At 40.6% G+C, this 144179-nt stretch overlaps 2 protein-coding genes and 2 pseudogenes across 6 annotated transcripts, besides 2 other annotated features; 1 reads left to right on the top strand and 3 right to left on the bottom strand.

Moving 5' to 3' along the window:
- Positions 1-23069: 23069 nt before the first annotated feature.
- Positions 23070-75783, bottom strand: DAW1 (dynein assembly factor with WD repeats 1). Of its 4 annotated transcripts, XM_047443536.1 has the most exons (15): positions 75685-75783; positions 75015-75265; positions 70920-70971; positions 61991-62063; positions 57414-57558; positions 56101-56159; positions 53497-53619; positions 49133-49232; positions 44305-44412; positions 42379-42485; positions 41076-41178; positions 40162-40276; positions 28558-28634; positions 25853-26015; positions 23070-23480 (listed from the first exon to the last, which is right to left on the bottom strand). In XM_047443536.1, exons 4-15 carry the CDS (start codon positions 62056-62058, stop codon positions 23446-23448), a joined length of 1203 nt encoding a protein of 400 aa, XP_047299492.1. In that variant the 5' UTR covers positions 62059-62063; positions 70920-70971; positions 75015-75265; positions 75685-75783; the 3' UTR covers positions 23070-23445. The 4 variants fall into 4 exon arrangements, 3 of the variants coding, with proteins under 3 accessions (XP_047299492.1, NP_001316933.1, NP_849143.1); NR_138459.2 differs by lacking the exons at positions 70920-70971; positions 75015-75265 and adding an exon at positions 34945-35160; NM_001330004.2 differs by lacking the exon at positions 75015-75265.
- On the top strand, positions 76829-78238 carry CRIPTOP2 (CRIPTO pseudogene 2; annotated as a pseudogene).
- Positions 86488-86987: an enhancer, noted in NCBI's record as "H3K4me1 hESC enhancer chr2:228725143-228725642 (GRCh37/hg19 assembly coordinates)". NCBI's record gives its function as "activates a minimal SCP1, AML or CMV promoter by ChIP-STARR-seq in naive H9 embryonic stem cells {active_cell/tissue: H9 hESC(naive)}" and the evidence as "EXISTENCE:reporter gene assay evidence [ECO:0000049][PMID:30033119]".
- Positions 128436-129635: an enhancer, noted in NCBI's record as "BRD4-independent group 4 enhancer chr2:228682495-228683694 (GRCh37/hg19 assembly coordinates)". NCBI's record gives its function as "activates an origin of replication core promoter dependent on BRD2, P300/CBP, MED14 and CDK7 cofactors, and independent of BRD4, by STARR-seq in HCT116 cells {active_cell/tissue: HCT116}" and the evidence as "EXISTENCE:reporter gene assay evidence [ECO:0000049][PMID:35650434]".
- Positions 129858-133572, bottom strand: CCL20 (C-C motif chemokine ligand 20). Of its 2 annotated transcripts, none has more exons than NM_004591.3 (4): positions 133427-133572; positions 131846-131960; positions 131030-131107; positions 129858-130352 (listed from the first exon to the last, which is right to left on the bottom strand). In NM_004591.3, the coding sequence occupies exons 1-4, from the start codon at positions 133500-133502 to the stop codon at positions 130331-130333; spliced, it is 291 nt and encodes a 96-aa protein (NP_004582.1). In that variant the 5' UTR covers positions 133503-133572; the 3' UTR covers positions 129858-130330. The 2 variants fall into 2 exon arrangements, with proteins under 2 accessions (NP_004582.1, NP_001123518.1); NM_001130046.2 differs by having other exon boundaries at positions 131846-131957.
- Positions 142740-144179, bottom strand: part of LOC100533842 (ATP binding cassette subfamily G member 2 (JR blood group) pseudogene) — a 2221-nt pseudogene continuing 781 nt past the window's right edge.

Raw genomic sequence — 144179 nt, 5'->3', positions numbered from 1 at the left:
GTTCATCTGTTAAGTACTAAAGAAACTCTTTTTATCTTCTTTTCTTCTCTTTGATAATGTTCAATTTTATAATTAGATGGTATGGGGGGTTGGTGTGTACAAGTTTGAGGTTTCCTATGAAGATGTGCTAGCTCTTGATTTAAAAGGGTCCATTTAGAATTACGGCAGAAGCATAAATAATATAGTACCTGAATCCATTGCTTCAAGCTGGAAACTTTCATCAGAAGACTCAAGCGCAAAGAATAAATTTCTAGCAGGGTTCTGTCAAAGCTCATTGTTCAGAATAGGCTGTATCTGAAAACGCTGTTATTCACCTGTCTTTGTTACCTTAAAACTAAAGACTTCCACCCAAATAAAATTATACGCTTCCTGCTGGTTGATGTTTTAATAATATACACAGGTGGCTAAAGATTTATCAAAAGTGATTGCTGAAGTAATTTAGGGCAGTTTCGTTTGAGAAATGCATTTCCATCTGTTATTTTGCCATTGTGTTTTTGATAGAGCAAAACATGAAAATTATATTTAAGATTCAAAACTTTATATTTGTCAGGCTAAATATCTAAAAGGAAAACAAGACACCTCAGATTTGAAATTTATTTTGAATTACACTAAGTCTCTCTTTGACACATTTCCAAAATCATTAAATCATAAAATTTTAGAATTGGAAGAGACATGAGCAGAGCCAAAAAAAAACAGTCAGTCCTAGGTTCAAATATTGCCTGTAACATTTCATTGGTCTGGCCTTAAGTGGCTTTCAGGTGATACCATTTCAGAAATCACAAAGCTGAATTCATGCAAAAGAGAGTATATCAAATTCACGTTGCAGGAGTTAATGGAGGCGTTAAAGACCCCTTCAATCTTCCTTTTCTTTGAAGAGGTATAGAAACAAAATTAACTCAAGGTGAAACAAGTTAAGATTCAAACGTTGTTTTTGAAGCTACAAATAAGTAATGGATACAATTAGAAATCATTGAACAAATATTTGAGTGTCTTTCACAGAAAGGCCTTGGGTGATACGTCCAAGGCCCTGGACTAGCAAGGAGTCTAGTCTGGCAGTCAATCAATTAGAGTCAGTATGACCCACCTTTGCAGACTATAATGAGAGAAAGTTAGCATGGCTGACTCTTACTTCTACCCTTGCAAGCTGGCTGTCCTCACTCATTCCTGTGTGTAGGGTGTAGGCCAAGCTAACCATGGGAAGAATTTAGTTTATAATTTAATTTTGAAGCAAGGATGATAATAGTCCCTCCCTAAACCTAACCCCTCTTTACTAATGAAAAGCTATAGCATTAGTATTATTGGAGGGGTCTGAATTTTGCTAAAATGTCAGTGTAGTTTCCTTTCCTCTCTTTTTTTTCTTTTCATTTCTTTTTCTTTTCTTTTCTTCCTTTTTCTTTTTTTTTCTTTCTTTTTTTTTTTTTTTAACAGATAGGGTCTCATTATGTTACCCAGCTGGTCTTGAACTCTTGGGCTCGATTGATCCTGCTGCCTCAGCCACCCAAAGTGCTGGGATTACAGGCATGAGCCACCATGCCCAGCCAAGCATAGTTTCTATAATCCCTTATCGCTCAGGAGTCATGGCCATAGGTCACAAGATTTGTGACTTCCTCAATTGCTCCTATAGATAACATCACTATTGCAGAACTTAAAGTTGGTCTTTTGAGATGTTGTTCAGACTTGTGCATGCTGACAACTGATTGACCCCACCCAGACCTGTGACTCGTGACTCAACTGGTGCTGTGCCCACCTCTACTCAGAGGCAGATTCAGTACACAAGGACCATTTCCCATACCCCTAAAATTTAATCACCAACCAATCAGCAGCACCCATTCCCTAGCCCCTTACCCACCAAAACATAAAAACCTAGCCTCTGAGTTCTCAGGGAGACTGATTTGAGTAATGAATCCAGCCTTTCTGCTTGACCAGGCTTAAGTTAATTAAACTTTTTTTTGAGACAGAGTCTCACTTTCTTGCCCAGGATGGAGTTCAGTGGCATGATCTCAGCTCACTGCAACCTCTGACTCCCAGGTTCAAGTGATTCTTCTGACTCAGCCTCCCGAGTAGCTGGGACTACAGGCACGTGCCACCACACCTGGCTAATTTTTGTATTTTTAGTAGATACGAGGTTTCACCATATTGGCCAGGCTGCTCTCGATCTGACCTCATGATCCACCTGCCTTGGCCTCCCAAAGTGCTGGGATTACAGGCATGAGCCACAGCACTTGGCCTAAACTCTTTCTTTACTGCGATCACACTGTCTCAGTGAATTGGGCTTATCTGTGCAGCAGGCAAGAACACATCAGGTGATTACAAATATGCCCATAAAGTATAAGACTTACAAGCTAGGTAGAGGAAAAGCAAATGCTGTTCACTGCCCTGACCTTGGCCATTGCCTTGATGTGGCTAGAGTTACAGCTATAAATATATCTGACTGCATTATGCAGAAGTGGTATTATATCTTCTATATCCATGCTGTCCAAAATGGTGGCCACTGGTGACATATGGTTATTGAGTACTCAAAATGTGGCTGGTGTGACTAAAGAACTAACATTTTCACTTTATTAATTTGATGTTAATCATATTGAGTTGACATAAGAATTACTGAATTTATTTAACTCGAATAAATGTAGTTTTGAAACAGATACTTTTGCTTTAAGTTCAAATCAATTCTGGCTGGGCGCAGTGGCTCACGCCTGTAATCCCAGCACTTTGGGAGGCCAAGGTGGGCAAATCACTTGAGGTCAGGAGTTCAAGATCAGCCTGGCCAACATGGAGAAACCCCATCTCTACTAAAAATATGAAAATTAGCTGAGCATGGTGGTGGGTGCCTGTAATCGCAGCTACTTAGAGGTTGAGGCAGGAGATTAGCTTGAACCTGGGAGGCAGAGATTGCAGTGAGCCAAGATCGCACCACTGTACTCCAACCTGGGTGACAGAGCAAGACTCTGTCTCAAAAAAACAAAAAGAAAAACAAAACAAAAAAAAAACAATTCTTCTAAAAAAGATATACCAGGCCTGTCAATGTAGGTGTGACTATTAAAGAAAAATGATTATTTGCTACTCAGTTTAGTTATTGGACAATTTTTACAACATGGTTGGAACAACTTGGATCACAATCTAGTTTTTCAACTGGGAATTTTATAAAACCTAAATACAAACAGGGTATTTCCAATGAAAATTTAGTGTCTGAATAAATATGAGTCTGTCTTCATTTTCTCTCTACTATGAAAATGCTCTCACTCTACTTGGTCTCAGGAAAGAGGGTTTCTGGTGAGTTTGTCCTGTGGAAGTCTCTGTCAAGTGAACCTTCCTTTTGAGGTGGTGATACCTGAACAGCTGGGGTTGGAAAGTGCAGAAGCTTGGCAGGTCACTGGTAAGGTTCTTGAAAAGCCTTGACCTCAGGACAGCCTGTCTTTCCCTTTCTAGTCAAGTCCCCATTCTCCAGAGCTATGCCGATCTGGGGATGCAGGGACAGCACTAGCCAGTGGTATGTATCTGACCAGGGGAGCAATCCAGGAACTACGTTACTGACTCACAACAGAACTTATCTGGGTTTGTTGCAAAATGATTTTTTTTTTGTCTATAGAAAATAGAGTTATTTGTCTCCTCCCTGAAACTTATTGTGATATTTTTGAATAATGTGTTCACTGTTCTTCCCAAGGTGGGTCAGTTTTATGTGTCTACTTGGCAAGGCTATTGTCCCCAGTCATTTAAACACTCTGGAAGTTCTATTTGCTTTTTTATTGAGTATAAATGAGAAAAATCTGAAAACGTGAGTGAGGATCAATGAGTAGTTGGAGTGTCTGTGGTGGCACTATCATTGTGGTTGAGGTCACCTTGGATCTCACAGCTATAGGTATGGGAATCCCAGCTCTGCTCTTCCACTCCCAGAGATAGCAAATCTGCAGAGCTATAGACTCGCAGAGCCAATATGCCGAGATGCACCTGCCTGGAGAGAAAAATACACATGCACACACATGCATGAACACCCACAATGATGCATAATCTCTAACAGTGAAGAAAATGTGGCACAGTAGTTTCCCCTTATCCACAATTTCACTTTCTGTAGTTTTGTTACTCAAGGTCAACTGTGGTCCTTGAGTAACCAAGGACCCAAAAATAATCAGTAAAAAGTTCCAGAAATAAACAATTTATATATTTTTAATTGCTTTCCATTCTGAGTAGCATGATGAAATCTTATGCCATCCCACTCTGTCCCATTTGGGAAGCGAATCATCCCTTTGACCAGCATGTGACTGTAGACACTACCTGCCCTCCGTCACTTAGTAGCTGAGGGAAAAGACAGATCACATTCACATAATTTTTATTACAGTATATTGTGATAGCTTTTCTAACTGTTCTATTTTATTATTAATTATCATTGTTAGTCTCTTACTGTGCCTAATTTATAAATTAAACTTCATCATAGTATGCATGTACAGGAAAAACATAGTATATACAGGGCTCAATATTATATATATAGGTTTCAGGCATCCACTGGCGACTGGAACATATCCTGTAAGGATAAGAGAGGGTAACTTAATGTGGATTCCTGAATATCTAGTAAGCTCTCACACTATGAGAGTTATTAGGTTAAGTGCAGAAATATAAAACCAAACAGGCTAGATATTACTAATGTTAATCAGTATCTATTTTTCTTCAACTTCCATGTACTCAAAGGATTACATTCCTCCCCACCTTTTTTATAGAGACAAGGTCTCACTCTGTTGCCCAGATTGAAGTGCAGTGGCACAATCATAGCTCACTGCAGGCTCAAACTCCTGGGCCCATGTAATCCTCACCTCTCAGTCTCCTGAATAGCTGAGACTACAGGCACATGCCACCTGCCTCGCTAATTTTTTTTCTTTTTTTTCTTTCTTTCTTTCTTTTTTTTTTTTTTTTTTTTTTTGTAGAGACAAGGTCTCACTATGTTGCCCAGACTGGTCTTGAACTCCTGGACTCAAGTGATCCTCCCACCTTGATATCCCAAAGTTTTGGGATTACAGGCTTGAGCCACTGTGCACAGCCCTTTCCCCCTTTTTTTGAAGTTATGTATGGCTAGGTGACCAAAAAAACTGAACAGAAGTGTCATGTGTCAGTTGTCAGTTCTGAACTCTACAACCTCTCTGCCCTTGTCTCAGTGATCCTGAGACCATGTGTTGATGTGGAGCAGCACATGAGTCATCCACAGAGAACTGGTGGCCTGAAGAGTCACCTAGAGCACAGCAGGCTTACTTTACAGAAGTGAGAAATAAACTTCTGTTTTGTGAATCATCTAAGAATTGAGAGGGGAGCAATTTGTGTATTTCGTGTTTGTTTGTTTCTATAGCACAACCTTGCCTATCCTAATGAATGTCTAAGTAACACGTGGTACCTGCCCTCCATGTGCTTACAGTCTAGGAAGGTGATTTCAAGTGTCTCAGTGGCTTTAATAACATGTATTTATTTTTACCGAAATAATTAGTTATTTCCAATTTATGAAGGCATTTATTTCCAAAGATGATAGAATGATCATTTCAATATCAAAACATGTATAAAACAGGAAAACCAAAAAATTCAAATATATTTAGAGCATTTATTCTCAACCTTGGCTATATCAGAATCACCTGGGAACATTTTCAAACTACCAAGGTCAGGGCCCTAACTGTCAGAGATTCTGATTTAATTGGTCCACAGTGGAGCCCAGGCACTGGTATTTTTAAAGTTCCCTAGTTTCAGATTCAATGACTTTAATAATTGCATTAAGCTCCTGGGATAAGTCTTTTAAGTAGTCTTAATATTAAACATTAAATTAAAAATTAAACTTAACATTAGTTAGCTTCCAGTTATCCAAAGGAAAATAGAAACACATTTCTCAACTGACAGGTGACTGAAAAAAAAATGGCAGATAGGAGGCAGTACTAAAGTGCAGCTCCCACTCTGGATAGACAGAGCAGAATGTGGAGACTAGCATTGTGGACTATTGCTCCAAAAACTACTGCAGGAGTATACCAGAAAAGCCAAGAGAATCCACAGACCCTTTGAAGGAAGTGGATTCCTCCTGCAGGATCCAGGAGACATCTCAAATACCGTGCTGGTATCCACAGCTGAGAGAACTGAACACAGTTCACCTCACAGGACTCTGTGCAGACACCCCCAGTACCAGCCCAGAGCCTGGCAGCCCTGCTTGCTGGCTAGATTCAGAAGAGAAATAACAATCACTACAGTTTGGCTCTCAGAAAGCCACATCCCTAGGGAAAGAGGGGGAATATTACATCAAGGGAGTACCCCGTGGCACAAGAGTCTGAACAGCAGCCTTGAGCTCCAGATCTCCCCTCTGACATAGCCTACCCGCATGAGAAGGAACCAGGAAAACAATTCTGGTAATATGACAAGAGAAGGTTCTTTAACACCCCAAAAAGTCGCATTAGCTCACCAGCAATGGATCCAAACCAAGAAGAAAAATCTGAATTGCCAGAAAAAGAATTCAGAAGGTCAATTATTAAGCTATTCAAGCAGGCACCAGAGAAAGGTGAAGTCCAACTTAAGGAAATCAAATAAATGATACAAGATATGAGGGGAGAAATCTTCAGTGAAACAGGTAGCATAAATAACAATCACAACTTCAGGAAATAAAGGACACACTTAGAGAAATGCAAAACATACTTGAGAGTCTCAGGAATAGAATTGAACAAGCAGAAGAAAGAACTTCAGAGCTCAAAGACAAGGTTTTTGGAATAACCCAATCCAACAAAGACAAGAAAAAAGAATTTTGAAAATGAGCAAACCCCCAAGAAGTTTGGGATTATGTTAAATGACCAAATATGAGAATAATTGGCATTCCTGAGAAAGATCAGCATTCCTGAGGAAATTTAAAAGTTTGGAAAACATATTTGGGGGAATAATCGAAAAAACTTTCCCCGGCCTTGCTCAAAGAACACCTGGGAAATTCATCACAAAAAGATCATCGCCTAGGCACATTGTCATCAGGTTATCTAAAGTCAAGACAAAGGAAAGAATCTTAAGAGCTACGAGGCAAAGCATCAAGTAACCTATAAAGGAAAACCTATCTGATTAACAGCAGATTTCTCCCACCTTGGCCTCCCAAAATGTTGTGATTATAGGCATGAGCCACTGTACTGGGTCTTATGAAGGTATTTTGTAGAGGTGATTAAAATCCATAATCAGCTGACTTTAGGTAAGGGCAATTATCGTACACAGTCTGAATGGCCCTGATTCACTCAGCTGAAAGATCTAAAGAGAAGAATAAAAGCCTCTCAGGAGAATGAGATATTCTGCCTGTGGCAAAAGTTTCAGCTGACACTTATCCTGATGGCCTTCCCTAAGAATTTCAGACTTGCCTAGTCAGCCTCAGAATCCTGGAAGACAATTCCTTACAGTAAATGTCTTTATGTTTTCTACTTACTCCGTTCATTGTTTGAACCTCGATTGATATACTCCCCAACCCTCACTAAATTGTAAACCGTGAGGGAGAGATGTCTGTCTTCCCTTTTATGAATCCCAGTACCTAGCAACACGCCTGGCCCATAACAGGCACCCAGTGAACATCAACACAAACAAGGCTACTCTGTGATCATGATGTGGGCCAAGACAAAAGACAAAACAAAACAAAAAAATCACCATACGGCCATCTGAACAGACACAACATGAGCGTTGTCCAAGCCACGAAAGTGACTAAACAGCCCCCTCTCCTGGCTGGTATGAGTGACAGCTGCTCCTTTACCAATTACAACTTTAACCTTGCTCTAGTTTGCTTTCTCAATGGATAATTTATGAAGACACCCAATCATATAAAATTATTCTCACTTCCTGAGAGTATTCCATCTAAAGCAAAGAGCAAAGCCGGAAGGAAGGAAGGAAGGAAGGAAGGAAGGAAGGAAGGAAGGAAGGAAGGAACGAAGGAAGGAAAGAAGGAAGGAAGGAAGGGGAAGGGAAGGAGGAACAATCTGGTTGAAGAGGTAAAACATGCAACATAAAGGATGGGCCTTGAGACACAATAAATGCTATTGGAATTCAGCGTAAGGAGTGAGCACATCTGGCCATGGAGATCAGAGAAGATTTATAATATGACCTGGGGTTAAAGGATAGAGCGTGGGGGAACAAAAGTGTAGAGATTAGAAAGGGCATATCTGGACACATCATACAAGATAAACTAAACAAAGAATTCATGTGATAGAGTGAGGGAAAACAAGTGTGGACGAATAGATCATGACCAGATTTTGCACAATTAAATGCAGAACTTCATTCTTGCAGCCAGTGGTTTCTTGCTATCTATCTATCTAACTCTCTATCTCTCTATCTCAAGATTCAAAAAATTTTTCTTCAAATGCTTTTTACTTGGAGGCTAAAATCAAAGACAAAAAAAGTGTTTTTAATGGCACTCCTCTGGCTAAAGTGCAGTGTGGAAGACAGGATTCCGTGTACTCAGCTCCTCACTCACTGAGCTTTGAAAAATAGCTGAGACTCCATAAAGCTGAGTTTGAAAATCAATGTTAAAGTCATGAGCCATGTTAGTATTCATTCATTCATGTATTTACTCCATCAATCAATCAATTAATTCACTATTTAGAGCACTCTAACATGCCACATTTTGGAGAAGCTCCGAGTAAGAAGAGAAGCTTCGTCTCCTGGTGGTAGGACCTGATTGAAAAGGGACAATAACACTCCTGAGGTTGCAGGTCTTTGTGGACATTACTGAGGTCCAGCAGCAGCCTCCAGGTCCTATGGGGCTTATTCCAAAGACAATGAGTCCCTGACAGAGGAGGCAGACTGTTGTGAACACTGTAGATGTGTACTAGCCACATTTTTCCCGACCTCATCTCTCCTCCGTGAACTTGGGCCACAGCCCTGGGAAGATAAGTTAAAAACATAGTGCTCCATCACAAACATCTCTATGAAACATTGGGGCAGCAGCAAAGCTGCTGTACAGCCCACACAGCAAACTGCTAAAGCAGTGCCAAAAGGCACTTGAGGTGGAAAAGATTTTTAAAATGGAATATGAGAAAATGTTATCTATCCAAACAGGAAAAGGTGATGATCCCAGTGGACAGAGATAGAAGCACTTGTCACTTCACCTGCATCCTGTCTTGGAAAAAGCAGGATGTTTGACAAATCCACAGAGTCCCAAGGAGAATTCAAAGTCTACTTTCGTGGACCTTCTTGCAAGATTTTCCATTTTTCCCCAACCTCCTTATTTCCAAATGGCCTAGGCTCTTTCCAGCCAACGATCTTCCCATCACCCAGCAGGGCTTCAGCTCAGAACATTCTCTAAAAGATATCTAGCCTCCTCTTTTCTTGGTGGTTAGTCTTTTCATATTCTGTCTTTATTCATGGAATAGCCCATTCCTCACAGGGAACCAACAGATCTGTGCTCCCTGGCACTTTCAACTCTGAACTCCTGTCCTTTGTCCTGATCTCTTTGTAAACCCCCAGCCCAGGGCCAGTGTTAGGATGTGCCTTCTCCACACCAGTGCTGCACAGCCTAGCCCTATGGGAGAGAATCACACAATCAGAATGCCGATCGCTCCAGTAACTCCATCAACTCCAACTTTGGCTGCACCGCTGATGCTGCCCATCAGCCCTATATGATTCTCTTCAGTGACTATTCTCTCCGCAAAAAACACCTCATTCTCAGCAGACATCACCAGAAAGCAAAGTCATCAGGCATTAATTACTCGGGTCTTGGTGTTTCTACTGGCCTGATACTCAGAGCCAGGCCTTGGTGTTTTCCAGTTGAACACAACTTCACAGAACATCAACATAAACAAGGCTACTCTGTGATCATGATGGAGATCAAGACCAAAAACAAGAGCACGCTAGAATCATGTCTGAACAGACAGAACGTGAGCATTGTCCAATCCATAAAAATGACGAAACAACCCCATCTCTTGGCTGATATGAGTGACAGCTGCTCCTTTGCCAGTCATGTTAGGCTTGCTCTAGTCTGCTGTCCCTATGGATAATTTATGAAGTACCCCATGATGCAGAATTATCCTCACTTCCTGATAGCGTCCAATATAGAGCAAAGTCCCTAAACCTAACCTAACACAAGCTCATATCCTATAATAAATTCTCTCTAAAATTCTCTGAGACACTCCATGCTTTCCCAGGGAGTGCGTTTTCTTTCCAAGGCGGCATCAACCAAATTTGTTCAACTATAATCATGGTCCTGGTGGTCTTCAGCTGGGGGATATTGACAAGAATTATTTAAAAAAAAAAATTGCTTTTGTTGGGTTCTGTACTACACATGTAATTTACATGTGTTATCCATTTAATCCTTTGATGATAGTGAGGATTTGTACCCATTGTAGACATGGAAACACTAACACTGAATCAAATAAAAAGCCATCCAGGCCGGGCGCGGTGGCTCACGCCTGTAATCCCAGCACTTTGGGAGGCCGAGGCGGGCGGATCACGAGGTCAGGAGATTGAGACCATCTTGGCTAACACGGTGAAACCCCGTCTCCACTAAAAATACAAAAAATTAGCCGGGCGCGGTGGCGGGCGCCTGTAGTCCCAGCTACTCGGGAGGCTGAGGCAGGAGAATGGCGTGAACCCGGGAGGTGGAGCTTGCAGTGAGCCGAGATAGTGCCACTGCAGTCCCGCCTGGGCAAAAGAGCGAGCCTCCGTCTCAAAAAAAAAAAAAAAAAAAAAAAAAAAAAGCCATCCAAGTCACAGATCCAGCATAAAGGGTAGAGGGATACAGGAGTCTGGCACCTGAATGAAATAATGTATACAGTGGTCCATTTCCAAGACAAAGTGCCTTGAACCGGCTTAGGTCAGCAAACTACAGAAGAAACAGAGTATACTAGGCCCCTGCTTGGATAGCCGATGCCTGCTTGTCAGCCTCCCCCTTCCCCCGCGGCAACTTAGTTGCCTTTACCCAAACCGAAGAAGTTTAGTCTAAGATGAAAGTTTACTAGCCTGCAAAATAGCTCGTTTTGTCTGTTATCAGCCTGCCCAGCTACTTAAGTCATAAGTCAAATACTTGAAGAGCCCTTGAGCTAACTAGGATTGCAATGCATTGTGGGCTGCAACAAAATGCAGCAAGACAACCCTAAAAAAAAAAAACACCTGGAGCCCCTGTGCAACAATAGGTGACATCTGGGAAGACTGTGACCCCCATAGTACTCAGCCTACGAGGGAGGAACCAGGGGAGGGACCTGTGCTCTAGGGGTTAAATTGCTTGTGGAAACTGTGCTGGGTGTGCCTGCCTATCAGACACCCGATCTTGCAAGGTCCTCATTAAAAGTCTCACGCTGTTCTCCAGGTCTCCGAGTTCATCCTTTGGGTTTGGACGGGTGAGTTTGTCTCACACTCCGGAGCTCATGCTCTTAATGATTTTAGAAATAAAAACAAAGAAAATTTAGCAAGACCATTGTCTTCCTCACATCCTCTCCTCCAGTCTCAGAACAGGAGCTGTTTCTCATTATAATGTCAACCTCCCTCTCTGTCTGCTCTTTCATCCCTCCTCTTCCTCCTTAAGCAACTGGCTTCAGCAAATACCAATTTTCTTCTGATTCTTCATTTCTCTTTCCCCTAGGACCATCTTCTCAGTCAGATGTCAGCCTCTTTCATTCTAAAAACAAACCACAATTACCTCCAATGATCCATGGTTCCTTCACCTTTTCCATCTCCAGCCCAAGTTCTGAAAACCCTAGTCTACATTTGCAAGAGGAGGATAATTAATAGGCATGCATCAATGGAATTTTGGAAGCCTATCTTTTCCAGTGTGGAGGGCAAGAGTCGGTGGGAGAAACTCAAAAAAGAGTACAAGAAAATAATGATATCTGCAGTAAATTCTAAAGTATGAGGGGGTAAAATTGTCCAGTTGTAGGGATAGAAAAGGAATTTTAGAGTAGTTAGGTAAAAGTAAAATCACAGAGAAAGGAAAGCATGGCACATTTTTAGACCTAGTGAGTAGTCTATCTGCTGTATTAGTTTACTAGGGCCGCCATAACAAAATACCAGACTGTGTGGCTTAAACAACTTGTTTACTCACAGTTTTGGAGGCTAGAAGTCCAAGATCAAGGTGCTCCCATTCCTTCTGAGGTCTTGCTCCCTGGCTGGCAGATGGCACCTTCCCACTGTGTCCTCACATGCTCTTTCCTCTATGCATTTGCCTGCCTCGTGTTTCCTTCTTATAAGAACACCAGTCATTAGATAAAGAAAAGATGGCACATATACACCATGGAATACTATGCAGCCATAAAAAAGAATGAGTTCAGGTCCTTTGCAGGGACATGGATGAAGCTTGAAGCCATCATCCTCAGCAAACAAACACAGGAACAGAAAACCAAACACCGCATGTTCTTGCTCAAAAGTGGGAGTTGAACAATGAGAACACATGGACACATGTAGGAGAGCATCACACACTGGGGCCTGTTGCGGGGGGGTGGGGTAAAAGGGGAGGGAGAGCATTAGAACAAATACCTGATGCATGCAGGGCTTAAAACGTAGATGATGGATTGATAGTTGCAGCAAACTACCATGGCACATGTACACCTATGTAACAAACCTGCATGTTCAGCACATGTATCCCAGAACTTAAAGTAAAATAAATAAATAAATAAATAAATAAATAAATAAATAAATAAATACTTGAGGGGATGGATTAAAAAAAAAAGAGTACCAGTCATATTGCATTAGGAACCCCCCCCCCCCAATCCCCCGTGGTCTCATTTTAACTTAATTACCTCTTTAAAGATGCTATCTTCTAATAATTACATTGTGAGGTACTGGGGGTTAGGACTTCAACAGATGAATTTTAGGAGGGACACAACTCAACCTATAACATCTGGGATATACAGGAGCAGGAAAGATGGGGCCAGAAATGCAGATTAGGATCAGCTCACAGATACCTGGGAATATAAGAATGGGAAACTTGAACTTCTTTAGATAGTGAGCTATATGAACACCTGAGATGACATACTTCACTCATTTAACCTTCAAAATTGAAGGTTAAATATGCTAACATGATTCATTTACAAATAAATTATCTTTGAATGTTATAATGTGTATTTTGCAGCAATCAACATTTCCCTCTAAAGAAACTCGCTTTCAGATATATATAGATATATATAGATATCCACATTCTCCTATTTTTATCCTCTTCTTTCAAACCAACCCTAAGAGGAAGATCTTATAGATAGCAAGAGATTATCTGAAATGTACATATAGCCAATGCTACAAAAAGGTTTGGATTAATACTCATTAAGTATTAGCTCAAATTCTTGGGAAAGCAGCTAACGCTATTCTAAATATAGACCACCTGCTTTCCCCAAGGGAGTCAGTAAAACCTGAGTGACTCAGAAGCACATTGGAGAGACAAAGGATCTGCTGCAGCAGCAATGAATGGTCTTTAGAAAGGCAGAGGAGCTGCCCTTGCACTTTGCAGGAAGGGCAGTGCATGCAAGATCTTCCCTCCTGTCACACAGACAGAACTGATTCCAGCCTAGAAATGGCACATTCTCAATGGAGAAAGGGAAGGTCATTTTGTAGGTGAGAAAACTGAGTCACAAACTGAATTCTCAAGGTCTCAGAACCAAAACCTCGTGGAGCAGGATATTAAAACAGGCATTCTGATTCCAGAGTCGGTATTTTCAATCACCAAAATGCTGTCACTCGTGAGAAATGGGCTGTCATGGCAGCCACCCCTCCTCTCAAATAAAAACCATTATGACAGTTTGATGTCAACAAAGCACCATTGACCTCCACTTATTCCAGAAAATGGCCACCAGAGAAAACCTTCCACCCATAGCATTGAGCAATCCTTAAAGAAACTGCCAAATGTACCTGAAGACCAATTAGAAAATCACCCCACTTCCAAAGCTCCTGTCTTCATAGAATGCTTGTTAATGAGAGGCTGCCTCACATTTCCTCTTTTTACTCAATAAAACAGATTCTCCTCTGAACCTCTGATCGCCTGTTGAAATGCAAGTGACAGCAGATGGTTTCCCTGTCTGGTCTCAGACTTACTTTTGTCTGTGACAACCAAACAGAAATCAGTTTGACCCTTTAGGTTTATAATCATGTAAAAGTAATCAAATTCAAAGTACTTACAATTATTACACACTGAATCTACTGAAAACACAATAAACTTTATTAAAACAAAAATAATCCATGTCATACTCTGATCAGATATTAACATTAAAAGACATAATTGAGTGTTGAATTCCCTGACCACACGTGGTAGCCATGACTCTGAATCAATCCAGCTTTATAGTAACTTTTCCCCTTTGCAAATCTCTAAACCTCTAAGTAGGTTAAGAAGCCTCCTCCATTCTGCACAGCAATGGAAATCATTGTTCATGAGAAGGAAGATGTAAATATCATTAATTAAGAGCAACTGACAAATCTTGAAATCTTCCTCCCAGTACTTGAGATGATAAAGTATTTTTATAAGAAAAATTAGAGCGAATTCATCAAATACCTTAAAAAAATATTAAGGGTAAAAGTATTTCCCAGGGTGTTCTCATGTTTTAATTTGAACAGCAGTCCTGTAAAATAAATGATCATAATATGGCTTTCAACAGAGGGGCCTATGGAAAAAAATGGAACTATCACTTACTCACCTTATTGGTCTATGTCCTCACGAATAGAATAGAAGATGTCTCTACAGTGCATCAGGACTAAGAAGACATGTCATTTGCCCCAATCTGCCAGTGTGGTCCTAAGTTTAACTGTACCACAATCTGAGCATTGTTATGTATCCACTCATAAACCTGATCTGTAAGGGACACAATACAAAGGTTACTCTTTATTCTTAATGTGTAGCTGCAAGAAAAGAAGCAAGCGCTTACTTACCTGCTGAAAGATGAACACTGCCACCTGCTGAGTAAGAGAACTAACAAAAATGTGCAAAGTTATGCACTTTTAAAACTGTGACATTTTCTAGTTTTCATTAGTGAGAGCAGTAAAAAGTATTCACTTCGTTGTTAAGTGAAATACATGAACATCTGGCCTGTTGTGGTGATTACTTAAGATCCCATAGTCCCAAGAAAATAATAGCAAAGGCAACTTTTTTCAAAGCAGTCCATCCAACATTTCCCAAAAGGTATGACAAAGAGCAATCTTCACCTTCATGGTATTTACAGCTCTCATAGAGCCTTTCTGGAATTCCCATTGTTTGCATGGCCACAAGTACCCATATACTCATTTTTAAGCTTCTAAGTAACACAACCCGAAACTGCAAAGCACGACAGAAAATTTCGGACCAGAGAGAAACTGGTGGTTTTGCTCTGATGTGCAGCATTCACAACTGTATCACTTCCCCTTCATATGCTGAATCGATATTCATCCTACGAATTTCTTATATAGACCAGGGTGTTCCAGAGGAAAGGCAAGGAGAAGAAGGTGGGGGCGGGTAGTAAAAAGGGATAAAAGACTCAAAGTTATACCACCTCCTAAACATGTGTTGTCAGCTTAAATTAAGGCTCTAAGAATTCCTACTTTGTTCCTATTATTAAATGAACTAGTTATCCAAAAGTCTCGTAAATTGTAAAATATACAGATATTTGGAATTTTTTCTGATTATATTAGAAAGAAGTAACCTGATAGGGCAGGAGGAAGCTCGGGCAATTAGCTAGAGGATTGTTTCAGTTTCTAGTGCCAGGGTGATAATGAGATTCTAGATTCTAGATTAAAATGGAATAAGACTGGATAACTAGGATTTTTTAATTGAGGGAAATCTTTATGATTTGGGGGATAGATAGAGAAAATAAAGGAAAAAGGGAATGATAATTCTATTGTTAGCAGAAATAGCGTTGCTGAGATGATACAGAAAATGGAAGGAATAGGGAGGAGAGTAAGCAGTTCTCTTTTAGCCTTGATGAGATTAAAATAGATGGCAAGATGCTTAAGCTAATAAAGCTCTGTCCTCAATCTTGCAAGCAGGAAGGTTACTCAGGAGGACAGAAGCCAACATGCTAAGGATGGAAAAGTGGAAAGTCACCAAACTCTGGGTCCTTGAGTCCTCATGCCATTGCATAGCCACCTTTGGGACTGACATTGTTTTAATCATGATATTAATCGTGGTATTTAATCATGGCAAGTATTCTGTTGCTTGCAACAAAAGCATTTCTAACCAAGACAGCAGCGAATTTGAATTCAGCAAAATATAAAGTAATCTTGGTAAGATAACAGGTTTTTTTTTTAACTTCAAATTTTGCTCCTTTGGAAACTTAAAAAGATAAATTGTTTTAGAGTAACAGTAGCAGCGAAAACACAGAAGATAAATTTACTTATAATTTAAGATGATTGATGTGTTTTTACATGGCAACGTGAGACATACGTGTATAAAAAGCATTGTTTAGTTCAAAAGTGCATTTATTTTAATTTTAAAATGGGAATTATGCTAAATCATGAGCTAATATATTTTTATATATGAGCTGTTAGAAACTATTTCTTTTTATAAGAATAATCCTCTTTCATAGACTCACATAAGAAAACTAAACATATGAAGAAGATGGATTAGATCATAATAGTCTATATTGATGATTTCTTTACTTCTCAGTTCCTCTGTTCAATACAGAACCTTTAAAAGGATAATACTCTAAGAACTTTAACTTTTATTTTTAATTGATAAAAAATTGATCTAGATAATTCTCCTTACAATACCTATAACACATTAAAGTCAGTTATATCTCAAGTATGATTTCTGAGGAAATAATACCGAATTTTTTCTGGAGAAATGTGTTTAAATAAGATGACTAAGTTTTTATTCATAAAAATAATAGTAAATGTTGACCAGTACAGGGGCTCACACCTGTAATCCCAGCAATTTGGGAGGCTGAGGCGGGCAGATTGCTTGAGCCCAGGAGTTCAAGACCATCCTGGGCAACATGGCCAGCCCTCATCTCTACAAAAAATAACAAAAAATTAGCTGGGCGTGATGGCATGTGTCTATAGTCCCAGCTACTTGGGAGGCTGAGGTGGGAGGATTGCTTAAGCCCTGGAGGCAGATGTTACAGATCACACCCCTGCACTCCAGCCTGGGCAAGAGAGTAAGGCCCTGTCTCAAATAATAATAATAGTAAATGTTGATTACTATGTTTATTATGTGCCAGATATTCCATTTTTTTTTTGAGACAGGGTCTCACTTTGTTGCCCAGGTTGGTCTTAAACTCCTGGGTTCAAGTGATCCTCCTGCCTCAGCCTCCCAAAATGCTGGGATTACAGGTGTGAGCCACCACACCCAGCCCGTGCCAGGTATTCCTAATCCTAAAGAAGAGAACTATTATGATCACTTTTTAAGTAAGGAAATTGAGACACAGAGGAGTGGTCAGGTAACTTGCCTAATGATTAAGAGTTGGAATCAGAATCCACATGCAGGCAATCTGACTTCCAGACCCCACACATAGCACACTACAACTCTTCAATGCCTTTTCCTGCAAACAAAAATAAAGTGGGCATATTATCACTTTTCTTATGATTCTAAGTATTCAAACACCTATTTTAAGTAGGTTGGAATATCTGAAAACCATAATAAATATTAAGAAAGACTTCTTCAACATATAAAAACTAGAGAAATAAGCCATTTTCTGGCCAAGGCCTTCCTCCACCTAAATTGGTCTATGGGATGTTGGATCTCCACTGCCATACATTGGCTGACTCTTTTGAATGATGTTACAAAAGCATATCACCCTTCCCTAAAGCAATCAAAGAGTTAGACAGGCAAGAGTCAGCATCTGCTTCTATTTTTTTTTTTTTTTTTGGAGTTTTAAAAGAAGTAACCACAATGGGAAAAGGATAGACTCTTTAATAAATGATGCTGAAAAAACTGGATATCCACATAGAACAAATGAAATTGGATCCTTATCTTACATCATACTCAAGAATCAACTCAAAATGGATTAGAGATTTAAATATAAGACCTGAAACTGTAAAAACAAATCCCAGAAGGAAACACAGGGGGAGAGCTCCACAGAGTTGGTTGTGGCAAAGATTTTTTTTTTTTTTTTTTTTTTTTTTTTGGTCATGACAGCAAAAGCACGGGCAGTAAAAGCAAAAAAAAAAAGCAAATAAGATTACATCAAACTAAAAATATTCTCCACAAATAAGAAAATAATCAACAGAAAGAAAAGGCAACCATAGAATGGGAGAAAATATTTGCAAACTACATGTAAGATAAGGAGTTATGGTACAGCCATTATGGAAAATAGTATGAAAGAACCTCAAAGAATTGAAAATAGAACTACCATATGATCCAGCAATCCCACCTCTAGATATATATATATCCAAGGGGAATAAAATCAGTATCTCAAAGAGGTGTGTGAACTCCCATGTTCACCGCAGCATTATTCACAATAACCAAGACATGGAAACCACCTAAGCGTGCATGGATGGATGATGGATAAAGAATATGTGATATCTATATATCCATATGGATATAGTGATACATATATGTCTATATCAATAAAGAAATGTAATATATATGTATATATGTCTCTTTATCTGACAATGTAATGTAAGAAAATCTAATACACATATACGTATATATCTTTATCATATATATCACATTTTATTTATTCATATGTTCATCAATGAACACTCAGGAGGTTGTTTCCATATCCTGACAATTGTGAATAATGCTGCAATGAACACAGGTGTGCAGATGTATAACATAGTTGCAGGCAGACCTTGGAGATATTGCAGGTTCAGTTCAGATGCCTGTGGCAGTTTCTTAAAATAAGACTGCAATAAAGGTTGCTGCATCAATTGACTCTTCCCTTCATGAAAGATTTCTCTGTTGCATGTGATGCTGTTTGATAGCATCTTACCCACAGTAAACTTCTTTTAAAATTGAAGTCAATTCTCTCAAACCCTTCTGCTGCTTTATATAAACAAATCCTTCTAGTTTATATAATATTCTAAATCCTTTGTTGCCATTTCAACAATGTTCACAGCATCTTCACCAGGAGTAGATTCCATCTCAAGAAACCACTCTGTATATCCATAAGAAGCAACTCCTCGTCCATTCAAGTTTTATTGTGGCATTGTAGCATTTCAGTCACACCTTCTAATACTAGTTCTAGTTCTTTTGCTATTTTGAACCACATATCTTGAACCCCTCAGTCATCCATGAATATTGAAATCAACTTATTCCAAACCCTTGTTAATGTTGATGTTTTGACCTCCCCAAAATGATTCATCATTCAAGATGAATGATGAATGTTCTTAATGGCAACTAGAATGGTAAAACCCTTTTAGAAAGTTTTCAATCTACCCTGCCAAGATCCATCAGAGGAATCACAATTTATGGCAGGTATAGCCTTACAAAATGTACTTCTTAAATAACTAGACTTGAGGGTCAAAATTACTCCTTGATCTATAGGCTACAGAATGAATGTTGTGTTAGCAAGCATGAAAACAAAACTAATCCCCTTGCTCATCTCCATCAGGGCTCTTGGATGACCAGGTGAATTTCCAATGAGAAGTAATACTTTTGAAAAAAAAATCTTTTTTATTGCTGAGCAGTAGGTCTCAACAGTAGACTTAAAATATTCAGTGAACTATGCTATAAACAGAAGTGCTGTCATCCAGGCTTTGTTATTCCATTTACAGAGCACAGACAGAGTTGATTTCACCTAATTCTTAAGGGACCTAGGATTTCAGGAATGGTAAATGAGCATTGGCCTCAACTAAAGTCGCCAACTATCTTATCCCCTAGCAATAGAGTCAGCTATCCTTTGAAGCTTTGAAGTGAGGCACTGACCTCTCTAGCTATGAAAGTCCTAAATGCATTTTGTTCTAATGAAAGGATATTCATTTACATTGAAACTCTTTTATTTAATGTAGCCACCTTCCTTAATGATTTTAGCTAGACCTTCTGGATAACTTTCTGCAGCATTTGCTGCTCACCTTGCACTTTTAAGTATGGAAGCAGTTTCTTTCCTTAAACTTAATGTACCAACCTCTGCTAGCTTGAAACGTTGCTTCTGTACCTTCCTCACCTCTCTCAACACTCATAAAATTCAAGATCGTTAGTACCTTGCTCTAGATTAGGCTTTGGCTAAAGGAAATATTGTGGTTTGTTTGCTCTTTTGTCCAGACCACTAAAACTTTCTCCATATCAGCAATAAGGCTGTTGTTTTGCTTTGTTATCATTCATGTGTTCATTGGAGCAGTACTTTTAATTTCCTTCAAGAACTTTTCCCTTTCATTCACAAGTTGGCTATTTGGCATAAGAGGCCTAGCTTTCAGCCTATTTCGGCTTTCACTATGACTTCCTCATTAAGTTTCATCATTTATAGCTTTTGATTTAAAGTGAGAAACATGTGACTCTTCTTTTCACGTGAACACTTAGATGCCATTGTAAGGTTATTAATTGGCCTAATTTCAATATTGTTGCATCTCAGGAAACAGAGAGGCCCAAGGAAAGGGAAAGAGATGGGAAACGGCTGGTTGGTGGGGGAGTCAGAACACACATAACATTTATTAAGTTTGCTGTTTTATATGGGCATGATTCATGGTGCCCCAAAGCAATTATAATAGTAACATCAAAGAATACTGATCATAGATCACCATAACAGATACAACAGTTTGAAACATTGTGAGAGTTACCAAAAAGTGACACAGGGACACAAAGTGAGCACAGGCTATCGGAAAAAATGGCACTGACAGACTTGCCCCAGGCAGGGTTATCACAAACCTTAAATTTGTTTAAAACATGTAATATCTGAGAAGTGCAATAAAGTGAATTGCAATTAAACGAGGTATGCCTGTATAAAGATATATGTAATATCATTTAGCCTGGACAAAGAAGAAAATTCTTTCATTTGCAAAAACATGGATGACCTAGAGGACAAAGTGAAATAAGCCCAACAAAGAAAGACAAATACCATATTATCTCACATATGGAATTTTTAAAAGTAAAACTCAGTAGAAACGGACTAGAAGAGTGGTTACCGGGGGTCAAGGAGTGGGGAAAATGGGGAGAGGTTTGTCAAAGGGTACAAACTTGCAGTTTCAAGATGAATTAGTTTCAGAGATCTAATGTACAGCTTGATGACTACAGTTAAAAATAAAGCATATTTGAAATTTGCTAGAATAGATCTTAAGTATTCTCTCCACAGGGGGGAAAAGGTAACTGTGTGAGGTGATGGATTTGTTAATTAGCAGTTTGACTGTGGTAATTATTTCATTTTGTGATATCAAAATATCACATTGTATACCTTGAATAATACAATTTTTATGTGTCAGTTATACCTCAATAAAGCTGAAAAAACTAATAAAGCTTAAGAGGTTTGCTTTTAGAAAAAAAAGAAGCAGCCAAATTTTGGCAAAGTTTTCTCCAATCTAAGTTCTTGGCTTCATCATATTGGAACCTCCTCTTCCCAACAGTCCCAACAAAGGTTTGGTTTATTTTTTTGTGTGTTTGTTTACTTAATTTTTTTTCCTTTATTAATTTTTTTTGAGGCAGGGTGTCACTCTGTTGCCCAAGCCAGAGTGCAGTGGTGTAATCACAACTCACTGTAGCCTCAACCTCCCAGGCTCAAGCAATCCTCCTACCTCAGCCTCCCAAGTAGCTGGAACTACAGGCCTGCACAATCAAACCTGGCTAATTTTTAAATTTTTTGTAGAGATGGGGTCTCACTATGCTTCCCAGGCTGGTCTTGAACTCCTGGGCTCAAGGAATCTTCTGACTTCGGCCTTGCAAAGTGCTGGGATTACAGGTGTGAGCCAGCACACCCGGCCTGTGTTTGTTTTATTTTTTTCTTCTTGAGGGTTAACATCTATAGATAACCCAAGAAGTAATTCTCACTTCAATTCATCCTACCTATACATCTGACTCTCCTCTCCCATATTAAATCTTTTCTACTTAAGAACACAGTGTAATGGAGCCAGCATCCCTGGTTTCTAAAACCAACATCACCACCTAATATCCAGATGCCCTTGGCAAATTACTTAACTTCTCAGGGACTCACTTTCCTCATTTTTAAATCAGGGCTTGTATCTACTTTGTAACAGTTGTTAGGAAGATTAAATGAGATGTTCTACGTAAAGTGGTTGGGCATTACTGGCACATGGTAAGCACTTAGCCATATTGGTATTATTCACATTATTAAGAAAATGAGTTCTAGAACACATTCTGGGGATCTGCTGTACACCACAGTACCTATAGTTGACAATGAAGTATTATACACCTTGAAATATGCTCAAAGGATAGAGCTCATTTAAAGAGCTTGTACCAGGAAACAACAAAAACCACAAAACAACACAAGGAAATGGTTGAAGATGATGAGTATATTTAGTACCTTGATTTTGATGATGGCATCATCTATGTTCAAACTCATGAAGATGTATACATTAAATATATGCAATATTTTATATATTGATTACATATCAATGAAGCTCTTTTTAAAAAATGATTTCATAAGATTTTCAGGCATTCTCTTGCTTCAGATTCAGGCCTTATTAGTGCTTGTACTTTTAACATTAATTTTAATATGCATTTGGGTACTTTTACACAAACCAAGCTTTTAAAAAACATTTTAAAATATTTCAGCAGTATTCAGGTTGGTATTTGATCATTTTCTCTCATACTTCAATCGTTTTCCACCCAGATTTTATTTATTTATTTATTTATTTAGTGTATGTGTGAGATGGAGTCTCCCTCTGTCACCCAGCCTGGAGTGTAGTGGCGTGATCTCGGCTCACTGCAACCTCCACCTCCTGGGTTCATGCGATTCTCCTGCCCCAGCCTCCCGAGTAGCTGGGACTACAGGCCCCCACCACCACGCCCGCCTGATTTTTTTTTTCTGTATTTTTGGTAGAGATGGGGCTTCACCCTGTTGGCCAGGCTGGTCTCAAACTCCTGACCTCAAGTGATCCACCTGCCTCTGCCTCCCAAGGCACTGGGATTACAGGTGTGAGCCACGGCGCCCGGCCCCACCCAGATTTTTAAATGCAATAGTCTGAATATTCTGTTTAACTTTTCCTTAGAAATAAACCTGCCAACATTTTTCTCAATGTATCAATACAGAAGATATTTGCCATTAAATGAGATCCGCATTATTTCCCTTACTTCACCCTAAAAACATACATCATAAATACACATGTACAAGGAATTTCCTCCAAACACTTTATTCAACAGAAATTATAACAATAGGCTTCAAAGTAAAATCCAGGAGACACGTTGTTAAGTTGTTCTGGTCTCCTTTTTCAGTATCATAATGCTTTTAAAAAACAAACACAACTGAAATAACTGGTGGCATTAGCCAAACATTATGCTGTGTCCTGCCATCGCCATCAAATAATAATATTGGAGTGGCATAACTTTGTCATGTTTAATGGTCATATCTGTGAAATGAAGGACAGTTGTAGAAATAGTTGACTTGCAGAAAAAGAGAAAGTATAAGAAATATTAAGAGAGCTGCTGTCTGTGAAGTTCCAGTTCTTGATTACCATTGCTAGCAAGGTTGCTCACTGACCAGCTTCCTTCAGTCAACGCCATATCCTACAGGTATTATCCTTGCTGCCTAATAAAACAGATTTCATGCAGTTATTTTTTTCTTCATTTCATTCACCTCATTCTCTCTTTCTACAAGTTGACATTTTCTGGGCCATTGGTAATTAACAACTTGCTAAATGGGCTAGGTTCTCCGCGCCTAGCTGCAGAGTCTCTGAGCAGCTCAGGCATTTTTAAAGTAGTGATTTTTTTTTTTTTCACGATACCAGCTAGTTGTAAATTAAGCAGGTACGCATCCTGCTTACTTACACTAGCAAGATTCATGGCTTCTCAGAATGGGAGAGAACTTGAGAATGCAGCCACCTCAGCCATCCCCTCTGCCGTCCCCTCAAACATCACCACCCAGTGGAAATACAGCAACTTTGAATATCTCCAGGTTTGGATGATAAGCTTAGGAAGAGGCAGGACATACCACTTTGGAACATTTCAAAATTTTAGGGGGTTTTTCTCATCATCAGTGGGCACTACTGGTTTTCTCACCTTCAGGGACCAGGCACATAACATCAATATAAGAAGTGTGAGTGCCTTAGGAATTAGGAAAGCCTATAAAAACCATATCCCACAAAATGACACTTCATGTTTTAACAAATGTAACGGTCATGCCAGCTATTTTTCTGCCATTTACTTTGTGATTCTAAATCCAGCCTCAGGTAGGCCACTACAAAATGCCTGCAGTTTATCACACCAGGGTCCACTCGGAAAATAGAGTAGATTCTTTCAAATAAAGTGACTGCTCCATCGATGGCAAGAGAAAAGTGTCACCCCAATCTAATAAGCTCTGTTGTCTAGTGAGCCAATGTTAAGCACTTTGGTGCTTTGGGATACACTAAATTAATCAGTGGTATCTTCAAAGAGCTCAGGAATGTATGTGCTGGCACCAACGCAAGGCACAATAACAAAAATTCTTTTGCTAAACTCTCCAGGGTCTTCTGTGAAAACTGGTTGAGGGAAGAAGTACTGCAGAGCCAGCCTCATATGAGGCCATGTGGACTAGGAAAGGCTGGTCTTCCTTCTTTCTCACTCCCTGCAGGAGCGCCCTGTGCCCTCCATCATAGCCCCTCACCTCTTTTCTCATCAAGGAGAAGGATTTGATATTGTGTTCACAACAAAAATCTATGGCTTGTTTTCCCAGTGCTTTCAAAGTACCTACATCTTAGTTAACACTTGAAAATCATAAGCCCAAAGATTTTGAAGATCGTAAGCCCTGTGATTTCGGAAACTGTCCATCATTAAGTAGACTGGGGAGGCATTTTAGGTGGTAAGGGGAGATAATTCTCAGCACCCCTGAAGTTATCTGACAAGGAAACCACCTAATTGGCCAATATGTAAAGCCAGCCTTGGGCCTGTGGCATTTAACTTATTAGACTAGTAATTTTTAAATTTGCTCAACATGATGAGAATCACTGGTACTTAGGCAGATCTGGTCTTCTGTGCTCACTTAGGGTGCCCTACTCCACACTATTGTGGCACCCATTCCCTGCCAAGGCCTCCCCTCGAGGCACTCCACTAACATGATACCATCATCTTGTCATTTTTCTCCCCTTTCCACGATCTAAACTACCCTTTTCTTATGAAATGTTGCTAATATTATTAATTCACCATAAACTGTTAACGGTTGAAAAATGGTTAATACATGTTCTTTCCCCCCAGACATTAGTGCTTTAGCAGGGGAGAAAACAACTCTGCTCAAAGAATAAATCTCTAATGGGCTGTAAAGCCAACTGGGGAGAATTTTGATCCTGACTTGTTTTGGTTACTAACACTTACTGACATAAACTCAACTTTTTTCTTGAGACAGGGTCTTACTCTGTCACCCAGACTGGAGTGCAGTGGCCTGATCATAGCTCACTGAAGCCTCCAACTCCTTGGCTCAAGTGCTCCTCCAGCCTCAGCCTCCTGAGTAGCTGGGACTACAGGTGTACGCCACCATGCCCAGCTAATGCTCTATTTTTTTTGTAGAGACGGGGTCTCACTATGTTGCCCAGGCTGGCCTCAAGCATTTTTTCTGCCTCAGCCTCTCAAAGCACTGAGATTGTTGGCATGAGCCAATGCGCCTGGCTGACTAAATATTAACCATTCAATTGATAGAAAACACCTGGGGAAATTTAGTAACCTGTAAGGCAGGCTATCAAATTGTTACCTTATCTAGAGCAAATAAAATTCAAAGTTCACAAAGGCTTACTACAGTCAATGGCAGCGCTCACTCCTGTGGGTCCTCATAAAACTAAAATTAAATAATGAAAATATGAGGGCAGGCCAAGATGAGCTAGTGACTCCAGAAAAGAGGTAGGGAATGGGGATGAACTCCTGTTAGTATTCAGCTTGGGAACTCTAACAGCCAATCAAGAAAAAATGAGTCTATGGTGTTGATGTCTTCCATACCTGTAATGACTATGTTGCCTTTATAGTTGAAAGCACATGAAAAGATTTCATCAGTGTGCCCCTCAAGAACCTGGAGGCACTGGCCAGTCTGAGCATCCCAGATTCTAGCCGTTTTGTCAGAGCTGCCAGTTAGAAGATGGTTCCCTTGAGGGTTGAAAGAAATCTGCAAAAGAGAAAGAAAAATGATCACAGCTTTGTGTAATGGTTCCCAAAACATTTCTTATCAGCAAAAAAAAAAAAAAAAAAAAAAAAAAAAGGACATTACAGCACATGTCACCTTCCTAGTCTGGTATTTATTCTTGCATAGAACAATTTCTTCATAATGGAAAAAAATATTGCAGGGACTAGTACATGGAAACTAAAATCCAGAGAGAAAATGTAATTGCCTACTCCTCACATTTCTAAGAATAAAGACCAAAGCATCCTTATAATTTGAGTATTCCCCACCCAGCTTCTTTCCAAAGATGCACGATGCCCTTCTCTGTGCAAAGATGCAGGGCCCTGGTGTGGATGAACACACGAGTCAGGATCCTTCGTAGCCAAACCCTGGTGTCATCTTTGTGGTCAAAAGCACACAGATCCGGGCCAGGGGCGGTGGCTCAGGACCGTAATCCCAGCACTTTGGGAGGCCAAGGCAGGTGGATCACCTGAGGTCAGGAGTTCAAGACCGCCTGGCCAACATGGCGAAACCCCGTCGCTACTAAAAATACAAATTTAGCTTGGCATGGATGGTGGCACACACCTGTAATTCCAGCTACTGGGGAGGCTGAGGCAGGAGAATCGCTTAAACCTGGGAGGTGGAGGTTGCAGTGAGCTGAGATCATGCCACTGCTCTCCAGCCTGGGTAACAGAGCAAGACTCCATCTCAAAAAAAATAATAAAAAATAAAAATAAATAAATAAAAATTTTTTAAAAAGCACACAGATCCTTCTCTAATCTGTGCCATAGAATAAGTGAATGTAGAACCTACAAGAAAGGATGTTCTCATCTACTGCCACCCCAAGTATAGCATTTTCCATAAATACGCTTCTGTGCCTCCCGTGTGCCAGGTGTTGCCAACTGGCATCTGAGTGACCATCAAAGGAACCTGTTAGTCCTGCATCCCTTTGGGTGTCACACTTACATCCCCCTCTAATCACCAGAAGACAGAGATTCGGGCCATCTCCTCAATGACTGAAGGTTTGAGGAGGGCAGGGCCGTATCTGTTTTTATCACTCTGTTACCAGTGGCTGTGCAATGCCCAGCACAGTGGACACTCTCTAAAAGTGTTTGTTGAATGAGTGAATACTTTAGCTTTGCACCCCATAGAAATGCCCTTACCAGATGCCAATTCAATAAGTAATATGTTCATTTAAAAAGCATAAAATGTAATAAAATAGCACTAGAGAATTCTTTGTATTCACTCATTCATGAAAATAGATGTTTACTTATGGAGGAGACACACAGATGTCTCAATAGCTACCTAGCCAGACACTCAGAAACATGGGCCAGGCTTCCTCCTCATCCTGCCTCCCACACCCCACTTTTCCATCCCCTCCTGCCATCCATAAGCCTCCCAGCTTATGAAGAGGCCATAGTCTGCATGCCCTGGAGACCACCACTGACCAGCCAGAGGGCAATGATCACCAGCTGTAGGTGCAGAAGCAGAAAGGCCGAGAGTACAGCCTGGGGCGGAGTTCCAGGGTCTAGAAGGGGCCTTTAGAAACCTAAAATCATCAAGCTGATATTTTGCAAAGCAGGAACAAATCTGATCTCAGACAGGGAACCAAGGGATTGTGCTGAGCTGGGAGGTGAGAGCCACCAATCCTAGCCTACTCTACGAAGTTCTGATGACACATCTAAACTTCAGATCACTGACTGGGTGGGCCTGCTCCGTGAATGATCCTTTGGGGGAAGTTTATACAAAATCCTAAAACACAGCTTTGTAGTTTCAAAATGGATAATTTTATAATTTAATTTTAATTATAATTTTACATATTTCCAGGAACTACTTCCTCAATTGCATCTAACTTACAGAACACTTGATACTTGCTGCCCAGCATATTTTTCGCACAACATAAACTTATGTGTTTACCGGAACCAGGAAAAGCAGTTTACACGCTCCTTAAATTGCCATATTAAATATCTTCAGCTAACTAAATCTTTTGCTGACAGTGGAGGCGAATGCTGTTCCATACTTTTTAAGAGGTTTTAGAAATAATTTATTATGCTAAGTTTGAGGGCACAGTTAAAAATAAAGTCTTTAGGTAAGTGATTTCTAGAAAAAAACATGAGACAATAGAACAAATCTTAATCTTAGTACTTCAATTCCAATAGACCTATTTATACTGAGCATGCTTTTTTTTTTTTTTTCTTTTTTTTTTTTCTAGATAGGGTCTTGCTCTGTCACCCAGGCTGGAATGCAGTGGTGCAATCACATCTCACTGCAGCCTTGACCTCCTGGGCTCAAGCAATCCTCCTTCCTCAGCCTCCACAGTAGATGGGACTACAGGTGGGTAACACCATGCACAGCTGACTTTTTTTGTTTTTTGTAGAGATGAGGTATCCCTATGTTGCCCAGGCTGGTCTTGAACTCCTGGCCTCAAGCAATCTTCTCACCTTTTCCTCTCAAAGTGCTGGGATTATAGGTGTGAGGCACTGCACCTGGGCCCTGCTCTTTATTTTTTGAAAGTAAATAAACTCCTCCAAATGAGAAAGCGACTCACCTTTGAAATTTCACCTTCATGACCTTCCAGTTTGGCAATGCATTTTCTTGTGGCAGCACTGAAAATTCTTGCTGTTCCTTTTTGAGAGGGGTGGGGATATATATAAATTCATCTTAAATACAGAACTTTGGATAAAAGACTTTGCATTGTATAAATATATATCCCCCTGACACACGAGCTCTGTGCTAAGTTCATCTTCTTGCCTGTGTTGAGAGCCAGATACTTAATACTCTAAATGCCTGCTGGTCCCATTGCAGGAGAGGGTGAGAGGGAGCTCCTCTTTAGCCCTGAGCTTATTAGAAGAAATAATGTATTCCAAGGTAGAAAAGAGACCAAGAAGCAGGAATCCAGAAAGAAAAAACTTTAAGAGAAAAAGAGGAATTAGAGCAAGTTTCAAGAGGCAGGTGATGAAATAAGCAGCAAGACCAGCATGATACACTAGGTGTGAGTCTGAGTTTCTGCAAGGTACACAAGGAACATCCCAAGAAGGAGCATCAGCCGCTACTCAACAGGCAAAAAACAGGCTTCAAAAACCCTTTTCTACAGAAAAAGCTAATAGAATGCTTTTTTCCTGCTCTGCCTCCAGCGCCAAAAGCGCCAAGCATATATTAGCCATTCAATAAATAGCTGTAGTATGGATGGATGGATGGATGGATGGATGGATGGATGGATGGATGGATGGATGATGGATGGATGGATGGATGGATGGATGGACGGATGGATGGATGGATGGAGAAATGGATGGAATAAGTACTATGGACATTTCCTCATCAGTAAAGGATGAATAAGTTAAATAAATAAGTATTGAAAGTGAAAAACATGAGTAGTAAAATTTTTGTTAGAAGAAAACTTACAATTTGCCTTGCCAGATGAAGACTGCTTTTTTAAATCTCTGATTATAGCATTACATAGTAGTAAAATATAGCAAGGATACAAAATTGTAGGTACTTGATTTGCATCCAGAGAAAAGTAAAATATCATAATAAATTTTTTACTTGCCTTTCTGACAATGTCAACTTCATGAGGAGGTACAAAAAATGACAAAACCTGCCATTTTAGAATTAATGTGATTAAAAAATATATAACTTGAAATTCGGTTGGACATTTCAAAAGCCTTAAAGGGAAGTGACCAATTTGGTTTCAGAGTCAATAACATGAAAGAGAATGTCCTGCACAGATCTACACTCTAAGTTTTATAAAACTATATGTCTAAACTTCAGAAAACTCAGAAATAATATGGCCTGCAACACTGTAATTTTTTTACAGATAGGGATACAACTAAAGAAACAAAAAAATCGGCTGGGCGCAGTGGCTCATGCCTGTAATCCCAGCACTTTGGGAGGCCGAGGCGGGAGGATCACGAGGTCAGGAGATCGAGACCATCCTGGCTAACACGGTGAAACCCCGTCTCTACTAAAAATACAACAAATTAGCCGGGTGCGGTGGTGAGCACCTGTAGCCCCAGCTACTCGGGAGGCTGAGGCAGGAGAATGGCATGAACCCAGGAGGTGGAGCTTGCAGTGAGCTGAGATAGTGCCACTGCAGTCCCACCTGGGCGAAAGAGCAAGACTCCATCTAAAAAAAAAAAAAGAAACAAAAAAATCAGCCTTCAGAATAATTCCAATAAAGAAGAAAAAGTAGATAGATCGATCGATAGATGGATAGATACATAGATAGACAGACAGACAGACAGACAGACAGACAGACAGACAGATAGATAGATAGATAGATAGATAGATAGATACTGTCATGCATGGTCATGAGGGAGACGACACAGACATAGCTTAGTGTCACATGTTGTCAGAGAGATAACATAAACATAGTGTAGGGTCAAATGTGGTTATCAAGGAGATGATGCAGATACAGTGTAGTGTCATACATTGCTGACAAGGAGATTATACAGACATAGGTCAGAATTATGGAGCTGACACATACACAGTGTAGCATCATACATGATCATCAATAAGATGATCCAGATGTATAGTAGTATCTACACAGGAGTCAGAATGTTAACATAGACATGCTGTACATCATATGAGGATTTAAAGGAGATAACGCAGACATAGTATAGCCTGATGTGTGATCACTGTCAAGTTCAGGTAGATGAAAAAGACATAGTGTAGCATCACATATGATCATCAAGAAAATAATGGAGACTTCACAGGTCATATGTGGACTACAGAAGATGATACCCAAATAATATAGTATACATGGCCATCACGGATATGACATATATCCATGGTTATCATATGTAATTTTCTAGAAGATGATGCAAAATAGTAAAGCACTCTACAAGGTTATCAAGAAGATGACAGAGAAATAGTATAGCATCATACTTGGTTTTCAAGTAGATGACATGCACATTGACATTCATAATACGTGACTATCAAAGAGAATGACCTTGGTTTAAACATCATACATAGTTACCAAAGAGACAACGCAGTCATAACAGCATCATATGTACTTCTCAAGCAGATTTTGCACATATAGTGTGGCACCATATATAGTTGTCAAGGTGATAACACAGATATCTTGCAGCATCAAATACTGTCATCAGTGAGATTACTCATAATATCATGCATAAGTATTTTTAAATTGATGTAAACATAGTATAAATTAATGTACTGCTGTTAAAAACAATGCAGACATAGCATATAACCATAAGTGGTTGTCAAGGAGATGATTACATATTAGATATAGTGTAGCAGTACATTATTTTCAGGGTAATAGTCATACAGGGTCTCAATAAGACAATGAAGACATAATGTTGCATCATACATGGTTATCAGGGAAATCACAAAGATTTAAATGCCACAGATGTTTATTAGAAATATGTGACTGATAAAATAGCTATCATGAAAATATGCAGAAATAATGTATAATCATATGTAACTTTCAAGGTGATGGCACAAACATTGTAGCATTATAAATTGTCCTAAATGAGATGAACTACGGCATAATATCATAAGGAATTTTCAAGGACATGATATAGACAATAGTATAACATTGATGTGGTTATCAAGAAGAGGAAGTAGATACAGTGTAGCATTATATATGGCTATTAAGGATATGACACATAAGATAGCATCACATATGGCTGACAGAGACAATTATATTTTAGCACAATAAATGGGAGTAGTGAGATGAAACATAGTACATATATTCAGTGTTATTAAGAAGACCAAAACAGAGTCTAGTACCATAGGATTTACTACAGACAGGGTATGTTACAGCATCACACATCATTCTCAAGGAGATGATTATCAGAGGTTATTGTCAAGGAGGTGTCACAGAAATAGTTTAGCATCACACAGGGTCATTGCAGAAAAGACATAGTTATAGTATTAATCCCACTTGGTGTTCAAAGAGATAATGCAGACATCTTCCAGCATCAAACATGGTCATTAGGAAACTGACCCATAAAATAGCATACTTTATGGATATCAAGAAAAAGAGGCAAATATAGAATAGCATATACATAGTACTTAAGTTGATGACACACAAGTGATGACACATACATAGAGTAACACCATACATTACCATCAAAAAGATGACCCATAATAGATTGTCATTTGAGAATATTGTGGAAATAATAAAATCATAGTATAGCATCATATATCATCATCAAGTAAAGGATGAAGATATAGTTTACATCACTACACAACATGAATAAAAGCAGAGCATCATATATTTATCAAAGTGTGCTGCAGTAATACTATACCATAACACATACTTAATAAAATTATGATGCAGACAGAGTGTGGCACCATATGTTTTTGTCAAGGGTATGATGCAGACATTATGTAGCATCACTGTCATCAGGGAGTTTAGCCATAGTACAGCAGTATCATACATGGCTCTCAAGGAGGTGAAAAAGTCATAATGTACCAATATATGTAGTATGTTAAAAGATGATACAGACATAGTATAGCATGACATGTAGTTGTCATGGTGGCCTATAGCCTAGAATTATATATGATTATCAATGATGTAAACATATCATGTGATTAAAAGGATGACATATATTAGTACGACATTATCTAAGACAGATATCATATTGATTCCAACATAAATTTCAAGATGGTGATGAAAACATGTAGCATCATAGGTGGTTTTCAAGGTGATGACCCTGATAAGATGTAGCACAATACATGTTAATGCAGACAGTGAAGTAGACATCATGTATCCTCATAAGTGATCATCAGTGAGATGAGGCAGACAATACAATGCCAAATGTGGGCATAAGGGGGATGACATAATCTAGTGTAACGTCATATGTAATCTTCTTGGATATAAGGTGCACAGAGTGTAGCATCATACATGGTTTCCAAAGAGATGACACAGAGTGGCATCACATATGGATATCAATATGATGGCTCAGCGTAGAATCATAAGTAGTAATCACTATTTATGACAAGTAACATAGATCACTACTTATGACAAATAACATAGATCATCAATGGTTGTAAAGGAGATTTGGTATACATAGTATAGCATCATAGGTGGTTATCAAGGAGATGGTGCATATAGTATTATAGCACCAGCCACGGTTATCAAGTTTAAGATGCAGACATATTGTAGCATCATACATTATGGTCAGAGAAATGACCCAAAATATAAGATAATCCTCAGTACAGGATCATAGATGATGAAGACACAGTATAGCACCATATTTGTTTATCAAGGAGGTGGTGCAGACATAGTACAGCATCACTCACGGTTATCAAACAAATGAGGTAGACACAGATGTGATGTGAGGTCCTATGTGTTTATCAAAGAAATGCCACAGAAATATTGTTGCATTATAAAGGCCTTTAGGAACATGAATAGACCTAATGTAAAGAAAGAGAGAGAGAGAGAGAGAGAGATACAGATATATGACTCTCTCTCTCAATAGATTAGATAGATGATGATGATGATGATGATGAAGATAGATAGACAGACAGACAGACAGACAGACAGACAGACAGACAGATAGATAGATATGATGACTGTCTTCTGGCAGAAGGTGTAGACATGTTGTAATGTCATACATGATGATCAGGGAGATGACAGAGACACTGTAGCATCTCAGTGGCCATAAAGAGCATGACATATGCATAGTACAGGGATATATGTGGTGTACAAGGATTCTACAAAGATTGATTTTAGAACCATACACAGTGCCAAGGAGATGACACATGTATAGTATCACATGGTTATCAGTGGGATGATGTGCATGTAGAGTACCATCACATATGGGAATTTTAAAATGGCACATAGGATAGCATTATACATGAATATCAAGGAGACGACATGCATGAATGCAGCACTGTGGGTTTTCCTCATGGAAATAACCTATATTATGGCATCATAAATGTCACAAAGGAGCTGGTCCATATAAATATCAGGCATCATATGTGGTTATCAAGGAGAAAAGCATTATCTGTGATTTTCAACATGATGAAACACACAGTATAATGTCACATGTGGTTATCAAGGTGATGACTCAGAAATAGGGAGATATAACACATGGTTATAAAGGCGGTAACTTAGTATATCATCTATAGTTATTAAGGAAATGAAGTACACATAATATAACATCACATGTCGATATGAAGGATATTATGTAGTCATGTTTTAACACAATATGTGGTGATATCAAGACCCAAACAAAGGATAGTGTCACAAATCATCATCAAGAAGATGATCTTCTCATGCGAGGTTCTGAAAGATGAATCCTAAAATTGCATGTCACTTTGTTATCTAGGAGATGATTCAGATATAGTACAGACTCATACATGATTGCGATTGTAAAGGAGATGACAGAGAAATAGTTTAGCAATATACATGCTTGCCAAATGTTCAAGCTCCTTTGTAACATTTATGATGCTATAAGCAGTGATAATATTGTACAACATATAGCTGTCAAGGATGGGGCATCAAACATGACCATCAGTGATAGGACCCAAAATGTGGCATCATATATGGTTGCCAAGGAAATTTGGAGTGATAGTGTAGCATACATAGTTGTCTAAGACATACAGATGCAAACGTATGAGAGCACAATCCACAATTATCATGTTTATCATTGCAGACACATGGCAGCTTTTTATATGATCATCAAGGAGATAACCCAGAATATGCCATCCTACATGATTAACAGGTAGGGGATGACAGCAGTATAGCTTATGTATGGTTTTCAACAAGGTGACACAGACATAGGGAAACATTTTTGTTTTCAAGGAAATGAAGAATACAAATGAAGCAGAATAGGCGGTCATCACTGAGATGACAAACACAAAGTGTAGCAATGTCCAGACCTCCAGTGATATGAAACAGACATACTAGACAGTGCAGCATTATATATGATCATCAAGAAGATAAGGAACACAGCATGTAGCATACCATATTGTTGACAGCAGATGACACAGGCATAGTTTAGCATCACGTCCAGTGATCAAAGAGATGAACACACCGGATAACATCAAACATGATTACCAAGAACGTGACATAACTCGGGCGGCTGAGGCAGGAGAATCGCTTGAACCTGGGAGGCGCAGGTTGCAGTGAGCCAAGATCGTGCCACTGCACTCCAGCCTGGGCGACAGAGCGAGACTCCATCTCAAAGAAAAAAAGAAAAAGAGAAAGAAGGTGACATAGATATAGCATAACATCATACATGTTGACCATGGAGATGAGGCAGAATGTAACATTATACTTGGTTCCAGAAAAGACAATGTACACACATAAGTCAGTATAGTATGGTATGGTATGGCATAGAAGAGTAGAGCATAGCGTAGCACAGTATAGACACACAGACACAGCACAGAGCCAAATATTGTTGTCATGAAAGGATCTATACATAGTGAAGCAGGATATATGGTCATGAGAAAGATGAATCAGATAGTATAGGGGCATAAGTGTCAGAGAGATGGCACATATGTAATGTAGCTGCCATTTGTGGTCATCAGGGAGATGATGTAGACATAGTGTAATCTCATAAAGGTCCTAAAGAGAGGTAAGAGATAAGATAGCATCACATGTGGATATCAGGGATATAACACATACGTTATACAGCATCATATGTGGTAGTCAGAAAGATGATACAGAAAGTACATGTGGTTATCAAGGCAATGACACAGACATAGTGGAGAAATTATAAGTTGTTGCCAAGGAGAGGATGAAAACATGTTCTTACAAATAAAATGATCATCAGGGAGACAAAGTAAATATATTATAGCATCATCCTTAAATAACTAGGCCATGTCACCCATAAGGTATAGCACAGCCCTTTGTATAGGGCATGATGAAGTTACAGTGTAATATAAGTGGTTTCAAGAAGATGATAAAAACATAAAATAATATGCAGTTGTCAGGCAGAAGCAGCAAACACACAGTATGTCATATGTGCTATTATATGCTGAATTGTGTCCTTTTAAAATTCATATGTTGAAGTCCTAATTCACAATATCTCAGAATGTAATATATATATAATATATATAATCATGTATAATTTTATATATACACATGTGTATATATACACATGTATATATGTATATATGCTTATACATACACGTGTATATATGTATATATACACGTGTATATGTGTATATACACGTGTATATATGTATATATGTATATATACACATATGTATGTATATATACACATATATATGTATGTGTATACATATATATATAACTATACATGATTCTTAAATATATGCAAGCATAGTATAGTTTCATCCATTGCCAAAAACATGATGAGACATAGTATAGCTTCATATACAATTGTCAAGGATATGGCTCAAAAAATAGTATAAGCTTACTTAGGTTGTCAGAGAGATAATGCAGATATAGGGCGGTGTTATATGTTATCAGGGAGATGACACATAGCATAGTTTCATACAAGACATCAGGGTCTCATGGATGATTGGATGCAGAAAAAAAGTATCTGGGTGATGACACATAATTTTGTGTCATATGAAGATACCATGGATTCGACACAGATATGTTGTAATGTCACAGGTGCTTATCATGAAAATGAAGCAGACATACTGCAGCATCATAAATAGTAGTCAGGGAAATGATGCAAAAATATTGTATCATCATACCCTGTTTTCCAAATGGCATGGACATAGTGTAGTATCATATTTGTAGGTCCTGGAGATTAATTGTAGCCTAGTGTAATAAATGGTTATTATGAATATGATGCCGAAATAGTATAAAGTAACATATAGCATCTTATGGGGTTGTTAAAGGGGTGATATAGTAATAATATAACATCACACATCATTGTCCAATACATTTCAAATAATGTAACACCACATATGGCTGTCTAGAATATGAGGGGTGTGTGTGTGTGTGTGTGTGTGTGTGTGTTCATCCACAAATATATTCATCAAGAAGATGGGGTCTCACTCTGTCACTCAGACTGGATTATAGTGGCATAATCATAGTTCGCTGTAACCTTGAACTCCTCCTGGGCTCAGGTTATTTTCCTCAGCTTACTGAGTAGTTAGGTCTACAGGTGCATGCCACCACACCTGACTAATTTTTGTTTTAATTAGCTAATTTTTGTTTAATTTTGTAGAGATGGGGTCTCACTATGTTGCCCAGGCTCATCTCAAACTCCTGGCCTCAAGCGATCCTCCAATCTTGGCCTCCCGAAGTGTTGAAATAACAGGCATGAGCCACCACACCTGGCCATGATGCATATATTATATAGCATCATACATGATCATCAAGGAAATTGTCATAGTACAATATCATATATGACTATCAAAGAATAAGGTACGCATAACACATGTTTTAGGATACCTCAGAAACATCACGATGTTGTATTTGGTTGTCAGGGAGATGATGCAGATGTAGTATAATGTCATATGTGGGTAACAGGATATACACACACAGTGCGGCATTGTGATGGTTAATTTTATGTGTCAACTTGACTGTGTTAAGGGATACCCACGTGGCTGGTAAAACATTGTTTCTGGGTGTGTCTGTGAGGATGTTAGACTGAGTAAATAAGAGCCACCCTCACCAATGTGGGCAGGCATCATCCAATCCATTGAGGACCCAGATACAACAAAAGGTGGAGGAAGGATGAAATTCTCTCTTCTGGAGCTGGGACATCCATCTTCTCTGGCCCTCGGTCATCGAGCTTCTGGTTCTCAGATCCCCAGACTCCAAGACTGACACCAGTGCCCTCCTCAGTTCTCTCAAGTTTTTGGCCTCAGACTAAGAGTTACACCATTGGTCCCCCCAAGTTTTTAGGTTTTCAGACTTACACTGAATTATACCACTGACTTTCCTGATTCTCCAGCTTGCAGATGGCATATGGCAAGACTTCTCAGCCTTCATATATAAATATGTGTGTGTGTATACTTATATAATATTGGTTATATACTATATATATGTGTGTGTGTATTTATATACTATTGGTTATATACTATATATACTATAAACAGAATTATATACATAGTATATATAGTGTAATACATATAAATATATAATATATAAAAATGTACAAATATATAATATAAAAAATACATAAAATTATATATAGTATAAAACAGAACCAATAGGAGACAGACAGACAGACAGATAGATAGATAGATAGATAGATAGATAGATAGATAGATAATATCACCACCTTTCTAAAGGTGGTGATGTGATATAGTGGACCCTGCAGACATGTTGGCCAGGGCAATGAGGTATAAATACTATAGCATCATACATGGATTTCTAAGAAATACTAAGATATGGAATAGTATCATATATGGTTATAAATAATTGGATAAAGATACAGTATAGTATCATACATTATTATAAAGAGGATAAAAACAGTGTAAATTAAACATAGTCAGATACATGACATAGATACAATATAGCATCATATGTGGTCATCAGATAGATAACAGACTTGGTGTAGCTTCACACGTGGTCATCAGGTAGATGGTATCGATGTAGTTTAGCATCATCTGTATCTTCAGGAAGATGACACATAGTTCATACTTCAAATTCTATGCCTCACAGAATAGCATCACGCATGGTATGTGATGTCGATATGACATAGACTTAGTATAGCATCACATATGCTTGCCAAGGAGACATAGGATGATGGAGACATAGTATAGTACCATGTGGTTATCAAGGATATGGTGTAGACATAGTTTAGTGTAAAATAGGAAATTGTCAGGGAGATAATGTAGAAATTGTATAGTGTTAACACATGTTTTTCAGGAATATGCTGCAGACATAGAGTAGCATCATAAATACTTGCCAGGGAAATAGTGCAGACACAATGAATCATCACATATGTTTGTCAAAGAGATGACACATAATATAACATCATATATGGTTGTCATGGGAATGACTTGTTGTTCAGTATCATAAAATGTTATCCAGGACATGATGCATGCATAGTACACCAACACAGATGGTCGTCACTGAGATAATAAAAACATCATATAGCATTGCATGTGGCTTCAACGAGATGACGTGGACAGAGTGTTAGTATCATACATATTTGTCAGCAAGATGATCATGGTTTTGCATCATATATGATTATCAAGGATATGATGCAGATATGGCCCAGCATCAAATGTGGTTTTAAAGGAGTAGATGAAAACACAGTATAGCATAATATGCAACTTTCAACAAGATGATGCAGATACAGTGTAGAAATAAACATGATCCTTAGGCGATAAGACAGACACAATATCATGTCACATGTGAGCAACAGGGAGATGACAGATATAGTGTAGTGTCACATGTGACTGTCACAGGATTGAAGCACACCTAGGATAGCACTATATATGGTTATCAATAAGATGACACATAGTGTAGAATCACAGTGGTAATCAAAGAGACAATGTATAGCATAGCATCATGTATGCTTATCACAAAGATGCAGTAGACATAGCGGAACAGCACATGTGGTTATAGTAAAGGAGATTATAGCACCATTGATGGTAATTAAGTTGACAAGGCCAACATAGGGTAACATCATATGTAATCATCAGGGAAGCTGGGCACGGTGGCTCACGCCTGTAATCCCAGCATTTTGGGAGGCCAAGGCAGGTGGATCATCTGAGGTCAGGAGTTCGAGACCAGCCTGGCCAACATGGAGAAACCCCGTCTCTACTAAAAATACAAAAATTAGCCAGGCATGGTGGTGCATGCCTGTATTCCCAGCTACTCGGGAGGCTGAGGCAGGAAAATTACTTGAGCCTGGGAGGCGGAGGTTGCGTTGAGCCGAGATCGCACCACTGCACTGCAGCCTGGGCAACAGAGTGAGACTCCATCTCAAAATAATAATAATAATAAAAATCAGGGAGATGACCCAGAATATAGCATCATATACAGATATTAAGAAGATGACAAAGACCTCATATACCTCGTTATGTAGGAGGTGACACAGACATTGCATAACATTACATGTGGTTATCAGGTATATGATATAGACACACTATTGTGCCATACATGGTCACGATAGAGATGAGACATGGTTTTTTATCATAGCTGGTCATCAAAGAAATGACCCATAGTGTAGAATTATGCATGGTTATCAAGCAAAGCATAAATCTCTCCAAAAATTAAAAGAATGAACAGATCACCTACCATCAGCTGAAGCAGTTGCAATAAGCTTTCCAGTGTAATCAAAGCAGCTGTCTAGTATTTCATCATCATGGCCTGTTAAGGTTGCCACACATTTTCCATTTGTAGCATCCCACAGCTACAATTAAAAGAACAAAAAACAAAAAAAAAAAGACTATGACTTTCTGTCTGAAGTGTGAAGATGGCCAGTGGTCTTCATGACATGCTTATGGCTGGTTAAATAACTGTGCAAAAATCACTTGTGTAATTCATGCATGTTCAGTTAGATTTACTTTGATTCATGACCAGAGACCACAGCCAACCATCAAGCAAGGCACACTCTAGTCACAGAGAAAACCAAAGTCAGACATTTAGAATCTGCCACTACATTAAAGAAAGAAAAAATATCTCAACGTGTATGCTTTACTGGTTGGTGAAGAGTTGTGCTCTTTTTATAGGAAGGACATCAAATGATTAGGAGCTTGATATAAAACTACAATGTCAGAAAATGGAAAGTACATTATAAGATTATATTTGTTACATAAACAAATGATAATTCCATAGTATAATCTCTTAGTAACCATTTTTTAAGTATAGAAACTTAGGGACAAGGAAACACTGTGTTTGAGGCTCCTTGAGGGTCACTCTACTAATTGAAGTTCTATAAATGAACAGTGGGATATTAAATAAAAATAAAATGCCTTCTCAAATAAGATATTTAATATACTTGAAGCAATTCAAATTGCTTTACTACATCACAATTCCTTCAAATTTGGAAAATCCAAAACTAGAAATTTTAAAAATTACCAACTATTTTTTGTAAATTAATATCTTAATTTTATATCATCTTTGAAATCTGTTAATGTTACAATGGATATCTGACACAGTAAAGAGTATAGACACAATATAAAGCAAAGATATTTATTTATTTTGCTCACCTTGCAGGTTTTGTCCATAGAGCCAGTTAATATTAGAGAGCAATCCCAATTGAATGAGGCACTGCTAATCTCAGCACAATGACCAATTAAGATATTTACCTTCCTACAACACAAAAATAATTAAAACTAGTGAAAGATATCTTACTTCAGTATATGCACATGAATAATGAGGCCAAGCCCATCTGTGTAAGCTAATCTAAAATCTGGTTTTTACAAAATAATATATTTGATGACAAATATGGCTCTACTATTGCTCAAAAAGAAGCTACCAATAATTTCATTTCAGCCGGGCACGGTGGCTCACGCTTGTAACCCCAGCACTCTGTGAGGCCGAGGCAGGTGGATCCACGAGATCAGGAGATAGAGACCATCCTGGCTAACACAGTGAAGCCCCGTCTCTACTAAAAATACAAAAAATTAGCCAGGCGTGGTGGTGGGCGCCTGTAGTCCCTGCTAATCGGGAGGCTGAAGCAGGAGAATGGCGTGAACCCAGGAAGCGGAGCTTGCAGTGAGCCGAGATCACGCCACTGCACTCCAGCCTGGGCAACAGAGCGAGACTCCGTCTCAAAAACTAACTAACTAAATAAATAATTTCATTTCAACAAAAATGTACTTAGATTTTAAACTATCAAAATAATGCTACTTAAGGCAACATTTCAAAAAGACATGGGTAACAAATAGTAAAGGCCGTAAGAAGTAGTCTTACACCGGGTGAGTGCACCCCTGGTTGTTCAGAAACTACACATCAAGTAACTGAAAGGTCCTTCTTCCTCTATCATTTCTTGTTGCATACATCTTGGTTGGCACCCCTGATAATTAGCCCCTCTATTAAATCACAGACAAATCCAAGAGTAGAGTTTTCCAACACAAATATGCTAATTTAGTTAACTTCCTAGCAACTAGGACCAAAAATCATTAGGAAGGAAATTGAAGTTCTTGGACTAAATTAATTTGGGAAATTAACTAAGAGTTTTTATTTATACATGATATTCCTGCCTAACATAATGACAAGCCATTGAAATCTGATTATCCATGAAATAAATAATAGCTATATAACCAGACTATTGCTAACATTCTCCTTTTATGTTGCTGTTTGTCATTATTTGCTCAGAATTCAAAGAATGCACATATTTTGTGAATCAGAAATATCATTAAAGAATGAATTAATTTACATTTTCAATATGTCCTATTTTTATGGAATCCAAAGCAGAGTTAATAGATAGTAGCTTAAACTAAAAAATAACAGAGGGTTTTCTGAACCCCCTGATCCAGGTTAAAACAATTCTTAAGAACTAAGAATTACCTTCCAGTATCAGCGTCCCACACTACAACGGTATGATCAAAAGACCCCGTGATGATTCTGTCTCCTGAGGTGTTAAATGACAAGGAGATGATTTCGGCAGAATGTCCCTAGAAAAAGAGCAGATACTGTCAAGTATACCTGCAGATAAAACAATTTCTGCAAGCGTACAATATCATAGTCTAAAAGGAAATGCTGGAGAAGGCCGAGCTCTAGGAACGGAGGTCAGCGGTTGGCTGGGGTGAGGATGGGGAGTGTCTGCACGTGGGCACAGGGTTCTTTTTGGGGTGATGGAAAGGTTTGAAAACTAGGTTTTGGTAATGGCTGCACAATACTGTGAGTTTACTAAAAATTAGTGACTTACACACAGCTAGTTCATTTAACTTAATAATATTGATTAAAAACAAAAGAAAGAGGTTGTATTTGGGGAAACTAGAGGACGTCCTTTACACTGCCTTGGAAACACTACAGAGCAGGGGATGCCATGGGCTAATAACACATGGTATGCAAAAGTAAACAGTGTATGAAATAAAACTAATTACTTTTAAAAAGGAAATTATTAAGATAACTTGACATGAAATCGATTGATAAATTCCTGCCTTTGGCCTGACTTTCAGCTGGTTACTGTCTAGTGTTAGTGAATCAAACTGTAAGATAATGGGAAGAAACCACTCTCCACAGCAGATTCTGGAACTCTGATAAGGGGATCCTGGTTGGAGTACATATATCCCTTGATTCCTTCATTATTTTAGTAAATTAACATAAGTATACTTTTAAATAATACAAAGAATTAGAAAAGTTGAATTATAACTTGATTTTTCTGATTGATTTCAAAGGACAAAATGAAATGTAGTTGAATATTCGAATTCTAAGTACGCAAAACAAATTCACTCTCTGGCGCAGACAGGTGTGCCAAGCAGGACCCCTCCCATTGAGTGCTCTTAGGCACGTCTGTAAAAGGAGTCATTTTAGTTGAAAGTGTGGCATTAATGGGGACCTTTCCCTGCACATTTGCCTGAAGGAAGAGATAGTAATGATTTAAAAAAAAAACGAAAAAAGAACTGAGAACAGAAAGAGTATACTTACACTAATAATGCTAGATACTCAGATTTAAGAAAGAAAAGCCATTACTGTTATTTTAAAATGGTGATTTTTTTTCTTTTGCAGTCCATGTTTTAACTTGCTTAGAAAAAGCTTTCTGAGGAAACAAATCATGTTTTTAAAAATGTACTTATAATTTTGAAAGGACAAGGAAACTGAATTTCCCATCTGGCTGTTCCTGCTGATTACAACATAGGGTCACTCTAGTTTTGTTGCAGTGACTTGGGCTGGGGTGGGAGGAAGGGGAGGGTGGGAGGAAGGGGAGGGTGGGAGGAAGGGGAGGGTGGGAGGAAGGGGAGAGTGACAGATGGCGGGGAGGTGCTGGGCACATGGTGGTGACACACAAGAGCATGCCCCACAGCACTCACTCTGTGGGCAGAGCCCTTTGGCCTTTTCCCCTCTGGTCACTTGCCCCTCTGTCATTTCAGACTTTTGTGATACAGGATGGCTGAAAGACCAGCGGGCAGAGGAGAGTGTGCTCACAGTCATTGCTCTAAGGATTCTCTTGTCATGGTTCTCCAGTTCTGCCTCTTCCAAAAGTGCCAGCCTCCACCTGCTTTCCTTTTAGCCAGAGAGATGGTGATGGGTTCTAAGATATAGTTTATGTGTTTTGCAGACTAAAGTTAGTCAAAATAAAAAGCTCCTTGGACTTCCCCAGCACCTCCACCCAAGTCTTTTGGAATAGCCAGGAAACCAGTAGGGACACTCTTTCACCACTAAAATTTGAAAACCAGCAACTCAACAACCTCCAACTTAGAGCTCATTTTGTAACAAAAACACAAATAAGAATGAACACAAATAACAGGCTTATTAACATTATTGACATACTCTTAAGGTGTAAACTTCCTCGCCATTCTGAATGTCCCACAATTTGGCTGTTGTGTCCATACTTCCAGTCGCCACCAATGTGCTTTGAGGGTTAAATGATAAACACACCTAAATTACATAAAATGGGAGAAATTTTAGGAAGACAGAGTTTCAAAGTGTTAATTATACACAGAAAATCTTCCAGATGCAATTACCTTACCAGATTCCATCTAATTCTTTGTACAAAACCCCACGTATGTGTGACCTGCTACCCCCAGGTTGAGTCCTTCAGAGTCCTCCTCTTGAAAAGAGGCTGCTTGTTCTCCCACAGCACCCAGCTAAGGCTTGGAGGGGCACTAGCTCCCTTTGCCACTTCCAGACCACAGAAGAACAAGAACAAAAGTGAAGCCCACCTCCTTTAAGATCCGTGCTATATGGCTCTCCTTCTCCTTGCTGCTGTCACCACAGTCCTTCCAATCACAGCCCCTCACTCATCAAGAGACTACTGGCTTGTAGTCTCAATGCCAAGTCTTAGGTGGCCTTCACGTGGGCAATCCATCCAGTTCCCCCAGACCCATGCCCCGGACAACTGTTCAGTAGTCTCTCCCATGGCCACACCATGGACCTTAGTATTATCTTCTCTAGAAGATTCACCACCAATTCACCAATCCAGGGTCAAAATTTCCCTTCCCACTCCCCTCCCCCAGAAGATCTTTCATCTCATTGAGACATCTGCCTTTTCTCCTGGTCCATCCTCCCCATTCAACTGACACCCCGGAAGCATCACTCCTCCCAGTATCCTCGACACTGTTAGCCCCTATCTATCTGATGCACCTTCCGTACCAACTGCTAACATTAACTTTTATCAGGCAAGGATTTTATCCAACCACCTGCTTCCCTGCCTCATCACCCAGCCAAGGTAGCTTAAGAGAACAGCACAGAAAGTTACTAGTATTGCTCTTTCATGCCTCTGTCCTCAGTAGAGTCCTCAGCACTGTTCCCTACTTTGCTTAAGATGCTTCTGGCTCTATACATTCTCCTGTTCCCCACTCCTGCCTCTACTTCCATCCTCACCCCTCCTCAACAGACAACCTGGCCTCCTTCCACTTCCCTGAGAAAACTCTCCTGTCAGGTAGGAACTTCCTGATCTTACTTTCCTTCCCCTCAGTCTCGGATGTAGAGGCATCCTTCCGCCCATTCTAAGAACCCCTTCCCTGTACACCTAGGGGAGATGCACCCACTAACTTTTCCTTCCCTGTAGACTAGATCCTTTTCAGTGGCCTGTAAATATGTTTGAGTAAATCCTCCCTTGATCTTATGTACCCCTCTTAGCAACTCTTCTTCCTCCTTTACAACCAAATTTCTTGGGAAACAGTCTACCATCATTTTTGTCCATCTTCTGCTCACTCGTCAACTCTTCTGAAACCACTCCAGCTAAATGCCCAATCCAGGTTTGGTCGGTCATCCCGCTTAACCTCCCTGATATCTGCAGCACTGAATCCTTTGTTCTCTAGTTTCCCTCCCTTTCTTCTTGTTTTTCTTTTTTCTTTTTGTATCATTTGAAGTTCTCTCTTCTCCATCCTCCCAAGATTCTGTCAGTCCCTCTCCATACTCTATATTTTCCTCTGGGCAATTTCAATTGCTCATTGGTTTCTACTGCCACCCAGATGCCAGTGACTCATGCATCCAAGTCTCTTTCCCAGACCTCACTGCTCAGTTCCAGTCCCAAAGAGCCAACTGTTAAATGGATGCCTCTGTTTGGCTATCACACAGGCAGCTTATATCAATCTAAGACACAAAAGTCATATAGATGCAAACCTGCTCCTCTTTTATGCACAGAATTGGTGAATGGCACTGCCCATCATGCAAACACAAAATCAGGGAATCCATCCTGGGTTCCCCTTTTCTTTTATGCCTCATAACTACTTAGTAACCAAGTTCTACTCACATTCTCTTCATCTATCTTTACAACAGGTCTTCATCATTTTTCACGTGGATTTCAGCAAGATCCCCAACTGGCTGATAACTCGGATTTTACCACCCTCCCATTTCTTTTTCACAGTGCCACAGAAATAATCTTTCCAAAGAGCACAGCTGATCATACCATCTCCTAGTCAAAAAGTCTCAACAGTGTGCCATTACCTACAAAATAAAATCCAATTCCTTAGCATAGTATATAACCTCCTGCATACTATGGCCCTTGCTTGCCTCTCCTACTTTAATTGCTCACACCCTGTGACCTGAATTTGAATGGGCTATAGGTGTGCCAAGGCATGGACACTTTTAACTCAGGCAGCTGGGCAGCAGCAGGAATCCTTGCCCATCACCTCTGGCCATGCACAGCAGGCAGCTCCCTTCAGTGTGCTGCAAATCCACATTCACATATTCTGCACATGCCACCACATGGAGGGTCAGGAAGCTCTGCTCTGATCACACAGAGCCACCTGAGTTTCAGGCACACATCACTGTTGCATGCCTCTTCTCAGCATTTTCCAGGGCTGCTCGGTCTGCCTGGAATGCACATGCCACCCCTCTGGGAAGTCTTTCCTGAACACCTTTCCTTGGCTCAGGAGGCCACACTGCTCCCTCTGTGTCCACACTGAAATCCCCATCCACTTCTGACACTTACAACACATCTTTGAACTTATCCATTGACACTTTTACTCCTTCTATTGAATTGTAAGAATTGTGTCTGATTCTCTCAGATACCCTAAGCATGTAGGCCAGGGCTCCACACATAGTCAATATTTAATAAATATTTATTAGATGGATGTTGTTGACTGTGAAAAAGATGAATGTCTCCCTAGGAATTATATCTAAAGAAAATATTCCCCAAAATCTAAAGGAGTGTGCAAAAATGGTCACACTCTAAGGACACACATTATGTTTTTCTTTGACTTTGGGCAAGTTACTTAAGCTTTCAATGCCTCAGTACCCTACTCTGTAAAATGGGAAAATACCTTCCTCTTAGGGTTGCTATGAGGCACAACTAAGCTAATACCTGTCTATGTAAAGGGGCTTAGGACAGTGCCTCTCAAACAGCAAGTGCTGTCAAAGGGTCAGTTATGTTTCACTGCAGTATTTCCAGTCACTAGCAAAGTAACTTCAACATAGCATGAGTTCTTTATGGATGAATATACCATGAATTTTTAGGATGAGTGTAAATAAATTTTACTTCTAAAATAAGCAGCTTGTTTTTGTTCCTGTTTTAAGGTGTACATAAATAAGCAGAATACAGGACCCTTTCCCATCTCCAGGTACTTTCCTTATCCTCAAGACATATTTCCAAGCATTTCACAGTCTGTTCTAGGTATCTTGTTCCTAAGTTCCAGGGGTGGGTGTGGGTGCTAGCACTTGAACACTGCTGGCAGATCGGCTGTCACCGACTATTCACAAAAGCTGTCGCCACTGTGGCTTGCTTTTCCTCCCTCCACCCCTGTATGTTCTTGTTTGCTCTTTCTGGTTCACAGCAGGTATCTTTTTTTCCAGTGAATATTGAGGTTAAAAGACCTGTCACTCTTTGTTATCAATTTCCTCTCTTCATCTACTAATAGTTATTAGCACATTCTTTTTATGTCTCTGTTCAATTCAAAAAGTACTGAGCTATATTTCCCTACTGACAGTTACAGGAGAGGTGGTTATATTTTGTTTCCTGCTTTAGCCTTTTCTCTCTTTGACCCTCAAAAGTCTCTATTATTTTTATACTACTACTGCATTGGTAAAGTGAGTACCTTCTATTTGTGGATTCTCTTTTGGTATTATCCACTTAAGAGTAACTTCAAAGTACAACAAAGTTAGTGAGTTAAATATCTAAAGAATCATTCTACCTAATGAAGGCCAGAAATGGAGGGAAAGGTGTGATCCCCATTAACAGACCAAAACATAACTTGGGGATTTGTTAAAATCAGATCAATTTTTCCTTATTTAAATCTTTGATTAAAAAGATTTAAGGTATTACTAATCATTAGGAGCAGCAGCCTGTTTATTTTTAAGAGCTATCATCTGTTCTTATGGAATGCCAATTATTGCACTAATTGTTATCAGATATGTCTCAGAATTGGTCAAGGACAAGGGCTTCCCAATAGTGAAAGCTGTTTCGAGTATCAGACTATTTAGGCAAATTTGAGCTCTAATGATATACAGAAAACAATCAGCCTAAATATTTAAATATTTCACATAGTAGTTTAAAAATTATTTTAAAAACTGTTTTCATAACTTAATTGACCCTCATTGAGTCAGTACTTTAAAGAAAAGCCAATTAAAAAGTAAGATTGGTTATTATATTTATAAATTTATCATATTACGTGTCTACTTAGTCAATGTAGGATACAGTTCTTTACAGAATCTGCAAGATATTAACTAGAGTAATTTTTAAATTGTATTGGTACCACCATATAAATATAGGCAGACTAAAAACATGGGGTAGAATTTGAAAATTAATTATAAAAGTAGCCCCACTACTTTTATAATAGAATCCTAAAAAGAAACAGCAACATAAAATATAATAATAAGGCCAGGTGCAGTGGGTCCCGCCTGTAATCCCAGCACTTTGGGAGGCCGAGGCGGGTGGATCACGAGGTCAAGAGATTGAGACCATCCTGGCTAATACAGTGAAACCCCATCTCTACTAAAAATACAAAAAATTAGCGGGGCGTGGTGGCGGGCGCCCGTAGTCCCAGCTACTCGGGAGGCTGAGGCAGGAGAATGGCATGAACCCAGGAGGCGGAGCTTGCAGTGAGCCAAGATTGTGCCACTGCACTCCAGCCTGGGTGACAGAGTGAGACTCCATCTCAAAGAAAATAATATATATATATACATAAAATAATAATAAATTGTTAAATATACTCACTATTTCTGCTGTATGACCCCTGAAGGTATGGTAACATTTTCCTGTTTCCACACTCCAGAGTTTACAAGTTTTATCAAAGGACCCAGTGGCGATTTTGTCACTAAGATTTAAAAGAAATGTAGATTATTTAAAAAAAGACACATTATATAATAAACTGAACTAAGATGAGATATTAATACATGAGTAAAAAATTTACTTCACTTCTAAAGCTATAAGCAATCTTAAATTTGTTTCAGTGGATAATAAAATAAAAGTCTAATTTTTGAGTGGTATCGATTTACACATTTAATTTTAAAGGTTTTATATTAAAGTTATAGGTATATTTGTTTGGGATTATAATAATTTTTAAAATGAGTTTAATGAATGTAGCAAAAGGTTTAGTTTAGAAAATTACTTACAAATTAAAATAAATAATGTATAGTATGAACTGTGTAAACATAGAAAAATTATGTTAATAAGTATATGGAAAAGAATAACATTGAATATAAAAGAGAAATGAAAAAAGATAAATCCCATTAAAAATATGGTTAATAAGGTTTTGAGAATTTAGACGGTGCTTGTCCTCTTAAGGAAATAATGCCTATATTATTCCAGTTGTAAGAGGGTTTAGAAAGGAAATACAAAGACTTCAGTCACTTTCAACTAAGAGGCTTCTCATATTGACTGCGGGGCAGAGCTAACATCAACAACCAACAAGCAAGAGTAGATTACCCTGTTTGGCCTTTGATCTTGGAACTAAAACCTTTCTTTTAACCCTGGCTTACAACTGTCTTTTACACCAGCTCTTCAAGATGTTCACCCAATTGGATTATCATTTACAGTACAAGCTCAATTTCCCAAAGTGTAAGAGATCTCACAACCCAACACATATATCCTAAAGCAGACTAGAAATGTATATTTATCCAAACTAACATTGATGCCTTGATTCTCCCCCTTGTCCCAGGACACCCATATTTCTATAGTGTCTAGGTGGTCTCTCAGACTAAAGCAAAGTGCCATCCTCTTTGTCAATGCTCCAAGGGCAGCTTGTACTGGCAAACACTCACCCACCCAAAGCTTCCTAACAGAGTGTCTGACCTAGCTTTCTCCTCTGGTTTCCAGCCCAGGGCATTTTACTTCAGCTGCTGATGTCTTCCAATACGTGCTCAAGATAAGCTCAAAGCCCTGTGCTTTTTTTTTTTTTTTTTTCTTTTTTTGAGACAGAATTTTATTCTGTCACCCAGGCTGGAATTCAGTGGTGCGATCTCAGCTCACTGCAACCTCAACCTCCGGAGCTCAAGCAGTCCTCCTACCACAGCCTCCCAAGTAGCTGGGACTACAGGCACATGTCACCATGCTTGGCTAAATTTTTTTTTATTTTTTGTAGAGATGAGGTCTCACTATGTACATTCTTTATCAGTTCCCTCAATTCATTTTTCCATTCTTCCTGGCCCTCAAACATGAGTGTGGAGTTGCTGTTGTTTCTTGACTGATATCTATTCTATCACAAACTGTTCTCTATATCCACATGACACCACATTATAGAAGATATCTCTCATGTCAATGTGTTGAGAATTACTTTATTGAGTCAAAGCTTACTCCTGCCCTAAGGTATAAAGCAGATAAACAGTAAATTGGTTGAAGTTTTTCCTTTCTCTCTCTCTCTCTCATACACACACACACACACACACACACACACACACACACACTCCCTCTTATTCTTTGGTGATTGTGTTGAATTTATGCTACTGAAACCCCAATGACCCCAAAGTGCAATGAGAAACACTGCATTCACGCATACATAAATCATCAGGCGAAGATAACTGATTGGACACGTGGGTTTTTCATCAGGGGCTCTTGGTAGAATTCAGTTGAAGAGTCAAAAAGTATCCCTCACCTCCCCAACAAGAGAAAACTTCATTCTCAGATAGACACCCAAACACATCATGTTTGTTAAGTAGACTATTAAAGGATATGGCATTATGTTATAGAGAATATCCTTTAAATAGCATTGCAGTGAAAGTAGGAATTATACCAGATGTAAAATAGTGTCATTTATAATTTCAATAAAATCTTTATCTTTTCATAAGCTGGCATAATAAGGTATTATAAAAACTGTCATTCTCTGGAATATAAAAATGCATAGATCAAAGTTAAATTTTCTAAAACTTAATTGGAACGCTTAATCACTTTAATGTACCAATTTAAGTTGGTGCCATCACAATTAACATGTTTTGAAAGGGTACTACATTTCTAAAAGATATTATATTGGCAACCTAGATATCAAGTTTTTTAACTGTAGTATAAAATGTCTATTCTAAGTGTATCAAATTTTTATGAAATTCCTCTATTCTTCCTGCCCCTTCCCAAGCAATGAGTGTATTATGGTATCATGAGTGTATTGTCATATCTGCATCCTAAATGACCTCCTTGTGTCTTGTTTCTTCTCACATCCAAACCCTCTGACCTCTTCTGTCTGCCAGAGCTATCCTTCTATTTAAAACATCACTTTCATTTTTCCCCTTTTTGTTCCCAAATCCTTGATGGCAACTTGGTCCCACAGGACAGAGTTTAAACTCCACTGAATGCTCTGACCTCACGCACTTCTGTTTTTCAACATGAAATGCTCACTGCAGAGACTGGCCACTGAGTCACTACAGAGACTGGCCACTGAGTGTGCCCGATGAATCCCCTCCTGGAGACACTGAGCTGCTGAGGTCTCTTTGCCCCGTGTGTCCTCTCCACTGCTCACCACCCTCCATCCTTCTGGCATCTTCTTTCGGCTCACACCATCTCCAAAGACTCTTACCAGGAGAAATCACAGTGATCACTTTCTTGTCTTAATTGTTAAATCATTTACTGTTTTGTTCTAGTCATCATAACACTATAGTAAATGAACCATATTTATAGAACCAGCTTCCTTTATGGAAAAATTCATTTAGCATGTGCAATCATGAAAAAATACTTGCTTGTCTAAAAAAGGTATATTCCATTAGATATAAATATATATTTATTTGCCAATCTTTTCACAAGAGGCCACTGTCTTTCTTTGACTGTGTGTCAGCTAAGTGGAGTTCACCATCTGTCTTTCAGAAATCGTATCAAACCTCTACAATATCTAGTTTTCTTTTCTTGCAAGTGGAATGAGAACTTAAAGAACTTAAACATACGTGCAGAACAATCTGAGTACAGAATTTTTCTAGATTTTGACAGTGTGATTTCCAATTGAACATTGATCTCCTCCACAACTTCATTTAGTTGTGAAACAATTTTTCAAAGATTTGCCTTATTTATGCTTCCCTAGAAAAGACCAGCTTTCTTTTCACACTCATATTTTATTGGTTTATGTAATATTTAGTTAAATTACACGTTATGTTACACAATTACAATTGAAAGTACAACCAACATAAGCGCATTGGTTGACAAATACAACTAACTCTTGATCAGCTTAGAACCTAACCAGCAGGAGGAGGATGCCCATTCCGGCGGGTATGTTCACTGCTATAGATGTTCAGGGTGCCATGGGAATCAGCAGTGTGTCATGAGGAAGAATAGAAGACACTGTGCAATCTCCTGTTCATTATCTAGAGGTTGGTTTAAAAATACTTCTGTTGTACTTGGTATTGTTATTTAGCATGTTACCACACACATTTTTTTCCTGCCTGGCAAGACTGTAAATTAACTTCTAAATGAAGTAAACCATGCTGTGTGTGTCTGTCACATTCCCCCAGAGGCACCAGCCCAGAGCTGTGAACATCAATAGGCAGTGCCTGTCGGAACTCCCAAGGATTGAGAGTCAAGTCTTGCCTGAGCACGAACTCCAGCTCTCCTCTTTACTACCGTGCGATCCTTGGAAGCATATTTGAACCTTGTATTCTTTTTTTTTTAAGACAGAGTCTCACTCTGTTGCCCAGACTGGAGTGCAATGGTGCGATCTGGGCTCACTGCAACCTCTGCCTCCTGGGTTCAAGCGATTCCCCTGCCTCAGCCTCCCGAGTAGCTGGGACTACAGGCATGCGCCACCATACATTACATACATTAGCCCAGCTAATTTTTGTATTTTTAGTAGAGATGGGGTTTCACCACGTTGGCCAGGCTGGTCTCAAACTCCTGAGCTCAAGTGATCCACCGCCTCGGCCTCCCAGAGTGCTAGGATTACAGGCGTGAGCCACCACGCCCAGCCTTAAACCTTGTATTCTATATGCGGATAGTGATAGCTAACCCAAAGACCCTTTTAAGCTTTGAAGGAGGTATTTAAAAGGCTTCCAAAGCACATACCAAGCACTCAATAAATTTAGACCTCTTGTCTTCTTCCCTTTCTCCCCAAGCAGATGGAGGGATGAATAAATGAATTAATAAACAAATAAGTGAAGGGATGAACACACCCGTAAGGATTGTTGAATGCTATGGCATAAACCACATTCCTGTGGCCCTCCAGCGTGTTCAGCTCCTCTCCAGACGCAGTGTCCCAGAGCTTGCACGTCCGATCATAGCTTCCTGTGATAAAGCTAACACAAGGAATATAAACACGTTGCAGGGAAGAATGGCAGTGTGTTAATAAAGACTTCATGTTTTACCTGTAGGATAATAACTCTATTTATTATGCTGTTTGTTTGTTTGTTTGTTTGTTTAAGAGGGAGTCTCGCTCTGTCACTCAGGCTGGAGTGCAATGGCGTGATCTCGGCGCACTGCAACCTCTACCTCACAGGTTCAAGCAATTCTCCCGCCTCAGCCTCCTGAGTAGCTGGGATTACAGGCACCCACCACCACGCCTGGCTATATTTTTTGTGTGTGTTTTTAGCAGAGATGGGGTTTCACCATGTTGGCCAGACTGGTCTTGAACTACTGACCTTAAGTGACCCGCCTGCCTCAGCCTCCCAAAGTGCTGGGGTTACAGGTGTGACACACCACGCCTGGCCTATTATGCTTTTTACAATGGAAATCATGTGTGCAGAACAAAAAGTTAAATTGAGAACAATGTCTAAATTGGGATATATTCCATTGTTCCCTCCCCCAACCCCCACCCCACCCCCGAGACAGAGTCTTGCTCTGTCACCCAGGCTGGAGTGCAGTGGTGCGATCTCAGCTCACTGCCACCTCTGCCTCCGGGGTTCAAGCGATTATCCTGCCTCAGCCTCCCAGGTAGCTGGGATTAGAGGTGCGCCACCATGCCTGTCTAATTTTTTTTTTTATTTTTAGTAGAGATGGGGTTTCACTGTGTTGGCCAGGCTGGTCTCCAACTCCTGACCTCGTGATCTGCCCACCTCGGCCTCCCAAAGTGCTGGGATTACAGGCGTGCGCCACCACACCTGGCCTATATTCTGTTTAATAAACAAATGAATGGTTCCTTTAACATAGCTATTCTCCTACAGGAATAGTGAATAGAGTGTAATGTAAAATAGCAGCATCTTAATCATTCCTTCAATATTCAATTAAGAAAGAGACTTTCTTTCTAAAATATCTCTGAAATCAAAATATTGCTTCAAAAGTATAACAAAAATATATTTCCCCAGCACAGAAAACAACCCACAAAATTGAAAAGCCAGTCTGAATGTCAAGTGGTAACAAGAAAAGGTGAAGAAAAGTCTAATAGCGAAACTCAACTAAACAGGCAGGTTGACAAGACAAGGTATCTTTGATTCTCTCCTAGGTATTTTCCTTCTACCATCTTCTCCCACAGACTTCTTCTACCTTTGGACAGATGCAAACTCGCATTTGCAACTATACACATATATACTATAGATACTTTATGGGTTGAAATATATGCCCTCAAAATTTATATGTTGAAGTCATAATCCCCCAGAACCTTAGAATGTGAATGTATTTGGAAATAAGATCTTGCAGATATAATTATTAATAGTTAAGTTACGGCTGGGCGTGGTGGCTCACGCCTGTAATCTCAGCACTTTGGGAGGCCAAGTTGGGCAGATCACCTGAGGTCAGGTGTTCGAGACCAGCCTGACCAACATGGAGAAACCCCGTCTCTGCTAAAAATACAAAAAATTAGCTGGGCGTGGTGGCAGGCACCTGTAATCCCAGCTACTCAGGAGGCTGAGGCAGGAGAATTGCTTGAACCCTAGAGCTGGAGGTTGCAGTGAGCCAAGATCGTGCCATTGCACTCCAGCCTGAGCAACAAGAGTGAAACTCCATCTCAAAAAAAAAAAATTATTAAGTTAGGATGAGATCATGCCGCAGTAGGGTGGGCCCTAGTTCAATACATCCTTATAAGAACAGGCCATATAGGCACAGACATGCACAGGGAAAACCATGTGAAGATGAGGGCAGAGCTCAGGGTGATGCTTCTCCACACCAAAGATTGCCAGCAAACCACCAGAAGCTACAGGAGCTGTGGAACAGCTTCTTTCCCAAGGCCTCAGAAGGAACTGACCCTGATGACACCTTGACCTCTGACCTCTAACCTCCCCAACTGTGACACAATACATTTTGGTTGTGTAAGCCACTCAGTTTGTGCTACCTTATTATGGAAGCCTTAGCAAACTGCTTATTTTATGTCTAGTTTGTGTTTATTTTATGTCTGTAGGTCAAGACGAGACTTCTCCCTCATCTCTCCTACCTAGCACGTCAGCTCCCAAGCTGATCACAGCCATGCTCTCAACAGAGACTTGAAGCTGCTGTTTGCCATACCCCAAATCACTGACCTAGATGGAAAGTGCCTGCTCTGAATAGACTGATCACAACCAACCAAGTTAGATATGAGGCCACCCTGCCCGACTCATTCCTGAGTTGAGTTCTTCAGTAGCTACATTTGCTGAGAACCCAATATGCCTCCCATTCACTGCAGCACAAATACGACAGAAAACTCAGATTAGAAGAGTGGGAGAAAGGGTTTATATTTCTCCTCAGTATCCAAGGGAGTACTGAAATCAGAAAAATGAATATATTATGTACTTATCTAACTGGAATCTTTGATAAATAAACACAGAAATTTGTTTCACTGCTAAAAATTAGACATAAAAAGAGAATCTTACCATGAGCCCGATTTGTTAAGTGCAACATTAGTCAGTGGCAATATATGTGCTTTGAGAACCTTCAGTGAAAGAAAACACCATTTTTTAGACTCAAACCAAATTAAATTTGTTAGTTATAACTTCAAACCAATGAAGACATTCAATTTTTTCTTAATTATACATCAGAAACAGGCAATATCTGATTTACCTTTAGACAGTGCTATGTGGCATCTTATTGATAGCACTAATTTGTAACATTTTCTTTTACATATGGCATGTGGTTTTGTATACATGTATAAACTGGGTATGTAGGAAATACACTAAATATGTTTCAATAAAGATTTGACAATGTATTATGACTTTATGAATCCTGAAGCTCCTTTAGTGTCAGAATATGTCTTCCTTATCTTTCAATCCCTACAACATCTAACATACAGTGAATGTTTAATGAATATTTATTGAATGCATATACATAAATTGGACAATCTATTAAGAGTGATTGGCTGGGCTGGGACAGTCCAAGTTATGTCTGTTACCAAAATGTAACTATGAATAGCATCTACTTTCACCATCAAAAATGTTCCCTTTGGAGAATAAATTGAGACACGCTAGTTATACAGCTCATATTTGAAATTAAACAGTGCCACCTACTGGACAAAGAAATGTTACAAGACTATAACATCCTCTTCCAGAAACGAATGCCTGGATATTTTGTATCAGGTGAGTCTATAACTAATAATTATATGTTACTATCATAATTATATTTAAATCATAAAAGATAAAAGCAGTGTAATATGAAGTAATTCTAAGGTAATGACAAAGGAAAATTAAAAGCTTTCCTTGAAGTACTAAACGACTATATTTGCTATATTTAATCATCAAAAAAACTATTTAAAAAGCATATTTACATCACATTAAAATTATATGTCATACAAATAAATAATTTACTGAAATATGGTTTAGTTCACATGAAAGCAGAAAATACGAAATGTTGATTTGTCATAAAACACAACTTCTTAACGTTACTTTAACTAGAAAAAAAGCTTTAGTTATTCCATAACTTAAAACTATCTTAATAATAATAACCCTTTAAATTTATCATTATATGAAGAGCTGAAATCTTTATTTAACCTCTCAAGGAATAAGTGTTTTGGATTTCACTCATTCATTTAACAAATAATTATTGGGACAATCTTAGCAAACATATGTGAGGCACTACAATCAATCACTGACATGCCTTTTTCATGAAAAAATATTTTTAGGGAAAGAAAAATTAATAAAATATCAATCATTTCACTGAAATTCTTCTATCTGATTGTTTTTAAATCCATTACCTTAAAAAGATAGAACGTGTGATTGCTGTTCTGGCCGAGTTTCTCTTGCAACCTCTGTATCAAAAGTTTGACTTGCTCTGTTCGTGAAGCTGTGAGTAGAGGTTCTGCCTTCTGGATTTCTTCTACTAACGCACTGACATCAGTGCTGAAATACACCCAAAAAAGAGTTTCTTTTATTTTATGTCAAAATTTGCATATACCTATATTACATGAAGAATTGATTGTATTGCTTCATGAAGCACATTTATAAAATGTCAAAAACACCATTATCTTTCCCAAGAGATATCTGGGGGTGGGGCGGGGAGGATCATACAAATCAGTAAATAGATGATGGCAGGAAAGCAAGAAGCTTGGATTTTCTACAACATATTTTTCCAAAGCTAAGGCTTGTTTCATGGAGGGTGTGCCAAGAGTCTAATGTTCTCACCTAGTGTTGTGGTTTGAATGTTTGCGTCCGCTCTAAAATTCATGCTGAAACATGTTCACCAATGTCACAGCATTAAGAGGTGCGGCCTGAATAGGTAATTAAGTCACAATGGTGGAGCCCTTCTGAATGGGATTAGAAGCCCTGATAACAAGGCTTGACAAAGAGAGTTCATCCCTTTTGCCCTTCTGCCCTCTGCCATGTGAAGACGCAGCATCAAGGTGCCATCCTGGAAGCAGAGTGCAGCCCTCATCAGATGCCAAACTTGTAGGGGCCTTGATCTTGGATTTCTCAGTCAGAACTACGAGAAACAAATAACCCTGTTTCAGGTCTTTCTTTTTATGGCAGCACAAAATGAATGAAGACACCTAGGAAGGCCTAGTCCATACTAGTTCTGAACATGAGCTCTTTTTCTTTCTTTCCTGTTTCTTTTGAATGAACATGTATTGAATGTTCCCAGCAGCATACTTTTCACTTTACATATGTTCTCTTATTTAATCCTGTAACAATCTGCTAATGTAATGCTTTTATCATAATTATTTTAGAGATGAAGAAACTGAGGTTCAGAAAGATTAGATTTAAAATATTTTTAGGAAAAGAGAAAAATGCCTAACCATAAATTTAAAGCATCATAAGACTAATATTAATATTTATTATAGACTAAAATATTGTTTCCCTGAAAGATAACTGGTCTGAAAAATATACAGATAGATTCAAATTTTCTCTAGCATTCAAATAATTCATAGAAATTCTGAAAAATGTTGCTGGCACAGAATAATATTCGTTCAAAAAAAGGTATCAATGTATATACACCATGAAGCATCCAAAAAAGAGCCATTTCACAAATCATGTCACACACGTGTCCAGAAGATGCACTATGCAGATTCCCCCACCTTTAAGAAAGAATCAAGCCCAGAGTCAGGGTTGGAGCTTTGTTGCCTGACAGCTTCTAGCTGCAGCTCTTTCAGGCTGTACCTTGGCATTCCAGGCCAGGGCTGCCTCTTCTCTGGTGGCTCTCCGTCCACAGCTGAGCAGGGGCAGAGCAAGAGCCTGGCCGTTTCTCCCTGTGAGGCACTCCTCTAGCTGGCAAGTTTTGCTCCTGAGCTCTTCCAGATTGGCAGAGATTCTGTTGTCCCGCCTTCTTCATCGAGGTCAGATGGCTCCTCCCGCCTGATCCTGCTTCTGCTTCATGCCCTGGACTGTCACAAGTGTCACTGCCCAATAAACCTTTGACTCACCCACTTCTGTCTCAGTATCCAATTCCCATGAATGTGGCCCCTGATAAGTATCCCCCTCTTCACCTCATCAACAAACATTAAGCTCCAGTTTTGTGCAAGGCACCGAGCTAGGAACCTGCTCATTCAATTGACATTTATTGAGTTGGTACTATTGCTTTAGCACTGGGTGTGTAAAAGATATGGTCCCAGCTCTCAAGAAACATAATCTATTAGATTAGGAGTGAATATTTTGAACAAAAATGAACCAGGAACCATCCATAATAATAACTTGGATAAACCCTGAGATATTTCATTGTCAAAAAGATAATTAATTTCATAACAATTAAAAGGGTAAAAATGCCCCTTTGAAACGTTTTCAACAACTTATATAAAAACAGATTTCCTCGCAAGATCCAAATTAACCAGATAATCTACACGCTCCAACCCTGTAGGATTTTCATGCAATAATTCCAGCATGTCATCTATGGTGCCAGTGTTTTTACAGGCACAATACTTCCAGATTCTTGCACAAAACTAGAAATAAAATTCACACTTTTTTGAGACATTTATTTACTTTCTCATATCACCAAAAGGTCATGTTTATGAGTGGCTATGCCTTATATCTCCTCAGGAAAGCACAGCACGATTGAGTGACTATAGTTAATATGAAGACTTTCAAAGTGTTGAGTGCCTGGATTCACAGCCCACAAGTCCTTTTTGAAATCACCTAATAATTCATACTTCTTAGATATAAAAATCTGTGGTTTTGCAGAATGTCTAGCTGGAGGTTATTCTCTCATATAGAAGCTTATCTGTACCACTTGTGTGATGTTCTATGTTGTACAAGTTGTTTCTCAAACTAGACAAAAAGCCTATCAAGTGTAGGGATTATGAGTAATATCTTTATAGCCTCTTATAGAATCTAACCCAGATTAGATTCTTACATATGTGTTGAAGGTACATATACATAATTGCTGACTAAATAAACAAATGTCTCACAAAGAAACTTCCTGCATGCTAGCATCATCAAACAAATCAATAACATGTTCCATTTACAAAAATCACAGGTTGGGTTTGATATTAGGCCTCATCTTTTCTGAAAATAACAAAGATTGTTGTATTCAATGAAACTATCTGTGCCACTGTTCATTCTTTGATTTTAAAAAAATATCAATTGACTACCTTCTTTGTGCCAAGCACCCGAAATAAGACTTGGACCCTACATAGACCATCATCCTCTGAGCCATGCCCCAGCCCCACCCTAGACACGTGCTCCCAGAAACATCAAACCTCTCAAGTGGCAGCAACTCCAGGATTAAGAGAGCCCCTCTCTCATCAGTTACGGTGTCAAGTGGACTCATTATAAAACTAGAGAGCAGCCCATATAAGAAAGCTCCTTTTGCTTACGGTCTCAGGCCACAAACCTAAAACACAACATTTTTGTTTTGTTTCTTTTGTGATTTTCACCCATTGAGATTATTTTCACCTTATCTGAACTTAGGCTCTCACAGGATAATCACTAGTCTGACTCTCTCTTGAAGTAGGATGTTTGTTTGTTTGTTTGTTTGTTTACAAAGACAGAGTCTTGCTATTTTGTGTTGCCCGGGCTGGTCTCAAACTCCTAGCCTGAAGTGATCCTCCTGCCTCGATCTCCCAAGATGCTGGGATTACAGGTGTGAGCCACCACACTTGGCCTTGGCCTTGAAGTGGAGTTTTGTATGAGATTTCTTTTCTTTTTTTTTAAAGACAGAGTCTCACTTTGTCACCCATGTTGGAGTACAGCACCGCGATCTCAGCTCACTGCAACCTCTGCCTCCTGGGTTCAAGCAATTCTCCTCCCTTAGCCTCCTGAATAGCTGGGACTACAGGCATGCACCACCATGCCTGGCTAATTTTTGTATTTTTAGTAGAGACGGAGTTTCCTCATATTGGCCAGGCTGCTCTCGAACTCCTGACCTCAAGTGACCCTGCTGCCTCGGCCTCCTAAAGTGCTGAAATTACAAGTGTGAGCAACCACGCCCAGCTATTTGCATTAGATTTACTAAAGAGAATGAACTCTGGGTGTTATTACATCACAAGAGGTTTCCTCTGGGCTAATACCAAGCTTCAGTAATAGAGATTAGGTCTCCCTTTTCTGCCCCATGACAATTAATGAGGAGGAACATATGCAGTCAGCCCTATGAAGTATTTAATAAGAAAATAACAGGCTCAGTAATATTCTTAAAACTCAGTAACAAGTACTTCTCAAAAATGTAAAGGTCACTGGTTGGGCACAGAGAATCGCTTGAACTCAGGAGGCGGAGGATGCAATGAGCCGAGATCGAGCCACTGCACTCCAGACTGGGCAACAAGAGTGAAACTCTGTCTCAAAAAAAAAAAAAAAAGGAAAGAAAAAGAAAGAAATTAAGGTCAGCAAAAATAAGGGAAGTCTGAGAAACGGTCGCAGCTTAAGGAAGCTTAAGGACACATGATGGCTAAATGTCATGTAGGATTCTGGATGGAATCCTGGAACAGAAGAAAGGAATTAGGGAAAAACTAAGAAAAACTGAATAAAGTGGGCCTTAGCTAATAATTATGTATCATACTGGTTCATTAATCCTAATAAATGTACACCGCTAATCTGAGATGTTAACATCAGGGGAATCGGGGTGTGGAAACTCTACCTTCACGGCCTTTCTAAAATCATAAACTAAAAGGTTTATTTTTTTAAGACCTTAGAAAAAAAAGAAAAGAGTGATAACCCTTTTCCCACTTCCTCTTCATTCAGCAAGACCCTCAGATACAACTCCCTGAAACAAACAGAAACTAACACACCACAGAAGAACAATTTTTAAAACATAATGTATTATCTGCAGTTTATGCAGCTCATCCACACATCACTCTGTGTCAAGGCTTCCCAGTGAACATTTATTTGTTGAATCCTACAGCTTACTTACCTGGGACCAAGATCAAGCAAATCTATGGACTTAGTCTTTAATTCTCCATGTTTTTCATATTCCAACATAATTCCTATAGAAATAAACAAACATGTTATAAAACACTTACGATAACCACCTATGTCAAAAGTTAACCTACCTTGCCACAGTTTTTTCCATTTTTATTTTTAAAATTTTTAATTTTTTAACAAAAAATAAGCAGTGATATCTAGTTCCAAAACAAGATCATGTAGACAAACTTTTCCCTGGTCCTTCCCTCTAAATATAACTAAATACCCTTGAAATTGTCCAATAGACAATGAAAAAATAATAGAAAGTTGGATGGAAGAAGGTAGACTGGCTATAGGTTTCAGGGCTTGAGGAACGACTACATGGTGAGATTCCCGGATTTTCTTTTTATCACCGCATTCCACACCCCAAAACTAGGACAAGAGGGCCCTATTCCCTGACCCACAAATGGGGCCCCTGCAAGCAGTCTGATCCCCCAGTGGAAGCTTGGGGCTGTTCCAGTTCCCAGTGCACATTCTGGGCCCCAGCAGGCAGTTGGATCTGGCTGCAGCCCCATCAACAAAGTCCTGGGACCTCCCAGACCCCACTCCACAGCCAGGCCATTGGTGGACAGTCCTATCCACTTGCAAAAGGGGCAACGGTGACATCCAGGGATGTCTCAGACCTCATTCCACAACCAGGCACTGAGGCAGCCTCAGCAAAGCCCTGCGTTTCCCTGCCTTCCAGCCAGCAGCATAATCAGGCCGGGAAGTGACCAGGAAGGCCACTCAGTGACAGCAGGCCTACTAGGGAAGTACCTTCTGCGCCCTGCAGGTGGCGCCAGCAGTGACTGAGCAGGAGCCTTAGCAGTACCCGAAAAAACAAAGGACAGTAACATTGCAAGAGCCTAGGAAACTACAGACACCATTGTAACCAACGCCCGCAAAAGTAGCCCAAGAGCACATATGACAAATCTAAGCAGATTTCGCCAAATTAGAAGGTTTAGATAGGATCAAGGATCCCCGTAATAATCAAAACGTCTAGGATACAATTTTTTAAAAATCACCTATTATACCAAGGACAATCAACAAACACCAATACCAAGATGAATCAGAGGTTGGAATCATCTGACAAGGACTTTAAAGAAGATATTATAAAAATCCTTCAATAATCATTTACAATTTCACTTGAAACAAATGAAAAAATGGAAAATCCCAGAAAATATTTATTAAACCAAATGAGGATTATAGAATTGAAAAATATGATAATGAAAATAAAAAACTTGCTAAGCGAGTTCAAAAGTAGAGATGACAGAGAATAGAATCTGTGAACTTGAAGATGGATCCATAGAATATATTCCATCCGAACAGCCCAGCGCTAATAAAAACTGGACAGAGCCTCCTAACCACCTTACTCTACTGCCTCTGCCTGTGGATATAAACTAGTACATCTCAAAAATTTGGCTTCAGGATCACCTTACACTCTTAAAAATTATTTAGGACACCAAAGAGTTTTTGGTTTTTTTCCATATTAAAAACTAAAATTGAGAAATTTTTTAAATATTTATTAAGTTGTTTTAAAACAACAGTAATTCATAGCATGTTATTTTTATAAAGTTTTTGTAAAAATAACTATATTTTCTTGCCCCTAAAAAGAGTAAGAAGAGTAGCACTGTTTTATACTTTAACAAATCTCTAATATCTGGCTTAAGACAATGGATTCTCATCTCTGCTTCTGCATTCAAGCTTCTGCTAAATGTTTTAGACAAAGTATAAGAAAAGAATGTAGTCAGACACTGATACATAGTTGAAAAATGAAGGAGTATTATAATTGCCTTTTTATATCATTGTGAACATTTTTTGATATTAAAACTCAACAAATGGTAACTTCTTAAAATTAGTTGCAATATAGAATCTGAAACCATATTAGTGAATTTTCCATATACTTGCATTAAACCTCATTGGTCTATTTCACACTTTTGATGGATCTTTTATTCATGCATGGTCCATGCATAATCATGCACTGGACATTTGAAAAATACTGATCTACTAAGTTATGCATATATTGTAACTGTTGACATATTTCATCACACAATATCAGAAAGTAACATTTACCATTTTCACTACCAATTTTTATCATAAGAAAACTCTTACTGTTGGTAAGCTGTCAAGATTATGGTGGTAAACAAAAGTTTTCTGAACTTATACTTTTTGCTTGAAAGCTAAAATACATCACTAGCAAGAAATGCTGGTATTTTTGCTTGAAAGTTGTGGGCTCACATTCTTCATTTTCAAGAAAATGTCTGCCAAAATGTCTGAGTCTGAAAACCATGTTGTTTCTCAGTCACTCTTTCAAGTAAAAATGCTTTTCCATGAAAAAAAGTTGGTTCATCTCGTAATTCAAGCAACCACCTATATTTTCCTTAAGACAACTGTATTAGTTTGTTTTTATATTGCTATAAAGAACTGCCCAAGACTGGGTAATTTATAAAAGAAAGAGGTTTAATTGACTCACAGTTCCTCATGGCTGGGGAGGCCTCAGGAAACTTACAATCATGGTGGAAGGAAAGGAGGAAGCAAGGCACCTTCTTCACAAGGTGGCAGGAAGAGAATGAATGCAGGAGGAACTACCAAACAATTATAAAACCATCAGATCTTGTGAGAACTCACTCACTATCATGAGAACAGCATGGGGGAACCTCCCCCTGATCCAATTACCTCCACCTGGTCTCTCCCTAGACATGTGGGGATTGTGGGGATTATGGGAATTATAATTCAACATGAGATTTGGGTGAGGACACAAAGCCTAACCATATCAACAACTATCAGACTTCACTGTAGAGCAGAAGTGCTTTCTTAGTACTTCCTATTTCATCACCTGGAATACTCAAAATACATGCACTCCTATGTTAATATTTTGCTACATTAATAATTTTTACTGCTTCATCAAGGAAATCCTCAAGCAAAACTAGGTTGTTCTGTTGGGATTTTTTTGATGTTTTCCTATTGTGAGTGTGTGTCAGTGAAGAATAAATACAGTGACCACTATTAGAGTTTGGTGTCACTGCCTCGATTTGTAGTAAGGCACCAGCAGTTTCACCTTCCACTGCTTCTGCACCATTAGTGACAATGTCAGCACAGTGTAGAAAAGGAAGTAACATCTTATTGTTATTATGAAAAATAAGTTTGACCTTGAGACCCTGCTGAAAGTGTTCAAGGGTTCCCAGGAGTCCTCTACAGTTTGAGAATCACTGCTATAGACCATAGTTTGATATAACAGATATAATTCTAGCAGTATTTCAGATCAAGGGAAAATAGGAAATGTTGCCAAAACACTCTATTTACTTTTCAAAAGCACTGAGCCATTGAGAAAGAATGTGGCAGAGGCCAAGTGCAGTGGCTCACGCCTGTAATCCCACCACTTTGGGAGGCCAAGGCAGGTGGATCACTTGAGGTCAGGAGTTTGAGATCAGCCTGGCCAACATGCTGAAACACCGTCTCTAATAAAAATACAGAAATTAGCTGGCATGACGGCAGGCACCTGTAATCCAAGCTACTTGGGAGGCTGAGGAAGGAGAATCGCTTGAACCCAGGAGGTGGAGGTTCCAGTGAGACAAGATTGCACCACTGCACTCCAGCCTGGGCGACAGAGTGAAACTCTATCTCAAAAAAAAAAAAAAAAAAAAAAAAAAAGAATGTGGCAGAGTTAAAAAGTGTATACTTGGCATCAGATAGATCCTCAACCCCTTATTTATGTCACGATCTGGCAAATGTCAATTTTCTCATCTATGAACCTATAAGTTTGCTGGTTGAGATTAAATAAGATGTATATGAAGAACCTGGCATAAAGTCTCAATGAACAGTGCTTATTTTCTAGCTATTAATCAAATGATACCTTGTGGCATATGCTACATGGTCACCTTGTATTACTTAAATTGCATTTATGCCTTCTCTTTCCAGTGAGATTGTAACATCTTTGAAGAAGGAAACATATCCATGCTATATGCTTCCCTATATTCCCAAAAAGACCCTTCTCAGGGCAAGTCATGATTTAAGCACAGCAGGCCTGTGATTTGTGTTCAGGTTCAAGTACGAGCAACACATTCAGATCCCTCTCTGAATTCCATTTCTCTATCAGCAGTGCCTGCCGTTACCTAGTATCTTCATGATCTTTCAAAATGCTCTAGCAGTGCTTGCTGAATACATGAACTAATTGGTAGATGATGGGAAGACTGTCCTCAAATTGCTTAATGCATTGGACATTCTCTGTCCTTACAGCACGTGGCCTTTCAGAAATAATCAATACTATAAACAATATGTCCTCCTTCCTCAAATATACCCTCTTTGGGCTTTTTATAAAATCTCTTCTTTCTCTTTTTCCAATCACTTTGTTATTTTTTATTCTCCTTTGTCCTCTTTTGCCTGACCTTTAAACACTAAGCATCTTTAAACTTCAGGTCTACAGATTCTTCTCGTCTCACCTTACATTAAATTCATCGGTACCATGTCTTTAATTACCATCAACATGCTAAGTATTAATTGCAAATCTCCAGTCTATATCTCCTCTGAGTTCCAGATACATAGATGTCTCCCTATCACCTCAAAGAGTTCAGGATCTTCTCCTTCAACACTGCTTCTCCTCTGGAGTTTCCTGCTCAGTGTTGGACATCACTACCCACTCAGCTGCACAGCTATGATCTCTCAGAGGGAATTTTTCTCAACCCTGTCTTGCTGCGCGGATGTGCTGAAACCTAAACAGGTAATCTAAGCAGCTGTTGCGTAATGAACTGCAAGATTTTAGAACAGAAAAGTAATTAAAAATGCTTTTAGTGACTCAAGAAACTGCCCAGAACACTACAGCACAGCAAGCAAATGCTAGTTAGAGGATAGTTTGGCATAATTTTGTTTTGTTGTTTTCCCCCCAAGAAGTAGTTCTTTTGTACTAAAGACCTGAAACCAAACTCTAGGATCAAAAGCAAACTAAAAAGAAAAAAAGAAAGATTCTGTGGAGAGCCAACCAGTACTTATTTCCCTAGAGTAAAAAAAAAAAAAAAAGACTGTTTGTGTCATATTAAACTTTTCAGCAAAATATGGACATTACAGCATTGTTAAAATATTTTTAAACCTAGCTGTATGCCACATGCTATAAAAAAGATTTAAGGTGCTTACAAAAGATAAATAGAATACAAAAAGCTAAGACTGGAAGAAGATAAGAAAGAGATACTGTATCCATTGAAGATACAGTTAATGGCAAGACCACATTTAATTGCAAAGAAAATTACTGAATATCTAAATATAGAATTAACAAGAAATGTGCAAATCCTAAATGTACTATTGAATATAAAAGAAAATTGTGATAAACGAGGAGACACATTTCTGGATGAGAAAACCCAATGCTGTAAAGATGTCATATTTACGAAGTTAATGTAATTATAATGATTTTACTTTTTGAAATGTGAAAATTTACTCTACCAGACATTACAATGAACTATAAAACAATAAAGTGTGGTTTTGATACAAAATTAGATCAATATAATAAAATCATCTATGCATCAACATTTAAAAATAAAGTGAAGGTAATATTTCAAGTTAATAGAGAAAGAATGTATTGTTCAATAAATGATGTAATACTATTTCAAATTAACAGAGAAAGAATGTATTGTTCAATAAATGATGTAATAATCAGTTGGATTTTTTGAAAAGTTAATAAAATAGATTTCTGCCACATACAATGTACAAAAATATTCCAGCTTGATTACAAATTTTAATATTAAAAATAAAATATAAAATATTCTAGATAATATAATGGATTTGTCTCTTAGTGCCTGTAATCACCTTTGTAAGTACATGAAATACAATAGCTATAAAAGAAAAAATTGACAAATTCGTCTAAAATAAATTATAAGCTTCTGTACAATAAAAGATACCACACAGTTAAAGGCAAATAATAATCAGCAAAGAAGTTTCAACCATAACCACAAAATTTTAAGAACTTAATATAAAGAACTACAAAAATGATTTTTAAAAAGAAAATTGGACAAAAGTCAGGAGCGGTCAACTTACAAAGACAGACAATGATCAATAAACAAACCAAAACAAAAAGTCCCTAACTTCATTATTAAGAAAAAATAAAAAACAAAATAGATGTAAGTTTTACCCATCAAATTAGCAAAGATTACAAAGACTGATAATATTCCACATCAGCAGCTTGAAGACACAGGCACTGTCACGTGTTAGGTGGCTCCTTTCAAGGCATGACCGCATCTTCAGGGGGATGAGGCTCATCTTAGCTATTCCTTGATGTATTTTTCATTATTCGACTATACATAAATATTTTATAAAAGTAAGAGAAGCCAGGCATGGTGGCTCATGCCTGTAATTCCAGTACTTTGGGAGGCCGAGGCGGGCAGGTCACTTGAGGCCAGGAGTTCAAGACCAGCCTGGCAACATGGTGAAACCCTGTCTCTACTAAAAATAGAAAAAATTAGCCAAGTGTGGTGGCATGCCTGTAATCCCAGCTACTTGGGAAGCTGAGGCACGAGAATCATTTGAACCCAGGAGGCAGACATTGCAATGAGTTGAGATTGTGCCATTGCACTCCACCCTGGGCAAAAAAAAAAAAAAAAATTAAATTTAAATTTAAAAAGTAAGAGAAAAACAAGAAAATAGAAAAAAATGATAGGGATCGACATATTTTCTTCTTCATTTTGTTAGAGACAGAGTCTTGCTCTGTTACCCAGGCTGCAGTGCAGTTGTACAATCATCACTCACTGTAGTCTCGAACTCCTAGGAACCCATGCCATTCTTCTGCCTCATTTTCTTGAGTAGCTAGGACTATAGGCCCATGCCGCTATGCCCAGCTAATTTTTTAATTTTTTGTAGAAACAAGATTTCACTATGTTTCTCAGGCTGGTCTTCAACTCCTGGGCTCAAGCCATCCTCCTGCCTCAGCCTCTCAAAGTGCTGGGATTAAAGGCAGGCACCACCATGCCCAGTTGATCAACATTATCAGAATATAAACCCTTGAAGATCAAGATCCCTAAAAAGCTATTTGAAAATTCAAGAAAGATACATACTTTAAACATACAAGTTCTGTATCAATGCAAGGTGTCACTATCATCAAGGGAGTGTTTCTTTCTGTACTATAATTTTAGATTTTTTGCATTATATATGAGGGTATTTACTATGTGCTATTTATTATTGAGGAAATAAATGCTTGAGTAAATAAATGATGTACACAATGAATAAGCAATAAAATAATAATCTGTAACTCAGAGAAAGGTTGGAAAGAATTAGCACTTGGCAGTCCACAGAGTATGATCTAATACCCTAAGGAAATGCATTTTTAACATTTTAGCAAATAAGTTAACAAAAGTCTGCTTTCTTTATTCACTACTTGTTTGTAATAAAGTAAAAAGGTTCGAAGTCTTCAAGCTGACTACTAAAAATTGGTGGGGATGCTGTACAAATGGATCTGGAGAATACACTACAAAATTGAAACATGTACGTTTGACTGCTTCGCTGTGACAAAACCTCTAGGCCAGGGGTCCCCCGACCCCACTGGGCCCTGGACCAGTACCAGTCTGTGGCCGTTAGGGCCCAGGCCACACAGCAGGAGGTGAGTGGCGGGCAAGTGAGCATTACTGCCTGAGCTCATTCAGCCTCCTGTCAGATCAGCAGCAGCAGCATTAGATTTCCATAGCAGCAGGAACCCTATGGTGAACTGTGCATACAAGGGATCTAGGCTGCACACTCTTTACGCAAATCTAACTAATGCCTGATGATCACAGGTGGAACAGTTTCATCCCAAAACCATCCCCCTGGTCTGTGGAAAAATTGTCTTCCATGAAACCAGTCCCTGGTGCCAAAAAGGTTGTGTAACATTGATCTAGGCAATATGTTCATCCCTCTCATGATTACTGAGCTCCAATATGAGCAAAAGGCTGTGATATGTGCCATGAAGAATAAAAGCAGAAAACAAAGAGTCCGGGAGCAGTGGCTCACGCCTATAATCCCAGCACTTTTGGAGGCCAAGGCAAGTGCCTCACTTGAGTTCAGAAGTTTGAGACCAGCCTGGCCAACATGGTAAAACCACATATCTACTAAAAATACTAAAATTAGTTGGGTGTGATGGCACATGCCTGTAATCTCAGCTACTCGGGAGACAGAGGCAGAGGTTGCAGTAAGCCAAGATTGTGCCACTGTACTCCAGCCTGGCTGACAGAGCAAAACTATGTCTCAAAAATAAAAATAAATAAACAAAGATGCTGCCAGAAATACATGCTTTTCTTCAGTGACTGTTTCCCACAGTATCTTAATAATCTTGATTTTCCCTTGATTGTGCATTATTCAATAAATATAATTCCCAAAACACTTAGGTAAGAAGCCTCTATTCCTCAAATTTTTCAGTATATTAAAAGGGCATGCTTCAAATGATATTAGTATTCTTTACTTAGATTATATATTCAATCAACAGAAACCTTTAAAATGCTCAGAATGTTAACTAGTTTAGTTAATGTTGACTTAATTCCTTCTCCTGGTCTGAGAACTATGGACTTCACACAATAAATGAAATACAAAAATTGTCATAACTGAGTTAGCTGAAAAGCACATAGTCAACACCCACTCTCCCCAAAGCAAAGAGCTTATGAATTAATAAATGTGACCAAGATGAAAAGGAATGTCCCATGTTTGGTTAGCCATGTCACTGGCATGTACATTTAGCCTTTGGGAATGTAGGTAGGGAGAGGGATAATTCAGTAGATAGCAGCAAGACAATGCCCCTGACCTATACGTTATTCAAAAGAAAGTGGGAGGGCGAAAATTAGAGGATTAGGAGGCAAAACAAAACTGCTCTATATGCAGAAGGGATAAAGGTAGCACGGGAATGATTCAGTGGAATAATTTTTCCTATCTGATAATGCTATTATTGAAACACCCACCTGCTATTCAGTAGTATCTTGGAAACTTGCATATGATTTGGCTCACCAAAGACTGGAATTCAGAAATTAAATGTCAAGCATGCTAAGTAATATGACCTCATTATAAGATAAGCATTAAGGCAATAGTCGCAAACATGAGTCAAGAGAATTACGTGAGCCTAAGAATCCTAGGCTTGGCCGGGCACAGTGGCTCACGCCTGTCATCCCAGCACTTTGGGAGGCCAAGGCGGGTGGATCACGAGGTCAGGAGATCAAGACCATCCTGGCTAACACGGTGAAACCCCGTCTCTACTAAAAATACAAAAAAATTAATTAGCCTGGCGTACTGGCGGGCGCCTGTAGTCCCAGCTACTCAGGAGGCTGAGGCAGGAGAATGGCATGAACCCAGGAGGCGGAGCTTGCAGTGAGCCAAGATCATGCCACTGCACTACAGCCTGGGTGACAGAGCTAGACTCCATCTCAAAAAAAAAAAAAGAGAGAATCCTAGGCATTTAGAGCTGAAGTAGATCAAAGATCACTTATCTGGCCCTTTCACACTTCAGGAAGAGTTTGAGGCATTCTGCTTAACACACATCATCTCATTAAACTCACTTATTCAACAAAAACATTAATGTCATTTTATGCACCAGGCTCTCCTCTGGGTGCTAGAGATAAGGAGCAAACAAAATAGACAAAGTTCCTGCCTTCGTCAATCTTTTATTCTCGTGGGAAAGAATAAGCAAAATAAATGAGTGAAACAATGATGAGTTGGATTAAGATAGCCCCAAGGAGAAAAGACAAACCAGGGAAAGGGGCTGTGAAATATCATGGGAAGAAGATAGAAATGCTCAGAAAGGAGATATCTAAGTCTTCACTTTACACAATTTTGAGGAAAGACTTTAAAAATATGGGGCACTAGTGATACAAATGTCCATGGGTAGATTATTCGAGGCAGAAAGAACACCAACTGCAGACCCTGGGTGGGGACACCTCTGCCCCATTCAAGGAACACCAAGGAGAGGAGTGTTGCTGGAGGGAAAAGTCGAAAGTGGTGAGGTCAGGGAAGCAACAGGGGGTGAGATTTTGCAGGGCCTTGGGGATCATGGTCCTTTTACTTTAAACGAGCTGAGAAGTCATTGGAGGGCTGGAGCAGAAGAGTGACATGGTCATATTTATGTTCTAACAGAGCCATCCCATTGCCATATAGACTGAAGAGGGGCAAGGGTGGAAGGAAGCTTTCAAGCTAAAAAGAATGGTAGTGGTCAGGTAGTAGAAATTGTTGGATTCTGCATATATTTTGGAGGCAGGACTAGCAGGATTTGTTAGTGGATGTGGAGATGAGAGAGAGACAAGGAAGAGTCCAAAATGTTTGGCATGAGTAAGTGGAGAAATGGAGCTGCAATTTGCTGAGATGGGGAAGACCATGGGAGACCCCCACATGAGATGTACGGTGGACATTCAAATGAATGTGTCGGGTGGGCACTCAGGTACTCAGGACTATGCGGGATGGTTTGTTTTTTGTTTTTCTGTTTGTTTGTTTGTTTGTTTGTTTTGAGACAGAGTCTTGCTCTGGCACCCAGGCTGGAGTGCATTGGTGTGATCTTGGCTCACTGCAACCTCCACCTCCCAGATTCAAGCGATTCTCCTGCCTCAGCCTCCTGAGTAGCTGGGATTACAGACCCGCACCACCACACCTGGCTAATTGTTTTGTATTTTTAGTAGAGACGGGGTTTCACCATGTTGGGCAGGCTGGTCTCGAACTCCTGACCTCAGTTCAGGATAGTTTTTAAGCCTTGAGAATGGATGAGATTGCATAGTGTATGAGTGTAGATAGAAAGGAGAAATCCAAGGTTGGGGCTCTGGGGCACTCCAACATTAAATAATCAAAAAGAAGAAGAGGAACCAACAAGATAGACACAGAAGAAGTGACGTGAGACAGGAAGGAAAATAGAATATGTGTCCTGGAAGCCAAAGAAAAGCAGAGTGGTTGAATGCTGCTGTCAGGTCAAGGCAGGCAAGGACTGTGGCTTGGCCAGTAGATTAGCAATGTGAATGTCATTGGAGATCTTAAAGTGGGCAGTTTCAGTGGGGCAATCCGCGTGAAAACATGATAGGAAGGGAGGACAGCACTTGGGGAGAGTATTCTTCCAAAAATTTTCTCTACTCTGAAGAGAAAGAATCAAATAAGATAAGAAGCTGGAAGGGTCTAGTAGACCTGTGAAGTGGTGCTGTTGTCACCATGTACCCATGCTTTGATAGAATAAAACAAATTGCCCAAGTTTTTTTATTATTGTATATGGTGAGAAGCCGTTATTCTGAACCCAGAGCTCATATTCTTAACCTACACTCCACAACAAAGAGATGAAAGCAAGAGCTTCATTTATTGGTACATCTATGGGAACCAGCACAGGCCTATGGGCAAAAAGAGCCAAAAGAAAATTATGGAATACTTAAAGGAAACAGACTATTAGTCTTAATTTTAAATTTTCTATATACTATCTACCTATGCCTAATTTAAATTTCGTAGATACTCTCAGCCTGATGCAGTGGCTCACATCTGTAATCCCAGCACTTTGGGAGTCCAAGACAGGTGGATCACTTGAGGTGAGGAATTCAAGACCAGCCTGGCCAACATGGTGAAACCCCGTCTCTGCTAAAAATACAAAAATTAGCTGGGCTTGGTAGTGCACACCTGTGATTCCAGCTACCTGGGAGGCTAAGGGATGAGAATCATTTGAATCCAAGAGGTGGAGTTGGATTGCACCACTGCACTCCAACCTGGGTGACAGAGCAAGACTCTGTCTCAAAAATTAAATTAATTAATTAATTACATAAAATAAATTTATCTAGATACTGTCATATATATAGCTTTCTCATATTATTTTAACTGGAATTCTATGAAGGAGAAAATGCATGTCTTTTCTACAAATGTCAACTTCCCATTGGAGAAAGTAGCTGTCCAGGATCGGTCTTCCAGGGAGGCAGAAGCAGCATCCCTTAAGATTTTCAGTGTTTATTTTCAGTAATTTCCATACCTGACCTCTCATCAAACACATCCATTTATCCATACATTCATTCAACAAACATTCCTGATCTTCTGTGTCACCAAATCTCTTCTAGAAGCTGAGGGTGCTACAATGATCAAACCACACTAAGATCTTAGTTCTCACGAAGTTTACATTAAATGGGAAAGGGGCAGACATTTGAAACAAAACAAGTAGAGTTTTGGATGATGACAAATATAATTTTTAAGCACTTTATGGCATAGAGTAAAATCAGTGCAGGCTACTTTGAATAGGTAGGAAAGTCTCTTCAGGTGGTTGACATTGATTGAAACTGAATGAAGAAAAGGAAGCAGCTTTTCCTAGCTCTAGGGAAAGCTGGGTCCAAAAAACGAATGAGTGAAAGGCCCTCTCTTAAGTCTTAGAAGAACAAGCTAAAGAAGTCAGAAGTATAGTGAGGGTAGACAAGTGAAGTTTTAGAAGTCAGCAGCACAGAATGAGCCAAATCCCACAGGTTGCGGATCGTATTCTAAGCATGATAGGAAGCTATTGGAGATCTTGAATTCAGATCCCACTGGCTCCTAGTGGCAGATGGATTGTAGGAGATGAGGGTGAAAACCAGGAATCCAGTTGAAAAGCCACTGGAGTGGCTCAGCCAAAGGGAATGGTGGCTGGAATGGAGGGTTGGACTAGGTTGGCAGCTGGAAGGGATGTTAGACCAAGAAATCTGTGCTATGGAAAGAGGGATAATCTGATGGATTCACAGAATATTTTGGACTTAGAGCTGGCAGAATGATAACGGAATGCCGGGGGTTGGGGGGGTGGGGGAGGCAGTGAATGATCACAGGAGAGAAACAAAAAGTGACCACCTAGGTTTCTGGCAAAAAACAGGCTGGGTGATGATGCCTTCTACTGGCAGGGCACAGTTTGAGGAAGCAGCAGGATTGGGATGGGACTGGAAAAAAGAAATCATGAGATCTCTATGCGATACCTCATCGGCGATGTTGACCAAGCAGTTGGATGTGTTGCAGGGAAAAGTGAGATATTCAACCTGAAATTCAAGTCCCACCCCTCATAAAGCTATTCTTAACAAAACCGGTCCAAAGTATCTTACCCTCCTTTGAAATCTTTATGACACTTCCTATCCAAACTTCATTGGGCAAGTGTATTTGGTTATCTTCTGCCTTGTGGTATGTTTTGCAGATTTTTTTCTTTTTTTTCTTTTTTTTTTTTTTTTTGCAGATGTTTCTAATTCAGAAGACGAGTTCTGAATTAGAACCCAAGAATTGCACTCCTATTTCTGTCCCTAAGAAGCTGGGTGATCAATGGGTGTCACTTATTCTTTAAAGGTGACCATGTCCTCACCTAAAATTAGAGTTAGGCAAGGATTAGGTAATTAATGTATTGCTTATGTTACTAAGTAATAGTTAAGTAATTTATTTCATAATTACTTCACTCATTGAAATCAAGCACTATGAACTTCTTTAAAGGTCCATAGCAGAGAGCACAAAGCGTGTACGCAGTAGGCACTCAATAAATGCAGACAGACTGACATGCACAGTCAAGCTAAACTCTTTAAATTCCTAAAAGAGTAATTGTTAATGTTTTGAGGAAGAGTCCAGCATCTGAAGGAATGAGGGGCACAGGTTGGGAAGTGCCCGACTTCCTGCCCCACCTGGGGACCCCGCCGCCTTTCAGTGGCTGCGCCCTCCTCCGCCCCAAACCCTCCCAGTCTGGGAGCCCAGGGTCCCACGTGGGGATGACGGGGCCGGGCTGGTGCGTACCTGGCGGGTAATACCGGAGCAGGAGGCTCTTGAGCTTCATTTTCTTGCTCTCTTATCCCCGGCCGATGGGCTTCGTAGCCTTGGAAACGGCTAAACAGCAGCGGGACGCGGGTGCGCATGCGCAGGTTGCACCGCGCGGTCCTGGGGCGCAGAGCTGGGAGGTCTGGCTCCGCGGGCGGTTGGTGGCGACCCGGGGCTCCGGCGCGCGGGGGGCGAGTGTTCTGGAGGTGTCTAGAGTGAAAGAGGTGAGGGCACCTCGTGTCCTCACTAAGGGCGACCTCAGAGGAGCTAGGCATGGCCGGGAACCGACGGCCTAGGCCACAGCCTGGGCTGCATGCACTTTTTTAGCACACTGCGTTTCCCAAAAGGAAGGCTGGGAGGAAAAGCCCATCGCTAATTACTACTCTAGGGCCCCAGCCCGTGCCCTGTCCTTGTCCTCCCAAAAGAAAAATGACCTCAACTTAATATTTTGCATTTCCTGACTCTGTGCCCTACATTGCTTTAAACGGTGTATGCACACATACTCATACAATCCTAACAAGGTGTGAGTTATGCACCACTTCTTAAGGATGAAGTAACTCAGAATTAGAGAAAGTGGAGAACTACCAGAGGTCGCAGCCTAAATGGATAGGCGGGAATGGAAGGCAGGTGCGTCGGAACCTACACCAGAAAGCCTACACCTGTGCTCTCAACCTGGGCTTAAAACTCTCCAGGCCTTCATGCGGCTTGTCCAATTTCTTGCCAGCATCGTTGTTTGCCTGCCACGTTTCCATGAGAAAGCCTGCGGAGAGACAGAGTCAGCCAACCAGCTTGTCAATTTCCTTTAAGGAATTTGGCCTCAACTGGAATTTCTCAAACTTGAGTCATTCCTGTGTTATCTGCGCAACTATGAGCCATATCTCTCCTTACCTCTTCCAGAGATCCATACCTAAGTTTTAAGTTCTTAAAATGTCTCTAGATTGACTCACTTATTTTACTTCACTTAGTAAAATGTAATCTTAAAAATTACCTTTACTTTTACAGTTACTGGCTGTTTACTGAAAATTATATGAAATTTAATTCCATCTGTGAAGTTTTTATTTCTAAATTTAAAATTATATGAAATTTTCAGTAAACAGCCAGTAACTGTAAAAGTAAAGGCAATTTTTTAAAGGCGTTGAATTGCTTGTTAAAGGCTGAGCCATCGGGAACTTGTGCGTCCATCTCAGGGAGACCTGGCCTTCAGAGATGACAGCATTCAGCCCCAGGAGGAGCCTGCAATTCGTCCTCGGTCTTCCCAGCTTGTGCCCCCCATGGGGATACAGGACAGTAAGGAGCCAAACAGAACCTGCTGCCTGAATGGGGGAACCTGCATGCTGGGGTCCTTTTGTGCCTGCCTCCCCTCCTTCTATGGATGGAACTGTGAGCACGGTGTACGCAAAGAGAATTGTGGGTCTGTGCCCCATGACACCCGGCTGCCCAAGAAGTGTTCCATGTGTAAATGCTGGCACGGGCAGCTCCGCTGCTTTCCTCAGGCATTTCTACCTGGCTGTGATGGCCTTGTGATGGATGAGCACCTCATGGCTCCCAGGACTCCAGAACTACCACCGTCTGCATGCACCACTTTTATATGCTAGCTGGCATCTGCCTTTCTATACAAAGTTACTATTAATTGACATTGACCTATTTCCAGAAATATGATTTTAGATATCATTCAAATTTCATGACCAGTAAAGGCTGCTGCTATAATGTCCTAACTGAAAGATGATCATTTGTTAGTTGCCTTAAAATAATGAATACATTTCCAAAATGGTCTCTAACATTTCCTTGTAGTACCAAATACTTCTTACCTCTTTGCCCTGCCCTCCCCACAAAAACTACTTCTTTTTTCAAAAGAAAGTCAGCCATATCTCCATTGTGCCTAAGTCATGTTTCTTGATACATGTAATTCTACCAAGGTCTTCTTAAAAGTTCTTTTAAACAATTGAATATTATCTTCAGATTATTAAAGACCAATCCTAATGTGGACCTTAGGATACAGTTTTGAGTAGAGTTGATAAAAATCAATTAAAATAGTCTCTTTAAATGGAAAGAAAGCCTCTTTAAGGGGAGGAAACAGAGGGCTGAAGGAATGGAAGTTCATCTGCATGTATGCAGGGAGACTGGGTAGGAAAGAGGAAGCAAATGGGAGAGAGAGGTTGGAAAACATAAAATGGGTTACTTGATGGTGATTAGGTGGGTGTAGAGAAGAAAGTTAAAAGGCTAAATGGAAGGGTAAGTTTCCGTCATCTATAGAAAGCTATATGAGACAAGGACTCCAATTTTTTTCCCAAAGGTGTTGTAAAAAGAATGAAGTCTCCTTATAAAAAAAAAATTATACCTCAATGTCCCCAACAAGACTGCTTAATAAATTATGTTTCCTCCAAGCTATGCAATTCTTTTAACTGTTGTAGAAGAGAAAATGTTCACAATATATTTAGTTGTAAACCAAATGATAAAACTACATATTGTAAAGCCAACTTTTAAAATACATTGTATATATGCGTATGCACAGTAAAAATGGAAAATATATTGACCTAAAGGCATTGAATTACTATATACTACTATATATTACTATATTACTATATACTAATTACTATATACTGCCAAAGACTCTGAACCCAAAACCATCCCTTTCTTTGTAAACAAAGGAAGGAAGAAAGGAAAGAAAGAGGGAGGGAGGGAGGGAGGAAGGGAAGGAAGGAAATTAGCAACTGTTTGAGATTGTTAAGACAGGCTACAAGACGGAATAGCACTCAACTGAGCCTTCCTACTTGATGTGTTCAGAAGATTGAAAAGATTGTTGAGATGGCAAAGCCTTTGCTACTAAGTGACACAATTTAACCCAATATAAATGTGCAAAAAAAAAATCATCTTTTTCTCACCAGTAGTAAGCATCCCATACTTGGAAAACAGGGAACCGTATGAAATCCAAGCTCTCTCCCAGCTCAAACTTTCTCCTAGCCACTAAGACACTCTGGAAGGACTTATGGAGGGAGGGGCAAAGAGTTTGCTCTATAGAAATGAGAAAGTCTTTGGTAGATTTTGGTCACCTATGTTATTGCTTGTGCTCATGCCATTTAAAATGTGATCTTTGGGTGGGGCACCCATTTAAAACGTGATCTTTGGGTGGGGCACGGTGGCTCTTACCTATAATCCCAACACTTTGGGAGGCCAAGTTAGGAGGATTGCTTGAACCCAGGAGTTCAAGACCAGCCTAGGCAACAAGGCAAGATCCGGTCTCTACAAAAAAATTAATTAGCTGGGTGTGGTACATGCCCCTATTGTCCCAGCTACTCAGGAGGCTGAGGTGAAAGGATCACTTGAGTCAGGGAGGACATCACCAATAGTGGGACAAACTGACATATATTACCTGGTATTACGATGCACTGAAGAGAACACAGCAAAGCCGGGTGCAGTGGCTCATGCCTGTAATCCCAGCACTTTGGGAGGCCAAGGTGGGCAGATCATAAGGTCAGGAGATCGAGACCATCCTGGCCAACATGGTGAAACCGCATCTCTACTAAAAATACAAAAATTAGCTGGGCGTGGTGGAACGTGCCTGTAATCTCAGCTACTCTGGAGGCTGAGGCAGGAGAATTGCTTGTACCAGGGAGTCGGAGGTTGCAGTGGGCCGAGATCGTGCCACTGCACTGCAGCCTGGCAACAGAGCAAGACTCTGTTAAAAAAAAAAACAAAAAACAATAAACAAAAAAAAACAGCAATTCTCTGGAATTCCTGCCCAAAATGAATTACTTGACTCAAATCATAAGGAAACATCGGAGCAAACCAAACTGAGGAAATTGTATAAAATAACTGTTGACAGTCAAGGAAAGAAAACTCTAAAGAAATACTTGAGATTAAATAAATCTAAAAAGGACAACTAAATGCACTGAGTGATGATAGATCCTGAACCAGAATAATAATTACTTACAAAGGGCATCGTTGAGACAATGGATGAACTCTGTATATAGGGATTGTGGTTTAGATAATAGTATTTTATCAGTGTTAAGTTTCTTGACTTTGATCATTGTACTGGTTATGTAAGAGAATGTCCTTGTTCTTAGGAAAAGTATACTGATTTATTTCAAAATAAAAGGGCATGCTGGCACCCTGATCTCAGACTTCCAGCCTCCAGAACTGTGAGGAAGAAGTTTCTATTGTTTGTGAGCCACCCAGTCAACGGTACTTGTTATGGAAGCCTGAACTAAGACATTCCCACCAGGACCTGCCTTGAACAACCAGAAACTAAATAATGAGTAGCAGTAATTTTAATCTCCTAAACCAATCCAGGCTAATACAGTGAAGTCACTCTAGGCTTCAGTTCTCCAAGCATGGTTCCCGGACCAGCAGGGTCAGTATCACTTAGGAATTCATCAGCAATGTACATTTTCGCCTCCCCCGAGTCCCGACCTACTGAATCAGAAACACTGATGGTGAAGTCCAACAACCCATGTTTAAATGTGCTTTCCTGGTGATTCTAGTGAATGATGAAGCTTGAGAGCCACTGTGCTAGCTTAATAGGTTACACTGGCTTGGACAGAACGAAGTGAGTGAAATTGGGCTTCATCTCCAATGATCAGGTCTTTCTGTGTATTCCAGGCAGTCTTCCCTGATTGTCAGGAACAGTAAATTGATTGTTCAACCACATCCTCGAATGTAAATGAGAACCAGAAACAACACGGGAAGAAGCTGGAATTTTCTACATAATTGGGTTTCAGATGCTCCAATGCACTGAGAGAGGACAGTGGACATCAGGCTGAGGGAAGAATCAGAAGGTACCTGGGAGGATGGGAGTTGGGGAGGGAGGTAGTCTCTAAAATCAAAATATGTATGGTGGCTCTGGTGGCTCACGCCTGTAATCACAGTGCTTTGGGAGGCCAAGGCAGGAAGACTGCCTGAGCTCAGGAGTTTGAGACCAGCCTGGGCAACAGGGAAAAACCCCATCTCTACAAAATGTACAAAAATTAGCCCAGTGTGGTGGCACTCACCTGTAGTCCAAGCCACTCAGGAGGCTGAGGTGGGAGGATGGCTTGAGCCTAGGAGGCGGTGGTTCAGTGAGCTGAGATCACACCACTGCACTCCAGCCTGGGTGACAGAGCCAGAACCTGTCTCAAAATATATATATATATATATGGATGTAGTATATCTATACATATATATATTTATATTTATAGAGAGAGAGAGAGAAAGAGGAGGAGGAGGAGAAGGAAGAAGGAGTCAGTCCGGGGGATCCAGATTCTGTATTTTTGAGGCTGGGCAAGGTAAGGGAGGAGTAGGGCTTCCGGCTGCGGCTGGGCTTGGTGGATTCCATTTGGCTCAGCTTCTCCTGGAGAAAACCAACTTCAGTGAGATGACTGCATCACTGGTGTTGGAGCCTCACTGAGAGCAGCAGATAAAAAGAGAGATGCAATCCTCTCCTAGAAAGAGAAGGCACAGATGCTCAGAGCCAGGCAGGAGCAGTCTGCTGTGCACAGGGTTTAAAGGTGACCTCATCACAGCAGGCCCCAGAGCGGAGGAACGGCATCAGGGTGGGGGCATGTGGACCAGACATCGCCATTTACCCTCTTCCTCTGCCTGCCTCCATCCCCACAGCAGGACTCAAAAGCATCTGATCTTACCTGGGACTTGAAAACTAACAGGGCCAGGGCCACTAATTGTATCATTCAATAAATGTGTATAAAGGACCTGCTAGTACCAGGCATGCTGCTGTTATAGATCTAATTCTGAAAAATATTGCAAGGGAGTTATTCACAGAAAGAATCAGACTTCGGGTGAGTTTGAAATGATTGTAGGTTGCCAGGTGAGGTGGCTCACGCCTGTGATCCCATCACTTTGGGAGGCCGAGGCGGTGGACCACCTGAGGTCAGGAGTTTGAGACCAGCCTGACCAACGTGGTGGAACCCTGTCTCTACCAAAAGTATAAAATTAGCCGGGCATGATGGCACCTGCCTGTAATCCCAGCTACTTGGGAGGCTGAGGCAGGAGAATCGCTTGAACCAAGGAGGCGGAGGTTGCAGTAAGCTGAGATCATGCCATTGTACTCCAGCATGGGTGACAAGAGCGAAACTCCATCTAAAAAAACAAAACAAAAAAGAAGAAAGGAAGAAATGATTGTAGGTTAGTGGGAGAGAGACCTCTAGGTGTGACCAAATTTACATTCACTGATGGGTCAATGCCAGTACATGGCAGGCTGATAAACAGCTGGCACAGCTGATAAACAGCTTTGCCACTGAGTCATTAGAGCAGAATGCCTGACTTGAAGCCTACCGTTTTCTAGACATGCGATCTTGGGCAAGGTCCATCACCTCTCTGGGCTTTAGTTTCCTCCTCAAAAAGCTAGAAATGATCATCGTATCCAATTCATAGAGTTGTCACTATGAGCCTGATTCACTTGAAACATTCTGTAAGAATTAGGGACGGTGATGATAATAATAAGCATTATTATGCTAAATTTGTTTGAAACTGAGGAAAGGGCATGTACATATCATTTCCATTTCAATTGATGATCTAGGTCAACAATTGCTCCAACTGCAATTTGGAATCTTTTGTGTGATCCTTGACAAGTATACCTTGCTAATTATATCAATTAGTGTTAGTACAGTTGGCTTAAACATTAAAATTAGTTTATATTTTTAAAATCATAACTACTTTCTCTGTGGACCCAAATAGATTTACTTTCTTAAATAAATGGCCTAGAGGATCTGGAAGGGAAGAATGGATTCTATACCTTCCCAAGCTAGAGACAGTCCAGAGAAGAACGATACAGGTGCAGAAAGACCAGGGATATCTGGAACATGAACCAGAGACCCTGGGGTGGGCATAATGCCACCCTTTGTGACTGGCACACCATAGGTCCTTGATTAGTGAGTGATTTTCATTATGATTTGGAAGAGGAAGTCATTGATTATGTGCAGAACTAGAGGGCAGGGCTAAGAGAGTTGGATTCATGGAGGCAGATGTTGGCTCCCTATAAAGAACTCCATTGCCAGTTTGTCCAGTAATGGATGAATAGACTAAGCTGTGTCCAAAAGTATGAGAATTTCCCAGCACTGGAAATGTTCTAGCTGAGGCAGTTTGACCGGTTGCCAAGATGATTGTAAAACATAATACTAAGTCGGCTGAGAGACAGGACTAGATAAAATTTTCCTTTCGTTTCTATGGTTCCATGATCTTGTGCTCGCTGTGTGTCTGTGTGTTTTCACAAAAAGATAAATGTGGAAAGGTATGAAACAGTGGGTTGCTCGTTGGAAGACAGAAGTTCCAATCCTGCCCTTTCATTGATGACCTTTAAGCAAATCGTTTGCCCTTCTAATCCTCAGTTACTCAACTGCAAATGATTTTCGCTCATTCCATTCAGCACTCAGGCACCACGACTCACTTATTCCTGCTCTAGCTTTGATTCTTGTCATTCTGCCACCCAGTAAGCCTCCCACGTCAGCTGTTCTAAAGCCTCACCCAGTGAAGAACACCTTGTCCACATGCTCAATTTGATTTTCTGCAACAGTATGTGCTGGATGTGGAGTTCACATCACACACTCCAAAATGTCCCTACCGTACAATGCCTGCCTCCAATCCCTATGCCAACAACTGCATCTGGCCACTCTCAAGTAAACTCGCGGGACCCTAGTGATGGTTCATTCATTCATGTTGAAAACTCCATTCTATTCGGTGTTACTTGTCTGATTTTTCTTCCTCTTACAGGGTTTACTCTAAACTCCTGAAGGATCTGATACAATAGCCCTTTGCGGATTAATGGAGAAAAGGTCTGAAATTATTAGCCTTGGTTGTCATTGGTTCTATGCTCCCACTTGCATTATAATGCCCTCCTCAGCTTGTCAGGGTGCCTCCTACCACCTTCACTGCAGCAACTTGCTGAAATGTCACTGCACCCTGTTTCAGCCCCCAGAGGACAGTCTGCTGTGTGCCACTTCTGGAGTCTCTCCTCTTGGCCCTGGGTCCCTTAAAGAACCTGTAGTTCTTGGTGACTTCCATGCCCCACTCTGGGGTCCAGTGAACTTCTAAATACCTAAACTTGCCAGTTTGACAGATAAATTAGTCATCTCTCTCCAGCCTGCATCAGGCTGCCATTTCCACTCAATGCCCACTCCTTTCTGCAATGCATGAAAGCTGCTTTGTGAGGCTTGCTGGATTTCCAGGATCACCTCAAAGAAGCTCGGCGTCATTTATCTCTCTTCTTGGATCCCAAAATTCCAAAGAAGTTCTCTCCTGCCCTCCTACCTCCAACTGTGACTAATTGTCTCCCTCCTTCTCCCTTCTACCCAGTTAAATGAGTCATTCTCTAAATATGCTGATGGTAGTGGTGCTGGGGATTGACTGGAATCAGATCACTGGTGCCCTCTGCCTTGCCTGAGAAAAAGGCCCTGGCTAGGCTTGTGAATTTCATGCAAACAGGTAAAGACATCCTGCCATGCTTTATATGGTGCCACTGCTAGCACAAGCCATGACTTTGGGCAGATTAGGGAAAGGCATCAGCTCTGGGTTAGAGGGTGTTCCTTCACACTGCCAGGACCTCCAGGCCTAATGGGGGCATTCCCGCAGCCAGAAAACCCAAGCTGAGCAAGGGCCAGCCTTTGCCCCACTCACTGGCAGGGCTTTGGGAGCTATCCAGACTTCTCAGTGGGCCACCCAGCCCTGGACACGTGCCCAGGGGGCAGCTGATCATTGTAGGCTCCCCCTAGACTAGCCCTGCTCACAAAAAGCCTTCACCTCTCCACACTCCCTCATGAGCTTATACTCTCCTCTAGTGTACTTGGTTGCAAGTTGCTTTTCAATGAAAATGAAGTGAGGGAAAGATGGTGCAATGTGTAATTACATCAGACCTGCCAAGAGTCAGACTTTTGATGTTGCTGATGAGTTCGTCCTCTTTAGGGAGGCCTGATGGCCTGCCCGGAAAGGACACAAATGTGAGTCAGAGGAGCTTGACGTTTGAATGCCAGTTCTTCCACTTACTAGCAGATCCCTTTTAGAACCTCGATTTGCTCAAATCAAAACGGGGATAATAATACTATCTGCCTCATGGGGCTATTGTATAAAACAAATGATGTAAATATATACAGTGGGCTGTATACCCAATTTCTAGGCACCTAAAATCTTTTTTCGTTGAACATTATCGTAACGGAATTAACCACTTCTATAACTAAATTGTTTAACTCTGGAATACGTGTTGATATGCAAAATATGTCTAACCATCTATTCCAAATAAAATACCACATCGAGGGATTGTTGCAATTAGGTCAAGGTTATTTATCTGCTAAATAGCTCACTGCCAGTAGGGGGCAGAAGTGTACACCTGTTTTATAAGAGCATTTACATTCTTTCCGTAGGTCAATAATAACTTAATTGTATATTTTAAAATAACTTAAATAATGTAATTGGGTTTTTTGTAACTCAAAAGATAAATGCTTCAGGGGATGGATAACCCATTCTCCATGATGTGCTTTTTTTTTCCAATCCTCAGAGACATCTGAAATGTGCTTATTTCACATTGCATGCTGTGTCAAAATATCTCATGTACCCTATCAATATATATACCTACTATGTACCCACAAAAATTTTTACAAATAATAAAAATAAAACTTTTTATAATAAAATAAACAATAAATACAACAAAATATTCAGAAAAGGAAGGAAGGAAGGAAGAAATGAAGGAAGGAAGGGAGGGAAGGAGGAAGGGAGCCCAGAGCCTAGGCCAGACAAAAGAGCCTAAGTATTGAGCAAACTCTTTCCTTTTAGCTACCTAAAACTTATCTTTGAAATAACTTGGCCGGGCGCGGTGGCTCACGCCTGTAACCCCAGCATTTTGGGAGGTAGAGGCAGGCAGATCACTTGAGATCAGGAGTTTGAGACCAGCCTGAGCAACATGGTGAAACCCCATGTCTACTAAAAATACAAAAATTAGCTGGGTGTGGTGGTGGGCGCCTATAATCCCAGCTACTTGGGAGACTGAGGCAGGAACATCGCTTGAACCTGGGAGGCAAGAGGTAGCAGTGAGCCAAGATTGCACGCCACTGTACTCCAGCCTGAGTGACAGAGTGAGACTCCGAGAAAGAGAGAGAGAGAGAGAGAACTCCTTGCCATGACACCAAACATGCTAGCAATGGTAACAATGATAATAATTAACATTTATTGAATGCATACTTTGTACCAGGCTCTGGGTTAATTGTATCACCCAAATCATCTGCTTCAATCTTCACAAAAACTATGCAGTAAGGACCATTGTTCCCATTTTACAGATGACAAATTGAGGCTTTGAGAGAAGAGCACAGCTTGATACGCCCTCTCTGTTTAAGGCCATTTTGAAATAGTTCTTTATTTAGCCAATTTTACTTGCCTTGGTCTAAATTTCTTACTTTTTCAATTATTTTCTTATTTCCTTTTGCAAATACAGAACTGTTTATACTACTGCTTCTCTGAGGTGCGTCTGTGCCAACTCAACACCACACAGTCCCTGCAGGACTTACCGTAACAAATTCCAAGATGATAATAGCTTGAATGTGTCTCAGCCAGGATTTTGGCTTTGTGTGTGTCAACTGAACTGAATATGTGCTTGCTGAAAAGTGACATTTTAAAGCAGAAAGGGAAAGATCAGCTTGTTCTTATTTCTTGTTTTCAATGGAAATATATACAGGAAATACTTAAAATGATAAAAACTTTTAAAGCCTATGGTTTTATGCTTGTTACTGCCTCTGTTAACTTTGTTCCCAGGACATAAATCTCACAGACTGCCCAGCATCTCAAAAGAGCAACAGTAGTAGGTAATGGGGGGAAGGTGTAGCTGCGCAAACCTTGGCTACTCTCCCAAAGGGGGATTCCAGATCCTCTCCACCTCCTCTTTCTTTCTCAGACTGTTGGCACTCCCTTTTGTCTTGAAGCTCCTTTCGCTTTTTCCTGCCTTTCTGTCTTTTTTCTTTCTCTCTTATGTTTTAGTTCCATGTTTCTGTCTCCAACTCTGCCTTTGTAGCAGCTCCTTTTCCTAAACCATCTCTTTCTTCTTCAAAGCCCACCTGAACAATCCCTTTCCCCTTTTCCTCATATTTTATCAGTTAAGTCCTTTTATTTCCAAAACTCTGACATGGCCACATTGGCAGCTTTGGTTGGCTCATTCAGTTCTGTTTCATTTCCCTGCCAGTGGGCCTAGTGCCTGCTGGAGACCGCAGACAGCTTCAGGGCCCAGGTTCCACGTGTGGCCTGATTCCCATCAAGCAGGCAACACCCAGGTGATGCCCGTGCCATCTGGGAAGCAGAAGCAGCATTGGCAGGTAGAGTCAGGGCTGCCGCAGGCAAGCTCAGCCCGGTCATCATGGGGGTAGTCTGTTTCCTTCTGCAGCAGCTCTAACAGAGCTCTCCACAGCTGGGCTCTAGCATCATGGATGGTGACAAGACAAGTGCAGGCCATTCAGAATGCCAGCGAGATTGTGGCCCACAGCCATCAGCTGTGTGCTGGTGTCCCAGTTCCCTATTCCCTGATCATAGCAGAGTCAGCCACAGGCCTAGTGAACAGTTCTGCAGTGTTGCTTTGGCAGACCCACCTGAAAATTCTGCTCAGAATCTGTTCTCGCCCACTAATGATTTGGAAAACGTACTTCCCGTTTCGATCACTTTAGTTAAAACTACCACTGAGTCCTACCCAATCATTAATTAGTAAAAGAAGTGATTAGAGACTGGGCTCAGTGGGTCATCTCTGTAATCCCAGCACTTTAGGAGGCCAAGGCAGGTGGATCACCTGAGGTCAGGAGTTCAAGACCAGCCTGACCAACATGCCGAAACTAAAAATGCGAAAATTAGCCAGGTGTGGTGGCATGTGCCTGTAATCCAAGCTACTCAGAAGGCTGAAGCAGGAGAATCACTTGAACCCAGGAGGCGGCGGCTGCAGTGAGCCGAGATCGTGCCACTGCAATCCAGCCTGAGTTACAGAATGAGAGAATGAGACCCTGTCTCAAAAAAATAAATAAATAAATAAATAAATCCACACTGGCTGTCAGTCAGCCTCCTCCCCACCAACCCCAGTTTATGCTCAATGGGCTCATTAATAAAGTAGTGTAAGAGGCTGGAATAAAGGTAAGACATGGCCCATAGAGGATTCCTTGTCACCAAGGCTGGCCTATCTATTGCCACTGGGCTGGCTTGCCAATTGCACTGCTACGCATCCAAATTGCCTGCAGCAGCAATCAACCTTGAAGCCCATTCTTTTACCATCCCTGGAGAGCCAGGCTGACACCCACCAGAAGGTTGATTGTGTTGGAACTGCTCATCACAAAGGGGACAAAAAATTGCCCACAGTGAAAAAGACTTATGCTAGATAAGAATTTTCCATATCTGGCCGGGCGCAGTGGTTCACATCTGTAATCCTAGCACTTTGGGAAGCCAAGAGGGGCAGATCACGAGGTCAGGAGATTGAGACCATCCTGGCTAACATGGAGAAACCCCGTCTCTACTAAAAATACAAAAAATTAGCCAGGCATGGTGGCAGGCGCCTGTAGTCCCAGCTACTTGGGAGGCTGAGGCAGGAGAATGGTGTGAACCTGGGAGGCGGAGCTTGCAGTGAGCCGAGATCATGCCACTGCACTCCAGCCTGGGCAACAGAGTGAGACTCCGTCTCAAATAAAAGAATTTTCCTTATCTGCCTGCTATGCTCCCTCCTGCAACACAATCTGCCTTGTCCATCATCCTGGTATCCAAACAATATTGTTTCTCACAAGAATCAAGGCAGTCAAATGGTTCTCTTCTCTTGCCACATACCTTGCCTGAGCAACTGGCCTATAGAACACTCAGCTCCAGGGCCGAGTGGAAAAGCAACACTTGGCCGGGTGCGGTGGCTCACACCTGTAATCCCAGCACTTTGGAAGGCTGAGGCGGGTGGTTTACTTAAGGTCAGGAGTTCGAGACCAGCCTGATCAACATCGCGAAACCCCATCTCTACAAAAACACAAAAATTAGCTGGGCATATTGGTGCACATCTGTCATCCCAGCTACTCTGGAGGCTGAGGAAGGAGAATTGCATGAACCCAGGAGGCAGAGGGTGCAGTGAGCTGAGGCCGCGCCAATGCGCTCCAGCCTGGGTGACAGAGCCGAGACTCCATCTCAAAAAAAAAAGAAAAGCAATATTTGTTAGGTTGGGGTGTGTTGTTCTTGATGTGGTTTTTTTGCTGTGAACCAGCACCCGACCATCTTGGGTGCTGTCTCTCCTATGGTCAGAACACGTTGTTCTGGATGCCAATGGTGGGAATGTGAGTGGCATCTCTTCACATTCCACCCAGTAATTTACTCAAAAAAGTCTGATCATGATCTATTCGACTGTGATTCTGCTTGTTCAGACGTCTGAGATCGTAAGAACAAAATTATTCCACCATTAGACACACCCGTGTTCCCGTAACTAAAAGCTACCCTTTGGCCATTTCAGGTTCCTTTTGTCCCTGAATAAACAATCCAAAAAAAAAGCAGGGGAGGGATTTACCACATTGACTGGGAAGAGTAGACTGATTATCAAGGGGAAATGGAGTTCCTGTTAAATCATACAGTTGATGGGAGAATATTCCTCAAACCCAGAAATCTTGTCATGTCAGGTGGTAAAAGTCAGTGGAAGACCATGGGAACCAACATGACAAGGACCTTCCTAGGGTTCATGCCATTCACAAAGGAAGGTTTGGATGACCCCCCCCTAAATAAACACCCTAGCCTGCTGAAGGCAAAGAGATCACAGAATTGGCAGTGGAGGAGGAAATAGACACAATAAATACCAAATAAACTTCATGATCAGTTGCGGAAATGAACACTGTTCATCGTTATAGCAAACTTATTTCTTCTTTCCACGCTGTGTCTTATTTTTTTCTCTCTCCCATTTTTCTACTATTGAGACAGCCAGGTGGGAGAGGGTCCCCAGAGAATCTCCAGCCTCTCCAACCGGCCTGAACACTGGGAGGAGCCACACAAGTTCATGGTATTTGCAACAGGGAGGAGCCTGGCCTGTCCTCTTCCTGTGTGGAAACTGGGATTCGAATGGCTGAGCAGGAAGTCCTCTAACGGGGACCCTGGCCTAGCTGAGAGTTCCTGTTTCCATCTTTTCTAACTTTTTTACCCAGTAAAACCCTGGGTTGTTGTTTTTTTTTTTTTTTTTTTTTTTGAGACAGAGTCTCGCTCTGTCACCCAGGCTGGAGTGTAATGGTGCAATCTTGGCTCACTGCAACCTCCACCTCCCAAGTTCAAGTGATTATCCTGCCTCAGCCTCCCGAGTAGCTGGGATTGCAGGCACCCATCCTCATGCCCAGCTAATTTTTGTATTTTTAGTAGAGATACAGACAGTCTATTGGCCAGGCTGGTCTTGAACTCCTGTCCTCAGGTTATCTGCCCACCTCAGCCTCCCAAAGTGCTGGGATTACAGGCGTGAGCCACCGCGCCCAGCCATAAAACCCTGTCTTACCATTCAAATTGTCGGCGAGCCTAAATTTTCATGGCTGTGGGACGAAGAACCCCATCTTCAGCTGAATTAAGGAAAAGTCCTGCAACACGATTTTACATGAGGCTTTTTGGTGGGTGTTAACTTCATAATTTTGTCCATAGGTTATAGTAAAACCATACAGGACTGTGGTTAAACTAAAGAAAGAAGGACTAAACCCCAGAGATGAACGCTGCAACTGATGACATTTGCGGTCCCTGCTTTGGGAAAAAAGTATTCTCATTTGCATGAGGGATGGTTTTATTGCCATCAAGAGAGCATTTTTTTGTTGCTATTGTGGTTTGAAAGTTTAAGTGTGGGAAGATGGGGACACATGGGTGTCAAGTGGTCAAAGCTTTGGTCTATGGCAAGAATTGGACTTTGGCTCCATCAGCTCCATCCCAACCCCCATGGACTTGGCTCCACTGCAAGCTGGAGGCTGAGAAACCAAAGACTACATTTCTGAGGCATCCTTCCAGCTCAAGTTTTTTATGTGACCTTCCCACCCAAGTCCTCTCTGAGCTGTGAGAAAGAATGGGAGCAGGGTGTTTAAACCCAAATCTGAGCTATGTTCTTAGCTGTGATGAAAAGTTCAAGAGTGTTAGGAGGCCGTGAGTGGTGGCTCAAGTGTGTAATCCCAGCACTCTGGGAGGCCGAGGCGAGCAGATCACCTGAGGTCAGGAGTTTGAGACCAGCCTGACCAACATGGTAAAAGCCCATCTCTACTAAAAATACAAAAAAAAAAAAAAAAAAAAGAAGTGTTAGGATCAGAATGGTGGGAGTTCCAATTCCTACTCTGCTACCTAATCCCTATGAGAATGTGGACAATTTACTGACCTTCTCAGAGCCAAGCCTCAGTACTCCATGTGTAAAATGTTTATCTGTAGCTAGAAGAATTATCCCAAGAAATAGGTGTAAACCACCTTGTAAAGTACCTGGCACAAATCATGAAATGTCATTTCCCTATCCCTTAACAATTGATGATCTCTGTGGCAGTCAGACAACTGGCCATATCTTTTTCAGGGATACAATGAGTAAAAAGTGTGCAACATTACAGGAATGATAAAAAAAGAATTTCTATTATCTAGCAGGGCACAAAGCCAGGGAAAATCTCATCCTAACTGGGGTCTGATTTCTTTTTGCAGGTAGAAAGTTATCGGGGTAAAACCTCCTTTAGAATACAGGGCCAATATCATATTAAAACTTCTGGACTATATCACTGTTTAAACGTATGGTTAAATGTACCTGAACATAGTTTACAGGTAACAGAACTGTGTTCATATGCAGCCTCCTGCTTCCACTACTACCTTGATTTATTTCTTTCTTGAAGCAGGAAGTGCTATTGCCTACAGGGATTTTTTATTTTTTTGTATTCAAGTTAATGTTCCTAAAATATGTTGTTACATGCTCTCCACTTTTATGGTAAAGCAGAACTATATTGAAATGCTTATTATCAAAATTCACGCATGATTTTAACCTATAGACATGAAAAGAAAAAAATTCAAATCGTTTTTTCACAGTGGAAACCCCCACTTTTTAAACAATGAATTGTCAGGGTTGGCTGTCCTACTGAGGCTACTGTTCTAGAAATGTTTGGCACCTGATAACCCTAGGCAGAACAAGAAAGCTATTCATTATCCAGTAACAAAATATACAATGTTAGATGTATTTTCTGGTATAAACTTCTCAGTACTTCCCATGACTAAGGCGGAGGAAGGAAGTTCTCCTTTCAGAGAACTGGTTTGGAGGAGAGAAGGGATGATTTTCTCTTTTATTGAAATATGTCATGGGTTTGATGAAAGTTATGTGTGATGCTTAAATATTTGCAGACTATACTAATTTGATTTTTCTATTGTAACCAGGAATATAGAAACAATGAGCAGATATTTAGATATATACCTATATAAGTGGAGTACACCCATATATTAATGGTAATAGGAATGGAATAAGTGAAAGAATAGGAGATACAAGAAAAAATAACTAAGAGACAGATGGCTTCAGAAGAGGAAAAGAAGATACTAAATGTAAAGAAAGAGGGACATAAAAATAAAACAGAGAGAGAGAGAACTCTAAAATATAAATAGAAGGCTGGGCACAGTGGCTCACGACTGTAATTCCAGCACTTTGGGAGGCCGAGGAGGGAGGATTGCTTGAGCCCAGGTGCTTGAGACCAGCCTGGGGAACATGGAAAAACCACATATCTACAAAAAATATAAAAATTAACTGAGTGTGGTGGTGCACATCTGTGGTCCCAGCTACTTGGGAGGCTGAGGTGGGAGGATCATTTGAGCCCAGGAGGCAGGGTTTCAGTGAGCCAAGATGGAGCCATTGCACTCCAGCCTGAGTGACAGAGCCAGATCCTGTCTCAAAAAATAAAATAAAATATAAATAGGAAACACAGTGCTAAAGAATCTGAACTCACTACCTGGGTTTTGGAGTAAGTATAGGAATGGAGTTGTTTATTTCTCCGTCTCCTTTACCTGCCAAGTCAACGAATTCACCACTGCATCACTCAAGCTCAGCACAACGCCAATAAACCAATAAAGTCTTGTTCCGTAACTGAGTGAGGCTGAGGAATCATCATAGAACTACTGAATGTTAGTTACAAAGACCTTGAAAGGTACACTCTCTTTGAAGCCAATGTTCACCCTATCTTGGTTCTTTCTGGTAACAAACAATACACTTCTCAAGACAGTTGGAGATAGATAGCTTTCTTCTAATAGGATAAAACCTCCTGCCTCTACCTACCAGGTTAGCCCTTGGAACTGTACCTGGCATATCTAACTTCTCTTCTACAGGACAGCCCAGCGGAAGCCAGCTTTACATGGCCTTTAAGATCACCTCGAAACCCCACTGGTTCCTCACACCACAGTTTCCAGTGCCTTCATCTTTATGACTCCATCCTGTAAGAGCATTTTCCTGATCTTCTTTTTTCCTTCCAAAGCATGGCTTCTTCTCTTGGTGTGGTCGGAACAACACAAAGGAAAGGGCCATGACTGCCCTCATTCCAGAGACTGAACGTGTAATACTATACCTTCGATTCAAATGACTTTTCTTTGAGTGGCCACATGGTAATAAGAAGAGCTCACCACTGAAGAGCACTTTACAGCTTACGTGCCTCATGCCTCACACCGAAAAACAGTCTTCGTCCTCTCCTTTGGGTACAAAGCTCTGGGGAATTTTTGAAATAGGACAAGGAAGTTTGTCTTTGATCAAACAAACTTCATGCACCAACTCTCCTTCCCACCCAGGGATGTTCCCAAGTGCCTTTCCACCAGCTTCTGCACTTAGCAAAGCTGACTCACCCTTACTTGCCAACATGCTGGGAGCTTCTCCATTAACTTTCCTTCTCAACAATCCCCTCCAAACCCTTTCCCAGACAAGCTCTTCTTCCTCCTGCCCAGCGTTCTGGTTAAGGGGATAAGTGCTGAGCCAGGTTACATCATTACTCAGGGCATGAATCCAGACAATTGATTTGACCTTCATTCCCTCTCCTGTAAAATGAGGTTAATAAAAATGCTGACCTTCTTAAGTCCCTGAGAGACAGAGCAATAAGTTGAAACCCCTCAAATGGGGCTGGGGACCCAGAAAGTCCTCAAGAAGCATTAGTTAGTATCACAATGCTTGCCCTGGGTGTGCCACCTGAGGAAGCCCCGTGATTTATTCAGTCACACTAAAGACTGGCTGACTACTGGCTTCAAACTGTGACGTGCAGGATTCCTTACACTGAGCTCCTGAAACTGTGCACAATTATGTGAATACAAGCATATTTCCCCTGAAATTCTTTACCCCAGGTGCAAAGTAGAGTCATCTGGAGAGCTTTTAGAAACCACTGATGTCCAGCCCCATCATCCCCAGCCAGATATTCCCACGCAAAGCATTCCTAAGTAAGGCCCTGGCACTTCTCCCAGTAAACGTAACAGGCAGCCAGGGGTAAGAACCATTGATGCATGGCAAGATTCTTAACAAAGGTGAGGTCATTTGTATGGTTTAGGAAAAATAAAATACCCATGCCAAACCTCCCAGAAACTCAGACCCTTTAGGTCTGAGTTAGGATCAAGTAACTGTTTTAAAAGCAATACAGGCGATTTGGCTAGAGGCAGGAGGCAGATAAATTCTAGGTAGACAGGGGCAGGACCCCACTGAAACTCCACCTTTGAGCCGAAAAGCCTGAAACCCATGACCCAAAGTGAGAACTTCTATCCCTGTTTGCCTGCTCTCTCCCAATTGGTTCTTTCTGAATAATGTCTTTTTACCAATCAAACGTTGCCTTTTCCAAAACTACCTACAGCCTGCCCCACCCCCGATCCTGTGCCTGTAAAGACCCCAGACTTAGTCGGTAGAAAGAGAGAAGTGGCTTGACTGGAGAAAGGTGACTTGACTTCAGAGGGACACCTGGACTTCAGAGGAGAAATGGCTTAACTTTGGACTTCGGGAGATTATTGTCTGTCCTGCCCCATCTCCAGCTTCCCTCTCTGCTGAGACCCATTTCCGTCGCTAAATAAAATTCTCTGCCTTCACCATCCTTCAGGTGTCCATGCTACCTCATTCTCCTTAGATGCCAGATAAGATCTTGGAACTCACCTAGTGCAGGTACCCAAAAAAGGCCATCACACTGGCCCTTTGCTCTCACTGGTGGAGCGATGAGGGCACTGTAACATGCCCTCTGGGACTTTAGGGTTGCAGGAACACCCACCTGGGTGCCACTGCATGGCCCACATGGAGTCTGCTCCTTCCAGCGCCCAAAGTGGCCGGCTGGATCCTACACTCACTCACTCATGTGCTTCCTCCTGCAAGAGGTTGAGCATGGCAGGCCAAGTAAACGGGTCACCCCTCTTCCAAGTCCAGTGAAAGGGTTGAGAAAAACCCTGCTTCAATTCTGATGTGCTCCAGAGAACCACTGGCTGGCAAATTTTCCTCACATTTTCCAAACATAATAAAAAAAAGTGGCTTCCTAACAAAAGTCAATGGCGTGGTATCTATCTAGGGTGAGGTTTCTTCTGCCAGGCTTCTCTTCTCCAGCCTCAGATGTTCAGCCCTAAGCTCCCTGGGGGCCAGCCCTGGCTCTTTTCCTTGCTAATCAGGCAAATCACCTACCAGATCAGCTTTCATCTTTACTGAGAATGAGGAAAAGCAGGAGAAATGGCTGAAACCATGGGGTTCCTTCTTCATCTTTATTCAGAATATTTTAGATTGAGTGAAATAGCTTTAAGAAAGTTGTTTCTATTTCTGTCAACATATGCATGTAGGAACAGATTTTTAACAATAACTGATAAAAATGAAATCCAGGAAGAAGTAGGATATTGTCACTTCATTTCACACTGCACCAAATATATATGTGCAAATTGACAAGCTTGTATAAAGAAACAAAAAATAAGCCCAAGTAAGGTAAGATATCTGAATTCCTTAATATAGTCTCTTTAAAAATTTATATATCAACATAGTTTTACCTCCTGGGCTTTCTTAAGATGAGTTTTTCATTATAACAAAATTGTTCTTCCCATATTTATGGTGTTAAAATGTCCTTTCTTTAATGAAATGATGGCACATTTGCTTTTTCATTGGTTTGTAATGACTTTGCTCTGATAAAGAACTGGAAACTGTATGTTGGTCAACCCCCATCTGCTGTGCATCCCCCACAACTTTTTAAAAAGCAATCTGTGAAATCCCAGAGTCTTGCAAACAGGTGGTCTCTGCATATCACTTTTCAAAGTGCTTAACTGATGTATAAACACCTGAACCCCACACAGACCTACACAATGAGTATCTCCCAAATACTGGCTTTAAACAAGTGCCCCAGACGCATGCTGAAATTTGACACCCAAACTGGAGGTATTGCATTTTCGTTGTTGTTTGTTTGTTTGCTTGTTTGAGACGGAGTCTTACTCTGTTGCCAGGCTGGAGTGCAGTGGCACAATCTGGGATCACTGCAACCTCCACCTCCTGGGTTCAAGTGATTCTCCTGCCTCAGCCTCCCAAGTAGCTGGGACTACAGGTGTGCACCACCACGCCCAGCTAATTTTTGTATTTTTAGTAGAGACAAGGTTTCACCATGATGGCCAGGTTGGTCTTGATCTCTTGACCTTGTGTTCCTCTCGCCTTGGCCTCCCAAAGTGCTGGGATTACAGGCGTGAGCCACTGCACCTGGCCGGTATTGTGTTTTTAAAAGGAAAGTTTCTTTACTCAAATGGATCTATAACTAGTGACACAACATAATGAAAGGAAGGATGAAGGATAAAATGTGTCAAGTATTTTGGGGAAGTGGGGATGAGTGAACTTGAAAAGTACTCTTTTAGAGTAATGAAAATAAAGCAGGGAAGAGGATGATGGATGGATGGATGGATGGATGGATGGATGGATGGATGGATGATGATGATGGTTGGGTAATTGATAGAGAAAAGAAAAGCAATGGAAACAGGAATAGAAAGAATTGGGAAGAGGGAGAGAATTAGATGAAGAGGAAGAGAAAGATAAGAAAGTGTGTAGATAGTGTCAAGGAAAGAATGCCAAGAGTTACTCTACAAATGGAAATAGTGATTATGTCCTCAGTTTTCTTTTCTGAAAATGAACAAAAAGGTTCTGCTTTCCAAGTGTAGCGTTGTCTATATCTATGGGGTAGACAAAGAAAAAGAGGAAAAAATGTGTTAGATTATGTATTCGTTTCCTATTGTCACTGTAACACATTACCACATTTTAGTGGCTTAAAATACAAATTTATACTTTTATAGTTTTGGAAGTCAGAAGTCCTAACATCTAGGTAGCCTTCCTGTGCACTTCTCTTGCAGCTCTGAGACCCAGCAACATCTTTGGGCTCTACTTTCTCATGATTCCCAAGATTGCCCTGGGGATACAGTTGCCAGATTTAGCAAATCAAATACAGGACACCCCAGCAGCTTTGAATTTCAGCTAGACAGCACGTGGGGTTTTTTTGTTTGTTTGTTTTTAAGTGGGCTCCAAATATTGCCTGGGACATAATAGCACTAAAAAAAATATGTTGTTCATCTGAAATTTGAAGTTAATGAGGTATCCTCTATTTTATTCTATCTGGCAAGCTTCCTTAGGGATTATACCTATTCCAACCAGCCAGATGGGGAAAAGATCATGAGTAATCATACTCTAGGGAGTATTTATGGTCCTGGCCAGGATGCATTTACTCATCAAGAATCAATTTGCTTCCCACTCTGGCCAGTTTTCTCTCACATCCCTCCACCAGCCACGCCTGTTTCTTCTAATCTGCTTTAATCATATTGCCACTCTTTTTATCATCCTCCCAAACTCCTCAATGTGTCCTGGGAGTCCCTGCCCCTAACCTAACTGGGCAGCCTCATTTATTCCTCACTCTTCTCTTCCCCAACTCCTGACGCCTTTCTTCCACACCTCATAGAAATTGCTGAGGAAAAGAGTCAAACTCTAAAATATCTGAAGAGATTTACTCTGAGCCAAATATGAGGGACCAATGGTCTGTGACACAGCCCTCAGGAGATCTCAAGAACTTGTGCCCAAGGTGGTCGAGGCACGGCCTAGTTTTATAAATTCAAGGGAGACAGGAGACATTAATCAAATACATGTAGATGTACATTGATTCAGTCCGGAAAGCCAGGATAACTCGAAGCAGTGGGGCTTCCAAGTTATAGGTAGATTTAAAATTTTTCTGATGGACAATTGGTTGAAAGAGTTATTATCTAAAGACCTGGAATCAATAGAAACAAGTGTCTGGTTTAGGATGATAAGGGGTCGTGAAGACCAAAGTTTTATCAATCAGATGAAGCCTCTAAGTAGCAGGCTTCCAAGAGAATAGATTGTAAATATTTCTTACCAGACTTCAAGGTCTGTGTCGATATTAATGCTGGTTGGCTTTTCCTGAATTCCAAAAGGAAGGAGGGTGTAATGTGGCATGTCCAACCCTCCCTTCACATTATGGCTTGAACCAACTTTGGAATGCCCTTGTCTGAGAAGAGGGGTCCATTCAGATGGTTGGCGGGGCCTTGTAATTTTATTTTTGGTTTACAAACTCTTTGAGCCAAAATGGAGTTCTTCTGTGCCTCAGTAATTGCTCAGAGAGGGAGGAAGGTCATGACTGAAATGGGCTGATTGTCACTTAAATTAACACCCAGTGCCCCACCAGGAGAAGGACCGAAAGCAAATCTTCCAACTTTCCTATGAAATCCCTGATTCCTTTTCCTCTGTCGATGGATTCTGGGTCCAGGGTCTTTAACTGGCTTGAGTAATTTTTGTTAGCATCTCCAAAAAGGTAAAAGAGAAACTGAGTATAGACAATACTGCAAAAATATAAATTCATTTAAGGGAGGGTGGTTTTTAGGCTTCCGTTCAAGAAAAATAGTCTGACCCAGTTTTCAACTAGGTCAAGATGTGGTAGACTGAGTTAAATCATGAAAGGCCCAAATTACCCTAGAGCAGAGGAAGATTTTTGTGAAGTCACTTCCTTGCTGCTTCATTTGCTGGAGTGAAACTTGCCTTTCCAGTCGAGTGAGTATGGTACCATGAGGGGGCGAGGGAAAATGAACTCATAACTTTAACAACCCTCTTCTTGCAATTTCCCATCCTCCTCCCAACTTTTACCAGGCTCACCATTCCTTTCTGCAATAGTTGGTTTTTCCCTGTTTTAATGAGTTGGAATGACCCCCTTTTCATCTCTTCCTTCCGCCTTTTCTTTTATTCTTAGCAGAGTAAGAGGGAAAGAGACTTGCAAGTTAGAACACGTAACAGTGTTCACTTTTTTCTTCTTCCTTATTTTCTCTGGCATCATAACTCTTACAAAGTTTTTGGTTCTTTCGCGTGAGTATTTACCTTAGCCTGTTTAAATGATCAAACTATTAAGATTCCTCTTATGCCATTCTAGTTTCTCTTATAAAGGCTTTTCCCATCACTTGGTTTTGTTGATCTTTGAAATTTGAGCCCTTTTGATTTCCTGCAAATGTTTGCTCTTTTAAGAAAGAGAAATAAAAATAAGCCACATTTTATTTTTGCCCCATGAACTTCTAATTTTCATGTTTCTATTAAACATTTCTGATCATTTCTCTTTTTTTCTGCTAAAACTTTTTTACTTTTCTCTCATTTATCTCTCCCCTTTTTCATCTAAGAGAGATCTTAAGAACGCAGCTTCCAAAGTCTTCTTTGCTTATTTCTTCCCTTTCACACTGCAATGCTTCCCGATACTTTTATCTTTTTATGTCTTTAATCTCTTTTCTCTGTTTCCCTCCTGACTCATTCCCTTCTCTCTCTTCCCCTTTGTATCTGTGCCTCAATTTTCTCAAGTTTTCCTTAGTTTTCTCTTCTTTTCTTTACATCTTCCTTGGTTTTTCCGTTAGTTTGTATTTCCTTGTTCTAAGGGAGAAGGAGGGATATCTTTTTTTTTTTTTTTTTTTTTTTTTTTTGAGACGGAGTCTCGCTCTGTTGCCAGGCTGGAGTGCAGTGGCGAGATCGCGGCTCACAGCAAGCTCCGCCTCCCGGGTTCACGCCGTTCTCCTGCCTCAGCCTCCCGAGTAGCTGGGACTACAGGCGCCCGCCACCATGCCCGGCTAATTTTTTGTATTTTTAGTAGAGACGGGGTTTCACTGTGTTAGCCAGGATGCTCTCGATCTCCTGACCTCGTGATCCGCCCGCCTCGGCCTCCCAAAGTGCTGGGATTACAGGCGTGAGCCACCGCGCCCGGCCGGAGGGATATCTTAGATATTCCTTTTTACTTCATAACAAAAATGTTCTTGCTTCCAAAAACTCTCCAGTAAATCTTCTAAACATGAACAGAACATATTCTGGCCTCTGACCTGCTTTGGGGGCCCCATTTCTTAAACCCTCACACTCACCTGGAGGGCCGGAGTAGAGGGAAGAATTGCAGTGCCGAAGGAGTGAAATAGACAAAGAAGACTTTAGCGTGAGTCTTGCCTCTGCCTAGACAGCTCTTTCCTTCTCTGCTAATTTCCTATTTTCCCTCTAAGACTTATCCATGGAGTGAGGACTTATTCTCACCTTCCTAGCCCTGTTGGCCAAATCTCATTTAACTTCATTATCACTCTAAATTCAAGGTGGGATTGTAAATTTGATCTTTTAAAAATTTTTTCAGTTACAGCAACATATGGAAGAATGCATAAAATAAATATACAGAATATTGAATCATTACTTTTTGAAAATCTGTGAAACTGCATGCAAATCAGCACTTCCTGAAACCTCATGTGTCTTGTTTCAGCCATACCCTGCTCACATGCTCCTGGAAACAACTACTGTCCTTTCCCTTCTGGTAATCACTTCTTCACTTTTCTTTATAGTTTCACTAGCTTTGTATGCATGCTTAAAAATAAAGTTTAATTTTTCCTGGTGTTGAATTTTATAGAAATAGGGTCATCTTGTGGGTGTTCTCTCTTGTCGTCTTCCTTTCAATCAATGCCATGTTTAAGATTCCAGGATGTTACTGCATTCAGCTGTAGTTTATTTTCTCTTCTGTCTAGATTTCCATTGTGTGTGATACCCCACAATTTATTTATTCTTTCTAAAGTTGATGGCCCAGTTTGGAGCTACAATAAACAATGCTTCTGAAAACATTCGTTTACAAGAATCCTGGCACATGTATGCATGCATTACTCAGGGACACGTATGAGAAAGAATTGCTGACTCACAGAGTATACATGTGTTCAGCTTTAGTAGAAAACGCCACACTGGGCCAGGCACAGTGGCTCACACCTGTAATCCCAGCACTTTGGGAGGCCGAAATGAGAGGACTGCTTCAGCCCAGGAGTTCAAGACCAGCCTGGCCAACATAGTGAGATCCTGTCTCTAAAAATAATAAAAATAAAAAATTAATCAGGCGTGGTGGCATGTGCCTATAGTCCCAGCTGCTTGGGAGTCTAAGGTAGGAGGATCATTTGAGCCCAAGAGTTTGAGCCTTCAGTGAGCTATGATCACACTGCTGGACTCCAGCCTGGGAACAGAGCGAGACTCTGTCTTCAAAAAGATTTTTTAAGACAAACTGTTTTTCAATGGGGTTACCACAGTTTTCTTTCTCACCAGCAATGTATGGGAATTCCTTTTGCTCCATAGCCTTGCCAAAACCCTTGCTTAACCAATGGGCAGAGATGGTATTTTCCGTCTCTATATACCTGGAGCTACAGGATTGACTGGCATGTAGAAGATGCTCTCATTCGTTATTTTATAAAATTCCCTTATGTTTATGAATCATTATAGACTTAGTCCAAGTCTAAAATTTTTCAAGGATCCATCTTAGGGGGATTTATGGTCAAGTGCATGTGAACAACACCAACTCTGGAAATTTTTTTTTTTTGAGATGGAGTTTCACTCCTGTTGCCCAGGCTCGAGTGCAATGGTGCAATCTCAGCTCACCGCAACCTCTACCTCCTGGGTTCAAGCAATTCTCCTGCCTCAGCGCCCTGAGTACCTGGGATTCCAGGCACTTGCCACCACGCCCAGCTAATTTTTTGTATTTTTAGTAGAAACGGGATTTCACCATATTGGCCAGGCTGGTCTTGAACTCCTGACCTCAGGTGACCCACCCACCTCAGCCTCCCGAAGTGCTGGGATTACAGGTGTCAGTCACTATCCCTGCCCTATATTGCTATGTTTCTTATGGAACATATCCTTAAACCCTCACCTCTAATACATAAATAGATGCCTAGTAAATTTTGTAAAATTACAAGTCATTATGTATGGATTTTTGTTAAAAGATGTCAAAGAAGACACATTTGGACACACCCAGCACTGTGTCTTCATACTTTTCTGGAGATCATTTATTTACTAGGAATGAGATGAAGTGAAGGGCTTCATGCACAGAAAGCTGAAACTTATATACACGTGTTCCAGGATTTTTTTTTAATGTCAGTGAAGTTTTGCTAATAAAAATTTCCCCACCTACAAGTGAATGTTTCCCTTAATTCAGATGTTAATTGAGTGTATGAGGTAATGCTCTACTTTTTTTTTTTAATGCCATTTGGTTAGGGTCTCTGTGATAAGGTGGCTTAAAATTCTCATCTTTAAATCTCTTCAAACTTTAAAACTTTTTCCCTTAAACAATGTACATTTGAAAGGTTTCTTCAGATAGAACACAGGTCTATTAGAAAATTGTTTCCCTTTATAAAGAATTTTTAACAAGTTTATAAGAAAAGAGAATATTAGTCATTAGAAAATTTGTGTAAATTGTTGTTAGACTTCAAAAAACAATGTTTGACACACAGAAAGGAAAGAACCCCCCTGGGCTTCATCTCACCCAGTTATCAGTCCCTAACAACTTCATGAAGTCATTTCCTAAATGATGGATAAATCCTTGTTAGAGCGTTATAGTCATCAATCAATAGAACAAAGAAAAGATTAAAACTTTATTCCAAATGATTGCATTTTAGGGCCAAGCACAGTGGCTCACACCTGTAATCTCAGCACTTTGGGAGGCTGAGGCAGGTAGATCACTTGTGGTCAGGAGTTCAAAACCAGCCTGGGCAACATGGTGAAACCTTGTCTCTAAAATTAGTTGGGCATGGGCATGGTGTGCGCCTGTAGTCCCAGCTACTCAGGAGGCTGAGGCAGGAGAATTGCTTGAACCTGGGAGGCGGAGGTTGCCTCCCAGGTTCAGTTGAGATCACGCCACTGCAAACAAGCCTGGCCAACATGGTGAAACCTTGTCTCTAAAATTAGTTGGGCATGGGCATGGTGGTGTGCACCTATAGTCCCAGCTACTCAAGAGGCTGAGGCAGGAGAATTGCTTGAACCTGGGAGGCAGAGGTTGCCTCCCAGGTGAGTTGAGATCATGCCACTGCACTCCAGCCTAGGTGACAGAGCGAGACTCCATCTCAAAAAAAAAAAAAAAATCTCATTTGGTTGAGTATAGTGGCTCACACCTGTAATCCTAGCATTTTGGGAGGCTGAGGCAAGAGGATTGCTTGAGGCCAGGAGTTCAAGAGCAGCCTGGACAACATAGAGAGATACTGTATCTACAAAAAATATAAAAGTTAGCCACCAGGTGTGGTGGTGTGTGGTTGTGTTCCCAGCTATTCAGGAGACTGAAGTAGGAGGACTGCTTGAGCCCAAGTGATCAAGGCTGCAATGAGCCATGATCACACCACCACACACCAGCCTGGGTGACAGCGCAAGACCCTGATGCAAAAAAAAAAAAAAAAAAAAAAAAAAAATATATATATATATATATATATATATCAAATTATCAAATTTGCCCTCTTGGTCAGCCATGTTGTTTTTTTGAAGTCAGAAATAAAGGATGTTTTGCAAGAAGAGGTTGTCATCAGCAAAGGGGGAAAGCACATCATTAAATGACAAGGACTTTGTTGAGTAGAAAGAGCAATGAGCTGGGGCTAGGAGGTTTCCCATGCTATAGCCTTCTTGGTGTATACTTGAACAAGCTCCCTGAACATCAATTTCTTCACTTGTAAAATTAGATAAATTAGATAATATCCAAAATCACATGCAGGCTTTAGTTTATGTGATTGAGTGATTGATACTAAGGTCCGGAAGTAATGAGAAAGTAAAACTTTTATTTTAATCAGAGAAAGATCACAATGTAACTGCCCTATGGGTTCTTCTTGCCCTGATAGAATCAATTTATCAAGACAGGAGAATTTCAATAGAGAGTTTAATACACACAGAGCCGACTAAACAGGAGACCAGAGTTTTATTATTACTAAGTTCAGCCTCCCTGAAAATTCAGAGGCCAGGTTTTTTTGTTTTTGTTTTTGTATTTTTTTGTTTTTGTTTTTTGTTTTTAGACAGGATCTTGCTCTGTCTCCCAGACTGGAGTCCAGTGGCATGATCACGGCTCACTGCAACCTCAACCTCCTGGGCTCAAGCAATCCTCCCACTCCAGCTTCCCAAGTAGCTGGGACTACAGATGCATGCCACCACGCCTGGCTAATTTTTGTATTTTGTGTAGACATGGGGTTTCACCATGTTGCCCAGGCTTGTCTCAAACTCCTGAGCTCAAGTGATCGACACCTCTTTGGCCTCCCAAAGAGTTACGACTACAGGCATGCTCCACCACACATGGACCAGAGGCTAGGATTTTTTTTAAAGATAGTTCGGCAAACAGAGGCTAGTGAATGCGGAATGCTGATTGGTTGGGCCAGGGATGAAATCATAGGAAGCCATCCTCTTGCTTTGAGTCAGTTCCTGGGTTGGGGGCACAAGACCAGATGAGCCAGTTTACCATTCTGGGTGGCAACAGCTGGTTCATCAGAATGCAGTCATAAAAATTCTTTGAACACCAATCGTCTTAGGTCTTACAATAGTAATGTTATCTATAGGAGCAATTGAGGAGGTTAGGAATCTGGTGGCCTCTGACTGCATGACTCCTGGGCCATAATTTCTAAACTTGTGGCTAATTTATTAGTTTTACAAAGGCAGTCTGGTCCCCAAGCAAGAAAGGGCTTTGTTTTGGGGTAGGACTATTATCATCTCGGTTCTAAAGTTAAACTATAAGTTAAATTCCTCTTATAGTTAGCTCAGCCTAGGCCCAGGAATGAACAAGGGCAGCTTAGAGGTTAAAGGTAAGATGGGGTCAGTTAGGTCAGACCTCTTTCACTGTCATAATTGTTCTATGTCATATTTTTCTCATTGTCATAATTTTTACAAAGATGGTTTCAGTAATGTATTACATATTCAAGAAATTAAACAAAAAACCCACTACGCATTTACCAAAATGGCTTTAAAAAATTTAAAAACAACAGCACTAAATGTTGGCAAGTATGTGGAGTAACTGGAACACCTATGTATGGTTGGTGGGAGTTTGAAATGTTATAACCATTTAGGAAAAAGGTCCATCGCTTTCTTATAAAACTAAACATACATTTATCCCCGACCCAGCAATTCCGCTTCTAATGTACCAAGGAGAAATAAAAATATATGTCTACAAAAAGATTTGTACAAGTGTGTTCATAACAGTGTAAAACAAAAATGAAATTCTAAGCCTCCCATCTGACTTAACGGACCCTCTCTCCTGATTGGCCAAGGGGATCCTAAAGAAAACCTAAAAGCTATTTCAGGCTATGAGGGGAAGGGAGGTCAAACGTGCCTCATTATACCCCGTGTTGTTGAAGTTTAAGCAAAATTGACCAGCATTAATATTAAAACAGAGATCCTAAGACTGACAAAACAGACTATTTGTAGCAATGAGATACTGTACTCCAACCTACCCCTGATATAGCATCACACAAAATATAGCAGGCCCTGAAGGAAATCAAAGTATTTTATCCCAAAATATATTTCTTTGACATGTATTGAAATGGCCCTGCAAAGCCATCTTTTATGGGGAAAATTTGCATTTTGTAGAGAATTCCCTTCCCTTTCTAGGTCTTCTCCTTATTCAGGAGAGACTTAACTAAGAGACTGGCATCTTTTAAGGTCTAATAAGAGACTGTTATCATCTATTCTCTCTGAACCCTGCTACCTGGAGTCTTCATCTACATAATAAGAACCTTGGCTTCCCCCTTATCTTCACTCAAGCATTTCTTTCTGCTAACTTCAATTCTTCAGGCAAAGCTTAACCTTTTCAACCAATTGTCACTCAGAAAATCATTGACTCTGCCTATGACCCATAGCTACCCTCTTCAAGATATCCCACCTTTCTGGGCCAAATCAATGTATATCTTACATGTATTGATTTACATCTTTGCCTGTAACTTCTGTCTCCCTGAAAGATATAAAACCAAGCGGTAACCCAACACCTTGAGCTCATGTTCTCAGGACCTCTTGAGGCTGTCTTCTGAGCCATGGTCTTATATATTTGGCTCAGAATAAACCTCTTCAAATATTTTACAAAGTTCAGCTTTTTGTTGGTCAACAACAGCTTTATTCATAATAATCCAAAACTGAAAATAGCGGGGATGTCCATCAAGAGGTGAATGAATGAACAAACTGTGGTATATCTATACAATGAACCACTATTCAACAATAAAACAGGAAATACACTATTCAGTTAGTAGCATTGCTAAGAAAAGAAATAAACAAAATGGGCTACATACATGTTACAACATAGATGAATCTAAAAATCATGCCAAGTGAAAGAAATCACATACTGTATGTTTCAGTTTGTTCTTGCATTGCTATAAAGACATACTTGAGACTAGGTAATTTATAAATAAAAGAGGCTTTCTTGGCTTATAGTTCCACAGGCTATATAGGAACCATGATGCTGACATCTGCTCAGCTTCTGAGGAGGCTTCAAGAAGCTTACAGTCATGGCAGAAGGCGAAGGGGGAAAAGGCATGTCTTACGTGGCAGGAGCAGGAACCAGAGAGCAAGGCGGGAGGTGCTGCACATATTTTAACAACCAGATCTCATGAGAATTCACTCACTATTATGAGAATGACACCTAGAAGATTGTGCTAAGCCACTCATGAGAAATCCACCCCCATAATTCAACCACCTCCCACCAGGCCCCACCTCCAACATTGGGGATTACAATTTGACATGAGATTTGGTGGGGACACAGATCTAAACCATATCACTGTATGATTCCATTTATATCAAGTTTTAGAACTAATCTATGTGGGAAAATTAATAACAGTGTTTGTCTCTGGGGTTGATGTTAATTATTGATGAAAAAAGGTGTGAGAGAACTTTCTAGGGTGACGATAACACTATATATCTTTGGGGTTTGGATTTGCACTTTGACAAGTGCATGCATTTGTCAAAATTTATGGAATGGTACACTTAAGATTTATGCATTACATTTTATGTTGATTACGCTAAGCATGATAAACAAATATTGAACCATAGTTAACGATAGGTAGTTTGAAATAGGGAGAGGTAGAGAACACTACGTCTGCAACTTATTTTGAACTTTTTCAAAAAATATGTTGGGTTGATGGTGGATAGAATTAGGAGATGAAGCAAATTGGAATTACATATATTAATCACAGTGTCTTGTTAGTGGGGAGGTGTGTTCACTATACAGCTGTTTCAATATTTTTATATAAATTTGTACAATAAAATGTTAGGAAAACAAATCAAAAATTAAAGTGAAAAGGAAAGAAATGAACCTGATTATTTGTCAAGATGATACTATACCATAGAGAAAAAAAGTTATTTAAAGTCATTTTTTTAACACAACGCTTTGTAATAACTTAGTGGGATAGGGTGGACAGCAAGATGGCCAAATAGGAACAGCTCCAGTCTGCAGCTCCCAGTGAGATCAACACAGAAGGTGGGTGATTTCTGCATTTCCAACTGAGGTACTCAGCTCATCTCATTGGGACTGGTTAGACAGTGGGTGTAGCCCACAAAGGGCAAGCCAAAGCAGGGTGGGGCATTGCCTCACCCAGGAAGTGCAAGGGGTCAGGGAACTCCCTCTCCTTGCCAAGGGAAACCCTGAGGACTGTGCCGTGAGAAATGGTACATTCCGGCCCAGATACTATGCTTTTCCCACAGTCTTCGCAACCTGCAGACCAGGAGATTCCCTTGGATGCCTACACCACCAGGGCCCTGGGTTTCAAGCACAAAATTGGGCGGCCCTTTGGGCAGACACCAAGCTAGCTGCAGGGGTTTGTTTTTGTACCCCAGCTGTGCCTGGAATGCCAGTGAGACAGAACCGTTTACTCCCCTGGAGAGGGGGCTGAAGCCAGGGACCCAAGTGGTCTTGCTCAGTGGATCCCAGCACCACAGAGCCCAGCAAGCTAAGATCCACTGGCTTGAAATTCTTGCTGCCAGCACAGCAGTCTGAAGTCAACCTGGGACACACTCAAGCTTGGTGGGGGAGGGGCGTCCACCATTGCTGAGGCTTGAGTAGGCAGTTTTCCCCTCACAGTGAAAACAAAGCTTCTGGGAAGTTCAAACTGGGTGGAGCCCACCACAGCTCCGCAAAGCCTATCTAGCCAGAGTGCCTCTCTAGATTCCTCCTCTCTGAGCAGGGCATCTCTGAAAGAAAGGCAGCAGCCCCAGTCAGGGGCTTATAGATAAAACTCCTATCTCCCTGGGACAGAGCACCTGGGAGAAGGGGCACCTGTGGGCACAGCTTCAGCAGACTTAAATGTTCCTGCCTGCTGGCTCTGAAGAGAGCAGTGGATCTGCCAGCACAGCGCTTGAGCTCTGATAAGGGATAGACTGTCTCCTCAAGTGGGTCCCTGATGCCCATGCCTCCTAACTAGGAGACATCTCCCAGCAGGGGTTGACAGACAACTCATATAGAGGAGCTCTGGCTGGCATCTGGTGGGTGCCATTCTGGGAAGAAGTTTCCAGAGGAAGGAACAGACAGCAATCTTTGCTGTTCTGCAGCCTCTGCTGGTGATACCTTGGCCAACAGGGTCTGGAGTGGACCTCCAGCAAACTCCAGCAGACCTGCAGCAGAGGGGCCTGACTGTTAGAAGGAAAACTAACAAACAGAAAGGAATAGCATCAACATCAACAAAAAGGACGTCCACTCAAAATCCCCATCCAAAAGTCACCAACATCAAAGACCAAAGGTAGATAAATCCACGAAGATGAGGAAAAACCAGCGCAAAAAGGCTGAAAATTCCAAAAACCAGAACGCCTCTTCTTCTCCAAAGGATCACAACTCCTCACCAGCAAGGGAACAAAACTGGACAGAGAATGAGACTGACGAATTGACAGAAGTAGGCTTCAGAAGGTGGGTAATAACAAACTCCTCCGAGCTAAAGGAGCATGTTCTGTCCCAATGCAAGGAAGTTAAGAACCTTGAAAAAAGGTAAGAGGAATTGCTAACTAGAATAACCAGTTTAGAGAAGAACATAAATGACCTGACAGAGCTGAAAAACACAGCATGAGAACTTCATGAAGCACATACAAGTATCAATAGCTGAATCAATCAAGCAAAATAAAGGATATCAGAGATTGAAGATCAACTTAATGAAATGAAGCATAAAGACAAGATTAGAGAAAAAAGAATGAAAAGGAACGAACAAAGCCTCCAAGAAATATGGGACTATGTGAAAAGACCAAACCTACGTTTGATTGGTGTACCTGACAGTGGCGGGGAGAATGAAACCCAGTTGGAAAACACTCTTCAGGATATCATCCATGAGCATTTCCTCAGCCTAGCAAAACAAGCCAACATTCAAATTCAGGAAATACAGAGAACACCACAGAGATACTCCTTGAGAAGAGCAACCCCAAGACACATAATTGTCAGATACACCAAGGTTGAAATGAAGGAAAAAAATGTTAAGGGCAGCCAAAGAGAAAGGTCAGGTTACCCACAAAGGGAAGCCCATCAGACGAACAGTGGATCTGTCTGCAGAAACCCTACAAGCCAGAAGAGAGTGGGGGCCAATATTCAACATTGTTAAAGAAAAGCATTTCCAATCCAGAATTTCATATCCTGCCAAACTAAGCTTCATAAGCAAAGGAGAAATAAAATCATTTACAGACAAGCAAATGCTGAGAGATTTTGTCACCACCAGGCCTGCCTTACAAGAGCTCCTGAAGGAAGCACTAAACATAGAAAGGAAAAACCTGCGCCAGCCACTGCAAAAACATAACAAATTGTAAAGACCATCGTGACTATGAAGAAACTGCATCAACTAACAGGCAAAATAATCAGCTAGAACCAAAATGACAGGATCAAATTCCCACATAACAATGTTAACCTTAAATGTAAACAGGCTAAATGCCCCAATTAAAAGACACAGACTGGCAAACTGGATAAAGAGTCAAGACCCATCGGTGTGCTGTATTCAGGAGACCCATCTCACATGCAGAGACATACATAGGCTCAAAATAAAGGGATGGAGGAATATTTACCAAGCAAATGGAAAGCAAAAAAAAAAAGCAGGGATTGCAATCCTGGTCTCTGATAAAACAGACTTTAAACCAACATAGATCAAAACAGACCAAGAAGGGCATTACATAATGGTAAAGGGATCAATTCAACAGGTAGAGCTAACTATCCTAAATATATATGCACCCAATACAGGAGCACCAAGATTCATAAAGCAAGTTCTTTGAGGCCTACAAAGAGACTTAGACTCCCACACAGTAATAGTGGGAGACTTTAACACCCCACTGTCAATATTAGACAGATCAATGAGACAGAAAATTAACAGGGATATTCAGGACTTGAACTCAGCTCTGGACCAAGCAGACCTAATAGACATCTACAGAACTCTACACCCCAAATCAACAGAATATACATTCTTCTTGACAACACATCGCACTTATTCTAAAATTGACCACATAATTGGAAGTAAAACACTCCTCAGCAAATGCAAAATAATGGAAATCATAACAAACAGTCTCTCAGACCACAGTGCAATCAAATTAGAACTCAGGATTAAGAAACTCACTCAAAACCACACAACTACATGGAGACTGAACAACCTGCTCCTGAATAACTACTGGATAAATAACAAAATTAAGGCAGAAATAATAAGTTCTTTGAAACCAATTAGAACAAAGACACAACGTACCAGAATCTCTGGGACACGGCTAAAGCAGTGTTTCGAGGGAAATTTGTAGCACTAAATGCCCACAGGATAAAGCATGAAAGATCTAAAATCAACACCTTAACATCACAATTAAAAGAACTAGAGAAGCAAGAGCAAACAAATTCAAAAGCTAGCAGAAGACAAGAAATAACTAAGATCAGAGCAGGACTGAAGGAGATAGAAACACAGAAAACCCTTTGAAAAAATTGATGAATTCAGGAGCTGATTTTTTGAAAAGATTAACAAAATAGATAGACCACTACTGGCCAGACTAATAAAGAAGAAAAGAGAGAAGAATGAAATAGACACAATAAAAAACGATAAAGGGGATATCACCACTGATCCCACACAAATACAAACTACCATCAGAGAATACTATAAACACTTCTACACAAAAAAACTAGAAAATCTAGAAGAAATGGATACATACACTGTCCCAAGACTAAACCAGGAAGAAGTCGAATCCCTGATTAGACCAATAACAAGTTCTGAAATTGAGGCAGTAATTAATAGTATACCAACCAAAAAATGCCCAGGACCAGATGGATTCACAGCCGAATTCTATCAGAGGTACAAGAGGAGCTGGTACCATTCCTTCTGAAACTATTCCAAACAATAGAAAAAGAGGGACTCCCCCCTAACTCATTTTATGAGGCCAGCATCATCCTGATACCAAAACCTGGCAGAGATAAAAAAAAAAAAAAGAAAATTTCAAGCCAATATCCATGACAAACATCAGTGTGAAAACCCTCAATAAAATACTGGCAAACCAAATCCAGCAGCACATCAAAAAGCTTATCCACCATGGTCAAGTCTGCTTCATCTCTGGGATGCAAGGCTGGTTCAACGTATGAAAATCAATAAATCTAAAACAAAAATGCAAGAAATTAAGTAAAAACTCTGTAAAATTAAATGTTATTGGAAATATCAATATAAACTCACACATTTTCACAATATATTTCCTAGTTCTTCCCTTATGGATAATATTAGGAGCTATAACACCTGTTTGCAAAGAGTACCTTAGAATTCAGATTTTGGTTTCTATGTGCTGTCACCTGCCATCCACAACATAACCATGGCTTCTTGGAGAAATAGCTGATTCCAGGTCTGAGGTAGAGAAGGCCAAAGGCAAGCCTGAGACATCTTGTTACAGAAAGCCAGAAATGCTCAAAGACTAGTGGGCACATGTCAAAAGGGCACAGGAGCTATATCTGGGTTAACACGGGCTCCACAAACCCTAACCCTAACTCTAACCTTAGTGCTAACCCTAACTTACGTCTGAGTCTTTAATCCATCTTGAGTTAATTTTTCGATAAGATATAAGGAAGGGGGAGGTAACATGGGTTAACTTGGGCTCCACAACAGTAAGTGATTGCAAAACCTTGAATAAATAAAAATCCATACCATATAGAAAGAGGAAGGGAAACATACATTTGCTGTCACTGACAGTTGTCTGTCACATCAAATCCTTACTCTGAAAAATTGTTACATTTTTCTAACTCTATCTTCAGGGACTGAGGAAAAGCTCATTTTTACAGAGGAATTATAGCTGATCAATGCAGAAGGAATAATAAGAGATTTTTTAAAACCATCAAAAAAGTAATTGATTCAGGCCAGGATCATCCATGGATTTAAAAATATTACTATTCAAAATCATAATGGGGAACAGGATATTGGCATCATGTCAAAATGTCACCCCATGGATTACTCATTATTTGCATAGGGAAGACCCTCCCTTACAATGGAGAGATCTGGCTGGCATCCTGCGATGATCACCAAGTGATCAAATTCGCTTCACTAATTATGCAACAAACTACCATTATTTGCCTTGTGAAGGGAAGCATGTAATCCAAACATCTCCTATAAAATTATGTCAATTTTACCCAAATTTACTCAGCTTTTAGACTTAACTTCCAGTTTGAAGAAAATGTGGAAGTCAGAGAAAATATTAAATTAAAAGAAGCAACCACCAAATGCAGAATGTAAAATGTAACAAATAATTCTTTTTTAATTTTTTTTTTCTTTTTTTTTTTTTTTGTACAGACAGGAATCTCACTATGTTGCCCAGGCTGGTCTTGAACTCCTAGCTTCAAGCAATCCTCCTGCTTTGGCTTCTTAAAATACTGGGATTACAGGCGTGAGCCACCATGGCCAGCCCACATAACTCTTCAAAAAGTCAACGTGGGCTGGGCGCGGTGACTCGTGCCTGTAAGTTCCAGCACTTTGGGAGGCCAAGGGAGGTGAATCACTTGAGGTCAGGAGTTCAAGACCAACCTGGCCAACATGGTGAAATCCGATCTCTACCAAAAATACAAAAATTACCAAGGCGTGGTGGTGCTCACCTGTAATCCCAGGTACTCGGGAGGCTGAGCCAGGAGAATGGCGTGAACCCCAAGACGGAGGCTGCAGTGAGCTGAGATCATGCCACTACACTCCCACCTGGATGACAGATCTCAACTTGGTCTCAAAAAAAAAAAAAGTCAACTTTTTTTTTTTTTTGAGATAACTAGAGAAATCTGGTGAAATTTCTAGATTAAAAAAGGTATAACTTCCCAGGCACAGTGGCTCAGTGGCTCATGCCTGTAATCCCAGCACTTTGGGAGGCAGAGGAGGGAGGATTGTTTGAGCCCAGGAGTTCGAAACCAGGCTGGGTAACATGACGAAACCCCATCTCTACAAAAAATTAAAAAATTAAAAAAAATTAAATTAATTTTAATTAGATTAATTAAATTTAAAAAACCTTTATTAGAACCTAATTTGGAAGGGAGAAAGAACAGCCAAAAAAGACATGTGGAACACAATTCAGGGAATTGTAATATGGATTGGACAATAGATGTATTAAAGAATGAGTGGTAACTTTATTAGGTGTGATATTGACATTGATGATGGAGGAGAATTTCTGTAGGAGACCCATGCTAAATTCTTAGAAGTGAGATCGCATTGTGTCTGCAACTTACTTTGAATACTTCAGCTCAAAAGTTCAGACAGAGAGAGACTGAGCAAGAGCAAGAGAACAATATGGTAAAACAACTGTTGAAACTAGCGGGTGGTACCTGGTGCTCATCGTACTGGCCTTTGAATTTATTTGTATTTTTGAAAATCTTTTATAATAAAATGTTTTAACAAAAAGGAGAGTAATGAATAAGATCATCTTTTATAAGCTCATAACAGAGAGTGTGTTTTGAAAATAGGACAATATCAAATCAAAATGAATTTAAATAAAATTATTAAATATTTGAATAAAGTAAACAAAACCGTGGTTCTGTTCACCATGAGTAACACAAGGGTATCTGACTTCTAGTACTGGTCTTTTCTAATCTATCCTAAGACTTGCTGCCAAAATCAGTTTTCAAAAAAAAGATCTGATCATGTTATTCTTCTTTCGATGGCTTAGGATCAAATCCTAACTTCCATTGGAAGACTCCTGACACACTCCTATTCACATTCCCCACAACAGCCAAACAAATGACTTGTTCTTCTTCATAAAAATGCCCTTTTTTTTTTTTTTTTTTTGAGACAGAGTCTTGCTCTGTTGCCCAGGCTGGAGTGCAGTGGTGGCACAATCTTGGCTCACTGCAATCTCCGCCTCCTGGGTTCAAGCGATTCTCCTGCGTCAGCCTCCCGAGTAGCTGGGATTACAGGCATGTGCCACCACACCCGGCTAATTTTTATGCTTGTAGTGGAGATGGGGTTTCACCATGTTGGCCAGGCTGGTCTCGAACTCCTGACCTCAAGTGATCCACCCTCCTCAGCATCCCAAAGTGCTAGGATTACAGGCGTGAGCCACCGTGCCCGACCCATAAAAATGTCTTTTGTACCAAAGCTTTCTTTGTTCTCTCAGTATGATGGATAACATAGATTGGCTCACTCAACTTCCAGGCAACCTTTTTTTCCTAACTGGAGAGGTTAGAAAGTTAAAAGCAACGTTTTTGAAAACTGCCTTTCAGCTAGAGTGCTGGATGTGAATGGGGTCTGCCTATTAGATGAACTAGTACAAGATTTGTAATGCAGAAATGAGGAAAGGTCTTGTTTTTGTTTTTGCTTTTGAGACAGGATCTTGCTCTGTCACCCAGGCCAGAGTGCGAAGGCATGACCATGGCTCATTGCAGCCTCAACCTTCCAAGCTCAAGCGATCCTCCCATCTCAATCTCTTGAGAAGCTGTGACCACAGGCATGCACCACCATGCCTGGCTAATTTTTTTTTTTAATTTTTTGAGACAGGGTCTTGCTCTGTTGCCTAAGCTGGAGTGCAGTGACACGATCTCAGCTCACTGCAATCTCCACCTCCCGGGCTCAAGCGATCCTCCCATCTCAGCCTCCCAAGTAGGTGGGACTACAGGTATGCACCACCACACCCAGTTAATTTTTGTATTTTATGTAGAGACGGGGTTTCCCCATGTTACCCAGGCTGGTCTCAAACTCCTGAGCTCAAGCAATCCACCTGCCTTGGCTTCCCAAAGTGCTGGGATTACAAGCATGAGCCACTGCACCCAGCCCAATTTTTTATTTTTTTTGTAGAGACAGGGTCTTCCTATGTTGCCCAGGCTGGTCTCGAACTCCTGGCCTCAAGCAATCCCCCTGCCTCACCCTCTCAAAGTGCTACCATTACAGGCATGAGCCACTATGCCAGGCTAGGGTCATCTTTACATCTATTTTTTCTGGTCTTTGCTACCTGGAAAATTCATAGATCATGAAGTGTTTCTGCAAGCATTCCATATCCTTCACCAACTTCAAGGGTAGCAAGCTGTCGGGGCTTCTTGATGAGGCTTTCTAATCCCTGGATTGTAGCTATTGGGGGTCCAGTCTCTAGTTTCTTAGTAGTCTAGGTGTGGGTGAAGTGGTGGTCACATTGCCAGCACAGCAGTTGGTGACTCCAATCAATATTCTTTTTTTTTTTTTGAGATGGAGTCTCACACTGTCACCCAGGCTGGAGTGCAGTGGTGCGATCTCTGCTCGCTGCAACCTCTGCCTCCCGGGTTCAAGCAATTCTTCTGCCTCAGCCTCCCAAGTAGCTGGGACTGGAAGCATGCACCACCATGTCCGGCTAAGTTTTTGTATTTTTAGTAGAGACGGGGTTTCACCATGTTGACCAGGATGGTCTGGAACTCCTGACCTCGTGATCCACCTGCCTTGGCCTCCCAAAGTGCTGGGATTATAGGCGTGAGCCACCATGCCCGACCTACTCCAATCAATATTCTTAATTCCAGCACAGCTCTCATGGTGGGTCACTTCTTTCTGTTTCTATAATTATTCCCAGAGAACCAATTATGAACCAATCCTTTCAGCCCTTCCAGTAATTTTCTATGGCCAGATTTCCTGTATTAAATCCCTTCTTGATTAAATTACTTGCAGCGATTTTCATTTTCCACTCTGAACTCTGATAAAGCTCTATGAATCTAAGAAATAAATATCTTAAAAAAATAATGTTTTGGGCCAGGCATGGTGGCTCATGCCTGTAATCCCAGCACTCTGGGAGGCCAAGGCAGGTGGATCACCTGAAGTCAGGAGCTCAAGACAAGCCTGGCCAACATGATGAAACCCCATCTCTACCAAAAATAAAATAATTAGCCAGGCGTGGTGATAGGTGCCCGTAATCTCAGCTACTTGGGAGGCTGAGGCAGAAGAATCACTTGAACCCGGGAGGCGGAGGTTGCAGTGACCCAAGATCGTGCCATTGCACTCCAACTAGGGCGACAAGAGTGAAACTCCATCTCAAAATAATAATAATAACAATAATAATAATAATATTTTGAAATGACAGGAACTTACACTTAGGCAAGGATACCAAAACCTGGAATATCAAACCACCCTTGGACACTTAGGAAAAAAAATTGATTTCCTGACTCCACCCCAGACCTATAGGATAAGATCCTATCTTATCCTATACATTTTTAAATCCCCAGGTGATAACGATGCAACCTACCTAGCACGGAAGTGCATGGACTCATATGTAAGACTTAAGGGTGTCAAGTCTCATAGACATCATGAAACCCAATCTGTTGCAAGACTCTCAAGGCTGACATTTTGTTATTTCCCAACTTTCCTCTCCTACAGCCTACAAATTATTATCTGCAGTAATTTATTAGCCTGGCAGGGACAGTCTACTAAGGAAAGCCACCTTTGTAGAAAAAAATGAAATCACTTCTTTCAAAACTGCATAACAAAGTAAATTCACAGATTAAACTGTGACTTAAAAATCCACATTTTACTTTACAAAATATATAGTGAACTTATAGTAGTATGTGATATACAACTAAGCTCTTTAAAGATATTTTTAATAGCTCAAAACACATTCCAGATATTATTAATATACTAAAACAGGATCTCAAAGTAATATATCACAGAAACATGGTATTACAAGATTAGAAGCAACCTTCAAGATAATTATTCACAACAGGGACCTATAGTGGAAAGCATAGTCCGAAAATAAAGACACTGGGCCCGGCGTGGTGGCTCAAGCCTGTAATCCCAGCACTTTGGGAGGCCAAGGTGGGTGGATCACCTGAGGTCAGGAGCTCAAGACCAGCCTGGCCAACATGTTGAAACCCGGTCTCTACTAAAAATATAAAAATTAGCTGGGTGTGGTCGTGGACACCTGTAATCCCAGCTACTTGGGAGGCAGAGGGAGGAATCGCTTGAACCCAGGAGGCAGAGGTTGCAGTGAGGTAAGATCTTGGCACTGCACTACAGCCTGGGTGACAGAGTGAGATTATGCCAAAAAAAAAAAAAAAAAAAGAAAGAAAGGAAGGAAGGAAGGAAGGAAGGAAGGAAGGAAGGAAAGAAAGAAAGAAGGAAGGAAGGAAAAGAAACAAAAGAAAGACATTGAAAAAAAGAGAATTCAGAGGCCCTTCACCTTGATCTTTTACTGAGTTGCTGGTTGAACAACAAACACTGTATTTAATGGGGCATATGGGGCTCTTTTCAAATAAATGCCAATCTGTGTTCACTATCCTACTTAATCATTCTTTAATTTTTCCTGAAATCTTACCTTGAGGTGTTTCCTAAGCTAATCCCTTCTGTTGATCCTGCACTAATGTGCAAACAGTTGGAGAGTTGATCAAAGATGAACAAGAAAAGCAAAATAATGAAAAAGTAACAAAAATCTGTAATTTTGAAAGAGGCGAGTGATTGTGGAAATGTGTAAAAGGTACTTGAATCAGAAAATGAAGGCAGAGGGGCAAAGTTTCCTCCAACATCACCTTTAAAAGCCTGAGAAATAATCGAGAATGAATGCCTATCCACTCCTAATATTCTGAGTCTGACAAGAAGGCTGAGGGAGTGCTGCTTTCTGTTGATTGCAGAAGTGGACCACAGCTGTGCCCAGATTGCTTTCAATTCCTCACCTCTCTTCTGGGTATCACTTACATTGAATTCTTTGAAAATTGTAAGACTGAATGGCTAACTGTTAATGCAACATCAGAAATATTCTGACCTGATTTTCAAGGTGGAGAATTGACATTAGTAAATAAATGCACATGAGATACATTTTGAAACCCATCTGGGTCTGTTCAGAAGCAAGTTCATGGTTAATAATTTCATATAGACTCTGCATTTGATAAGTAGAATATCAGGATCTCAGAGTTTAGGGTAAAAGGTGGACCCAATACTACCAGTTCTCACTAGTCCTTATTTGCAGTGATTGTCTGTAAGGACTAGTGAGCTCATAGAAGAAAAGAAAAACTTGATTTAGCGACTTGAAATACATAAAGAAAATCAAACGTATTGTGTTGTATTTGGGCAAGTGACCTCAAGATCATGAATTTATCAGATATTTACAGGGTTTCTAGCACGTGACAGACACTCTGTCCAGCCTGGGATTGAGTGGTGGGCAGGGTCTCTGTTATCAGGCAGCTTACATTCTGGGCACGTTACAGTGTACCTGAAATGCTACCAATGGTCTGATTATCTCATTCTGCTCAGAATTCTTAAGGCATGGACTTTACAGCCAAGTTGACCTGTACTTGGACCTGGACCTCACCTCTTGCTGAACATGTAAGCCTGGGTGCTTGTTCCACCTACTATCTCTCCTCTCCCCCTGGTCCCCAGGGTGGACATGTCCATCAACACAGCACCATGTTGGAATGGGAAATGACCTGGTCCCATGGTGTAGAGAGACAAAGCTCACCTATGTCCTTCAGATGAGGAAGGCCAGTTCTTGAAGGAAGAAAACAACATTTTCCCTGCAAACTCCCTCTTAATCAACTTTCCAGCTTCAAGGATCCATCAGAGAGGACCTCTTCAGGCTGATCCTGACCTTCACAGAGATAAGCAGGCCTGCTTCCTCTCTCATGAACTTTGACCAGAGAGCAAACTCACCTAACCATGAGAATCAGCCTGGCACTTGTAGAAGTACAGATTCCTGGACTCTATGCCTACTAAGTCAGAATCTTCAGAAATTTCTACTTTTAACAAGCAATATGGAGAAACACTATTTCAGGATCATAGCCCCGGACAAAATCTAATTAAGAGATGAAGCCAGGTGGCTTGCGAAACATAGGAGAAATTTTTCTCCCAAGGTGCTAATAGAAATGGTAGTCATCTAATTTCTTTTAATGCCACCAGGCTAAGCCTAAAAAACTTTTTTAAATTAAAGGACATGAAGAAAGAGAAATGGCACGTGGTACCTTGTTAAGACTGTCCCTGGTGTTCAGTTTTCTCTGAGATTGAAATATTCCTGTCCTCTTAGTTTCAAAAATATTTCTTTAGGCATCCTGGAATTTTACTAAGTCTAGATATTACATCAAAATTTTAGATAGTACTATTTTATTTTATGTATGTATTTATTTATTATTTATTTATTCATTTATTTATTTTGAGACGGAGCTTTGCTCTTGTCGCCAAAGCTTGAGCGCAATGGTGCGATCTTGGCTCACTGCAACCTCCGCCTCCCAGGTTCAAGCGTTTCTCCTGCCTCAGCCTACCCAGTAGCTAGGATTACAGGCGACCACCACCATACCTGGCTAATTTTTGTATTTTTAGTAGAAACAGGGTTTCACCATGTTGGCCAGACTGGTCTCGAACTCCTGACCTCAGGTGATCCACCCACCTTGGCCTCCCAAAGTGCTGGGATTACAGGTGTGAGCCACCACGCCTGGCCCTGTTATGAGCATCTTTATCCACACATATTTATGCTCTTATGCAATTATTTCCTTAGAATGAATTCACAGGAAATGGAAATACTGTACTGTGAAATAGATACATATTTTTAAGGCTTTCGATGCATCCTGAAAACATGTATTTAGAAAATTCCTACTGACTTATACTTCTACCAATTGTATACAAGAATGCTGGTTTCCCCCAGGAATTATCAAGTAGTTTTTCTAGCCATTCCAAATCATCCCAAAAGCACCTTCTAGCTGCAAGGCTTCATGTTAGGCACTGCAAGAAATGCGAAGAGGTAGAAGCTATGCAATGTTCTTCATCCGAAGAAAACCACAGCATTGCGGAGAGAAAGCTCATGGAGGAAGTACAGTGCATGGGAGAACAAGGCACACGCTCCATCAGTGGGAGAAATGAGACATGCTACAGACACGCAGAGGGATGAGGGAGGAGCTTTGGCTGATCTGGGAGTGGTCCACGTAGGAGCACAATCACTCAAGCTGGATGTGCTTAATCTAGATGGAGATTGAGCAGCATTCTTGGTGAAGTTATGTACGAAGATGTGTGGACAGAAAATGGCAAAGTATGCCCATGCCATGGTAAAGAAGCCAGTGTGCCTGGAGTATGTGAAACACATAAATCACTCTAAGAGGCAGGATGAGAACTGGATCATGGAAGGCCCTGCACCCCAAGCTGAGGACTTGATAGGTAATGGGTACCCAGAAGCGATTTAGAATCCTGAGAATGATAAAATCAATATTGTGGCATAAATTTGGCAAGACATGTTCAAATAAGGAGAGAGAAAAGGCTAGAAAACCTCTTCAGAGGTGAAAGCCACAGAAAGATGAGGGCAGTGAGAACGGAAACAAAGAGTAGGGAGGAAAACTATTGCCAACCATAGCCAGCCAGGTGAGTGCCTGACTAGTGGTAAGGGTGGAAGACTAAGGGTGAGGAAGGAGCCAGACGACTTTGTGGTTTTGAACCTGAATGATTGGTAAGTGGAGAGAGACAGATGGACTGGCAGACAACAGACAGAGAGAGAGACAGACAGAGGGAAGTCTCAACCTCAGGGAGATGTTTGGGGAGGAAATACTCATAGTTTGTCTAGAGAGAGAGAAGAAAGGGAGGGAGGGTGAGAAGAAGGAGAAAAGAAAAGAAAAAGGAAAGGAAGATGGAAGGAAGGGAGGGAGGGAGGGAGGGAGACAAAACGGAAAACACCCCTTTTTTCAAGCTGATGCTTTCACCCACACTCGTTCACTGGCAAGCAGATTTCACCAAACAGAAAGTGCGGCTGATTTTTATGGTAGGGCAGGGAGGAGGGGCGAGTCAAGTCAGGCCTAGACAAATCAGCTCTGCCAAGCTGAGCAGAATGGTGGTGGCAGGAAGAGGCAAGTGGCAAGGGCAAGCCCTGCCCTGGGAGCCCTGAGGGTGGAAACCGAGGAAATGGAATCATTTCAACAAGTGAAACAGCATCTGGGCCAAATGGAACTGCACCCAACATGCCAAACCCAGGGAGCCAAGAAACGAGGTGGCAAAAGAGGGTGGAGGCAAGCACTGCGACCTCCTCAGACTTGGCTGCCTTGAAGGAGACAGACACCACGTGCCCTTTCTAATTGCGTTTGACAACATGCCCAGGGAATGCCACGGAACTGCCGCAAAACAGGACAAAGAGCCTCTGCTGTTACAGAGGGTGGTGCAGGGGGACACATGGATGCCCTGTGTGTTTTTCAGGGAGAAAGACGTGCGTCACCCTTTGGCTTGAGATGTGAAGCAATTGCTGCCAAATAATTCAGGTGAGATGGGATGTTCATTAATTCAGAAGTTTTTCCAGGACTACGCCACTTGATAAACAGTTTTACCCCCAAAATGGGGCTAAGATTGATGTGGGAAAATTTCTGGAGTAATTCACATAAGAAAAGAGAGGAATGTGTAAAAACATGGTTTTGGTGAACAACGTTAGAAATAAATTGGCCGGGCGAGGTGGCCATGGCCGTAATCCCACCACTTTGGGGAGGCCGAGGCAGGTGGATCACTTGAGGTCAGGAGTTCAAGACCAGCCTGGCCAACATGACAAAACCCCATCTCTACTAAAAATACAAAAATTAGCCAGGCAGGGTGGCACATGCCTGTAATCCCAGCTACTCGGGAGGCTGAGGCAAGAGAATCGCTTGAACCTGGGAGGCAGAGGTTGCGGTGAGCTGAGATCATGCCACTGTACTCTAGCCTGGGCAGCAGAGGGAGACTCCATCTCCAAAAAAAAAAAAAAAGGATATGAATACATGCAATAAATCCCAAAGGACCCAGCATGAGCCCCCATTTGCTCTTCTTGGCTCCTTAGTCTTTAGGTCCTTTACGTACATGGATCTGCTTGTAAATTTCAACTCTCAGTACTAAGCAGGCTCTTTCTTCGCTGGATTTAAGCCTATGAAGCACTAAGCCCATTATGGCCTGAGTATGAATGAATCTACATTCAATACTTTCCTCATCACCTGGAACTTAGGTGAATTTCTTCAAATTAAGAACTTCAACTTTAATTCACCTAAATTGAAGATTTTAGATTATTGAATTTTAACAATCTCTTAAAATTATTGTTTTTTCAGGTGAAGGGAGGGGGGCCAGAAACAAGAAAAATGAAAAAAAAAAATGTACACCAGCTTTTCAAACTTGTGAGCATTTCCTGCCAGAAGTGCCTTGATGTCAACAACGAAAGGAATACAAATTGTGTTGTACCATTTTGGAGAACGGGCAGGATTTTCTGTAACTACATCATTGTATCGTATTTATTGCTAGACATAGTTTATTTGTTTTAATTGAGTCAGAGCCACAGAAAGAACACAAATTCGAAGAATCACCAGACTCGAGGAATGTCAATGATGCTGTGTGCTAATGCAATCCCCAAATCACAGTTCGAATGCATATTCAAGTTTTGCGAACTTGAGTTGGCCCCAGCTGGAGTCTTGACACTTGGTAAGCTCAGTGAAGAAAATTTTATAATCTTAGGGGTTCTAACTTATGAGCTACCCTTTCAGTCAGAGTAAAGCAAGGCCCAGTGCAACAGTCTTCCACAGACCTATGTTATCTCCAAAAACTAAGACTACACTCTTGGGCCAGGCACGGTGGCTCACGCCTATAATTCCAGCACTTTGGGAAGCCAAGGTGGACGGATCACTTGAGATCAGGAGTTCGAGACCAGTCTGGCCAACATGGTGAAACCCCATTTCTACTAAAAATACAAAAATTACCCAGACGTGGTGGTGCGTACCTGTAATCCCAGCTCCTGGGGAGGCTGAGGCAGCAGAATCGTTTGAACCTGGGAGGTGGAGGTTGCAGTGAGTCAAGATCACACCACTGTGCTCCAGCCTGGGTGACAGAGGGAGCCTCTGTCTCAACAACAACAACAACAACACCACAAAAGCCATGGCACTGATGATTTATATAGGGAAAGAATGTAAGGTGAGAGGAGAAGAATCTTTAGATTTGAAGTGTAAAGATGCTTGGTGTTTAAAGATCAGGCAAAAGAGGTCAAACCAGTAAAGGAGAATAAAAAAAATAACAAAGTGATTGGAAACTGCACTCCAGCCTGGCTGATGGACCGAGACTCTATCTCAGTAAATAAATAAATAAATAAATAAATAAATAAATAAATAAAGACTACACTCTTGGACAGGTTTAATCAGACCTGTCTTCCTTGCCCTATCCAGGGTCCTTTCTAAGCCAAGGGGAAGACGGAGGCTTTGTTTCTGAGAGAAAGGCAGGAAACTGTGTCAGGCTCTACACAGATATGAAGTTCTCCATCCCCATCCTCTGTCCCTTTTCCCAACTTTATTGTCCTCACATTTCATACATTTATTTGGTGCTATGTGTTGTGTGTCCCCACTTCTAAACCATGAGGCACATGAAAGCCGCAAGGTTGTCTTGTTTATCCCCAATGACCGCCTCAGGACCTGGCACAGAGTAAGTGTTCAATAAACATCTCTTGGTTGAATGAATAAATGAGTGAGTGAGTGGAAAACATTATTTTTATCCAATAAACTGTGAAGAGATGTAGCAAGAAAGAAAAGTACAACAGTGTGATATATGTCTGGCACTGCTAGGGAAGAAGGTGTCCACATCACAATTGAAGCTTACTCCTTGGAGAAACAAACTTTTTATTTGGAAGCCTTTTTAATCCAAAAAAAAAGTCTAAAATGCTCTAATACTTTGATGGTAACTTCTAGAACAGCAGAGCAAACAGATGTACAAGAAGATTGCAAATAAACAGCCCCAAGACTGAGCATCTGCCGTCTCCTTGACACAAAAATATCTTATGCCAGAGGCCAGGAGGGAGCCCTGAGACCAACTCTAGACTCCATTGTATTTCTAAAGACTGTGTGACCTTGAGTAAGTTTCTTAACTCTCCTGAGCCTCAGTTTCTTTACCCAAGAACAGGCATAAAAATAGAGTTCAGAGCTCATATTCCAATGAGGTACATTGGCAATCTTAGCAGATGATATTAACATACAAATGCTTAAATAATCTAAATATTATTAATGACATGATTACTACCCAAATCTTTGTATTCATCTTTTCTTTCTCATACTGCTAGTGCTTCCGTCCCAATTCTCCTTTGTGCCTCCAGCTGAACTCCACAATGCCCCCCATGACCTTCAGTGGAAACTTTTTTCTGTTGTAAAGCAACTTCTCTGTCCTTCCATCTTCCACTTCTCCATCTCCTGGCTTCATCTGAAATCAGATTTTATGGCAAGAACACTACTTCTCCCTGGGGTCTTCTCAACATGAAGGGGCTCCTCTCTCACTCCTCTCCCACCACAGGGCCAGGAGTGGGTAGAGACCAGTATTCTTGTGCTTCCATGATGGCACTTTCTCATTCCTACACACCTTTCCCATCATCTTCTTTGAAGCATATGGATGTCATTAGACCATCCACTTCCCCTCCCGCTGGCTGTCAGTTAATGGCCTTGATCAGTTCTTCAGCTCAGTGTTCCCTTTCATTCCTGTTGACATCAGTGTGGACCACTTTGTACCCATGTGGCATAATGCCACTTATTCAGTAGCCTTGTCCCCTTGCATAGTAAATTCCAATCCAACCCAGCCTCTATTTCTAAGTAGGGTCAAAGAACATGCTAAATAACACCACAGGAATGCAATTAACAAAACCCACAAGGTGGGAAACCACAGAACAAATGTCTTGGTTTCTCCAAAGCATAAATTTCAAAGGAAAAGGAAAGGAGATGGGGGCTGGTGGTGAGGAGCTCTCAGATTAAAAGCAAAAAAAAAAAAAACAAGCCAAACAAATGAAGTGTGTGGACCTCTTTCGGATCTTCATTTACACCTTCATCTACATCTTTATATCTTCATTTAAAGAAAAGATGGATGCAAATAATGTTTTTTAAAACAATTTTTTTTAAAGCAAGCAAGAAAATTTGAACACTGGACATTGGGTGATATTAGAGAATTAGTGTTGATTTTTAAATCCATGTGAGGGAAATTGTATGTTTTTAAAAGTTCATATATATATATATATATATATATATATATATATATATATATGTACATATATAGAGAGAGGGAGAAGTACTTATAAACAAAATAATTTAATGTCTAGAAATTGCTTCAAAGTAATCCAGGGGGATAGATGGGAAGAAGTGAGTTGGGTGGTGTAGATGTAACAAGATTGGCCATTAGTCAGTTGAATCCAGATGGTGGATACAAGGGGGATTTTTATATGATTCTCTCCACTTTTGTACTTTCCATAATAAAAAGTGGAGGGAAGCAGGGCATGGTGGCTTATGCCTGTAATCCCAGCTCTTTGGGAGGCTGAGGCAGGAGGATGCTTGAGCCCAGGAGTTCAAGACCAGCCTGGGCAACATAGTGAGACCCCAACTCTATATTTTTTTAAAAAAGAGGGAAAAAGTAGAGGGAAAATCAATGGGAATGACTCATCCATCCTGGTAGCCTTCCAGTCATCGCCCTGCTACCCCACCACTTGAGTTGCACACCCACAGTCACACACTTGGACTTTGGCCCCTGGAGCTGCTCCAGCCCCTCCAGCCCTCCCATTCTCCTGCTCTTTGACCACATTGAGGCCTTTTATCTGAGGGCCTCCCCATACTCTCTCAGTGTCTCAGATACCTTTGGACCTCATCTCCTGTCTCTGGTCTAGACTGCATGGTTCAGCACTTTAACCCCTCTCTGAACCTCTGTCATTGACTCTTGCCCTCTTGTCCTTGCACTGTGCCTAGATGCAAAGCCTGACCCTAAACTAGTCCAACTAGTCACCACTGTCTATTCTTACACCCAAACTGCAGCAGGCCACCTGGTGTGTGCCAATGGAAATCACAGCAGCTTAGTTATCTCCGACTTCAGTGAACCCCAACACTGTGGAACAACCTTGAGTGTACCCCTGTGTCCTCTACTGACTATCTCAAAGCTTCTCCATTCATGTCAAAGCTCACTCATCACTCTCAAAAGGTGACTAGTCTTTCACCAAGAAAAGCAAGACCACCATATTCAAAGTCTGTCAACTTCCTCCATCCCAAATTGCAAAATTCTCCCCACCTACTCCTGCTCTTTCTTGAGTGAATTTTGTTCCGAAGGAAGAGATGACTCAGCTGAACTGTGTTCTGGAAACCCGCCTTTTGAGAGAAGTTGAGGTACCATTTGTTACTCTTCCAGAATCTTCAACTCTTTATAATATCTTCAATCTCTCTCTCATTCTCTCTCTCTCTCTCTCTTCTCCCTGACTCTTTCAATACTTTTCCATCTAAAGATAAAAGGCTCCCCTTCTAGCTTTTATTTCCTCTTACCTTCATTGCCAAACTACTTGTCACCATTCATTCTTCAACCCACTGTCATTGGGATTCTCTCTCCTACACTACCTCACTGAATACTCTTACAGTTACCAATGACCTACAGATTGCCAGGGGCAAGACATTATTCCATCCTTATCTTACTTACCTCTTAAGATGACACTAATGGAAAGCACCAGGGAGGCACCGAAGAACTTGGAGACAACTCTGAGAATACAGCAAGTCAAATCCACACATAGGGCCTATGGCTATGGCCAGACATCAGCAGTCTTACACAAGAGACTTTTGGAAAATATATGACCAAAAGCCTCAGAATCATTCAGATGGTTAGAGTGTATTTAGGAGACAGGACTAGACTCTTACATAAACTAGCAGTGGTTCTCAAGAAGACTGTACAAACAGAAAGGGCTACTTAGCCCAGGGGAGAGCAAAGGCATCCTGTGGGGTCACCTCAGAGAGTCAAGGGGCTTGATGAAAGTTTAAAGGAGACCTTCACCGTATCACTATTGCTTGAACCTAAGAATGAGAGTGAATTCATGTACTATACATGCCATTAAAAATAAGTTCAGAGACAGAAGATTCTAGTAAAAGAAGTCAAAAACCAAAAAGTAAATGCTGGATAGTTCCATATATATGAAATCAAGAAAAGGCAAATTAATCTATTGTGAAACAGATCAGAACAGCTGCTACCCCTGGGTTCTACAAATGGAGGGGAACATGAGAGCTCCTTCCCCTGCTGTGTTGAAAACATTTACTGTCTTGAAGGAGGCAGGGTTGTTTCACAGGTAGGTGCATATGCAAAAATTTATTAAGCTGCACAATTAGGATTTGTGTATCTGGGCCAGGTGAGGGGGCTCACACCTGTAGTGCCAACACTTTGGGAGGCCGAGTTGGGCAGATCATGAGGTCAGGAGTTCGAGACCGGCCTGACCAACATGGAGAAACCCTGTCTCTACTAAAAATACAAAAGTTAGCCAGGTGTGGTGGTGGACGCCTGTAATCCCAGCTACTCAGGAAGCTGAGGCAGGAGAATTGCTTAAACCCAGGAGGCAGAAGGTGCAGTGCAGTGAGCCGAGATCATGCCACTGCACTTCAGCCGGGGTGACAGAGCAAGACTCCATCTCAAAAAAAAAAAAAAAAAAAAAAAAAAAGATTTGTGTATCTTACTGCATATAAATTATACTTCAATTAAAAAGTAAATAGGCTTTTTTTCCAAAATGAAAAAAAAAAAAGAGAGAGAGAGAGAGCTGTGAATTGGGAGTGGCATCCCTAATCTAAGATCATATTTAATCCAGTGAAAACTAGAGCATTAAATATTCAAATTACATAGCTGAGGCCCTGCTCTCTGATCCCAGCCTTAACAAACCAGCTTTGTGATTCCAATTTGACTGCTCAGGTAGCTTGCTTCCCTAATCTAGCCATGTGCTTGTGTCCGCATACTTGACGCTTGGATGCTTTCGTTGTTGATTAATAAATTGGCATTCCAGCCTGGAGATTTCAGTCTTCAGAAACTCACTTAATACTTATTAGTAGTCCTGGCCTCAAAAGATTCAGACAGCTTCAGAGTGCTAACAAAATTTTCTCCTTTCCTGACTCTACAAGCCTTACCTGCTGAGGCCTTCCAGCAATGAGACAAATCTGCTGCCCCCTGAAAATGCCTTGCTTTGACTGTGCTGTTCCAACAGTGACTGATGGGGAGGAGAGAAGGGGTGTCTGGGATAAGTCCCAGGCTTCACAATCCCACCTCTTCTGCCTTTTTTTTTTTTTTTTTTTTTTTGCCGTGGCTGTGACTGAAGTTCACCATTTCTCAGCCTCCTCATTGCAGCTGTCTCTGGTACCTCTGCTTTCCATCCACCCCACCTCCCTTTCCTCTGCCGTGCAGAGACAACATGTATTTTGACCTTTACAGTGGTTTCCCAAGGGCTCCATGGTCAAGCCCAAACCACCACACGTAGTTGAGATAACAGTTTAACTTAATCTGCAGCTACTCCACCCCTGCCCCACTTGCATATACTCCTCTTCATCCGGTATTGCTCAAGGGTGGCGCGATTGGCGTTTGGGGTGGGACAATTCTTCATTGTGCAGAACCATCCGTTGCATTCTAGTGAGTTTAGCAACCCTGGCTCCTACCCTCTGAATGCTTGTTGTACTCACCCTCAGACATTGTGACAACTACACATGCCCGCAGATATTTCCAAACACTTCCTGCTGTCCCTTTTCCAACTAGCTACTTCCTACTGATTCTTCATACCACAAGTATTGGGCTGAATCTTGTGAAATTGTCATCTTCTCAGGTCAATGACATCAAATATTGGCTACTTAATGTGATTCAACTGCATAGTACTTCTTCTGGAAGCCCTCACGAATGATGCCCAATGATTTCATTATTAAAGTGCTTACCACCAAGTGTTGTAAGAGCTGCTTTACTCATTCCTGCCTCTCGCCACATTGCTCAGCCTTAAATATCTAGCAGCAAGTTATTAAGTTTTAAGTCACTTCTTCTCTCTAGCACTTGGCACGGTGCCCAGCACATACTGAACCTATGTGTGATGATGAATCAACACACAGGATGTTGAGCATACTTTCCCTGATGATTCAATGTTGCTGTTCCTGAGGATGCAGACGCCCTTGGGGACTATTGAGCCACTTACTCTTTTTTGGCTCCACATCAAGTGACCCACCACTGCCCTACTTTATGGGTTTATGTGTCTTGATTTTGCATCATATCATCAGCATGCCTGCCTCCAGTGATCCTGTGTGTCCTTTGGAATCCGAGGCACTCTGTGAACCTTGATGCATGAATGTAGTGATAGTAACTACTGGTTCAGAGTCTTTTCATCCTGATTGCTGGGCTCTTACCAGGTTTCACACGTCTGGGGGCTCCCCGCTGGTTAGCAAGGCAGCCACTAAGAACTCTCTGAATAGTCATTTTCCTTTCGGAAACTGCTTAAAGATGACTCGGGAGGACTTTTAAATGGAGAAATGTTCGTATGCTGAGATCCTGGCTGGTGACAGAAGGATGGAAGAAGTGATGCCTGAAGGTATATTCTAAATGGTTGTTGTGTCCCTGTAGTCAAAAGGTGTGTGGGCATGGTTTCTTATTTTAAACAGTTTTCTTAAATCAATAAACATTGGGTTATGAATCTCAGATATAGGATCTTTTTCAACTTTTAATCTGGACGACTTTGAATTAAAGAAAAAAAAGAACAACTGTTCCATTATAATTCATGTAAAATCAAGTCCAGGGCCATGAGGGGCCGAGATAAAGGGAACAACTAGAAGTAAGTGGAGGATATAATTTCTCAGAAAATTCTTATATTTTCTGTGCCTGGAAATGGTTTCAATACACATCATAAAAATGATATAAAACTCAATCAACAGAAGAACTTTTTGTTTCTTTATTTTCAATATTTGTCTTATTAATATTTTTCTTATTTTATAATGCAATTACAACAATTTAGGAGACAAAACAATATAAACAAAAGAATGTTAAATAGTTTTTTTTAAAAAATAGCTTGTTGCTTGCAAGAAAGTCCATATAATCTTATTCCCCCCCAAATATAATTTTATACTTTGCACTAAACCAAAATAGCTTATGGAAAATTAGTATTAAATAGCTAAACACAGAAAACCTACAGCTATAAATAACATAAAATACAGTTTAACTTTAATGTGATGCTTAAACAAAGCAAACTATGATGCAATATGAATCAACTTCATTAATTGGACAAGTCCAGTGAGGCACAAATTAGATAAGCACTAAACCCTCCATGATGTGCAAGTGAAACCTCCAACCCCAGCAAGGTTCTTTCTGTTCTTGGGCTATGTCCAATTCCATTCCAGAAAAGCCACAGTTTTTACATGTTCTTGACTTTTTTACTGTAAAATGAAAAAGAAGAAAAGTGTAAGTAATGACAAGGTGACTGCATGGTGGGAATGACTTTGGTACCTAAAGGTTGCTTCACCTGCCCTTAATCTCAACTCAGTATGTCAAGCAGCTCAGAGTTCAGATGAGGAAATTGAGGTTTAGAGAGGATGGCCCTTGCCCAACCTAACTCAGCTCATTAATGACAGAAACAGGCTATGGACACTTATCTTGTGTCTCCAAGTTCAGTATCTATGGCATGCTGGTGTTAGGTGCCTTCTGTCCATTGATAAAGTGTTACTGTCTATTATTGTCAACGTAAATCAGAACCATTGATCTCTGTTTAACTAATGTTCATTTTTCAGTTTTTAACAAACAACCAAATGCCAGATTGCCTTTAAATTATATAAATAGTAGGCATCTTTGCAACAAGAATCAGGCAGCTAGTAACTATCAAATGCATAGAGAAATCTAATACATCATGTAAGAAATCACTAAATTAAAATAATAATAACGATGATGATCTGTAAGTGGAAAAATGCATTCTTTGTTTTTGTGGTCCAACTCAAATTTTCCCTTTAAAAATTCCACAATAGTTAAACTAAAGAATCCCAGAAAACCTACGGCCCACCCCTTTGCACACTCCTCTTTCCTCAAACATTTGCAAAGGCTAAATGTCAGTGTAACATACCTGAGGAGACGCACAATATATTTCACCCAAGTCTGTTTTGGATTTGCGCACACAGACAACTTTTTCTTTGTGTGAAAGCTGAAAAATCAGAAAATTTGATTTGTGTTTAATGAGCTTTTCAATGGGTTTTTCATAGAACATACAATGGAAATTTTATATTCCAGTTGATTACACACTAAACATTTCAGTTGATGAGGTAAAATAAAATGCACAAAAAATGCTTCTGATGAAGATTAATGCAAAATCAAAGTGATTCTCTCTTTCTCTGCAATGTAACAAATAATAGTACAATGGCAGGAAGATAAAGTCCCAGAATTGTCATATAATTTTGCTATTGGTGGTTACATAGAATATGTATGTATCTGATCAATAACTTGTATAATTCCAAAATATAATATCCTATATAAATCAAGAAAATTATATGTGATAGTATAATTAGTCTGAGATTTTACTTTTGGTCTCAAACACTTTCTGGTAGAAGATGCTCATTTCGAAATGTGTATCTTCCCTATTTTCCTAATATATCACTTTAATAGCCTTAGAAAGTGATTTTTGCCCTATACTAGTTCCGTTTGACCAAAAAAAATTTTTAAAAAAGGTTTTGCCTTATTCCAGTCCTGTTTAAAGTGAACTTTAAAGTAGATATGTACTAAGACAAAGCTATCTTTGCCACATCATTTCTTTCTCTTTAAAATAAGATCTTATGTTCAAAACATCAGTAATTTCTGAATGAAACTCTAAAAAGGCAAACATTTTTAAAACTGAAGTTTCTAGGTATTCCTGATACAACTGAATTAAAATCAATTAATAACTTACATGATAGCATTGATGTCACAGCCTTCATTGGCCAGCTGCCGTGTGAAGCCCACAATAAATTTAGGATGAAGAATACGGTCTGTGTATCCAAGACAGCAGTCAAAGTTGCTTGCTGCTAAAAAAAAAAAAAAGTGAAAGGTATTGGATCCACATGAATAAACTTATCCTGTGATTGGTATTATAAAACTACCTTAAGTTGTGAAAAATCTAGTGAATCTCATGTATATGACGAATAAACCACTTAGAGGAGGAGTTTCAATGTCTTGGAAACCTTTGTAAGGTCGTTGAGAACCAATCTAACATAGTTTACAGTTCTTTGAAAAAACAGTTTGTGTGCCGAGAAGTTTTGGTTCAATAATAGAATTGAGAAACACAGGACTTCTCATAAGTGGGATATCTTCAGTAAGAAATACAAATTGACAATATTTCATTTCAGTTCACTATAATCATTCAAGAATATGAGCAGCCCCTTCCCTACTGCTTGAAGGAACCCTTATGTAGATAAACTTCCAAAAGCAGAAAATGAATAAATTGGCAGATTTTAATCTATTATCTGGCTACTAAGTATTGAGAAATAGAGCTACAAAGGGAAATATGATTTATAGGAGTGAAAACACTTTGAAATTGTCCTATTAATTAATAGGAATGTTTAATTTTGTTCATAAAAGTTCAACATGTGGTTGGGCATGGTGGCTCATGCCTGTAATCCCAGCACTTTGGGAGGCCAAGGAGGAAGGATTGCTTGCCTCCAGGAGTTCGAGACCAGCCTGGGCAACACAGTGAAACCCTGTCTCTACAAAAAAAAAAAAAATGTAAAAAAATTAGCCAGGTGAGTGGCACACGGCCGTGGTCCCTGTTATTCAAGAGGCTGAGACTGGAGGTTCACTTGACTCCAGGAGGTTGAGGCTGTAGTGAGCTGTAATCATGCCACTGCACTCTGGCCTGGGTGATGAAGTTAGACCCTGCCTCAGAAAAAAAAAAAAATTCAATGTGCATTTTTAGGAATGCACCTGTTGCTAAAAGTGTTGTGTGACTATTGAGCAATAAAGCAATACTTGGACATTCCCGAGTCAGATTACAACATGCTGTAAGGTAAGGGATTAATGTTATTTTAAAGTTGGCAAGCAATGTCCCCCATGCCTTGTGGGGATGTTGATGTCAGGTATTATAATCTACTTCTAAAGGATGAGTTTTGAACTTTACCAAAACTATTAAGTTGGGAGGTACGAAAGTTGGGGACACAGGAGGATTCTCTACATTTCAAAATGGCCCCATCTACTGGTAACATTACACACTTTATATCACTCCCAGAAACATCACTTTGGCTTTATCCTGAAGTTTAGGGATCTCTAAGAGCCCACCACTCCCCAAATCTGCTGAGATTGACAGCAGAGAGGAAAGCCTGATCCGCAGCAGTAACTCTTCTCTCCTCCACTCCACCATGGGCAGACAACTTCCATCACTACCTCTTGTATACTTCCTAACAGTTTTCCATCCCTTAGGGACCCCCAGTTGAGCTCAAGGCTAAAAGGAAAATGAAAATAGTCTTTCTTCTGTGCTAGCGGAAAGAGCGACACTTACCTTCTGATTCGCCGCAGAGGTGGAGTAGCAGCACTGACATCAAAGCAGCCAGGAGCAAACTCTTGGTACAGCACATGGTTTTTAGCTCAAAGAACAGATCTGCTCAGTGTTGAGTACCCAGTTCTTTGGGAGTGCTGTTATATTCTGACAGCAGCCTGGGATGGCCCTATTTATAGCAAATATTGGGAATGTACACAGAAGGCGTGTTGCCACATGGGGTTTTCCCCATTGATCAACTGGCCCCATCATGTCATCATAAAAAAAACCCGCAAGGAAAACTTCCTGCTTTTTCCTCATATTGGGAAGGTGCGAAGGTCAGGGTGGGGGACAGGAAGTTGAGAAGGGGAGAATCCTGTTAAATTCTTTGTATTTGCAAAGAGCAAAAGCAGCTCAGCCCTGTGACCCAGAAAAGACTTTCATCCAGTTTTAACTTAATCATTTTTGTGTCTGAAAATAGAGGATTAACAGCGATACAAAGGTCAGCCCCACACAGGAACATTCCAGAACTCCTATTGTTACACCCTATTTGCTTTCCAGAACCAGTCAAGGAGGAGGGGGAGGAGGAGCAGGTGGGATGCCAGGCATACTCTGCTACACATTTACCATCACATGGTTGAGGTTCAGCTGTCATGAAGAAGACCCTGAGTTGCTAGACTAACATTCAGAGCAGGTACTATAACAGTGCTACAGTACTGTCCGCAGTTAGAGTGGAAAATATCAGCCTTTAAGTAAGGCTCAAACCTCAGCTTCACCTTGATTTAATGTCAACTCTTCTAAGAATCTTATACATTCACATGGCTTTAATCAATATTGCAGTTCAGAAAATAATCCTTACCTACCTTTAACTCTCCATGATGATGTACTAATATAACTCAATATAGAGCCTCAGAATTGTTGAGGAAAGAAAACCTATCAGCAGTAGCTAGTCAGCACAGCAAATGTCAAATAACAGTACTAATGATGATAATGTAATATGAATCCCTAACCTAAGGCAGTATAAGAACTCTCCACTAGACCCAAATAGGTTGAAAGTAAAAGGATCAAAAGAAAGGTATACCAAACAGTAAACAAAAGAGAACTGGAGTTGGTGATGCCTATATCAGACAAAATAGATTTTTTTTTAATGTTACCGGAAATAAAAAGGGACTTTCATGGTAACACAAAATTAACCCATTGGGAAGATGTAAAACCTATAACCATATATATACCTAACAGTAGCACCCCAAACTACAGAAAGCAAAAACTGACAGAATTGAAGGGAAGAATAGGAAATTTTATTTTATTTTATTATTATAATTTCTTTTGAGACAGAATTTTGCTCTTGTTGCCCAGGCTGGAGTGCAGTGGCACCATCTCGGCTCACTACAACCTCCGCCTCCTGGGTTCAAGCGATTCGCCTGCCTCAGCCTCCTGAGTAGCTGGGACTACAGGCACGTGCCACCACGCCCAGCGAATTTTTGTATTTTTAGTAGAGACGTGGTTTCACCATGTTGCCCAGGCTGAACTCCTGACCTCATTACAGGCATGAGCCACCGTGCCCAGCAGAATAGGAAATTTAACAATAAAAGTTGACAGCTTTGGTACCACATTTTCACTAATTAATAAAATTTAGGCAGAAGATCCACAAGAAAATAGAAGACTTGAACAACACTATAAGCCAAATAGACTTAGCAGGCATCGAAGGACTACTCTATCCAACATCAACAGAATAGTTGCACATGGAATGTTCTCTAGGATAAAGCATATGGTAGGTTATGGAACAAGTCTCAGTAAATGTAAACCGACTGAAATCACATAAAGTATACATTCAAACCACAATGGAATTAAATCAGAAATCAGTAACAGACAGAAAGGAAACCACATATTCCTAAATAACCAATGTGTCTGGCCAGGAGTGGTGGCTCATGCCTGTAATCCTAGCATTTTGGGAGGCCGAGGTGGGTGGACTGCCTGAGGTCAGGAGTTCGAGACCAGACTGGCCAACATAGTGAAACCCTGTCTCTACTAAAAATACAAATATTAGCCGGGTGTGGTAGTCCATGCCTGTAATCCCAGCTACTTGGGAGGCTGAGGCAGGAGAATCGCATGAGCCCAGGAAGCAGAAGTTACGGCGAGCCGAGATCACGCTACTGCCCTCTAACCTGGCCAACAGAGACTCCATCTCAAAGGAAAAAACAACAACAACAACAACAATGTGTCAAAAGAAAAGTCACTAGAGAAAGTAGAAAACAACTTTGAAATGTAAAAAAAAGTCCACAACATATCAAAACTTATAGGATGTAGCAAAAGCAGTCCTCAGAAGGAAACTTATAGCTGTAAACACTCACATTAAAAAAAAAAAAAAAGAAACATCTCAAAACAATAACCCAAACTTCTACCTTAAGAAACTAGAGAAAAGCAGAGCAAGCTAAACCCAAAGCATGCAGAAGGAGGGAAATGAAGATTAGAGCAGGAATAAATAAAACAGAGAATGCAAAACAATAGAGGAAATCAACGAATGCGAAAGTTAGTTCTTTGAGAAGATCAACAAAACTAACAAGCCTTGACTAGACCAAACCAAACAAAGGAAAGGGAGGTAAAAAAAAAAAAAAAAAAAAAAAAACTGTATGCAAATAAAATTACTATGCCGACAGCACAGTAAAAAGATCATACACCATAACCAAGTGGGATTTATTCCAGGAAATGTAATACAACAAATCAATCAAATAAAAAATAAAAATGATTTGAAAAGCAACTGACAAAATCCAACACGTTGTCATGACAAAAACACTCAACTAACTAGGAATAGTTGAGAACTTTCTCAACCTGATAAAAGTCATCTATGACCACCTCACAGCTGATACGAATAGAGATGAAAGACACAAATTATTGACCCTGATTCAAGAAGAAAATAGAAAATTTGGGATGGGCGTGGTGGCTCATGCCTGTAATCCCAGCACTTTGGGAGGCCAAGGCGGAAGGAGCACAAGGTCAGGAGATCGAGACCATCCTGGCTAACATGGTGAAACCCTGTCTCTACTAAAAATGCAAAAAATTAGCCTGGTGTGGTAGCGGGCACCTGTGATCCCAGCTACTAGGGAGGCTGAGGCAGGAGAATGGCGTGAACCCGGGAGGTAGAGGTTGCAGTGAACCAAGATCGTGTCATTGTACTCCAGCCTGGGCGACACAGCAAGACTCCATCTCAAAAAAAAAATAGAAAATTTGAATAGAGCTATAACAAGTAAAGATATCAAATTGATAACCAAATATTTTTCACAAATAAAACCTCAGGACCAGATTAATTCACTGGTTAATTCTACAAAACATTCAAATAAGAATTAATACCAGTTCTTCACAAACTTTTTCAAAGTATAGAAGAGAAGGGAACCCTCTTCAACTTCTTCTATGAGGACAGTATTATCCTGACACCAAAATAAGATAAACACATCACAAGAAAAGAAAACAACAGACCAATGTCCTTTCCGAATACAAACACAAAAACAAAACAACATAGTAAAAGGACCATACACCATAACAAGTGGGATTTATTCCAGGAAATGTAATACTACAAATTAATTGAATAAAAATAAAAACTATATGAAAAGTAACTAACAAAATCCAGCACCTTCTCATGACAAAACACTCAACAAACTAGGAATAGCAGAGAACATCTCAACCTGATAAAGGTCATCTATGACTGCCTCATAGCTGATAGCACACTCAATGTTGAAAGACTTACTGCCTTTTCCCTGAGATCAAGGACAAGACAAGGATGTTCAGTCTCACCGCTTCTATTCAACACAATTTCTTTTCTTTTCCTCTCTCTCTCTCTCTTTTTTGAGATGGAGTTTCACTCTTGTTGCCCGGGCTGGAGTGCAATGGCGCAATCTCGGCTCACTGCAACCTCTGCCTCCCAGGTTCAGCCAATTCTCCTGCCTCAGCCTCCCAAGTAGTTGGAACTACAATCATGCACCATCACACCTTGCTAATTTTGTATTTTTAGTAGAGACAGGGTGTCGCCATGTTGGCCAGTCTGGTCTTGAACTCCTGACCTCAGGTGCTCCGCCCACCTCAGACTCCTAAAGTGTTGAGATTACAGGTGTGAGCCACCATGCCCGGCCTATTTAACACAATTTCTATTAAAATCCTGGCTGGCTTCTTTGTAGAAATGGAAAAGCCAATACTCAAATTCATGTGAAATTGCAAGGGACCTTGAATTGATAAAACAATCCCAAAAAGGAAGAATAAAGTTGGAAGACTCACACTTTCTGATTTCAAAATTTACTAAAAAATCACACTAAATCAAGACATGTGAAAATTGCATGAGTGTTCACATCAATGGCATACAATTGAGAAATAAGCCCCCATGTCTATGGTCAACTGATTTTGTGTTAGGGTGGCAAGACCATTCAATGGGGGAAGAACAGTCTTTTCAACAAATAGTGCTGGAACTACTGGATATTCACAGCAAAAGAATAAAGTTAGACCATTACTTCACACTATATATAAAAATTAATTCAAAATGGATCATAGATCTCAATGTAAGAGTTAAAAACATGAAATTCTTAGAAGAAAACATAGGAGAAAATCTTCATGACCTTGGGTTGGGCAATGACTTGTTAGATACAACACCAAAAGCTCAAACAATAAAATTAAAAATTAACGAACTGGACCAAATCAAAACTAAACATTTTTATGCTTCAAAGGACACTATAAAGAATGTGAAAAGAAAACGCATAGAAAGGAAAGGAAAAATTTGCAAGTCATATATATGATAAGGGACATTTACTTGTATAGAGAATATATAAAGAACTCTTACAACTCAATAAGAAGAAGATGAGTGACCCAATTAAAAAATGAGGAAAACAGCTGAATAGACATTTCTCCTAAGAAGATAAATAAATGTCCAACAAGCACATAAAAAGATGCTCAAAATTTTTAGTAAGTAGGAAAATGCAAATCAAAACCACCATGACATACCACTTCACATCCACTAGGATAGCTATAACCAAAAAGACAAATAATAAGTGTTGGCAATGATGTAGAGAAATTGGAATCCTTATATGTTGTTGATGGAAATAAAAAAATGGTGCAGTCATTTTGGAAGACACTTTGACAATTCCTCAAATAGTTAATTAGAGAGTTACCATGTGACCCAGCAATTCTACTCCCAGGTTTACACCCAACAGAAATGAAAATATATGTCCACACAAAAATGTGTACGTGAATGTTTGTAGCAGCATTATTCATAATAGCCAAAAAAGTAGAAGCAGCCCAAAAGTTATAAACTGATATATAAATAAATTAAACCTGGCAAATCAATACAACGAAATATTATTCAGCAATAAGATACTGATAGAAACTACAAAATGAAGCTGGGCATGGTGGCTCACACCTGTAATCCCAGCACTTTGGGAGGCCAAGGAAGACGGATCACTTGAGGTCAGGAGTTTGAGACCAGCCTGGCCAACATGACAGAACCCCATCTCTACTAAAAATACAAAAATTAGCCAGGAGTGGTGGCTTGCACCTGTAATCTCAGCTACTTGGGAAGCTGAGGCAGGAGAATTGCTTGAACCTGGGAGGTGAAGGTTGCAGTGAGCCAAGATCGTGCCACTGTACTCCAGCCTGGGTGACAGAGTGGGACTCTTTCTCCAAAAGAAAAAAGAAACTACAAAACGGATGAACCTTGAAAACACTATGCTAAGTGGAAAAGCCAAGCACAAAAGACCACATATTGTCTGATTCCATTTACATAAAATGTTCAGAAATGGTGAATCTATGGAGAGGAGAAGTAGAATAGTGACTGCCTAGGGCTGGGTTGTGGTGTCCAGGGAAGGGAAGGGGATTGGGGAGTGACTGCTAAGGGGTATGTGGTTTGTTTTTTATTTTTTATTTATAAATACATATGGTTGATGGTTGCACAACCCTATAAATATACTAAAAACACACTGAATTGTTTACATAAAAAGGGTCATTTTATGGTAGGTCAATTATATCTCAATAAAGCTGATAACAAAACAAAACAAAAAAGGAACTCTCCATGTACCTACATCTTAACACGCACCCCAGCCCATGGATGCTTTTTCTTTCTTTACGACTACTCTTGGTTCCCTATAGTCTGTGTTCATTTCTCCTTCCTCCATTCCTGTTGTCTCTTCTCCTCCCTCTCTCTCATGTCTTAATCACAGATCTCTTTTCTTCTCCATTTAATAGCCATAAATAAACTATTTTTAGTATCTTTATATTGACTAGAATTGCATTTCCTTGTGCTTATTTTGATCGATGTACCATTTCATATTTGTCCCTTTAAAACTTTCTAAAATGTGGGTGGGTGCGGTGGCTCATGCCTCTAATCCCAGCACTTTGGCAGGTCGAGGCAGGCGGATCCCTAGAGCTCAAGAGTTTGAGACCAGCCTGGGCAACATGGCAAAACCCTTTCTCTACAAAAATTAGCCAGGCCTGGTGGCACACGCCTTTTGTTTCTGGCTACTTGGGAGGCTGAAGTGGGAGGACTGCTCTAGCTTGGGAGATAGAGGTTGCAGTGAGCCATGATAACACCACTGAACTCTAGTCTGGGTGGCAGAGTGAAACCCCATCTCAAAAAATAATAATAATAATTTTTTAAAAAACTTTCTAAAATGTGACTTAAATTGTTTGGGAGGTTTTTTGGTCAGTCAATAAATGTGTTAAATGAGATTAACATTACAAAATTATTTCAAACCTAATTTATTAGAATGCTATTTATTGCACTGGAATTTATTATTCAGCGATTCTTTTGAAATATCTCAGATACATCCTAATGAGTACTAATTCCTGCGTGTAGCAGAGTCACAGTGTCTTAGACTTTTTTTTTTTTCAGAAAAGATATGACAAGGGTCTTATGTGGAAGCTACTTAATACTAGAACATAGTATCTTTTTTTTTTTTTTTTTTTTGAGACGGAGTCTTGCTCTGTCGCCTAGGCTGGAATGCAGTGGTGCGATCTCAGCTTATTGCAACTTCCTCCCAGGTTCAAGCGATTCTCCTGTCTCAGCCTCCTGAGTAGCTGGGATTACAGGCGCCTGCCACCATGCCTGGCTAATTTTTGTATTTTTAGTAGAGACGAGGTTTCACCATGTTGGCCAGGCTGGTCTTGAACTCCTAAACTCAAGCTATCCACCCGTCTTGGCCTCCCAAAGTGCTGGGATTACAGGCATGAGCCACCACACCTGGCCGAGAACATGATATCTTAATTCAAGTGAAATTATAGTTAAAACACACACAAATATCTGTAAAACAAAGCAGTACGGGGTACAGGCCGTATTCATTTTACATAAATCATTATCATAGAAATAATTACAATTATATGTAAACACAGTCTTATTGTGGAAGCATGAAAACTGTTTTTTATAATTAATGGTAAAGCTCATGTTTCTCCACTAAAAATACAACATTTACCGGGTGTGGTGGCGCATGCCTATAATCCCAGCTACTAGGGAGGCTGAGGCAGGAGAATCACTTGAACCTGGGAGGCAGAGGTTGCGGTGAGCCGAGATCATGCCATTGCACTCCAGCCTGGGCAACAAGAGCGAATCTGTCTTGAAAAAAAAAAAAAAAAAAAGAGGAAAAGAAAGAAAGATGAAGACACTGAAGCCAGAGAGACATTGGACTTTGCCAGTGTCAAACTATAAAGACTGAAGCTGGAAATAGAAATCAGACCCCCCTTCCCTAGGTCAATATAATCTTCCTCATTTCCTCCTCAAAGTTGATATCAATTATCAAATGGATCATAGTACATACCATTAGCCCACACTTTAGTTTCTTTCAGACAGTAATAGAAGCCATAGTAAGGAAGGAGACCACTATTACTCCTGCTGCCCTCTTTTCCTCACCTTGCCTAGTTCACAAGACAGGAGGAAAGTGAGAAAGCAAAAAGTGGGAAAGAAACAGAAGTAAGATAAATAGCCAGACAACCTTGGCACCACCACCCGGCCCTAGGAGTTAAAAAAAAAAGTAATAATAATGACATCAACTCCTGACCTAAACTACTTGTGTTACCTGTAAATTCCAGGCACTGTATGAAAAAGCATTGCAAAACTTCCTGTTCAGTTAGCTGATGAATGTAGCCCCCAGTCACGTTCCCCGCGCTTGCTCGATTTATCACGACCCTTTCACGTGGTCCCCTTAAAGTTGTAAGCCTTTAAAAAGGCCAAGAATTTCTTTTTCGGGGAGCTCGGCTCTTAAAGACGCGAGTCTGCTGACGCTCCGGGCCGAATAAACCACTTCCTTCTTTAATCCGGTGTCTGAGGAGTTTCGTCTGTGGCTCATCCTGCTACAATAGTTTCCATACAGGCTTCATCATATACTGAGGTATTACAGAGCTTCACTAAAAAAAAAGAATAAACCACAACTTTAATGGAGGCTAGCACCACTACAAATTCCACAGTGACTCCTTAAAACAAATCAAGCATCTTGTTTCTCAGCATCTTAGCTTGGGTTCCCTTGAAAGTAGAGCCTCAGATGCAGATAATTTATTTGTGAGTTACTCTCAGAAGCCAGGAACAGGCGGGCAAATGGAGGGAGGAAAGGTTTGGAAGGTCATTCGTGGGCAATGGGAAATTGATTCCACTAGAACCTCCTGAGAAAGAAGCAAATGTCTTCCAGAATTCTCCACTTGAAGGAGAAGAGAGATTATTCATCAGCTGGCTCACATTTCTCATTCGTTGAAGATGGTCCCCAGGACACTGATCCTTCTCTATTTTTAAGCTGTGCTTAGAGGAGGGGAGAGGCCCAACATCCCCTCAGTTCAGAGAATGCCCCAGAGCAGAAAGCAGGCAGAGCAGGCTTCAGTGAGTCATCGTCAGTGCCAGGTGGTCTGAGCTCACTGGAAACTGTACACTACAGCTGGGGCTGAAATTGAAGAGGGGATTGAAAGCATGGTATATGGGGTTCCAGAGATATCTGCTACACACAGCGTATGAATGCTTAATTTTAGGTAGGTGTATTTGTCTGCTCTCATACTGCTAATAAAGACATACCCGAGACTGGGTAATGTATAAAGGAAAGTGGTTTAGTGGACTGACAGTTCCACGTAGCTAGGGAGGCCTCACAATCATGGCAGAAGGCAAAGGAAAAGCAAAGGCACGTCTTACGTGGAGGCAGGCAAGAGAGCGTGTGCAGGAGAACTCCCCTTTATAAAACCACTAGATTTCATGAGACTTATTCACTATCATGAGAGAGACCGACCCCCATGATTCAATTACCTCCAAGCAGTTCCCTCCCACAACACGTGGGAATTATGGGAGCTACAATTCAAGATGAGATTTGGGTGGGGGAACAGCCAAACCATATTAGTAGGCAATTAAGAAAATCACCATCACACATGCCAAGGCCAGATGACTCCTTCATAGACCCCAAGAGGACAACTCAATTCTTTGGTTTTGTAAAAAGTCTTCCCCAGAACACATGGCATATCCACAGGCCTTGGTTTTGTGTGTGTGTAGCCCATGTATTCCGAGTCTAAAGCTTTGGTCCATAAAGTCATTATGTTGCAAGCCTCTATGGTTGTATTGAGGAATGCTTATATACTGGATCCAGGAAAACCAAGGCCTACTGGTTCTGAGATTCACGCAGAGGGCTGAAATAATTTTCATCAGCTAAAGGGAAAGTCAAGAGAAGGGTAGCCCAAGGGGGTCACTCTGACCTGCAGCGAGAGCCAGAGCCAAGGCACTGGAGGTCAGTGCAAGCCTTACGAGTGAGACATCTTTTTTTTTTTTTTTTTTTTTTGAGATAGAGTCTTGCTCTGTCGCCCAGGCTGGAGAGCAGTGGCGCAATCTTGGCTCACTGCAAGCTCCGTCTCCCAGGTTCACGCCATTCTCCTGCCTCAGTCTTCCAGGTAGCTGGGACTGCAGGCGCCCGCCACCATGCCTGGCTAATTTTTTGTATTTTTAGTAGAGACGGGGTTTCACCATGTTAGCCAGGATGGTCTCGATCTCCTGACCTCGTGATCCGCCTGCCTTGCCTCCCAAAGTGCTGGGGTTATAGGCGTGAGCCATCTCGCCCGGCCGGGAGGCATCTTAAAAAAGAAAGATGCCGCCGGACGCAGTGGCTCACGCCTGTAATCCCAATACTTTGGGAGGCAAGGCAGGTGGATCACGAGGTCAGGAGATCGAGACCATCCTGGCTAACATGGTGAAACCCCATTTCTACTAAAAATACAAAAAATTAGCCGGGCGTGGTGGAGGGCGCCTGTAGTCCCAGCTACTCGGGAGGCTGAGGCAGGCAAATGGCGTGAACCCGGGAGAGGGAGCTTGCAGTGAGCCAAGATCGCGCCACTGCACTCCAGCCTGGGAGACACGGAGAGACTCCATCTCAAAAAAAAAAAAAAAAGAAAGAAAGAAAGAAAGAAAGAAAGAAAGAAAGATTCCACCTTCAGCTTCGGTCTTAACATAAGATGCAATGCACTCATTATATCACACTTTATAAAATTCTCACAGGGAGTAGGTCAGATATCAGCTTTCCAAAGAAATACGATGATACTCTAAAATAGCCACTGGTAGACTCATGCACAGACTGCTTTTTTTCAAGAACCAGAAGAAATACCACTGAGACATTGTTCAGGCATTGGTTGCAGGACAAATAGAACAGGAAGCCACCTCTATTATAAATTCCTGCAGGGCTATTGTTTAAACCACAGTAAAGAACCTGGATGCCCCAGTCTGATAACTGGGGCTCTTATTTCAGGAATGGAGTCTTGATGCTCACCAAACCAATTTTTGAATAAACATTTGGAC

The sequence above is a fragment of the Homo sapiens genome, chromosome 2 (assembly GCF_000001405.40).
Source record: "Homo sapiens chromosome 2, GRCh38.p14 Primary Assembly".
Classification (NCBI taxonomy): Eukaryota; Metazoa; Chordata; class Mammalia; order Primates; family Hominidae; genus Homo; species Homo sapiens.
Note: the sequence above shows the minus strand (reverse complement) of the source record. Positions and strands in the feature narration are given on the sequence as shown.

Coding starts and splice junctions, on each gene's coding strand:
- DAW1 (NM_178821.3), bottom strand. CDS start 75,724: ATGAAGCTCAAGAGCCTCCTGCTCCGGTATTACCCGCCAG. Junction 42,486..44,304: donor AGGAAGTTTACACCTTAAGA/GTATGTCAATAA, acceptor CTCTTTTTCTAG/GGACATTCTGCCGAAATCAT. Junction 26,016..28,557: donor ATGAAGGTGAAATTTCAAAG/GTGAGTCGCTTT, acceptor TCTCTTTTGCAG/ATTTCTTTCAACCCTCAAGG.
- CCL20 (NM_004591.3), bottom strand. CDS start 133,502: ATGTGCTGTACCAAGAGTTTGCTCCTGGCTGCTTTGATGTCAGTGCTG. Junction 131,108..131,845: donor TGTGACATCAATGCTATCAT/GTAAGTTATTAA, acceptor CTGATTTTTCAG/CTTTCACACAAAGAAAAAGT. Junction 130,353..131,029: donor TATATTGTGCGTCTCCTCAG/GTATGTTACACT, acceptor TTCATTTTACAG/TAAAAAAGTCAAGAACATGT.